This window comes from Eumetopias jubatus, unplaced genomic scaffold (assembly GCF_037043125.1).
Source record: "Eumetopias jubatus isolate StellerSeaLion01/CBP00866 unplaced genomic scaffold, mEumJub1_p1.0 scaffold_7, whole genome shotgun sequence".
Taxonomy (NCBI): Eukaryota; Metazoa; Chordata; class Mammalia; order Carnivora; family Otariidae; genus Eumetopias; species Eumetopias jubatus.
In genome coordinates, this window is record NW_028274813.1 from 108510728 (window position 1) to 108636995 (window position 126268).

Here is a 126268-nt window from a genome sequence, read left to right on the forward strand (position 1 = left end):
AAAATTCAAAAGGAGTAACTTTAGAGTAACTTTACAGTGGAAAAACCTGAGAGACAACACCTTAATCAAACAATCAAAGTGAAAATCATCAATAATGTGCCCGACTGAAGCCCTACAGCACCCAAGAAGGTTCAGTAAGAATACAACATCACTTGTGATTTTCCTGCCAAAGATGCATAAGCAGATGCAGATCCTGTGCGTATTCTGTTAGATTCATATCTAGGTATTTCATTTGTTTTGGAATGATTATAAATGGTATTGTGTTTTACATTTTGTTTTGCACATGTTTGTTGCTAGCATATCAACATATGATTGATTTTTGTGCATTGATTTTGTATCCTGGAACCTTGCCAAGGTGCTCTCCCTCAGGCTTCTCCTTGAACGTTAGAATTTCTTATCTATAGCGGGTTGGTTTTTTTTTCTCCCCAGAGTACTAGATTCTTTTATTGTTAGTAGTCCATGCTTCTCTGTACAACCTTCTTACTGTAGCTTTGTTGTTGTTGATGGTAATGACTTTTTGTTTGTTTTTTTGCGGTGAGAACATTTAACATAAGATCTACTCTCTTAACACATTTTTAAGAGTATAATACAGTATTGTTATAGGCATATTATACAGAAGAGCTCTAGAATTATTCATCTTGCTTAACTGAAACTGTATGTCTGTTGAATAAGAACTCCCCATTCCCCTCCTCCCAGTCCCTGGCAACCACCATTCAGCTTTCTGTTCTTATGAGTTTATTTTAGATTCTTCAGATGAGTGGAATCAGGCAATATTTGTTTTTCCATGACTGGCTTATTTCACTTAGCATAGTGTTCTCTAAATTTGTTTATATTGTCATGTATGGCAGGATTTCTTTCTTTTTTAAGACTGAATAATATTCCATGATATGTATATACCACATTTTCTTTATTTGTTCATCTGTTAATGGACATTTAAGTTGTGTCCATATCTTGGCTATTGTGAATAATGCCTTCCAATTGGTATCTCTGCAAATATCTCTTCAAGATTCTGATTTCAGTTCTTTTGGATAAATACCCAGAAGAGGATTACTGGATCTTATGGTAGTTTGATTTTTCATTTTTTGAGGAACCGCCATACTGTTTTCCACAGTGGCTGCACCATTTTACATTCCCACCAACAGTGTATAAGAATTCCATTTTCTTCACATCCTCACCAATATTTGTTATCCTTTGTTTTGGAGGTTGTGTGTGTGTGTTTGTGTGTGTGTTGTGTGTGGTGATAATAGCCATTGTAACAGGTGTGAAGGGATATCTCTTTGTTGTTTTGATTTTCATTTCCCTCATTATCAATGAGGTTAGGCACCTTTTCATATACCTTTGGACATTTGTATGTCTTTTTTGTGTCTGTAGTGTTTTTGAAGGTATCTCTTTCATAGATTTTTTTTCCAATGGTTGTTCTAGGTATTATATTATATATGTATAACTTATCACAGTTCCCTAGTGCTATGGACTGAATTGTGTTCCCCCCAAATTCATATGTTGAAGCCCTAACCTTCAATATGACTATATTTGGAGATAGGGTCTGTAGGAGGTAATTAAAGTTAAATGAGGTCATGGGGTGGGGTCCGAATGGGATAGGACTGGTGGTCATATAAGAGGAAGAAGAAAGATCTCCCTGCTTTTCCATGCAAGCACAAAGAAGAGGCCATGTGAACGCACAGCAAGCTAGGGACCATCTACAAGGCAGGAAGAGAGCTTTCACCAGGGACTGAATCAACTGGAACCCTGATCTTGGTCTCCCAGCCTCCAGAACTGTGAGAAAAGAAATTTCTGTTGTTTAAACATAGTTTATGGTATTTTTGTTATGGCAGCTCAAGCAGACTAAGACACCTGGTATCAACATTTTACCATTTTGAGTGAAGTGTTGAAACATTTAGATCCCTCTACCTCCCTCCATATAATTGTCTTATTTACTCACAGATACTGAGAACCATACACAGCATTTTAATTTTTGCTTCAACAATCAAACATAAGTTTAAAAACTCAAAAGAAGGAAAATCTATTATACTTACCCACATTTTATTTTTTGTTATTCTGTCTTCATTTCTTATGTTTCAAGTTTGCTTCTTTTATCATTTCCTTTTTGTTGAAGAACTTTATCCAGTGTTTTAGGGTCAATCTCTGGTAACAAATTCTTTTAGTCTCTCCTCATCTGAGAATGTCTTGATTATCCCTTCATTACTGAAGGATATGTTGGTATTTTCTCATGATTACATTTAGGTTATGCATCTAGAATTTCTGATTCTTTAAAAAAATTTTCCCATTTCTAATTGAAATTCCCTATCTGTTCACCCATTTGCTCATATTTTTCTATAGGTTCTCTATCATATTTATTACACCAGTCTTAAGGTCCTTTTCAGCTAATTCTAACATGAGTCACTTGTGGGTCTGCTTCTACTGACCTCAATTACAGGTCACATTTTTCACTTCTTTGCATGTGTAATAATTTTCTTATTGTGTTTTGGGCATTGTAAATAATATGTTGCAGAAACTCTGGGTTGAGTGATCTTCCTGTAAAGAGTATTATATTCTGTTATGGCAGCAGTTAAATTACTGGCATATTACCTTGATTCTTGGGGGATTAGTTTTGGCCCTTGTTACAGTAGCTATATTCAGTTTGGCCCTTGGTCCTCAGATGCAATCTTTACTCATAAAGTGTGGCCCTCCTGGCTTGTCAGTGCAAAGTCCAAGCTGTTTACTGAACTCCTCTATTTTGGCTGGATGTAAATGCTAAACTTAAACAGCTTAAGTCCTAGGCAGCTGCTAAAATGTCAGCTCAGTTCCTTAGCTTCCTTCTTTTTTCTGGGTTTCTTGAGGCTTTGTTCCATGCATACATGATTTAGGAATCTGTCAGGATTTAAGGGAAATTTATGTGAAAAAATTTTGATCTCCTTCTTTTGTGGCTTTTTTCTTTCTGGGATTCCCCCACCCCCACCCCAACATACACCCATTTCCAGTGCATCTGGATCACTTCCAAAACTGGCTGTCTCTTCAGCCTAGTAAAACTGTTACTCTCTGCTTGAGCTGTATTTCCCCAGGCACTGCAGTAGACTATGAAGTGCCTTCAGGTGAAAATCTGATTCAATGTGGACCTCACACAGTGAGCTTCCCTTCCTCAAGGATAATATTCTTTCCATTTCTCCCTACTTTGGGTTGCTCTCCAGTGCCTTCACAGAGTTGTTTTTTACATTTTGTCCAGGATTTATAATTGTTATTGGCAAGGCTGCTACTCTGTTACATGAACTGGAACTGGATAAATATGTTTTGATTCAAGGATATTTAGAATTAACTATAAAGATGTAGAACAAGCAGTGTTAATACTTATGTCTTAATGAATTTATTTCTGTCTGGCACTTTAGGAATTTATACTGTTTAATAGAATTTAGCATGCTAGGTTTGCAATTCTAACTTAAAATGTGTAATTGAATAATTGGTTTAAACTTGTCATATAATGTTTAAATCTCACTTATGTTATAAACAGTATGGAAACAATTAAAGGCATTTTAGACACATCATATTTATATTTAATTGAATTTACAAATATTACTTAGATACTTTGGAGAGGTTTCTCTGTAAATCAGATACTGAAATACTTAAAAAGGAAGCTGACTATATTAAATTTCAAAATTTAATTTGAAATAATTAAGGCATTTAATTAAATTTATAAGTGGAACCAAAATTCATACAAGCTCCTTATTAGTAATTATTAAATTTTTCTACATTTATAAGGAAAATAAGAGAATGATTAGCATTGTAAATTGAACCAGAATTTTATATTTGTAACTTTAATAAATTGAACAATTAACTTTAAAACAATATTCTAAGTGAAGATTTATTGACAGAGACTAAGTACATGGGTTTGGATTCTATATTGTTAAAATTGTTCCAGACCACAATTCATTTAATGTCTGTCATCCTCAATTTCTTAATCTGTAAATGGGGATAATGGTACCTCCCCTAAAAGTATATGTTTCAATAAATAGTAATGTTCATGATGCTAATAATGATGATTAATGATAACCTATTTTCAGAGGAGAATTATAGCTAATGTGTAGAGTGTGATTTCAGTTTTCTGTTAAAAAAAGATATGCAAACACAGATATTAAAAAAATTCCAGGAGGCTATGTATTTGACTTTAACTTTTATATACAATTATCTACCATTTCTAATGTTTTCACCATGTAAATATATTATATATTTATTTGTGTGTGTGTGTATTCATATATAAAACTTTTAGTTGTAGCTACATTATTTTGTGAGGTGGGATTATGAGTAATTTTTACTACTTGTTTCTTAATTTTATTTATTTTTTTATGTTGAACAGATATAATATATAATCAGAACAAACCTGAGCTTTTTAAAGTTAAGAAAAAGACATCCATCTTTCCTTGGTTTTAATCTTTCATGAAGATCTTACCACAAGGATTCAGGGAGATAGAAAGAAGTCATGCTCAGTATAATCCATCAGCATAGCCATTAAGTTATTCAGAAATCCTTCTTTAGCATATTTGCTTTGAGATTGGGTGCAGACTGATTTCCATCCATCCACATTTCATTCCTGCCAGTAAATGTGGTCTTGCTTCATTGTGTAATGGAGGTACATGCCTTTGCCTGCCCTGGGTCTGCCAGTAGGGTGTGTGTCTGGGGAGAACCCTTGTATCCTTTTGTTTTTTCCTTTTGCCACCCCATTTCACTCTTCATGCTCTCTTCTAAAAACCGTAAGCACTCTTGAGGCCTCCCTGATTCCTCAACCCCCGTCCCGGGGGATTTCCGTATCTGTCTCTTAAACTCCTTCCTCTTCCCAGGACCCATGTCGGAATATCCAAATGCCTACTGGATGTTCTCACCTCAAACCCAGCAAGCCAAACACTGAAAGAGTTCCATAGTCTACAAACCAGCTTTTTGTCCTTTTTAAAAATAATTGTTAATGGGCTCTCCAGATATTTATTTAACCAGACAAACTGAACTTAACAATTCATTGGTCATTTCCTCCCCAAGGTGCCTATAAAGTGTCCTCATCATTTATTCACTGTCTTGAAGCAAAAGCAATGCATTTTGAGCCTTAAAAATGTACTCCCCCACTGAGAAGAGGCAACTTATTTACAGAAGAGTCCCAACTAATATATGTAGATACCCGACCTCCTACTCCAACTATGGCCTGTACTTAGTGACTCATTTCCAAAGAGTAGAGTATAGGAAGGGAAAATATAGTAACTTTAGAGGATAGAAGCCTTGCCAACACCACGTTAATCAGGTGATGAAGGTTAACATCACCAGTGATGTCATGTAGATATCAGGTACCCCCTGGTAAGATGAGATGAGTAAGGCACTTCACGTCCATGCTTCACCCCAAAACCGATAACCCCAGTCTAACCATGAGAAAACATCTGACAAACCCAGAAATTGAGGGACATTCTACAAATATCTGACCTGTATTCCTCAAAACTGTCAAGGTCATTCGGAAAAGAAACAAAAACAAAAACAAAAAAAGACTTGAGAAACCATCCCAGATCAGAGAAGACTAAAGAGACATGATAACTAAATGTGATGTGGGTTCCTGGATTGGATCCCAGAATTGAAAAGGGACATCAGTGGAAAAACTGGGGTGAAAGCTGATAAAATCTAGTGTTTCCTTAATGATGATGTACCAATGTTGCCTTTCTAGTTCTGACAAATGCACCATAGTAATTAAGAAGATAATATTTGGGGAAACCGAAACTGGATAAACAAGGAGGAGTTCTCTGTACTATATTTGCAATTTTTCTGTTGTCTAAAATTATTCCAAAATTTAAAGTTTATTTTAAAAAATCATTTCCCCATATACTATACCCTGTGTAAAACCCAGACAGTAAAACATCCCTATCTGAATATAAATGGTACCTGTCAGTTAGATACTATGTAGTAGAATTGAACAATTAAAGCAACATAATTTATTTTTACTTTATACTGATTATAATTGTGGAAGAGAATACCAACTGCCTGCTATCAATTCTTTCCAACAGAGCCTACATTGGTGCTCAGCTGAATGGCTACATTTACTGCCTCCCTTATAGCCTCTGGGGACTCTGTGACTAACTTCTGATCAATGCTGTGGAAACAGAAGTATACGACATTTCTGGGGAGTCTCCAACAGGATGGAAGCTCCCTTCCTCTTTCCTGATGCTGCTATGAGAATGGGAAGACACTGAGGTGGTCCACCAAGGCCAATGGAGCCACAAGAGAGCGTGAGTCTGAGTGTTTGATGAATTCTTGGAGGTGTCACACCTAATTCTGATTGATACATGATCATACCCATCATTTTTTAAAAATGGGAAAAATTCAGAAAAGTATATAGGTGCATTCAGAAGAGAAGAAACATGAATTGCAATTCTACCACCCAGAAATAGATTGTTTTGACATATCCACTATCATTTATGAGGTAAATAGATACATGTTAGATTTAAAAAACCTCTTAGGATTCTACATAATGAGCTTTCTATCTTATTTTTTTAAGTTTGTTTTTTTAGTAATCTCTACACTCAACATGGGGCTTGAACTCATGACCCCGAGATCAAGAGTTGTGCGCCCTTCCAGCTGAGCCAGCCAGGTGCCCCTCTATCTTATTTTTATTTTTATTTATTTTAAAGATTTTATTTATTTATTTGAGAGGGAAAGAGAGTGAGGGAGAGCACAAGAGTAGCAGAGGGAGAAGCAGACTCCCCGCCGAGCAGGGCTCAATCAATGTGGGGCTCAATCCGGGGACCCTAGGATCATGACCCAAGCTGAAGGCAGATGCCCAACTGACTGAGCCACCCAGGAGCCCCTCTATCTTATTTTTATTTTTATTTTTTTAAAGACTTTATTTACTTATTTGAGAGAGAGAGAATGAGAGATAGAGAGCACGAGAGGGAAGAGGGTCAGAGGGAGAAGCAGACTCCCCGCCGAGCAGGGAGCCCGATGTGGGACTCGATCCTGGAACTCCAGGATCATGACCTGAGCCGAAGGCAGTCGCTTAACCAACTGAGCCACCCAGGCGCCTCTCGTCTATCTTATTTTTGAAAGCAATGTTATATCATGGGCATTTTCTATGTATTTATTCTCTTAATATTGTTTTTATGTTTGCACAATATGCATTACAGTGATGAATGACTACGAGGAGTATGAATTTGGTGTTACACAGACTTGGGCCACTGGCTGTGTAACCTCGAGTAAGTTGTGCCACCTCTCTATAAGATGGGAATAAATAGAGGATTTACCTTTTAGAGTGATCAAGAGGATTAAATGAGTTAACACACAAAATCTCTAGCAGAGGGTCTGGATCTTAGTAAGGTCTTAATAAATATATTTTTATTTATTAAGAGAAATCAAACAGAAGGAACTAGATAACCCAAATATTAGCAACAGCAAAAAGACATTATCACCATTAGATGTAAGGAAAGAGGGAAATGGCCGTGTAACCAGAACCCAGGGCAAGGGTCACCCAGCCCGAATCACGGAAGATCTTTCCTATGGGAGCTAGAACCATGGAGGAAATTCAGCTACTTCTAGAGATGCCACTGGAGGTGCAGAGGGGTTGGGCGGGGGGGAAGATTCTGGGTTCTCCCTTTCTCCCACCTTATATCTCTTTCCACACCCTCCCATTGGCCAAACCCATCTAGGGCCCTGGGAAACAGAGTTTTCAGGGATCAGTTTTGAGATACAGAGCATCTGGGGAAGAGGATCTGGATGGAACGGATCTGACGGAAACAGACCCAGGACTAACACAACCACCCCTTTTACTATTCATTCATTCTCACTCTTCCACCCATATTTCACAACTTCAGACTTTAAACACCTCTCTCCTACAAATGCTTTCTCCTTCCCTCTAACAAGAGGAGTTGCAAATCGCACTAGTCATCATAGTCATCTTGGGTGCAAGATCTCCAGGGGAATTTCAGCCCTCCACATTTAGTTTGGTTGTGGCTTCTCATGGTCTAGTGAATTCATTGTGAACCTAAGCACCAACAACATTCCTCAGATAAAATACCAGGGTAAGAAGGAGGGGGGAAAGAGATATCAATGTTTAGCACATACAAAACATATGTATAGATCCTTCAGTCCTCATCTTTATAACAGGTCACAAAGCTATCATTAATATTTTATCACTGATGACATATCATTTTATCATTGATATTTTATTCCATCACCCATTCCATGTTACCCTGGCCCTCAGTTAGTACCTTCACTAGTTGGGATTATTTACTTGGTGAGAAATACCTTCATATCTGAATGGTCTGAGTCCTTGTTATGCCATGGCTTTATTGGGTTACTTTATTCTTTAATTGACCTTTAATACTGGAAAGCAGTTGTTATTCTTGAACTATTTCTCTTCTAAGTGGCACCCTAGGGACTCCCCTCAGTCACCAATATGGTTCTTCCTGCGCCAGATGTGTAACAGCAATGTAATTTTCCCTTGGTAATTGATACCAATAATTCCAGAAAGTACAGTTGTCCTTTCTCAACCTGTCAATTCAGTGGCCTGAGGAATCTGAAATGGTCAGGTGGCATACTCAACTTCAAGGTTAATGGGACCATTATTGTATCTCCTGAAGGAATAATACTTTTCTTGAAGACCTAGGTCACAAAACCAGCAGAGCCCAAGGTTTGGGAATGGGAAAGAGAAAATTCTTCCAGTGACTATCCTGTATAACAGTGAGAGGGGCCACTCCCAATCCTAAATCTTAGTTAGACCCTTTAGGGTAGCACTCCAACCTTGCAGGTATTGTCTCTAGGTAGACACCAAAAAAAAAAAAAGGTCTTTAGTAAGTTATTCTCTGTTTAACTTCTGTGTGATTGCCTATATGATAAAACCAGTGAATTTCATGGGCAGGAGCCTATTGATGCATTTCTATTGCCATGAAGTGAGTACTTTGGTAAAAAAAATAAGTGTATCGAATTTAATGATGATAAATAAGATTTTCTGATGGGGTGCCTGGATGGCTCAATTGGTTGAGCATCCGACTCTTGGTTTTAGCTCAGGTCATGATCTCAGGGTCGTGAAATCCAGCCCTGTGTTGGGCTCCATGCTCAGCGTAGAGTCTGCTTACGACTTTCCCTCTCTCTCTTTCTCCCCCATACCCCCACTCTCTCTCTCCCACATAAATAAATAAATAAGTCTTTTTTAAAAAAAGATTTTCCCTAGCTCCACAGATGGTATACTAGTAAAAGCCTGGTGGACAGGGAATACAAACAGATACACCAAAATAAGAGTTTATCCTATTTGGGATAAATTGATGAGTCCAAGGTAACAGAGTTGCTAATGGGTAATTGACTGGTCTTCTTAGGAAATGGTACTCAGCCTTGGTTTCTTCTGTTAGCTGGCCCACTCTAGATTCATAATTGCATTTGGTTGATTTGGCCACCTTAGTATTAAGAGCCTTCTCTGCAATAGTTGCCCTCGAGTGAGCATTAACTTGGGACACTTTAGGCCTCTTTTCAGATGGTCCTCCTCATACCACTTACCCAGACTTTCTTGTCACCTTACAATCTTGTTCTTTCCAAGCCCCTAACCAGGTGTTAGCCACTGCCCAAAACTCAGTGTAGATCTATTTCTCAGGTCATTCTTCTCCCATGTATAGTGAGCAACCATAAGAATTCCTCCTAGCTCTGTCTACCGGTTGGAATTTCCTTCACCACTGTCCATCAGGGCCATGCCTAATTGGGGCTGTACTATGGCAGCATCCACTTCTGGTTAGAGTATCTATAAACCAGGCACAAGTTCTTTCTTTATCAACTTGGCAATGAGAGGTCCTCATAAGGGCATAGGTGTGAGTTGAAGGAGGAGCAGAGTCAAAGCAGAAGTTGATAGATGTAAATTGCTGTGCCTTCCAGATCTACCTGAACCTGATCTCATGGATACTGCTTCCATTTGATAAGAGATTATTTCTGCATACACCAACCCTTGTGGCCTAATGGATTAGAGAGCAATCAATTCATGATGGGAAGCTCAAGCCACATAGTCACTCATAGTCCATGGGATAGTGAATACTGTGGCCCCCTCCCTATATCTCTTAATCCAGAATTGAGACACTCATTACCCTAGTTACCAGAAGCATGATCACAGTTAAGCCCCCTCTGGAAATTTCCCAAGTCCATAGGAACAGCCTTGCTCAAAGCTATGCCCCCTCCCTGGGGGAAAGCCTGCATCTAATAACCTCGTTGATGTGGCAATACTTGGCTCCTTTTCCTCTTCAAGGCAAGACAACTCTACAGGGACATCCCAACTCCAAAGTTCCCTGTGTGTACAGCTGAGGCCTCTGTTGCAACCATATCACAGTTCAACTTCTCCCTCTGCCCAGTTCGGACTCTCTCACAGTTGTTTCTCCCAGGTGCAGTCCCCAGGATGCCTCCTGTGCACCAATCTCCATTTCAGAGTTGGCTTCCTGGGGAACGAAACACACAGTCAAACGTTCAGACTCTATGAAGTCCTCAAGGCATGCCAGAGCCTTCTTCTCAAAGGGAGAATGGTTATTAGCCAGGAAGGCTCAGCTTTGCTTCAGAATTCTATGGGACTATGCTGTGATTCTCTTCTTGGGACTTTATTGTTCCACAAAACTTTGAGTACCATTAGATCTATCGGGTCACAGGCCAGAGCCACAGCCTGGACCCACTATAGAATCTGCTCTTACTCTGTCTTACAGATTACTTGGTAGATGGGTTGAAGCATCACACCCAAGTATGGAATAGATAGCCTCTGAAATCTAAAGAAGTTCAGGAATGGTACAGATAATTCAGTAAAATACATTAATTTTATAGATACTTAGTAATGTCTATTGTGTCAGTCACTCTGAGAGATGCAGGGAAAAAAATGAAAAGTGGATTCACCCATCAAAGAATTTCATGTAGTCAATTGCATAGCATTATGAGCCATGACTATGGCTTCTTGTGGACAGCACCATACTGCATTTATGTATGAAGTGCTATAAGCATGCAAGGAAAGAGTAATCATTCCTACCCTGGCAGGCTGAATAGGAGGAACAGGTAATATCTGGTCATATTAAACTGAACTGATCAGCTCAATGAACAACAAAATATTTTATTCAGGCCAAATATGAAAGGTGTTAAGATACTTCACAACTCTGAGATTTAAGCTGTTTCTAAGTATGTAATTTACCTATCACATAAATTTGTTTTCTGGGTTTACACCCTAAAAAATGCAACAGAATTATTTCTATTTCTCCTTTATAAAAGGAGAATTTAAAAATAACTCAGATAATTTCTGATTGATCTTCAAGACAACAACAATAAATCTTCACCATTACCACTTTCTGCTTATGGTCTGGCATTGAACAGTGATAAACAACTATACACTTAGTTATAAATCAAGTGCTAAATGGGTGTTCTAAGTATATTATTGGACATAATAATATTGGTATCAAATTTTGAGAGCTGAGTACAGCTATTCTTTTGTCTCTTAATGATAAATCAGATGCAAGATACTCAGAACACCTTAGCATTAATTCTCATTCACTATTTCTACTGTGTGTGTATGTGTGTGTGTTTTAGACTAGGAAGTCTTCTTAGAAATAAAGTCAGGAAATGTTCAGTAACTTGGATCAACAGTCTGTATATGACATCTTGTATACATGTAAGTCAAATGTGATCAAGATTGAATGGGGGCACTTGGGTGGCTCAGTTGGTTAAATGTTGGACTCTTGATCTCAGCTCAGGTCTTGATCTCTGGGTCGTGAGTTCAAGCCCTGCATTAGGATCCACATGCCACATGCAACATGGGGTCGACTTAAAAAAATATTGAATAATTTATATTTTCTTATTGACAACAAAGATATTTTGAACTTTCCTTACAAAAAATTAATTTCTCTGATGCCTTTTTTCTAAACTAACACACACAGAGGCATTTAAATGTCTTGCCTTATACTGTTATAGCTAAGATCTTAAGGTTTAGTGTATACTTGAGATGATGTTGATAGTTGACAGTGGTGTGTGTAAATAATGTATCTCTAAAAGTCTTCTTGATAAATTCAAGCCTTTTTGGTTAACTGTCAGACCTGATTATTTAATGGTTGCTATTTTTCAGCCTTGTAAATTGGCAGGAGATATATCAGGTTTGCCCCTTTTTTGTTGTTCAATTGTGCTGGCTTTATTAGTGTTATCTTTGATCCAAGGTCCCTTTGGGGGCCCAATTTTACAACATTTCGTGGGGGGGGGTTAGTTAAGTTAAAAGGAGATAATATAGTCTGTAAATCCATGTAACTCAGTGCCTGTAAACTTTCAGTGCATTGCTGTGAGCTAGAGGAAACTCTCAACGGCACCATTGTCAGCTGCTCCACGTCATGGAGCCACCTCTCATCCCTCAGCGCCCTGGGCTTCCCCTAGATAATGTGACTGTCTTATGTTGAGGTGAGGGTACTAGTGTCAGTCTGATTACAGCCACCTCATTTTATTGTGTTTTGCTTTACTGTGCTTTGCAGCTACTGTTTTGTTTGTTTTGTTTTGTTTTTTACAAATTGAAGGTTTGTGGCAGCCTTGCGTGGAGCAAGTCTATGGGCGCCATTGTTCCAACAGCATTGGCTCACTTCATGTCTCTGTCACATTTTGGTTATTCTTGCAATATTTCAAACTTTTTCTTTATTATGTTTGATAGGGTGATCTGTGATCAGTGATTATGACTCACTGAAACCTCAGATGATGGTTAGCATTTTTTGGCAATAACGTATTTTTAAATTAAGCTATGTACATTGTATTTTTTTTTACATAATGCTATTGCACACTTAGTAGACTACAGTACAGTTTAAACATAACTTTTATACTCACTGGGAAACCAAAAAATTCACTTGATTTACTTTATTGTGATATTAGCTTTATTATAGTGGTCTGGAACTGAACCCTCAATGTATCTGAGGTAAGCCTGTATTACAAAATCGTGCATGAGTAAAAATCCATTCCAACTGCAAGATAGACCAATGGATTCAATGCAACAGCATACTAAAAGTTTATTGCTATGGTTTCAGATTCTGCATTGTGACTAACCTAAAAAACTAAACACTAGGATCTGAAAAGGCTATTGAAATATTTATTTTTTCCAATTACAAATCTCTATGAAATCAGATTATCTTCAAATATTTCTATCAAATAACATATCACAACAAATTAAATGCCAAAGCAGAAATAAGAATTTGGCTGTCCTCTATTAGGTCAGACCTTGAGGAGATTTGTAAAAATTAACTAAGGGTTTAATTTTCTCATTACCTTTTTTTGTGTTTTTGAAAATTTAGTTATTTTTCATAAAATATGTTGTTTGTGGTACTATGCAATGGGTTATTATTGTTATCTTAAAGTCAATTGACAAATATTTTTAAATTCACAAATTTTATTTCTAATATGGTATCAATAGACATAACTTTCATAAAGAAAAACTCTCAGAATTGTCAGTAATTTTGAAAACACAAAAAAATGAAGAAAATGAATGTACCGTGGTAATATCAACTATGTGGACAACTTTTATTAACATAATAAGGAGTAAAAACAAGTTTGCAACACTAGTATGATGTCTGTTTAAAAGTTTCAAGGCATGATGTCAGCATCATGGCTGAATAAGATGTCCCTCATCTGTGTCCCCTCCCCCAACAATAATTTGGCATCCATCCACAGGCAAAAGTGCCTTTGTGGAGCCTTGGGATCTAGCCCCATATACCAAGGGACCTGGGAGGAGTCTCGCCTACCTGTGCATCAGGTAATAGACATACAGACCTCAGTCCCAGCCGTGAACCCTGCAAGTGTCCGTGAACTGGCTCCAGTTCTCCTTGGCCATGATATGGAAGCCTCTTAGACAATACCCCACAGATGGATGTCCAGGTTTCTAACGGAGAATTTCCAGTACACTGCTAGAGAAAAAAAAAAAAAAAATATATATATATATATATCTATAATATAAAAAAAATATGTGAGTTTGGCTGCAATGGAGAGGGCAAGAGGAATGGTTTGACTTTACCTGCATCATCCCTGCCTCAAGGTAATAACTTAGGGCCAAGAGAGATCTTCTTGGCCTGTGATATTTCTCATGGGGAAAAGAGAGAACATGTGAATGAGCACCTGGATTCCCCAGCTGTGTGGGATGCTCCCAAAGAAGCTCATTTCTCTCTCACCACATCCAGCATACTGAATCATGAGTTGTATGACCAGGGAGGTGGGCAAGACGAGGCTGGGAGAATAGCAGATATGACTCCCCGAGGACATTAAAGGATGTGGGTCTTATTAACTGTGTTGCAGTCTCCTTCATGAAGCCTGCACAAAAGCCATTGGGGAAACCTTGCTCTCAAATCTCCCAGTTGACCCATGGGCACCCACAGCACTCTATATATGACAGAGAGACAGACAGACAGACAGGCAGACACACACACACACACAAACACACACACACACCATGGCCAGCTCCCTGGTGCTCCTGCTGGTGGCAGTGAAAGCGAGGTTTGGCAGACAGTTTAGCTAGCAAGCATGTACAGAAAGCCAGCCCTAATCTCCAGGCCAAGGAGAGACTACAAACTTGAGCTTTAGCACCACCTTTGGGAAAACAAAAGAGAGGCTGTCAGAGCTCAGCCTGGTGCATTTCAGAATAGAGAAAAGGCATACAAGCTTAAGAGTTCTGCCACAAGAGGGAGCAAGAAACATGGAGCAGGTGTATCCACGGAAGTTCGGAGAAAGCCTCCAAGTCCCTAGCAGGGTTGATGGAAGGTATTTCTCTCCCGAAGGCAGTTAATAAAGACTGGAGGAGGTGACTCCTCATTCTATGTGAAGACAGCACGTAAAGCTTCAAGGACATGAAAAATTAAGGAAGCATGACACCACCAAAGGATCACAATAATCTTCCATAACCAATCCCAAAGATAGAGAGATCGGTGATTTAACTGATAAAGAATTTAAAATAACTTTTTAAGGAAACTCCATCAGTTATAAGAAAGCACAGAAAGCAATTAAATGAAATCAAGAAAACAATATATGAGAAAAATGGTAAGTTTAACAAAGAGATAAAAATCATAACAAAGAACCAAACAAATTCTGGAGCTGAAGATGACAATGAATGAAATGAAAAAAAAATGCAATAGACAGCATCACCAAGAGAAAGGATTCATCAGGAAAAGAACCTGTGAGTTAGAAGATGGGAACTTTGAACTTATTCAATCATAAGAAAGCAAAGAAAAAAAGAAATAGAATGAAGAAAGCCTATGTCACCTATGGATTCCATCAAAAGAAATAATTTGCAAATTATTGAAGTTCTGGAAGGGAAAGAGAGAGATAGAAGAGGGCAGGAAACTTATTTAAATAAATAGTGGTTGAGAACTCCCAAATCTGGGGAGAGATTTGGATATCCAAGTTCATGAAGCTCATAGGCCACCAAAAAACTCAGCTTAAAGAGATCCTCTCCAAGACACATCATAACAAAACTGTCAAAAATCAAAGACAGATAAACAATCTTAAAAGAAGCAAGAGAAGAGAATCTTGTAACTTACAGAGGAACCTCCATAAGGCTATCAGTAGATTTTTTATCTTTAAAAATATTTTGAGAGAGAGAGCACACGCGCGTGCACACGCTTGAGCATGAGTGGGGGTGGGGGGAGAGGGAGAGGGAGAGAGAGAATCCCACGCGGAGTGTGGATCCCGATGTGAGGTTTGATCCCACAACCCCGAGATCATGACCTGAGCTGAAATCAAGAGTCAGATACAACTGACTGAGCCACCCAGGCACCCCTATCAGTGCATTTCTTAACAGAAACCTCACTGGCCAGGAGAAAGTGGGGTGATACATTCAAAGGGCTGAAAAGAAAAAAACTAGTCAAGAATACTCTATTCAGCAAAGTTAGCCTTCAAAAATGAAGGAGAAATAAAGACTTTCCCAGACGAAAGCTGAGGGAGATCATCACCATTACATATACATATATATATATATACAACACTCATAAAGGGAAGTATATGACAATTTCAGAATACTCTGATACTGTAATATGGTGATATGTTAACCACTTAACTCTAGTATAAAGATTAGTGGACAAGAGTATTAAAAATAACTACAGTGACAAAAACTATAGTGACAATCATTTGTTAATGAATGCACAATATAAAAGAGGTAAATTGTGACATCAAAAACAAAAAAACATGGCTGAAAGGATAGTTTCCATGTGTGACTGAAGTTAAATTGTTATTAGCATAGAATAGACTGTTATATTTTATATAAGATGTTTTATTTAAGCTTTATGGTAACCACAAAGCAAAAACTTACAGTAGATTCATAAACAATAAAGAGAAGGGTATAATAGACATACAGAATATGCCATCCAATGGCAGTAGAATACACATTCTTCTCAAGTGCACCTGGAACATTCTCAAGGATAGATCATAGGATAGTTCACAAAACAAGTTGAGCACATATAAGAAGACTGAAATCATACCAAGTATTGCTTCTCCCACAATTATATAAAACTAGAAATCAATAATAGGGGGAAAGCTGGAAACTCCATAAATATGTAGAAATTAAACAACACACTCCTGAAAAACCAATGGGTAAAAGGAGAAATTAAAAGGGAAATAAAAAGATATCTTGAAACAAATGAAAATGGAAACAACGTATCAAGACCTATGACATACAGCAAAAACAATTCTTAGAGGGAAGTTTATTGCAATAAATGCCCACATAAAGAAAAAAGAAGTGCTTAAATAGATAACCTAACTTTACACCTCAAGGAATTAGAGAGAGAAGAATGAACTGAGCCCAAAGATAGCAGAAGGAAGGAAATAACAAAGACCAGAGCAGAAATAAATGAAATAGATACTGAAAAAATGGTAAAACAGATCAACAAAACTCAGAGTTGTTTTTTTATTTATTTTTTATTTTTTTAAAGATTTTTATTTATTTATCAGAAAGAGAGAGACAGAGGCAGGCAGAGGGAGAAGCAGGCTCCTTGCTCAGCAAGGAGCCCGATGTGGGACTCGATCCCAGGAGCCTGGGATCATGACCTGAGCCGAAGGCAGATGCTTAACCGACTGAGCCACTCAGGCGTCCCTCAGAGTTGTTTTTTTAAAAACATAAACAAAATTGACAAAACTTTAGCTAGACTATGAAAAAAAAAGAGAGAAGACTCAAATAAATGAAATTAGAAATGACAGAGGAGAAAGGACAATTGACACCACAGAAATATAAAGGATAGTAATAGTATGAACCAAGACACCAACATATTGGAGGCAGAAGAAATAAATTCCAGGAGGCATACAACCTACCAAGACTGAATCGTGAGGAGACAGAAAATCAGAACAGATCAGCCACAAGTTAGGAGACTGAATCAGTAATCAAAAATTTCCCAGTAAGAAAAGCCCAGGACCAGATGGGCTCCCTGGTAAATTCTGCCAAACATTTAAAGAATTAATACCAAACCTTCTCAAACTCATCCAAAAAATAGAGGAGAAAACACTCCCAAACTCATTTTACCATGACAGCATCACCCTGATACCAAGGCCAGATAAAGACACCATGAGAAGAGAAAACTATAGGCTGATAACTATGATGAATATAGAAACAGAAATTCTCAAAAAAATGCTAGCAAACCACATTGAATAGCACATTAAAAGGATCATACACCATGATCCAGTGGTGCAATAAGTCAGACAGAAAAAGACAAATACTGTTATTTAATATCTGATATACTGTTATACTGATATCACTCACATGTGGAATCTAAAAAAGCCAAACTCATAGCAACAGAGTAGAATAGTAGTTGCCAGGGGCTGGGGGGGGGGGCGGGGGCGGAATGGGGAGATGTTGGTCAAAGGGTCAAACTTCCAATTATAAGATGAATGCATTCTGGGGATCTAACGCCCAGCATGGTGATTATAATTAACAGTGATGTATTATATACTTGAGAGTTGCTAGGAGAGTAGCTCTTATATGTCCTCACTCCAAAAACGCAATCGTCATGTGAGGTGATGGAGGTGTTAACTAACACTACTGTGGTAAACGTTTCACAATCCATAAGTGTATCAAATCAACACGTTGTACCCCTTAAACTTACATAATGTTATATGTCAATTACATCTCAATAAAGCTAGGGAAAATGTTGACTGGAAAGATTTATTGAAAGTGGTCATATAAGGGGGCGCCTGGGTGATGCAGTGGGTTAAGCAACGGACTTACGGTTTCCGCGCTCAGCGGAGAGCCCAATTGAGGATTCTTTTTTTTTTTTTAAAGATTTTATTTATTCATCTGAGACACAGAGATACAGAGAGAGAGAGAGAGAGAGCATGAGCAGGGAGAGAGGGAGAAGCAGGCTCCTCGCTGAGCCAGGAGCCTGACGTGGGGCTCCATCCCAGGACTCAAGGATCATGACCTGAGCTTAAGGAGACGCTTAACCATCTGAGCCACCCAGGCGCCCCCTGCTTGAGGATTCTTTCTCCCTCCCCTCTGTCCCTCCTCCCACTCTCTAAAATAAATGAATCTGAAAAAAAGTGGTTGTACAAGGGGGGAAGGGAATTGAAGAGGAGCTGAAGTAAAATGTACAAAAATGAAACAAAAGAGGGGCTTTGCAAGAACAATGTGAAGAGTGTGCCATGAATTGAGAAGAGGAATTATCTCAATTTTGTGTAGTTGAGGTCTAAGAAAATTTTTTAAATGTAGTGTAATGTAAGGTGGCCCAAGCAGGCCTAAGATCTTACTGAGGTAAAATTCCTCGTATATAAGGTTCTACTAGTTTCCCCACACTGTATTTTTTTTATAAGAGTCATATTCCTGTGGAAGGGAAATTTCGATTCTCTTAAAATATCTCTTGTATCTCCTTATTGGAATGTGTTTTAATAGAACACAAATCTCTTTCATTTCTCAAATGGAGATATTTAAAATGCAAATAACCTTGAAAGAGGTAGCCTACAAATTAAATTTACAACAAGGAGTAAATGATTGATATTAGATTTCCTTGTTAAGCACGTGTTTAGCAGGAGGCTAAAGAAACAGGATTTTAAGTTTCTTAATCAGGTCTGGGCATGGAAGAATGGAAAAAAAGGAGCAGAGACAGGTGCATGTAAGTACCAAAGACAGAATGGATCCCTCATAATTTTGATTAAAATTCATGCTCATAACAAATTTTATTCTGGGGTTGAAACAAGAAAGCATTCATGTTGCATTTATGACAATTTAGTTTTCTTGAGTTCAAGGTTCACCACAGAGAAATTCCCACCTGCTTAATTTTCACTGTGGTTAACAACTAAATAAATATTACTTTACTCTCTAAAACTATATATATATATACACATATATATATAGAATAGATATACATATTTATGTGATAGTCTATTCAAAATGCAAAGAGATTTAAACATACAGTTGAGAATAATGGTTACCTGGTGTGGGAGAAGGAGGAGGCAAATAGGAGAAGAGCTTATAGGTAGCTAGAAGTTACTGGTAAAATTCTCGTTGCTACATGGAGTGAATAAATACAATAAAAAGGCCATGAATGGACTGATGGTATGTGTCATATTAACTAAGCATTATCACTAATCAAATTCTGTACATCTGAAATTCAACAGAAAAAGGGAAAAAAATGAATTTAGGGCCCAGTGGTGTAGGTGAAATCTGAGGACTAAGATCTGTTGGCCGCATCTACAGATGGATACCATTGCTTTCTAGTAGAGAGGGCAGCGTTTGTGATGTTGGAGACATGTCCTTCAGCAGCTTTCCTGGACTCATGAGTCAGGCCAGGGCTATCCTGAGAGGTGATCTGATTTTGCTGTGTCTCCTAAAGGGAGTAAACTGAGGCAGTTCTGCATCTATCCTGACTGAGAGAGCCCTTGAGACTGGGTTATCAGGAGTCTGCTCGATAATTGGGTGGGCTGGAGCCCCATAAAGTGTCAGCCCCTTGGAGACCATTGCAGGGGTGCAGCTGGGAGGAGGCTAACGGTAGATCTTAAATGTTCTTACCACGAAAAAGAAATGGGCCTCCCCTATGGGTGGCCTTAGCAGGGAAGGAGGTACAATGCAGGCTATAAAAACAGAGGCTGGTAAAGTCCAGAAGGGCAGTCCTCCCATGCAGAACCTTCCTGGAGGCGATTGTTACACAGGAGAATCCCAGAGCACTGGACAGGAAGGGGCCCATCTGCATGTCAGGAGCCTTCCCTGGGAGCCTGCCATTCCTCAATGTGGCTGGTGCTGTGGAGGGAGGGACGGCTGGGCCCACAGCTTCCCGTTTTGTGGGTGGCAGAGGCAGTGAGCCGTGCTTCTCCACTGGGGGGTCTGGTGGCAGATCAGGAACATTCAACCATTCACCGGGAGAGCCTCCTCCAACCTGAGCCTGGCACGGAACCCCCTGTGATCTGCCACCAAGCCTCAGTCTAGTGTGGGGGCTACTGCTTGGGCCTTTGGTGAATTCAACTCTGTCCACTGACCTCCTGTGTTCTCTATTTTTTTTTATGTATTTAAATGTTTATAAACAGGTAGTACAATGACATATTCCAGAATTCAAAAGTAAGAAGAAGTTATATACAGGGAAAACTCCTTGCCTTCCACCCTTCAGTGAGTCCTTCTCTCCAGAGGCCATCATTACTGTCAGACCCTGGTACTATCTCTATTATACACAGATGTGTATGCATCACTCTGCAAGCACGTATTCCTTTTTCTACCCTTTGCACACTAATAAAGAATGCCACATACATGGTCTTGTACTTTTTTCACCTAATTTATCCTGAAGATGTCTTCATATTAGTACATCAGGAGCTTTTCTCTTATTAATTTTAACAACACTGCATGATTTTCCACTGGATGCATGTATCATAACTTGTTTAACCAGCCACCTATTAATGGATATTTAGATGTTTTCCTATCTTCTGATAATTCAATGCTATGCAGAATAACCTGGTACAATGTAATTCCCACGTGTGAGAATATCTGTAGGATTGCTTCTGAGAAGAAAATCCTAGGTCAAAGGTATATTCACAGCTTTGATAGATACTGCCAAATTTCCTACCACAAACGTACCAATTTTCAGTTCCACAAGGACTGGGTGAGATGAGTCATAGTCTTGAATCTTTGCCATCCTTGTGTATTATTAATCTTCTGGATTTCTGCTAGCCTCCTAGATTAAAAACGATATCTTGGTGGGCTTTCCATTTGTTTTTCCTTAATAAGAGTGAAGCTGAGTGTGTTGTCATATGTCCAAGATGCATTTTTCTCTCTTTTCAGTAAACTGTTCATTCAAATGCTTTACCCATTTTTCTATTGAGTTATCTGTCTTCTTCGTGATTTGTATGTTCCTTAGGATGCACTTTGAATGTTTCTGGCATTTGTCTTCTGATTTTTTCATAGTATTGTATGTGTGTATGTGTACAGTTTTTCTTCCTTTTGCATGGCTTCTGGATTTTTGTCATAATAGAAAGGGATTCTTCACTTTTTAATATTGAGATTTTTTTCACCCTTATTTATTCCAGTACTTTTATGGTCTCTGCACTTTTTACACATAAATTTTAATCCATTTGCCATTTGTCCTTATGTAAGTTGTGAGACATGGGTGGTAACTTTATTTTTCCTAGATGGTTACCCAGATGTTGCAATACCATTTGTTAAATGACACATCTTTCCCCCATTGATTATTTTTATCAGAATTCTCCTGAATATTATTGCTTCTTTGTTGTCTCTCTGTTAGAAAATTAGAGGGGCACCTGGCTGGCTCAGTCGATAGATCATCGACTCTTGATCTCAAAGTTGTGAGTTGGGCATGGAGCCTACTTAAAATAAAAATTAAAAAAAAAATAGAATCAGCCTCTCCAGATACACATACACAGACCAAAAAACCCCCATGTTAACCTAAGGAAAATTCACATCTTTGACGTATTCCTTGATCCTTCTCATTCATGTGGCAAATTTCCATTTGTCCAAGTATTTCTTGTGTCCTACAGGGGTAATATAGAAAGTTCTCATATCATGGCTCTTGCCCTGGAGCTCAAGTCTGAGATCCTGTGGTCACTGCTGAGCCAATGAGAGGGCTGTAGACTGTATGAGCCACCCAAGGGGCCAACAATGGTACCCATTTTTAAAAATATCAACTTTATTGAGGTATTATGTACATATAATAAACTGTATCTTATTCATACATTTTTGCTCAAAAAAAAAACATCAAAAAATTTGTTCAGAAAGTATGGCACATTGACACTAAAAAGAAGAGTGCCAAGAGGTTTTCCCAAGCCCATGAGGGCAATTTAATCAAGGACTGCTATGTACCATCCCTGCTTTGTCTTCCTCTGGTCCGCCTTCCACTCCTTTGTGGAGTCTGTGACCCCAAAGCATCATGGGATGTTGGAGCTGGAAGAAGCCCGTTGCAGGCTAAGGAGTCCAGTTGACCACCTCAGTGTCATGTAGGAGAGAGAATGCTGTGTTAAAAGGCAAAGGAGACCTGGGCATCCTCGTCTCAGCCCATCCAGTATCCAGCTGCCTGGCCAAGACTTTTAGCTTTTTTGAGCCTCAATTTCCACAACTATGACTGAGGGGTACATAATACATGCTTGGTCTACCTCTAGGATTTTTATGGGGATGAAATGAGACAGAGAGTGTAAAAGGTATTAGTAAAATCAAAAGACAATGAAAATATAAGGATTATTATTAAACAGGTAAGAAAAATAAAATGCAGTCATAGAAAAGTCCCCTCTACCCAAGAGCATCTTCTTTTTGATTTAGTGACATCAATTCAAAGAGCTCTGTATCTCACTCACCAAACTCTATAGAGCGTATCCCCGGCAAAGCATTGTGTTCAGGACACAAACAATAAAAGACATAGTTATCCCTGCTCTAAAGAAACTCATCATCTAGTGGGGTAATATACTTCCTTTTCAAAAATAAAGCAGACTCTTGGATATGGTACAATGAAAGTTTGTGTACTTTTATGTATGTATGTTAGGTTCTACACAGTTTACAGAAAAGTAATTTAATTCATTTTAACTTCGTGTTTGTAAGATGCATTCACAGATTTGAATATAGCACAACATTTTATAATTTGTTGTACTACAATTTTTTTTTTACCTATTCTACTAGTGATGGATATCTGGTTGTTTCTAGTATGGGGCAATTTTGAACAATGCTGCTGAGAAGATCACTACACGTGTCTCCAGGGGCAGGTGTACATGAGTTGCTCTGGGGCTAGAACAGTCCAGTCATTGGTTATGGGTAACTTCAAGTTTGCCAGACAGTGTTAAACTGGGTTTTGAAGTGGTTGCTCCAATTCTCCTTCCCCCTAACAATGTAGGAGTCTTCTCCAATTGATGTTGACAGATATTAAAATGTTTGCCACTCTGACCAGAGTTTGTGGTATCTTATTGTGGTTTTACTTTGCATTTTCCTGATGTGGAACCTTTCTATATGTTTATTGGCCTTTCAGATTTCTTCTTTTAAGAAATGCTTCCTCAAGACTTTGCCCATCTCTCCACTAAGTTTTCCTTTTCTTACTGATTTGGATTGAGGATTATGTAAGAATTCTGGAATTCTAAGTGGACAGATACCTTGGAATCCTAGTATGATCCAATGGGATCCAATATGATCCAATGGGAAGAAGTTATAGTTTTGACATCTCTGAAGCCTTCAGCTATGCTGCTTCTCTCAGTAGGTCACTGGGAAAAATGGATTTTCCATTGTGTTTTTATTATTGATTTTTATTTTAATTGCATTATAGCCAATCCTCTGAAATTGTGGATATTTGATTTATGAACTATTGTACGGTCAGTTTTTGTAAATATTCCAAGTGTGATGTGAAGAATGTACACTTTGCAGAGAGTTGTTGCAGGTCTATGCACGTGCATTATGTCAAGTGTTTTATTCGTGCTGTTCAAATCTGTATTCCTTATTGATTTTTTGTCTGCTTGTCCTATTCATTACTGAGATGAGTATATTAGAATATTTCATTGTAATTATAGATTTGTCTATTTATCCTTATAATTCTGTCCACTTGTGCTTTACATACACTACAAGACCATTTTTGTCCACTTTTGCTGTACATATTACAAGTCCACGTTATGAACCCAGTTTGCAATCACAGGCTATAGGAAGCCCCAGTCGCTGCCTGATGATGTGCCTCTAGCCCAGGCATCATGAAGCATCTCCTTTCACCTCCCTTTGTAATTCTGCTTCTCTCCCTTTATAAAAAGAGGGCATCTCATTCACCCATTTCACTTCCCACAGGGCTTCTTTGCCCCTGGAGCACCAAAGGGTACTCTGAAATGTTAACTATTAATATTAATCAAGACATCCTCAATAGAAGGCAAGGCTTTATGTTTATCATTGGTTAGGCATATGTGTATTAAGAGCATAGCATAACATTAGATAATTATGGGATGTTTTGGGCATATAACCCAAGAACATTGAAAAAGTTGAATGACATTACATAACAAAATTCCTTCCATTTCTACCCCCTGATATATGTAAACATGCTTTCCAGTTATTAACATATATAGAAGAGGAAACAGAAATAGAATTTATGCTGAATCCTGTCTCATTTGAACAATCAGGAGTATCTGTCACAGATATATGAAGAAACTGAAAAACAAAAGCCCCAGCCATTTCATTAAGAAATACATAACAATTTAATATAAATATATTTAATGTAATTCAAAATTTTATGTTTAATAAGTATAAAAAATTAAGGGTGCCTGGGTGGCTCAGATGGTTAAGTGTCTGCCTTCAGCTCGGGTCAGGATCTCAGGGTCCTGGGATCGAGCCCTGTGTCAGGCTCTCTGCTAAGCAGGGAGTCTGCTTCTCCCTCTCCCTCTGTTCTCTCTCTCTTGCTCTTGCTCTCTCTCAAGTAAATAAATAAAATCTTAAAAAATTTATAATTATGATTTAGTTAATTTTATACCAATAATAATCACAATGATAACAACTAGGATTTTTTTTTAACAATTAGACCTTCATGGTCTCATGAAATTAAAAAATGAAAATCAACTTTCCCGTATTTTAGTTGCAGATAAAGATGATCGGGTGATCAATAAAAACCTTTGAAATATAAAGATATATTTTTATGTAAAGATACATATTTTTATGTAAAAGTCAAGGAGAAAAAAGAATGATGTAAAATGGCTGTTAAAGATGAGTTAGTTCATGTACATTTTAATTTTAAATTTTTTTTTAAAGAGAGAGAGTGAGCAAGAGCCAGCAGGGTGGGGAGGGGCAGAGGGAGAAGGAGAGAGAATCTTGAGCAGAGGAGCCCAACTCCTGGCTCAATCCCACAACCCTGAGATCATGACCTGAGCTGAAACCAAGGGTTGGACCCTTAGCCAACTGAGCCACCCAGGTGCCCGTTCATGTACATTTTAAATGGACAGCAATGGGAATCAAATTGTATAGTATTTATTTTCCATTGTGTACATTTAAAAGAATGATGTGAACCTTTTTAAAAAAATGTAAATTCCTGTGATATGCAGGAAATAACATGACAAAACATTTTGAGGTCAACTCTTAAAAAGTGTAAAATTCTTCTAGGGTATACATGAGCAGAGCACAGTGAAGACCCCTCACTGTGGGCATTCAAACCCTGCTGGGCCCTTGAGGAACTGTGGATTTCCTGGGAAAACATTCCTCCCTTGGTAAAAGGGTTTCATTATCTTTGTGCATTTACCACCTGGGAATTCTCCTAATACTCATCTTTATATCTAATCTAGGTGAAGGTATGCTTAAGGGCTTGATTATCCACCTAGGAAGAAGCGGTGGCACCCAGCCGTGAGAGCCCGGAGCTGGAAGTATTCTCAAGGAGATGGAATGGTGGGCAGCCCTCCCTTGTAGAGCTAATATCTGATCGCCCATCTTACTCCTGCTGGAAAGAATAAGGAAGGAGGGAAAGATGGATAGACAGACATATTTATGAAGTGCCTACTGTGTTCAGATATATTGCTGGCTGCTTTCCAGCACACTGTTTGATTTCTAGAACAATCCATCCTACAGATGAGGACATGGAACCTCAGGAAGACAACTTGCTAAGTTTGTACAGCCTGTCAGTAGTGTAATTGGGATTTGATCCCAGGTCTGCCTGACATTGCCACATGCATGGCCTCAGAATTAGAAGAGGCATATGCCCCCTTGAGGAAATTACTTAACTTTCCTGAGCTCAATCTTCCTCATTGGTAAAACGGGATAGTAATAGCTCTTTTGCAGGATGGTATTCACAATTGAGGGAGTTAATATGTGGACATATTCAAATCCTTCACGTAGGGCCTGGCCCACAAAAGGCCCTGAAGATATGAGAGTTGACTATCCTGGCACAAAGTTGGGTATTCTGGCACAATCCTTCTGCCAGCAAAGTGATGGCTAATATTTGGGACACAAACCCTTGTGAGTAGAGCTATCACTTGTAGGTGACAAACTGAGTGACTTGCCTTAAACATGGAGCCCAAGCAGCTAACACTGAAGGCTGGACTTTGACTTGGGGGGTAGTCAAAGGAAAGATGGTTGCTGCCTTTCAGACCTGTCCTTAGAGCTCTGAGGCTAGTGTTTGTCCATTGCAACCTTCCCCCGCCCTCACCAAGTGTTTCCCACCATCCACGTGTTGAAACAATGCAGCCCACAGAGCCCATTCAATGTTCTGTAAGAGAGGATTAAAACCTCAGTGTTGTCTCACCCACGAGAGACATCTGCCTCCGCTGTTTGCATCCAGTTTTTTTATATTACAAAGTAGGTTCAGCCCAAGGCCCATCTTCAGCCTCGCTGCAGGGGGTAAGCTTGAACAAAAATTGGCAAACAGAAAAGATCTGTTTAGATATTCTGGACTGAAGCAAACCTCACTTGGAGAGAATGAGGGACTATTCATTATTTTTTATTTTTGAATCACTATTCACATAACCATTATGAATTTTGATGCGTTTGTTATTTGAAGTACCAATGTGTGTGTGTGCATGTCCTACAAAAAGCAAAACATGAAAAACAGCCCTCTGTGTCCAAATTTTTCATGCAAGAGATGATCTTATCAAGTGGGGAGTCCTCAGGTAGCTGGATGTTCCTGGAGCCATCGGTGTTATTTGGTGCTTCCTGGTGGCCTGTTGGAGAGGTTACTGGCACTGGTTAATCAGTTTCTCGACCCTGGCTACGTGGTAAGAGTCAACATGAGACGCCGATTTAAAAGGTCTATGGGACTTGCAGTTTCCAGTTCTGTATGTAAACAGCTTGGAAGCCATCACACTGAACTAAACAACAAGGAAAAAGCTGAACAGACCAAAAAACCAACCCCTTTCTAGGATCCTTAAGAGAGGTGAGGACAGGGCAAACCACTGCCCCCGAGATCAGGGACTGACAGGTGAATATAGAGATAACAACTTCATGGAGCAGAGACTCATGTGCAGAAAGTGCTGCGAGAACCAGTGCCAGGTAGGAAAACCAGAGCTGTGTAATGGATGAATTGCTGGAAGTTCAGCATAGACAACTCAGAATTTAAAACCCCAGGGGGACCCAAGTCAGCGGGGTGCCCCTACAATAGTGTGGGATTTACCTCCATGAGCCTGACCAGATTTCCACAGTAAACATCAGAGAGAAATCCTCTTGTGCTTCTGGCAGGGGTAGAGGGAAAAGGGGGCATTTTGAAATATGCCAGAGCACTCTGTTCTTAACACCTGCCCTTAGGAGAAACTAGTTAAGCAGAACCTAACCTGCTGGGATAGTATCAGAGCCTAACTGACCTGGGGGATGGGAAATACCCCACTCCAGCCAGCTCTGGCTTTCCATGTGGGAGAACAGAAATGCCCAAGTCCAAACCATTCCAGCCATCCTCTCTTACCTGCGGTGGGGGGAGGGAATGAAAACACATGTAAAGTTCATAGCCTAGAGGCATAGGCTCACTAAAAATTGAGTCCTAAATGCAGGACCATAGAGTGCTTCCCCTGCCTCACACCTCATCACTGTATTACTAAAGGCTCATTTATAACAGTTCCTTTTATCTGGTACTCTATGTCTAACTACCAAGAAAAAATTACAAAGCATACCAAAAGGCAAAAATCTGAGGAAGCAAGAGCAAGCATCAGAACCAGTCAAGACAGGGATGTTGGAATCATCAGTTGGCAATTCAAAACAACTATGATTAAAATGCTAAGGGATCTAATGGATAAAGTAGACAGCATGTAAGAACATATGGGCAATGTAAGCAGAGAGACAGAAATCCTAAGAAAGAACCAAAAAGAAATGCTAGGGATAAACAAAAAACCCACTATATAGAAATGAAGAATGCCTCTGATGGGCTTAACAGACTGGACATATCTGACGGAAGGATCTCTGAGCTTGAGAATATCTCAGTAGAAACCTCCCAACTGAAGAGCAAAGGGAATAAAGACTGGAAAAATAGAACAGAATAACCAAGGATTGTGGGGTAATTACAAAAAGAGTAACATACATGTAATGGGAACACCAGAGGAGAGGAAGGGGAGAGAGAAACAGAAGAAATATTTGAAAAAATAATGACTGAGAATTTTCCCCAAATTAATGTCAGAAACCAAACCACAGACCCAAGAAGCTCAGAGAACACCAAGCAGGATGAATGAAGAAGAAGGAGGAGAAGGAGGGGAAGGAAGACGAAGAAAAACCCTATACCTAGCCACATCATTTTCAAATTACAGAAAATCAAAGATAAAGAAAAAATCTTGAGAGAAGCTAGGGGAAAAACGATAAAAATTATATCCAACTTCTCCTCAGAAAACTTGCAAGCAAGAAGAGAATGGGATGAAATATTTGAAGTGTTGAGAGAAGAAAACCACCGACCTAGAATTCTGTTTCCTGTGAAATCATGCTTCAGAAAAGAAGAAGAAATAAAGGCTTTCTCAGACAAAAATTGAGGGAATTTTTTCCAGGCAGATCTACCTGGCAAGAAATATTTATTTTTTAATTTTTAAGGTAATTTTAACAGATTTAGTTATTTATTTATTTGAGAGAGAGAGAGCACGCGCGCATGCACATGCGTGCGCAAGTGAGCACTGGAGGAGGGGCAGAGGGAGAGGGAGAAAGAGAGAAGCAGACTTCCCGCTGAGCGCAGAGCCCCGCATGGGGCTCCATCCCACAACCCTGAGCTCATGACCTGAGCCTAAATCAAGAGTCAGATGCTTAACCGACTGAACCACCCAGGTGCTCCTAAGAAATGTTTAAAAAGTTATTTGGAGAGAATGAAAGTAATATAGGTCAGAAAGTTGGATCTACATTAAGAAAAGAAGTCCGTCGAAGTATTATGTAAAGGCAAAATGCTTTTGTTGTTCTTATTCTTAATTGATCTAACAGATAACAGTTTGTTCAAAATAATAAGAATAATGTATTCGATTATGAATGCTCATGTATATTAGATATGTACATATATGTGTGCTTATATAGAAGTGAAATGGTATATGGGGGCTCTTATACCATCTTCTAAAGTTTGCTGCAAACCTAAAACTGCCTCCACAAAAGAAAGTCCTTTTAAAAAAAAGTCTATGGTAGGGATGGACATTAATATTGTTAAAAAACACCACAATACTTCACAGGTTATTTTCAAGTGCAGCTAGGGTTGAGAACCACTGTGCTAAGGGGATTTCATGTAGAATTACTAACTGATGGACTTTTTTGATTGATTCACTTCACAGAATATTACTGAGCTCCTATTAGATGCTAAGCACGTGATAAAAGATAATGAGGGAAAAAAGGGCCAGTCTCCTATCCTCATGTATTTGACAGATATTAATAAAATAAGTACACAATTCTCTAATAGTTATTACAGCTAAGAACAGGCAACCTGAGCTCATCTAGGGGTTAGCAAAGACTTACCTGAGGAATTGACTGTGGAAGTGAGATCTGAAGAGTTATTGGAGTTAACTAGGTCAGGGTGATAGACCCAACTGCCCTACTAACTGCAAATGGCCCAGGTAGTTGGAGGTAGGCCTTCCTAGATCTGACCCTGGTCTCCTCTCTAAGTGGTGGATGAGCATATCCTTGGATGACCAAAGATAATTACTTATTCATTTCATTGAGAAAACATTAAAAGTAGGAAAGTGTTGACTCCAGGGACAAAGGACTGTGAGTGAAGAAGTTAGGGGAGGAAGACAAGAGGGAACATGGAAAAGCAAAGAAATGAAACTTTTTAAAAAGGGGCCATATTTTATCAAGCTGATTGGCAAAGGTGGATAATACACAGTCTGTTGAGAACGGAAATTCTTCTCTCTGATCCAGCAAATTCACTCATAGGAAGTTACCCTGGAGAACTGTGGGCATAGGTATGTGGAGAGTCCAGCAGAGAAAGAAAGCATGGCTGCCCTTAAACAATAGGATCCTAGCCCCTCTGGAGGAGAGGTTTCTTTTTGAGAGAGGAAGAATAAGTATTGTGTGGGAGGTTGTCAGTGGCTGAATTACCATTGATCACCTCAGGTGGGATTATGTAAAAGCAGGTTCATGTGTAGAAAAATTTCAATATCACAACCTCTCCCATCCTTTTAATTCAGTTGAATTCAACATTCTTACCAAGTACCTGCTGATCCAAGGCTTTAGTGGGGATGAAAAGCTGTAGTATAATGAGAATGGGTAACACCTTCCACCCTGCTCCCAGGCAGTGCAGTCTAGAAGGGAAGGCTGACATGTTACAAATTCAAATACAGTGATTATAATGAACTAAATATCATATTATAGGTATAAGAATGTGTGTTTAAAAGTGTTATGAAAAGAAAGAAAAAGCACAATAAATTGCAGCTGGAGAAATGTGTGAAGAAGTTTCCCCGAAGACACATCATTTGAACAAATTTTAAAGAATTAATTAGATTTTCTTAGATTTGGCATAGGGGTGGGGAAGGGAGGCCCTTCTGCTTCAGAAAAGAATTGCACAAGGCTTTATTTATTTGATGTCTTTACTAAGCACCCATTGAGCATGTTGCTAGGTGCTGGGTAGGACACAGAAGTATGAGAACTTTGGAGCACCTGGGTGGCTCAGTTGGTTGAGCGACTGCCTTTGGTTCAGGTCATGATCCTGGAGTCCCTGGATCAAGTCCTGCATCGGGCTCCCTGCTCAGAGGGGAGTCTGCTTCTCCCTCTGACCCTACCCCCTCTCGTGCACTCTCTCACTCTCTCTCAAATAAATAAATAAAATCTTAAAAAAAAGAAGTATGAGAACTTTCCACTATGAAAACAAGACAAAACACATCACAAGAATAAAAAGTATGATGTCAATATTATCACCAGGATCCAGAGATGGGGCAGAACCATTATTGCCCAAAATATTTGCAGCACAGTGGGAAGAAGCCTACTAGGGGCCAAGGAAGAGATGAGAGGTACATTCTTACCACCCCCTTTCCTCAGTCTTCCAGATTAAAAAGTATTATTATTTCTTTTTCTTTTTTTAAAAAAATATTTATTTATTTATTTGACAGAGAGAGACAAAGCAAGAGAGGGAACACAAGCAGGGGGAGTGGCAGAGGGAGAAGCAGGCTTCCCGTGGAGCAAGGAGCCCGATGTGGGGCTCGATCCCAGGACCCTGGGATCACGACCTGAGCTGAAGGCAGATGCTCAACCAACTGAGCCACCTGGGTGCCCCACAGTATTATTATTTCTTAATGCTATATGAACCATACCTGAAAATGCTTTGGCAAAAAATACAGCCATAAAGAGTAAAAGAAAATCAAAGCCTCTCTTTACCACTTCCAACTCCCCTCCGATCCCATCTCTCTCCCCAGATAGAACTACTATTGCCAGTTTGGTGCAGATTCTCCCAGAACTTTATCTATGCCTTTATGTACAAGTAGGTACATACACAAATATATAGTTGGTTTTTTGTGGATTTTTTTTTTTTTTTGATCTCTGTGTGTTTTATACAAATGATTCTGCACATTTCTTCAACTCTTATTTTTCACTCCAATATATTTAGGGAACTTCACATGTCAGTCTCTTCAGATACACCTCATCATTTTAAACTAGTATTCCATGGTATGGTGCATCTTAGTTACTTAACTATTCCCATCTGATCAACCATCAAATGAGCAACCTCCATAAGGTTCTACCTAATTTTTACAACAACAACAAACCTCAGTCTGGGTGTAGTCAATGGAGCCCTGTCTTGAGCCAGTGTCTCTCTACTCACTGTAGAGAGTTCATAACCCCACCACTGATTCCAAGATCTGAATCAATGAACAGATCCAGGATGGAAGGGAAGCTGCAGACCCTTGAAGAAGAACCCAGCAATGGCACTACAAGGGTGAACTGAGAATCTTATTCTAAGCCTTCCCCAAAGAGACTGGTGGTCTTTGACTAAGTAACTATACACTGAGAGAAGAGAAATACCAAGAGCTCGAGAGCCACGGTGGTCTTTCAGTGAGGGTGGGCAGCCTCATGTGCTGGGGAATCAATGGTGAATAGATATGAATCAATCTCATAGAGGCTCATTAGCACATGAATTTTAAGAATGTTCAAAGACGTTTGGGGTGTGGAAGGGAAGACTAGATAGATCTCTTTGCATCACTTCAAAGGAAAGAAATGAAGATCAAAACAAAATACCCATTTTACCAAGCTGAGTGGTAAGTTAATACTTTGTTTATGGGATGGAAATCAGTATTTGCCCTTTGACCCAGCAAACTTACTTTTAGAAATTATCCCATAGAATTGCTCTCACATGTATGTAGAGAGAAAGCAGAGAGTGAGAGAAGCTGGTAAACTTCTGTTTTATTTAAATCATGGAATTAACCACTGAGGTAAGGTGTTTTGAAGTTATCCAGTAATTACTTTCCAAGCTGAAATTGACACACTTAGAAATTGGCAGAATCTTCACTCTGGATCCCTAATCCCTGGAGTGAGAGCTATTATGGTGGGAAAACCCAGACCTTCCCCTTTTTACCAAATCGAAGAGTAATACTACATCCCTGGAAGAACTACAGCAATTAGCCCCAATATCAAAACCCTGAAAGATTCAGGAGTGATGACTTTTCTCACATCTACAATTTACCTGACAATGTGACTGATGCACGGTTTAGAAGAACTTGGAGAATGGAATGACAATAACTTTAATTGCATCTGCTTTTACAGATGTTGTCTCTTTTGTAGCCCTTTGATATGTCATTATCAATTTAGCCAGGACTTCTTTCTCCATCCCCATAAACAGTGACATCAGAAGCAGTTTGCTTTCACATGGCAGGGACTGTAGAATACTTTCAACATCTTGCCTCAGGCTTCTATCAGCTCCATGGTTTCGTTTTTTCAGTCTTGTACTTAGAAACCTTGATCATCTCACCAACCCATAGGACATCCTCTATACTGATGTCATTGTGCTAAGAGGGCCTGATAAAGCAAGAAAGAGCAGGCACCCTGGCTGACTTGGTAAGACGCATGCTGAAGGTGGGAGCTATATCCCAAGAAAAATCAGGGAATTACCACATCAGTAAAGTTTCTGGGGTCCAGTCATTTGAATTATGTTGGATGCTTGCTCCAGAATGAAAGACAAGTCTCCTCATCTTGTGCCCCACTATGATCCTGACTGACATAAAGTACTTTATAGGACATATTTGGAGAAGCAAAAGCTTGCCAACTTTGAGTGAGGCCCAGAGAAACAGAACACTTCTCAAGCTATACTAGGCTGCAGTGAAGGTAATCTGCCCCTAGCCTTTCTATTTTTTTTTTTTTTAACATTTAGCTTTTTTTTTTTTGCTCAAAATGTCCCTCAGTCATTGTAATTCATGACGTTTGAAAGTCGTTAAAATTTCACATATTAAACCACGTTAGGTATAGAGAAAAGACCTTCAGAGATTATTTAAAATAATGAGTTAATAGTGCAAATACTGGGTTGCTTCATGAGAATATCACCATGTGCTTCTACGCCCCCTCCAAAGAACAATTTTAAAACACTCCAGTTTTAACACAAACAGAAGATAAATACCTACGAAGGAAAACAAATTCTGCAGCATGCCATACAGATTTCGAGCCAGGCCGATGATTCACAGCAGGGATCCATGAGGCCACAGTCCGTGTCACAGGGGCAGTTACAGTCCTCCCCGACTTGGTCTCCAACCGTGGGCTTCTGAGCTGCAGATGCCACGGGAAGCTTGGGACCTGGGCCGCTCTACCGAGCCTCCTGCCATCTAGCTCTCGGCCCCCTAGCCTTTCTAACCCAGAACATTCCATGGTGTTCTAAGTGTGTGTGGCAGATCAGGCTGTGTGGAGCCCAGAGCAAGCCTCCGCATGAGAGGTAGTATGAAGGCTACTATAAACATGGCCTAATAGACATGTTTCCATTACCGCAATTTACTTTTGATAGTACCACATGATTTTTGTTAATATATTTTTTTAAATTTTAATTGTGTAGGGGTGCCTGGCTGGCTCAGGTGGTTAGAGCATGTGACTCTTGATCTTGGGGTCCTGAGTTCAAGCCCCCTGTTGGGGGTAGAGTTTACTTAAAAAAAAATAAAATGATTTTTGAAATTGTGTAAAATATAGATAAAATTTACCATTTTAAGTGTACAGTTCAGTGCCATTAAGTACATTCATATTGTTGTGCAACCATCACCACCATTCCAGAACTTTTTTCATCTTGCAAAACTGAAACTCCATACCCATTAACGGATAATGGGTATGGAGTTTCCTCCACCCAGCCCCTGAAAACCACCATTCTATTTTCTGTATCTCTGAATCTGACCGCTCTAAAGTACCCCATAATTTTAATTTAGTTATTTTTATAGTATCTTTGCTCTCTAGGAAGCCAAATGTTTCCTAGTGCTCTTTAAAAGATTTCCTGGACACTTTTGTATGCTTGATATTCCTGTTGCATTTTTGAGTCAGTTTACCAACTTTCATAAATAAACTCAGATGGGATTTTTGATATTGCACTGAATCACCATTGTTAAGGTGTGACAATTTAAGCTTCAAAAAATATAATTTATTAAAACAAGTTAAGTCTATTATAAAAAAGTCACGAGACTTTAATGACTTTAAATGGAGAATTTCTTTTATTTTCAATAAATAGTACCATACTCAGGTTAATTTTATTCAGGTGAGAAAAAATTTTGTTCAACTGTTTGAAAACTCAGGATGTTTTCATTATACCCACATAGAAGGCTAAGACTCCTTGTGTGAAATATTTTTTTAAGATTTCATTTATTTAAGAGAGAGAGAGTGCAGGGAGAGGGGCAGAGAGAGAGGAAGCAAACTTCCTGATAAGTGGGGAGCTCGACGTAGGGCTCGATTTCACGACCCTGAGCTCAGGACCTGAGCTGAAATCAAGTCAGATGCTCGACCAACTGAGCCACGCAGGCTCCTCTTCTGTGTGAAATATTAATGAATAGGCTCATGGGACTTTCTGCTCCTCTAGTACACGGTGTTAGTGGGGGAAGGGTAGGGGCTGGACTTTAAAGACTGAAGTTAAAACTTCCGGAGTTCAAAAGAGATTTTTATCAGACAGCCAAGCATTTCTACCTATGTTTTAACCATCTTATACCATAAAAGTATTTGACTATCCCCAAATTCCATCCATCGTATGTCACCTAGCCACAGGGAGAGATTTGTTGATCTCACAAATGCTGTAATTTAATATGGTGTGTGGAATCTGTGGAGCACAGTAGCCCTAAAGTTATTGTCTCATACTTGCACTCTCTTTGATGGTAAATACACATCTTCAAGTACACTTTAAAAATTACATCTAAGACCATGCAGCTTATAGTGTGATGTGGGTCCCAGAAGAGGATCCATTAAAACCCTACCAACTTATGTATGGATGTGTCCCATTCAGCTCTCCTAACCATAGGCAACAGCTTATTTCATGTAGTACAAAGTTTGGAGAGTACAAAGCGACCTAGGAGTCAAAAAATTTAGTCTCAGGCACCTGGGTGGCTCAGTTGTTAAGTGTCTGCCTTCAGCTCAGGTCATGATCCCAGGGTCCTGGGATTGAGCCCCACATCAGGCTCCCTGCTCAGCGGGAGGCCTGCTTCTCCCTCTCCCACTTCCCCTGCTTGTGTTCCTTCTCTCACTGTGTCTCTCTCTGTCAAATAAATAAATACAATCTTAAAAAAATTTACTCCCATTACTGAGAGTAGATGAGGATAAACTGAACACATGGACAGAGTTCCTCCTTAGATTAAGTGGTAGAATTTCCTGTTGGAAATTTCCTGGATTAATAATCAGATCAAAGTCCAATGTATTATAGTTCTGTTTTTAGAAGCATCCTGAGTTCAGTCATTTTGATGATGGTTCTTCTATGTGGCACAGAAAGTTGAAAGAAGGCTTCTCTGGATGGCATTCTAATAGTATCAAATTTGAATCAACTACTTTGTATGTTGCAGTTTTCAAGAAGTATATACCCAACTACATGCCTAACAGTAAAAACATTTTTTTTTTACAACATACATTAGAAAAAACATTCCCCTCTCCTCCTTACTTTATAAATGGAGCGTATACTTATAGTTTCTTTCTAAGATAATTTTTATCTGAGTTTGATAATTTTACATATATAAAAAAGAAATAGAGTTACATCCTGGATATAAAGGCTGAGTGGCTTACTCTGTGTTACTTATCATTACTAAAGATGGGTTGGGCAGTTAGGATGTGTCCCCTGAGGTGATGCTGAGTGAAATACACAGCACCATATATGCAGTACCCTTGTCTAATTAAAAAAAAATGAACCTGAATCTAACCAACCAGTGGATCCAACAACATGTTAAACAACATCAAAAATATAATTAGCCTAAAATTATCCTTATGCCAAAGAATATCATCCCTTTTCAGATTATTGGTACACGATTGAACTAGTTCCAGAAAGCTAAATATTTACACACTCACCATAGTGAGCAGGAATTCATCTTATTGCACTTTGACCAGAATCGCTTATAATAATCCATTTTAAATCATGTATACTATTTGAATTAGGCAAGATAGTATTCGTTATTGCATTAATTTGAATACAAATGAGGTTATGTGTATTTTTTGCTTATTGATTAGCTATTTTTTTCTTTTTTTTAGAATTGTGTATTCATACTTTTTGCTCATTGTTCTGTTTGATCCTTTCTGGTGTTCTTGCTTCTACATATGGGGTAGAATCTTTATTTGATAAAGATATTTACCCTTTATCAAATTTGTTGCAGTTTTTCCAGCTTCTAGTTACTCTTTTAATTGTGTTTATAGTCTCGTGTAATTTTAATGTTGCTAAACCTGCTTCCACTTTCCTCTGAGTTTCTAAAGTTGCTCTTAAACTTGGGAAATTATTCCCCAATTAGAGAGTTATTCTCCTGATAAATGGAAGTTGATAGATATGCAACTCTATTTTTTTCTATTTATGGCTTGATGTTTATATATTTAACTCTTCAATCTACCTAGACATCTTTTGGCACAAAGTATAGGATCTAAATTCTTTTTTCCCAAGTAACAACCCTGTGGCTTGGACACTATATTGAATATGTAATTATTAGTATGTAAAGTTATAATGTTATCAAGATCTGATGTTCCTTCTTTATTGCTGATCTAGAAAGAGCAATTCTGCCAAAACCTGAATTGCTTTGGTCTTGATATATTTTTGCTCAATTTTATTGTTTTCTTTGAGGTAAAAATGGATGCTAGCTTTTTCTTCCCTTATGTTCCTGATTAACAAACAAGAGATTGACTCATTCGCATTTTATATTAGTGAATATTTTGCCTATTTCATAATTTGCAAGCTATTATCATTTAATTTTCACTAATAGCAATATATTTTGATTTCTGTTTACATGCACTATTCTAAACTAGGAAAGCCAATTTCTTAAATTACTACAAGTGAAATCTTGATTCTAGTTTTAAAAGGTACCCCTAAGGAGAAGTTCAAAGATATTTTAAAAAATCAATTCACAGAGAAAATAAATAACACTCACATGTCTGTTGAACTAATGAACCATGGAGAAATAAAGACGAGGTAAATTGTGTCATGGGAGGAAGGGGAGAAGAGGACCACCCACAGGAGGACAGCATCAGAGTGGGTTGCCCGGACGTTCCACAGAGAAGCCATGAAATCTAATGAAAACCCAGCAAGGCTGGATTTGGGTGTGCTACTGGAATATGTTTTTAAAATATATTTAAAACCCAAACAAAAACATTGTCTGCTTCTAGATACATCACTAGATTTAAATATATTAAATGATGCCAAAGAAGGAATACAGTTTGCCCCCATCATCCAAAAGTAGAGCATTCCTATGATACTTTTGGTAAGCCGAAATGGCATAAAGTGAAGAAGCAATCGTCATTAATTTATACCGAAAAATTTTTTTAGTGTTCCCACACCCAAAAAAATAACCTCTCTTAGGCTTATCTGATACCTTAGGACATATCTTGTTAACAGATGCACAAAATAAACTGAGATAAAACACAAATACTCAAAAGTACAGTTCCAATGCGATGGCTAGACGCTGATACTGAGTGCAGTTCCCAGGGAAGCAGCTTGGGGGCGCCACTCTCCTTGTTCGGTGCCTGCTGCGTCTGTAACAACTCACTGCAAAACGCTGAACGCGCTATTTTCACTCCGCCTTATTCACAGAAGCAAAAATCCTCCCCGGATTTCTTTCAGTTAATGAAAACAGGCACTAAAGTAGGTCTCTCGCAAGAGCGAAGTGTCATAATGCAAACTTTCGAACAGTGGGGATACCTGCCAAGTTTATACGAGTCTTACAGACAGATATTCCTGCACGGCAGAATTGAGCGCTGAAAAAGTAGCCTGGAGGCAACAGGTGCTAGGATGAGTAGAAAACTAATCTATGGGACGCCTGGGTGGTTCATTCGGTTTAGCGTCTGTCTTTCGCTCAGGTCATGATCCTAGCGTCCTGGAATCGAGTCCCGCATCGGGCTCCTTGCTCAGCAGGTGCCTGCTTCTCCCTCTGCCTGTCACTCCCCCTACTTTGTGCTTGCTCTCTCTCTCTCGGACAAAAAAAATCTTAAGAAAACTAATCTATGAAGATGGCAGAGTTGTGTTATGAATTGAATTATTACTACATTATTTAAAATATTTCACTTTTAGCACATCTGCCATTTTGAGTTCATTCTTCTACGAATTAGTAAACAAATAAGCCAAATTGTTTAAGATAAATTGAACCACCTTTTCAAAGGTAAGAGCAGAAAACATTCACAACTGTCGAGGGCCCACTGCTAGCTAGACCAGAATGTGTTAAATTAAAGCTAAATTTAAACCTGAACTTTAGTCTACCATGATTTGTAATAAATATGAAGTGTTTGTATTGACATTATATTTTATGTTTTCTCCCCATGGGGAAGAAAAAGACCCGTAAGTATGTGTTATTTATTTATTTATTTATTTATTTATTTAGTAGGCTCCACACCCAATGTGGGGCTTGAACTCACCACCAGAGATCAAGAGTTGCATGCTCCACCGACTGAGCCAGCCAGATGCCCCAAATGTGTGTCCTTGAAAGCAGAGAGTACAACATGTGCTTTATGATATTGGTATGATTCGTCGCTAAAGGGTAGAGCTAGCCTGGGAAGAAGATACAAAGATCTGGAACAACCTATGCTGTCACTGGACATGTAAAACATCTCCACAGATTCCTGCTGTTAGCAGCATGATGGATCATTCCATGACAATGCCTCAGGTCTGTCTAAATATTGGACCAAGATGGGATTGGCCTTGCAGATATGCAATGTCAGTACACAGTCTTCAAATGTCTTCTATGCTATGGGTCTCTCCCCAGCCACTGCAGTCAACTCTTAGGGTTGCTGCCTGTGTGGGGTGCACCTTGCAAGTGAACCTACAGTGGTGGTGCACTAACCCCTGAATATTCCTGCTTCTGGCGTAGCCCCCCACAAGCTCTCCTATGTACTCACTAAAGAGCATTTCAGAGGGGGCCCATAGTTTATGGAGGAGGTGTCTGGAAGGTCTCTTACACATTAATTTATACTTGGGGAAAAAAAGAAAACATTTAGGAGAACCACAGCTACTTTTGTGCAAAATAAATTTTTTTGCATAGGAAGGATCAAAATGTCCTTTTTAAACAATAGATTATTTTGCAGCTGAACTTCTAGACCCAAATCTTTAGGGCTTTGAATTACACTTGAAAAATGAGCAAGAACAGATGGTAAAAGATAATTGTGCAGTTGTGGAAAGGACTGGTAACAGAGTTTCAGCTCCTCTGAGTCAGTTTTTAACCTTGTGATCTTGGGCATGTCACTTGACTTATAAACAGAAGAGAATAAAAAAGTTAATGTTAAAGCAGATACATGCAAAAAAAAAAAAGCAGATACATGCAAATACTAACATATTCAATAGCCCCTTATCCTCTATATGACAAAATCATTTTCTTAATAATCAGTAATAATTTTCTCCATTTGTTTTTAGTTTTACAGCTATTTAAAAAGAACTGATACAAATTTTATGATATTTCAGGTATGAACTAAAATTTGCACTTACCAAAAAATTATATCTCAGGACTGGCACACTGTTTCACCATTTTCAAATTTAAATACAAGTAAAAGTTCCAAGAGGTCACAAAGAATGACAGAATTGAAGTAACTCAGGCTCTGCTTTCTCATCTTGATACTATGTGCCATCACTGCTTAGGTCAAATCTACTATCTAAATGCAGGGATATGTCGTATCACCAGTGCTAAAGGCACACACTACACCAAAGAGAGCTTGAACAATTCTGAACAATCTGAATTTAGTCTCAAAATGAAAGTACATAGCTGAGTGTGTTAGGGGCCAATGGTCTAATTGGGAGTTCTCCAAATTAGTCTCCACACAGAGCACAATGCTCACCAAAGTGTAAGTGCTAAACAGAAGTGCTCATTTGAAGCTCATGTGTATATTCTTAAAACTCAGCAGTATTCACTGCTACTCTAGAATGTAGACCAACAAAATATTGTTTTTTCCGGGGGGGAGGTTTTTTTTAATCTTTTTTTTTTAATCAGAATCGTCAGAGAGTAGTAATAATAAAAAGCAGATCAATTTTCAGCCAGTTTTATTATTATTTTTAAACTCTCTTTAATGTTCCTCCACTGCTTGCACCAGGGATAGGTTTTCCTTGCCCTTGGTAATCCACCCTCCCTGGTCTCTTGCATTTTGCCACTTTAATAGTGAGATAAGCACCTACTACCTCACTCTCACCTCTCCAGAACCTGTCATGGCCCAGGCCTGGCATTCACAGACAGCCTTATATTTAGAATTTAGCTGTATCATTTAAATGAGGCTATTCTTATAGTCACAAAGACCAACAAGAATGAAGAAACGATTTTTTTATATGCTCTTCTGGTCCCAAGATTATGGCAAGATGGGTAGCAAGGTCACGAAGAATAACTGGAGATTGCCAAGGACCAGTTTTAATGTGTTTTCAAGTCTGAGAAGTCTGACATTTAGAAATAAATAAGAAAACAAGAATATCTAAAATCATGCTTTCTTTTAAATTCACCTTACAATTTTTAACTTGTGCCATTCACTGCACTTCTATATGTAAATTAATATTGTTAAAAATTCTGAAGTTATCTTGTGAATAGCACAAGTATAAAGGGATTGTGTATTTGGGGTGTTTTAAATGCATTATTTTTTATATGTAAATGTTAACACATGCCACAATCTTACAACCATTTTGTCATTTCCACAAATAACAAAGTAATAGATGTAGCTGAGCCTGTTTGCACTGCTGGGGTTTCCCATAGGAACCCAATCCTATGGGTGCTCCAGGATGCAGGGCTTTTAGGGCTAAAAGTAGGACAGTCCCCTCCAGGCAAACCAGAATTATTGGCCATCCTATACAAGCTCTTTAGAATACAGCCACTCTGATCTTACAGGATGGCTGGTTCCTCACTGGCTGAGTCTGCAAATCTTTTCTGAAAAGGAACAGAAGTTACCCATTCCCCCTTTATGCTGAAACAGGCACTCATATTAGGAGCATTCAGCCTAAAATCATGATGCCTCCACACACAACTGCCCACTCCTCTCCAAACTAACCTCTCTTTAACTCAAATTGAGCATTTATCTGATGACAACAACATATGCGATTATGTAATATCCCTTATATAAATCATAGTAGAGTGTTTTATAAACTAAAACCAAGATGAATGTAGAAATCTTACAATTTTTTTAGGACCTGGCAAAGATTTAGCTTTCTCAAAATCACCTGGAGGCTGCTGCCACACCTATGTGGTATAAATTTAGAAAACCCTAGATATGGGGTTCCAAGGCTGAGATTTGAAGTATCTAAGACAGTTGAAGGATACAGACTTTTGAATACGTAATTAAATAAAAGGTTTGGAGAGTATATGATCCTGCTAAAACTGTGCGCTGTGTGAGTTAAGCAACTAAAAAAATCAATACACAATGTTAACTGACAACCAAGCTATTGTATTGTGGAGGTTTTGTGCCGAAACAGATAGTAGTGAAAGAGAATGATGGTGTTTTCATGCATCATGTGCTGCCCTCCAACCAATGGCATGATCTGGGGAATCCATAACTAATGATTTATGGCACGACTCAAGCCTTGAAATAAATTCATTCATTTGTGATCACGTTTGATCAACATCTTTGCCTGTTTGTTATTTAAAATGCAATAAAAGACTTCTAGACCTGAAAGATAATCACCCATGTTAAAAGAATAAATGGGGTACAGAAATTTCATTAACCAACCACTTAAAACTTCCTTTTGCAGCACCAGTAAGATTTAAATTGCAAGGTCAGTCAAAACAAAGCCAATTGTAGTTTATGAATGATTGGAAATGGATCGGCTTTGCCAAGTGGAGAGCCAAATAAGAAACTCCCACCATAAGCAAGGGTGTGGTTTGAACATGCTCATCAGCGATTGTGGAAAGGTAAGGTGGGACAAACTTTTTAGAGGGCAATTTGGCCCTAAATACAAAATTTTATGCTTCTTTGTTTTTTAAGATTTATTTATTATTTATTTATTTATTTATTTATTTATTTATTTATTTATTTGAGAGAGAGAGAGAGAGAGAGTGGAGACGGGGGAGGAGCAGAGGGAAAGGGAGAGAGAATCCCAAGCAGACTCCACACTAAGAACAGAGCCCTACTCAGGGCTTGATCTCGCAACCCTGAAATCAGGACCCCAGCCCAAACCAAGAGTCAGACACTTAACTGTGTCACCCAGGTGCCCCCCTAAATACAAAATTTTAAATACAACATGTCTGATGGAGCAGGGTTATTTCTAAGAATTTTGTTCACAGAAATATTGGCACAGATTTACAAAGATCTATAAACAAGAAAAGCTTATTGCTGAATAGTTATACTATTTGTGATGGTGAAAAGTTGACCATCTAGATGTTTAACAATAGTGTTAAAAACTTTATTGTAGATCCAGGGGCGCCTGGGTGGTTCAGTCTGTTAAGCGTCCCACTCTTGATCTCAGCTCAGGTCATGATCTCAAGATTGTGAGATCCAGCCCCACGATGGGTTCTGCTGTCTGCTTGAGATTCTTTCTGCCTTCCTCTCCCTCCCCCTCTGCTCCCCTCGCCCCCCCCCCCCCGCTTGCATGCATGCTCGCTCTCAAATAAATAAATAAATAAATAATTCACTGTAGATCCATACTGAAGAATACTATGCAGCCATCCAAAGGAAGTAAATGGATCTATATGCATTGACTTGGAAATAAGTCTGGGATATACTGGGGAAAAGAAAGCAAGTTGCCGAGCAGCATGCATACTATAATTTTATTTTGTAAAATAAATTCAGAAAAACAATCTGAATACACATTCATATGTATGCTCATAAATAATTCAGGAAACACTATATTCAGAGCAAACTTAAGAGTGGTTAGTGTTTGAGAGTGGGAATGTTTCATTTAAATTTTTTAGGATGTACTTACTTTTGTTTTTTTAAGGCAGAATTTCCCTTTTCTTTTTCTTAAAAACTAGGGAACATGTTGTCAATTAGGTCCTGACTCTGAAAATCATTGTATCTCTCCCTTGCAATAACCACACCAGAGACAAAAGATAGCAGAGATCGTATATAAAAAGACATCAAGGATCCTGCAAGTAAAATCAGGCCTCTTCATGCTATCCCAGCTACAGGGATGGAAGAAAAAAAAAAAGAAGAGCTGTTCTATCCTGTATTTTTGGCAAGTTTTCATTTAGGCAACATATTAAACCATTTATCAGATGAAGATAATATATTATTTAAAGAATCAAAGTTATATATTTATACCTATTCATATTGCTCTGTTTTAAATTTGAAGGATAAAGAATCCCTTTCTTTCTTCCTTATTTCTCACGTCCCTGGGTTTTCCCAAGCCCACAGCTGTCTCTCTCTAGAATCCATTCATTTAAACTAGAATTTTTTCATGCACTTTAAAAAAATTTTTAATTCCAGTGTAGTGTTATATCAGTGTCAGGTGTATGATACGGTGATTCAACATTTCTATATATTAACCAGTGCTCATCATTAAGTGTATTCTTAGACCCTTCATCTCTATCATCCATCCCCCCCCCACTAGTTTGTTTTCTATAGTTAAGAGGCTGTTTTTTGCTTTCTCTCTTTTTTTCCCCCTTTGTTCATTGTTTTGTTTCTTAAATTCCACAAATGAGTGAAATCATATGGTATTTGTCTTTCTCTGATTGGCTCACCTTGCTGAGCATTACTCTCTAGCTCCATTCATGATATATATATATATATATATATATACCACATCTTCTTTATCCATTCATCTATTGATGGGCATTTGGGCTGCTTCCATAGTTTCATTACTGTAATAATGCTGCAATAAATATAGGGGTGCATGTATCCCTCTGAATTAGTGTTTTTGTATTCTTTGTGTAAATACCCAGTAGTGTGATTGCTAGATCATAGGGTAGTTTTATTTTTAATTTTTTGAAAAACCTCCATACTGTTTTCCACAGCAGCTGCACCCATTTGAACTCCCACCAACAGTGCATGAGGGTTCCTTTTTCTCCACACCCTCACCAACACTTGCTGTTTCTTGAGGTTTTTATTTTAGCCATTCTCACAGGCATGAGGTGATTATCTTATTGTGGTTTTGATTTGCATTTCCCTGATGATCAGGGATGTTGAGCATCTTTTTTCATGTGTCTATTGGCCAGAGTGTCTACTTTGGAGAAATGTCTGTTCATGTCTTCTGCCCATTTTAAAATTGGATTATTTGGTTTTATTGGTGTTGAGTTGTGTAAGTTTCTTTACATGTATTTTGGATACTAATCCTATATGGGATATGTCATTTGCAAATATCTTCTCCCATTCCATAAGTTGTCTTTTAGTTCTATTAGTTGTTTCTTTTGCTGTGTAGAAGCTTTTTATTTTGATGTGGTCCAAATAGTTTATTTTTGCTTTTGTTTCCCTTGCCTCAGGAGACATATCTAGAAAGATGTTTTACAGCCAATGTCAGAGAAATTACTGTCAGTCCTCTTATCTGGGATTTTTATGGTTTCAGGTCTCATATTTAGGTCTTTAATCCATTTTGAATTTTTGTGTTTGGTGTAAGAAAGTGGTCTAGTTTCATTCTTCTGCATGTGGCTGTCCAGTTTTCCCAACACATTTGTTGAAGAGACAGTCTTTTTCCCATTGCATATCCTTGCCTCCTTTATTGATGATTAATTGACCATATAATTGTGGGCTCATTTCTGGGCTTTCTATTCTATCCTATTGATCTGTGCATCTATTTTTGTGCCAGTACCATACTGTTTTGATTACTCCAGTTTTGGAATATAACTTGAGGTCCAGAATTGTGTACCTCCAGTTTTGTTTTGATTGTTTGTTTTTTTCAAGATTGCTTTGGCTATTCAGGGTCTTTTGTGGTCCCATACAAATTTTAGGATTGTTTGTTCTAGGTCTGTAAAAAATGCTGTTGGCATTTTGATAGGGATTGCATTAAATGTGTAGGTCACTTTGGGTAGTATAGACATCTTAACAATATTTGTTCTTCCAATCCATGAGCATGGAATGTTTTTCCATTTCTTTGTGTCATCTTCCATTTCTTTCCTCAAAATTTTATAGTTTTCAGACTATAGGTCTTTCACCTCTTTGGTTAGATTTATTCCTAGGTATTTTATCATTTTGGTACAATTGTAAATGGGATTGTTTTCTTAATTTCTCTTTCTGCTGCTTCATTATTAATGCACAGAAATGCTATGGATTTCTGTACATTGATTTTGTATCTGCTACTTTACTGAATTCATTTATCAATTCTAGTAGTTTTTTGGAGGAGTCTTTAGGGTTTTCTATACATAATATCATGTCATCTGCAAATAGTGAAAGTTTTACTTCTTCCTTACCAATCTAGATGCCTTTTATTTCTTTTTGTTGTCTGATTACTGTGGCTAGGACTTCCAGTACTATGCTGAATAAAAGTGGTGAGAGTGGACATCCCTCTCCTGTTCCTGATCTTAGGGGAAAACCCCTTAGCTTTCCTATTGAGTATGATGTTAGCTGTGGGTTTTTCGTATAGTCTCATGTTGAGTTATGTTCCCTCTAAACTTACTTTGTTGAGGGTTTTTATCATGAATGGATGTTGTACTTTGTCAAATGTTTTTTCTGAGTCTATTAAAATGATCATATGGGGGCCCCTGGGTGGCTCAGTCAGTTGGGCGTCTGCCTTCGGCCTGGGTCATGATCCTGGAGTCCCAGGATCGAGTCCCATATCGGGCTCCCGGCTCAGCAGGGAGCCTGATTCTCCCTCTGCCCCTCTCCCATCTCATGCTCTCTCTGTGTCTCATTCTTTCTCTCTCAAATAAATAAATAAAATCTTAAAAAAATTATCATGGTTTTTATCCTTTCTCTAACTGATGTGATGTATCACATTGGTTGATTTGAAAATATTGAACCACGCTGCATCCCAGGAATAAATCCCACTTGACTGTGGTGCATGATTTTTTTAAACATATTGTTGGATTTGGCTTGACAATATTTTGTTGAGGATTTTTGCAATATGTTCATCAGAGATATTGGCCTATAATTCTCTCTCTCTCTTTTTTTTAGCTTTTAAGTAATTTCGACACCCAATGTGGGGCTTGAATTTACAGCCCCAAGATTGAGTCACATGCTCTACTGACTGAGCCAGCCAGGCACCCTTGTAGTTCTCTTTTCTTCTTTTTTCTTTCTTTCTTTTTTTTTTTTTTTTGTGGTGTCTTTATCTGGTTTTGGTATCAGGGTAATGCTGGCCTTATACAATGAATTTGGAAGTTTTCTTTCCTCTTCTATTTTTTGGAATAATTTGAGAAAAATAGGCATTAACTCTTCTCTAAATGTTTGGTAGAATTCACCTGTGAAGCCACCTGGTCCTAGACTTTCGTTGTTGGGATTCTTTAATTATTATTGATTCAATTTCATTTCTGGTAATTGGCCTGTTCAAATTCTATTTCTTCATGCTTCAGTTTTGGTAGGTTATGTTTCTAAGAATTTATCCATTTCTTATAGGTTGTCCATTTGTTGTCATATAATTTTTCATAATATTCTCTTACAATCCTTCGTATTTCTGTGGTGTCAGTTGTTATTTCTCCTCTTCCATTTGTGATTTTGTTTATTTGAGTTCTCTCTCTCTCTGTCTTTTATTTTTTTGATGAATCTGGCTAGAGGTTTATCACTTTTGTTGATCTTTTAAAGAACCAGCTTCTGGTTTCATTGTTCTGTTCTATTGTTTTTTTAGTTTCTGTATCACTTATTTCTGTTCTAATCTTTATTATTTCCTTCCTTCTACTGGTTTTGAGTTTTGTTCTTCTTTTTCTAGCTCTTTTAGGTGTAAGGTTAGGTTGTTTATTTGAGATTTTTCTTAGTTCTTGAGGTGGGCCTGTTTTGCTATAAACTTCCCTCTCAGAACCATTTTTGCTACATCCCAGAGATTTTGTACCACTGTGTTTTCATTTTCATTTTTCTCCATGTAATTTTTGATTTCTTTTTTGATTTCTTGGTTGACCTATTGATTATTTAGTAGCATGTTATTTAAACTCCATGTATTTGTGGTCTTTCAAGATTTTTTCTTGTGGTTGATTTCTAGTTTCACAGTGTTGCGGTCAGAAAAGATACATGATCTATTGTGGAGAGTGTTCCATATGCACTTGCAAAGAATGTGTATTCTGCTGTTTTAGGATGGAATGTTCTGAATATATTTGTTAAATCCATCTGGTCTAGTGTGTCATTCAAAGCCATTGTTTCCTTGTTAATTTTCTGTTTGGCTGATCTGTCCATTGATGTAAGTGGGGTGTTAAAGTCCTCCACTATTATTCTATTACTGTCAATTAGTTCCTTTATGCTTGTTATTAACTGTTTTATGTTTTTGGGTGCTCCTCCCATGTTGGGTGCATAAATATTTACAATTGTTATATCTTCTTATTGGATTGTCCCCTTTATGATTATATGGTGTCCTTTTTTATCTCTTGTTATAGTCTTCATTTTAAAGTCTATTTTGTCCAATGTAAGTATTGCTACCCTGCTTTCTTTTGACATCCATTTGCATGATAAGTGTTTCTCCATCCCTTCACTTTCAGTCTGCATGTGTCTTTAGGTCTGAAATGTATCTCTCATAGGCAGCATATAGATGGGTCTGGTTTTTTTATCCATTTGGTCACCCTATGTCTTTTGATTGGAATGTTTAGTCCACTTACATTCAAAGTAATTATTGAAAGTATGTATTTATTGCCATTTTGATACTTGTTTTGTAGTTGTTTTTGTAGTTCTTCTCTGATTCTTTCTCCTCTTGCTCTCTTTCATGGTTTGTTGCCTTTCTTTAGTGCTATACTTGGATTCCTTTATTTTATGCATATCTATTACACATCTATTACTGGTTTTGTTATATACAAACCATTAGGTTTTGTATATAACATCTTCTGCATATTGCAGTCTAGTTCCATGCCATTTTGATACTTGTTTTGTGGTTGTTTTTGTAGTTCTCTGATTCTTTCTCCACTTGCTCTCTTTCATGGTTTGTTGCCTTTCTTTAGTGCTATACTTGGATTCCTTTATTTTTTGCATATCTATTACATATCTATTACTGGTTTTTGTTATATACAAACCATTAGGTTTGTATATAACATCTTCTGCATATAACAGTCTACGTTAAGTTGATGGTTGCTCAAGTTTGAGCCCATTCTTTACTCCTCCCCTCCAACATTTTTGGTATATGGTGCCATAATTTACATCTTTTTATTTTGTGAGTCCTTTCACTGATTTTTACAGATATGCTTTTATGCTTCCTACTTTTTAAACTCTTACTTATGGTCTTTCCTTTCCACTCAAAGAGTCCCCTTTAACATTTCTTGTAGAGCTAGTTTAGTGGTCATGAACTCTTTCAGCTTTTGTTTGTCTGGGAAACTCTTTATCTCTCCTTCTATTTTGAATGATAGCCTTACTGGGTAGAGTATTCTTGGCTGCAGATTTTTTTCCTTTCAGCACTTTAAATATATCATGCTACTCCCTTCTGGCCCACAACGGTTCTCCTGAAAAATCCACTGATGGCCTTATGGGGTTTCCTTTCTATGTAACTATCTTTCTTGTTTTTTTTTTTTTTTCCTCTCTTGCTGCTTTTAAGATTCTCTATCATTACTTTTGGTCATTTTAATTACTATGTGCCTTGGTGTGGACCTCCTTGGGTTGATTTTTTGTGGGATCTCTGTGCCTCCTAGATCTGGATTTCTGTTTCCTTTCCCCAATTGGGGAAGTTTTCAGCTATTATTTCTTCAAATAAATTTTCTGCCCCCTTTTCTCTCTCTTCTTCTTCTAGGATCCCTATAAATGCTGGATGGAGTCACTGAGTTCCCTTTGTCTATTTTCATTTTGCATAATTTTTTTCTCTCACATGCGCAGCTTGATAACTTTCCATTACCTGTCCTCCAGGTCACTGATTTGTTCCTCTGCTTCTTCTAGCCAGCTATTTATTCCATCTAGTGTATTTTTAATTTATTGTGTTCTTCATTTCTGATTGGTTATGTTTTCTAACTCTTCATTAAGGGTCTCCCTGATGTCCTTCACTCTTTTCTCAAGTCCAGTGAATATCTTTATGATTATTACTTTAAATTCTCTATCAGATAAATTACTTATATCTGTTTTTCTTAGGTCTCTTATCATAGTTTTGTCCTGTTCTTTTATTTGGGACACATTCCTCTGTCTCCTCATTTTGTCCAACTCTCAGCATCTTTTTCTGTGTGTTAGGAAAGTCAGCTATGTCTCCTGCTCTTGAAAGTAATGGCCTTATAAAGACGAGGTCCTGTAATGCCCTGCAGTGCAGTGTCCCCTGGTGCTTCAGGGATGTCTCCTATGTGTGTTGCTGTTGTGTCCTGGCCATTTTTTCTTTCAGTCCAGTTGTCTCCAGAGGCTCTCTTTGCCTGTGGTGGGCAGTGTTTGGTCCCTGGCCATGGTGAGGCATATAGTTTTAACAAGGTACACACCAGTGGGCATGCAAAATGAGGCCTGCTGCCACTGCTGGGACTGGGACTGCCTGGGCAGGGTGCTCAGTTTTAACAAGGTGTGCCTTGGGTTTGCACAGGGTCTGCAGCCACCACCACTGCCACCAGTGTGCCCAAGGCCCCACAAAAAGTGCTGGTGGGTGCTGGTGGGAGACATGGTGTTGGGAAGATTCACATTAGTCTTCTGGGAAGGGGAACCCACAGTGCCTGAACTGAGGTAAAGTGATTGGGAAGGGTGGATCCACTGAACCATAGAGGGTGGGGCTTAATGTAATCAACTTAGGTAGTCCCCCCCTCTCCATATGATCTAGAAAGAATGTGAATGTGCTCCTGGGCTTCATGGAGTAGGTAAAGTTGCACCTGGAGCCTCCACTCTATTTCTTTATCCAAATCACGGCAGGTGCCTGGTGTCTTCCCTTCTCCATAGGATGTCCTCCATCATTTTGTGCCACTTTTTCTCCAGTTCCTCTGGTAAGAATTTAAGTTTGATCCACACTTTTGGTGGCCTTCCATGTTAGGTGCAGGGCTGTTGGTCCAGCCTTTATTCTTGCTGGTCACTTTGGAGTGGTGCTGCTAGCTGTTCCTTGTTGATTTGACCTCCTATCCTGGGACTGTCTTTGAAATTTATTCTTCATGCTGGTGTGCCTTAAGGGAAAACAGGGATACCTTCTTAACATGGAATGCTTCCCACCAATTTCCATGATAAAGTTTTCAATATAAAAAAAAACTAGAACAAACCAAATAGTTTATGTACACATACCAATCAACTAGAGTTAACAACTGTTAATATTTGCCATGTTTACCATAGTGGTCTTATTATTGAGATGTTGTAAAGTGAATACAGACATCATTATATTTCACCTTAAGTATTTCAGTAGGCATCTCTAAAAAGTAAGGTCATTTCCCTATATGACCACAATAACCTTATCATCTCTAACAATATTCCTTCATATTTTCTAATATCTAGAAGTTAGTCAATATTTTTCAACTGTCCCCCAAATATCTTTATAGCTGGTTTATTCATTTATTATCTTACTGTGTGTCTCTTCAATCTTGAACTATCTTACCATTCACTTGTTGAAGCCACACCTTCTGGATTTGTCTGCTTGCTTCCTCATATAACCGTGTGAGTTGTTTTTTCTAACCCTCCTCTTTCTTTCAACCAGAATTTAAATATTTTTTGGCAAAAATAATTTATAGGTAGTGCTGCATACTTCATATTTCATCATACTAGAAGGCACATGAATCTAGTTCTCCCAATATTTGCAATGCTAAGAGTGATCTTTGGGTTAAGATGATGATAGCTTGATACTAGAATTACAAAATTATATTCTCCTGCTTGTGCTTAGCAAGTGACCTATGAGGTGAAATTTTATGAATATGTAAAACACCAGTTCCCATCAGTCTTTCACCTAATGCTTTTAACATCTTTTGTTGATCCTTGCATGAATCAACGATTTCATTAGGGGTTGTAAATTGATTTTCTAATTCTATTATTCCTTCGACATTTATTATCCAGCATGCCTCTATAAGTCAGGCTCTCCCTCATCAACAAGGTTAATCTGATTATCCTGATAACAGATCCTAATGAAAAAGTGGGATAAATGCTTAATTACTTTCCTTTAATAACCTATTTTCAAAGTAAGAAAGTAATTACCAATTTTCAAAATTAATGCTATGGCTACCACCACTGGTAACAAATGAGTTTGTTTTTTTACTCTTATTCAAATAGCATTGTGAACTTATAATGTAATATCATTATGAATTCTAAGTACTTCAACCAATTACATTAAATCTTTTTTGATGCTCACATTGTTATACATTTGGCCAGTAGAACCCCTTCAAGGTGGCTTACTTCTTTTGACAAGCTTTTATAAGCCTTTGAAAGTTTCCTTACTTTCTGACATAACCAGATCATCCACACTCACCAGCTCATCAATTTACAAGCTGTGTAACCTTGAGCAATTTTCTTAAATTTTCCAAGCTTTAGCATCCTCATTTATAAGATGGAAATAGGGGTACCTACCTCATGGTATTAATATGAAGGATAAATGAGATAGTGTTATTTGCTATAGTAACTGGCATTCAGTAAGTAAGTAATAAATAGTTATTATTATTATTACTATTGGTCCAAGCTCTGGTTAACTTGGATAAGACATGTAGCCTCAGTTTCTCTATCTATACAATGTGAGATCTGGACTATAAACTTTGAGGTCCTTTCCACTTCCAACATTCAGTGATTCTCTTTTGTAACCAGATCAGTGGTTCTGTACAGATTTGACAAAAACAAAAACAAAACAACAGAAAAAAAAAGAGCATTTATGAAAAACCCACAGATAACACCATATTCAATAGTGAAAGACTAAAATCTTTCCCCTTAAGATTAGAATCAAAATAAGAAGCCCTCTTTCATCACTGCTATTCAACATCATACTGGAAGTTCCAGCCAGAGCAGTTAGGAGTTGAAATGAGTTGAAGGAGCATTGAAGGAGTGTCCTAGAACTGAGCCATTGTGCAAAGACTGGGAGAAGTCTCTCTCTCTGTCTTTTTCCCATTCAGTTTCTGGAATTCAAGGAAATCTGTTAAAACACTACCTGAATATAAGCTAAACAAAGAGAGACTTCAGAGATCACTTATAACAAAGATTAAGACTTTACAAAATAGTTTAGAAAAGTAATTGCTATAGCTAAAGCTTATAGCAAGCAACAATAACAAACACTGAAGGAGTAAACAGTCTGATTTTTGGAGTTGCCACGTTATAATATTCAAAATGTTCAGTTTTCAAAAAAAAATTATGTAGTATAAAAAGAAACAAGAAAGTATGGCCCATTCACAGAAGATATGAATGTCCCTAGGGAAGACATTGAACTTACTAGAAAAAGCTTTTAAATAAATTGTCTTTAATATTCTCAAAGAACTAAAGAAAACCATGAACAAATAGGTAAAGGAAAACTGGAAAACAATACAGAGAAAGAGACTATTAACATAGAAATAGAAATGATAGAAAAAGAGCCAAACTGGAATTCTGAAGCCGAGAATACCATAACTGAATGAAAAACCTACTAGAAGGTTTCAATATGTGAGATTTGAACAGGAAGAAGAAAAAACTGGCAAACTTGAAGATAGATCAAGTGAAAATAGACAGTTTGAGGAACAAAAAGAAAAAAGAATGAAGAAAACTCAACAGAGCCTGAGAGATGTGTAGGATACTAACATATGTACAATGGGGGTTCCAGAAGGAAAGGACAGAGAGAAAGGTGCACAAAGAATATTTGAAGAAATAATGGCATCACACTCCCCAAATTTGATAAAAGACATGAATCTACACACTCAAGAAGCTCAAGAAATTTCAAGAAGGATAAACACAAAGAGAGCCACAGAGACACATAATCAAATTGTCAACAGCCAAAGACAAAGAGAACCTTGGAAGTAGGAACAGATAAGTTGACTAAGTATATAAAAAGGATTTTCAATAAGATTAAAGCAGATTTCTCATCAGACACATGGAGGCCAGAAGGGAGTGAGATGACATTTTTTAATGTTCTGAAAGAAAAAAAAAAAAAAACCTGGCAGCTCAGAATTGTGTATATCGCAAAATTATCCTTCAAAACTGAAGGAGAAATTAGGACATTTCTGAATAGGCAAAAACTAAAGGAATTTGCTACCAGTAAAACTGTCACACAAGAAATGCTTAAAGGTGTTCTTTGGGTTGAAATAAAGACACTAAGCAGTAAGTCAAAGCCATCTGAAAAATATAGCTCTCTAGTAGAAGTACGTAGGTAAATGTAAAAGCCAGTATTGCTGTATTTTGGTTTCTAACTCGACTTTTTATATCCTACATGATTAAACGACAAATGTAGAAAACAATCACTGAGTTTATGTCATGGGTGTACAACGTATAAAGATGTAATTTGTGAGGGGGAAAAAAAAAACCTAAGAAGGAAATGGAGCTGTAGAGGAGCAGAATTTTGTATGCTATTAAAGTTACGTTGGAATCAATTCAAACTAGATTGCCATTTAGGATGTTAATTGTAATCTCCATGGTAACCACCAGGAAAATATCTAAAAATTATACACAAAAGGAAATGAGACAGGAATCACAATGGTGCACTATAAAAAAATTAATGAGCACCAAAGAAGGCAGTAGTGAAGAAAACAGAAGAACAAAAAAGTATAAGATATACAGAAAACAAATAGCAGCTGAAAAAGTAAGTCTTTTATCAATAGTCACTTTAAATGTAAATGAATTAAACTCTCCAGCAAAAGGCAGAGATTGGCAGGATGAATTTAAAACAATTATGATCCAAATATGTGTCGATTAAGAGATTCACTTTATTTTTTTCTAATTTTTGTTGTTGTTTTTTAAGTTTCAGGTGTAGAATTTAGTGATTCATCACAACACCCAGTGCTCATCACAACACATGCCCTCCTTAATACCCATCACCCATTTAACCCATCCCCCCACTCATCACCCCTCCAATAACCCTCAGTTTGTTCTCTATAGTTAAGAGTCTGTTTTCTGGTTTGCCCCTCTTTTTTCTTTTTTCCCCTGTGTTCATCTGTTTTGTTTCTTAAATACCACATGTCAGTGAAATCATACGGTGTCTTTCTCTGACTTATTTCACTTAGCATATACTCTCTACTCTGTCCACATTATTGCAAATGGCAAGATTTCTTTCCTTTTCATGGCTGAGTACTATTCCGTTAGAGATATAGATATCTATCTACATCTCTATATATCTATAATGGAAGATACATATATCTTCTTTATTCATCAGTTGATGTACACTTGAGCTCTTTCCATAATTTGGCTATTGTTGATAATGCTGCTATAAACATCAGAGTGCATGTACCCCTTCAAATCTGTACTTTTGTATCCTTTGGGTAAATACCTAGTAGTGCAATTGCTGGATTGTAGTTCTATTTGTAACTTTTTGAAGAACCTCCATACTGTTTTTCAGAGTGGCTGCACCAGTTTGCATTCCCACCAGTACATGAGGGTTCCCCTTTCTCTGCATCCTCACCAATATCTGTTGTTTCCTGTGTTGTCAATTTTAGCCATTCTGACAGGTGTGAGGTGGTGTCTCATTATGGTTTTGATTTGCATTTCCCTGATGAGTGATGTTGAGTATCTTTTCATGTGTCTATTGGCCAACTGGATGTGTTCTTTGGAAAAATGTGTATTCCTGTCTTCTGCCCGTTTCTTGATTGGATTATTTGTTTTCTGGGTGTTGAGTTGGAAAAGTTCTTTATAAATTTTGGACACTAACCCTTTATCAGCTATGTCATTTGCAAATATCCTCTCCCATTCTATAGGCTGCCTTTTAGTTTTTTTGATTATTTCCTTCACTGTGCAGAAGCTTTTTATCTTGATGAAGTCCCAATAGTTCATTTTTGCTTTTGTTTTCCTTGCCTCTGGTGACATGTCCAGTAAGAAGTTACTATGGCCGAGGTCAAGGAGGTTGCTGCCTGTGTTCTCCTGTAGGATCTTGATGGTTTCCTGTTTCACATTTAGGCTTTAATCCATTTTGAATTTATTTATGTGTATGGTATAAGAAAGTGGTCCAGTTTCATTCTTCTGCATGTGGCTGTCCAGTTTTCCCTACACCATTTGTTGAAGAATCTGTCTTTTTTTCCATTGGATATTCTTTCCTGCTTTGTTGAAGGTTAGTAAACCATATAGTTGTGGGTCCATTTCTGCGTTTTCTTTTCTGTTCCATTGATCTATGTCTGTTTTTGTGCCAGTGCCATACTATCTTGATCACTCTGTAACATTACTTGAAGTCCAGAATCGTGATGCCTCCAGCTTTGCTTTTCTTTCCCAAGGTTGCTTTAGCTATTCAGAGTCTTTCGTGGTTCCATATAAATTTTAGGATTGTTTGTTCTAGCTCTGTGAAAAATGCTATTGGTATTTTGATAGGGATTGCATTAAATCTGTAGATTGCTTTGGGTGGTATAGACATTTTAACAATATTTGTTCTTCCAGTCCGTGAACATGGAATGTCTTTCCATTTCTTTATGTTATCAGTTTCTTTCATAAGTGTTTTATGGTTATCAGAGTACAGATCTTTAACCTTTTTGGTTAGGTTTTTTCCTAGGGACCTTATGGGTTTTGGTGCAATTGTAAATGAGATCGATTCCTTGATTTCTCTTTCTGCTGTTTCATTATTGGGGATATAGAAATGCAACAGATTCTTGTGCATTGATTTTGTATCGTGCAACTTTACTGAATTCGTTTATCAGTTCTAGGAATTTTTGGTGGAGTCTTTTGGGTTTTCTATATATACTATCATGTCGTCTGCAAATAGTGAAAGTTTGACTTCTTCCTTGCTGATTTGGGTGTCTTTTATTTCTTCTTGTCATCTGATTGCTGAGGCTAGGACTTCCAGTACTATGTTAAATAACGGTAGTGAGAGTGGACATCCCTGTCTTATTCCTTACCATAGAGGAAAAGCTGTTGGTTTTTCCCCATTGAGGATGATTATTAGCTGTGGATTTTTCATATATGGCCTTTATTATGTTGAGGTATGTTCCCTCTAATCCTACTTTGTTGAGGATTTTTATCAAGAATGGATGTTGCACTTTGTCAAATGTTTTTTCTGCATTTATTGAGAGAATGAATCATATGGTTCTTATCCTTTTTCTTATTAATGTAGTATATCACATTGTTGATTTACAAATATTGAACAACCCTTGCAGCCGAGGAATAAATCCCACTTGATCGTGGTGAATGATCATTTTAATGTACTGTTGGATTCTATTTGCTACTATTTTGTTGAGAATTTTTGCATCCATGTTCATCAGGGATATGGGCCTGTAGTTCTCTTTTTTAGTGGACTCTTTGTCTGGTTTTGGAATCAGGGTAATGCTGGCCTCATAGAATGAGTTTGGAAGTTTCCCTTCCATTTCTATTTTTTTAGAATAGTTTGAGAAGAATAGGTATTAACTCTTCTTTAGCGTATGTTCTGCTGAAGCAAGCACAGGTGTTAACTCTTCTTTAAATGTTTGCTAGAATTCCTTTGTAAAGCCATCTGGCCCTGCACTTTTGCTTGTTGGGAGATTTTTGATTACTTATTCAATTTCTTTGCTGGTTATTAGTCTGTTCAAGTTTTCTATTTCTTCCTATTTCAGTTTTGGTAGTTTATATGTTTCTAGGAATTTGTCTATTTCTTCCAGATTGTCCCATTTGTTAGGATATAATTTTTCAAAATATTCTCTTATAATTGTTTGTATTTCTGTAGTGTTGGTTGTGATTTCTCCTCTCTCATTTGTGATTTTATTTACTTGGGTCCTTTCTCTTCTTTTGATAAATCTGGCTAGGAGTTTATCAATTTTATTGATTTTTTCAAAGAACCAGCTCCCAGCCCTTGGTTTCATTGATCTCTTCTGTTTTTGTTTCTATGTCATTTATTTCTGCTCTAATCTTTATTATTTCCCTTCTTCTGCTGGCTTTAAGCTTCATTTGTTGTTCTTTTAATAGCTCCTTTAGGTGTAAGGTTAGGTTGTTTGAGATTCTTCTTGCTTCTTGAGGTAGGCCTGTATTGCTATATACTTCCTTCTTATGACTGTTTTTGCTGCATCCCAAAAGTTTTGGACCATAGTGTTTTCATTTTCATTTGTTTCCATGTAATTTTAATTTCCTGGTTGACCCATTCACTCTTTAGTAGCATGTCTTTAACCTCCATGTATTTGTGGTCTTTCCATATTTTTTCTCGTGGTTGACTTCAATCTTCATAGTGTTGTGGTCAGAAAATATACATGGTATAATCTCAATCTTTTTGTACTCATTGAAGCCTGATTTGTGACCCAGTATGTTATCTATTCTGGAGAATGTCCCATTTCAAGTCCTCAATGCACTTGAAAAGAGTATGTATTCTGCTGCTTTAGGATGAAATGTTCTGACATATCTGTTAAGTCCATCTGGTCCAGTGTGTCATTCAAAGCCATTGTTTCCTTGTTGATTTTTTGCTTAGATGATCTATCTATTGATGTAAGTGGAGTGTTAAATTCCCCTACTATTATTGTATTATTATCAAAGAGTTCCTTTATATTTCTTATTGTTTTATACAAGTGGGTGCTCCCAAGTTAGGGGAATAAATATTTACAATTGTTAGATTTTCTTGTTGGACAGTTCCCTTTATTATGATATAACGCCCTTCTTCATCTCTTGTTACAGTATTTGTTTTAAAATCTACTTTGTCTGATAGAAGTATTGCTACTCTGGCTTTCTTTTGCTGTCCATTTGCATGATAAATGTTTTTCCATCCCCTCACTTTGAATCTGCAGGTATCTTTAGGTCTAAAATTTGTCTCTTGTAGGCAGCACATAGAGGGGTCTTATTTTTTATCCATTCTGACACCCTATGTCTTTTAATTGGAGTGTTTAGTCCATTTACCTTCAGAGTAATTGTTGATAGGTATGTATTTAGTGGCATTTTATTACTTCTTTTGTCATTGTTTCTGAAGATTTTCTCTGTTCCTTTCTAGTCTTTCTCACTTTTGGTCTTTTCTTCCACTCAAAGAATCCCCTTTAATTTTTCTTCAAGGCTGGTTTAGTGGTCACAAACTCCTTTAGTTTTTGTTTGTCTGGGAAACTCTTTACCTACAAGAGAGTCACTTTAGATATAAGGACATGCATAGGTTGAAAGTGAAAGTTTGTAAAAAGATATGCCCATGCAAATGGTAGGCCAAAAAGAACTTTGTGACAATACTAAAATAGAAAAAAATAGACCTTAATTCAAAAACCATTATGAGACAAACAAGGATGTAATATATTGGTAGAGGGGTCAATTCATCAAGAAGTTATAATAATTATACACACCAATCAACAGAGCCCCCAAATATGTGAAGCAAACAGTGATAGAAGTGGAAAATAGTTCAACAATGGTAGTTGGAGACTGCAATATCACACTTTCAATAATGAATAGAACATCGAGGGGGGTGGAGCAAGATGGCAGAGGAGTAGGAGACCTGGAGTTCATCTGGTCTCAGGAATTCAGTTGGATAGGGATCAAACCATTCTGAACACCTACGAACTCAACAGGAGATCGAAGAAAAGAAGAGCAACAACTCTCTGAACAGAAAAGCGACCACTTTCTGGAAGGTAGGACATGCGGAGAAGTGAATCCGAGGCAATATTCAGGAGGATAGACGGTGGGGGAGGGGGCCTTCGTCGGCCACTTCTGGCAAGTGATAGAGCAGCGGAGCACAAAATCGGAACTTTTAGAAGTTGGCTCCGGGGTGCCTGGGTGGCTCAGATGGTTGGGCGTCTGCCTTCGGCTCAGGTCATGATCCCAGCGTCCTGGGATCGAGTCCCGCATCGGGCTCCTTGCTCAGGAGGGAGTCTGCTTCTCCCTCTCCCTCTGCCTCTTCCCCTGTTGTTCTCTCTCTCTCTCTCTCTCTCGCAAGTGAATAAGTAAAATCTTAAAAAGCAAAACAAAACAAAAGTTGGCTCCGAGGGACATCGCTCCAGTGGCTAAGCGGGGAGTGGAACCCTCGTGGGACAGTGTGGTCTCAGGACCCTCGGGGTCACAGAAAGACTGGGGGTGCCTGAGTGCGGCAGAGCTCCCAGGTATCTGAGCGGGGAAGCCGGCTACAGAGATGGAGCCGAGACGCAGGCTCTCAGCTCGGGGTTGTTATAAACTGTGATCAGCAACACAGTCGGGCCACTGCTCTTCCAGCAGCGACCCAACAAGCGACAGATCCGGGGAGACTCCCCTTCCTCCCCCGGGAGGAGTGGCGCGGGAGTGCACCACAGAGATCTGCTGGGTTTGGAGACTCCACACCGAGTCAGGTGCCAGAGATAGAAACGCTCGGGCACAGGCCGGGTGAGCACGGAGTGCAGCCGGAGACCGGGGACACGGGAGTGACTGAGTGCTTTTCTCTGGGGGCTCACTGAAGAGTGGGGCCCCAAGTTCTCAGCTCCTCCAGGGTGGAGATTGGGAGGCCACCATTTTCACTCTCGTCCTCCAAAACTGTACGCAAAGCTTGCAGGGAACAAAAGCTCCCGAGAGCAAACCCGAGCAGATTACTTAGCCCGGACCCGGCAAGGGCGGGGCAATTCCGCCTCCGGCAAAGACATTTGGGAACCACGGCAACAGGCCCCTCCCCCAGAAGATCAGCAAGAACAGCCAGCCAAGACCAAGTTTACCGATCAATGAGAACGGCAGAACTCCAGCGCTAGGGGAATACTGCACATAGAATTCATGGCTTTTTTACCATAATTCATTAGTCTTTCAAAGTTAATTTTTTTTAACTTTTTTTTTTGAATTTTCTTTTTCCCTTTTTCAACCAACATATTATCAATCCCTTTTTTAAAAAACATTTTTATTTTTCATTTTTAGAGTCATATTCTATCCCTTCATAGTAGTTACCTTTATTTTTTGGCATATATATATATATATATATGTATATATATATATATATATATATATAAGTTGTTCTCTCTTTAAAATTTTGAGATACAGTTTCTTCTAACAGATCAAAATATACCCTATATCTCTAGTGTATGGCTTTGTTCTAGTCTCCTGCCTGATCACATTCTCTCCCCTTTTTATTTATTTGTCTCTTTTTTTTTAATCCTCTTCTTTCTTTTTTCAAACAACGTATCTTATCAATTCCTTTTATAAATTTTTTATAGTTTTCATTTTTACAGTCATATTCCATCCCTTCATCATATCAACCCTTATTTTTGTACATATATAAGTTTTTCTTTCTTTAAAATTTTGGGAGGCACTTTCTCCTAACAGACCAAAATACACCCAGAATCTAGTGTGTGGCACTGATCTATGCACCAGCCTGATCATATTTGATCATATTCTGTTTTTTTTGTTTTGTTCTGCTTTTGTTTGTTTTTATCTTTTTCTTTTTCTTTTTTTCTTTCTTTTTTCGTTCTTTCCCTTTCTTTTCCCCTGGTTTCAGGTCTTTTCTGCTTTGTTTAGAGTATATATCCTGGCGACCTTGTTACCCTGTTAGCATTTTGTTCTCTCATTCATCTGTTCTCCTCTGGACAAAATGACAACATGGAAAATATCACCTAAACAAAAAGAACAAGAGGTAGTACCAACTGCCAGGGACCTACTCAATACTGACATTAGTACGATGTCGGACCTAGAGTTCAGAATCATGATTTTAAAGATACTACTGGGCTTGAAAAAGCATGGAAGTTATTAGAGAAACCCTTTCTGGAGAAATAAAAGAACTAAAATCTAACCAAGTCGAAATCAAAAAGGCTATTAATGAGGTGCAATCAAAAATAGGGGTGCTAACTGCTAGGATAAATGAGGCAGAAGAGAGAATCAGCTATATAGAAGACCAAATGATGGAAAATAAAGAAGCTGAGAAAAAGAGAGATAAACAACTACAGGATCACGAGGGCAGAATTCGAGAGATAAGCGATACGATAAGACGAAACATTAGAATAATTGGGATCCCAGAAGAAGAAGAAAGAGAGAGAGGGGCAGAGGGTATATTGGTGCAAATTATAGCAGAGAACTTCCCTAATGTGGGGAAGGAAACAGGCATCAAAATCCAGGAGGCACAGAGAACCCCTCTCAAAATCAATAAAAATAGGTCAACACCCTTACATCTAATAGGGAAACTTATAAGTCTCAGAGACAAAGAGAAAATCCTGAAAGCAGCTCAGGAGAAGAGATATGTACCCTATAATGGTAGAAACATTAGACTGGCAACAGACCTATCCACAGAGACCTGGCAGGCCAGAAAGGACTGGCATGATATCGTCAGAGCACTAAACGAGAAAAATATGCAGCCAAGAATACTATATCCCGCTAGGCTGTCACTGAAAATAGGAGAGACAAAAAGCTTCCAGGACAAACAAAAACTAAAGGAATTTGAAACACGAAACCAGGCCTACAAGAAATATTGAAAGGGGTCCTCTAAGCAAAGAGAGAGCCTAAAAGCAGCATAGACCAGAAAGGAACACAGACAATATACAGTAACAGTCACCTTACAGGCAATACAATGGCACTAAATTCATATCTTTCAATAGTTACCCTGAATGTTAATGGGCTCAATGGCCAAATCAAAAGACACAGGCTATCAGATTGGATTAAAAAACAAGACCCATCAATATGCTGTCTGCAAGAGACTCATTTTAGACCCAAAGACACCCCCAGATTGAAAGTGAGGGGGTGGAAAACCATTCACCATGCTAATGGACACCAAAAGAAAGCTGGGGTGGCAATCCTTATATCAGACAAATTAGATTTTAAACCAAAGACTGTAATAAGAGATGAGGAAGGACACTATATCCTACTTAAAGGGTCTATCCAACAAGAAGATCTAACAATTGTAAATATCTATGCCCTAAACATGGGAGCAGCCAATTATATAAGGCAATTAATAACAAAAGCAAAGAAACACATTGACAACAATACAATAATAGTGGGGGACTTTAACACCCCCCTGACTGAAATGGACAGATCGTCTAAGCAAAAGATCAACAAGGAAATAAAGACTTTAAATGACACCCTGGCCCAAATGGACTTCACAGACATATTCAGAACATTCTATCCCAAAGCAACGGAATACACATTCTTCTCTAGTGCCCATGGAACATTCTCCAGAATTGATCACATCCTAGGTCACAAATCAGGTCTCAACCGGTACCAAAAGATTGGAATTATTCCCTGCATCTTTTCAGACCACAATGCTTTGAAACTAGAACTCAATCACAAGAGGAAAGTCGGAAAGAACTCAAATACATGGAGGCTAAAGAGCATCCTACTAAAGAATGCATGGGTCAACCAGGAAATTAAAGAAGAATTAAAAAAATTCATGGAAACCAATGAAAATGAAAACACAACTGTTCAAAATCTTTGGGATGCAGCAAAGTCAGTCCTGAGAGGAAAGTATATAGCAATACAAGCCTTTCTCAAGAAACAAGAAAGGTCTCAAATACACGAACTAACCCTAACCTAAAGGAGCTAGAGAGAAACAGCAAATAAAGCCTAAACCCAGCAGGAGAAGAGAAATCATAAAAATCAAAGCGGAAATCAATGAAATAGAAACCAAAGAACAGTAGAACAGATCAGCGAAACTAGGAGCTGGTTCTTTGAAAGAATTAACAAGATTGATAAAACCCTGGCCAGACTCATCAAAAAGAAAAGAGAAATGACCCAAATCAACAAAATCATGAATGAAAGAGGAGAGATCACAACCAACACCAAAGAAATACAAACAATTCTAAGAACATATTATGAGCAACTCTATGCCAGCAAATTAGATAACCTGGAAGAAATGGATGCATTCCTAGAGATGTATCAACTACCAAAATTGAACCAGGAAGAAATAGAAAACCTGAACAGACCTATAACCACTAAGGAAATTGAAGCAGTCATCAAAAATCTCCCAACAAACAAAAGCCCAGGGCCAGATGGCTTCCCACGGGATTCTACCAAATATTTAAAGAAGAATTAATACCTATTCTTCTGAAACTGTTCCTAAAAATAGAAATGGAAGGAAAACTTCCAAACTCGTTTTATGAGGTCACCATTACCTTGATCCCCAGACCAAAGACCCCAACACAAAGGAGAATTACAGACCAATATCCTTGATGAACATGGATGCAAAAATTCTCACCAAAATACTAGCCAATAGGATCCAACAGTACATTGAAAGGATTATTCACCAGGACCAAGTGGGATTTATCCCTGGGCTGCAAGGTTGGTTCAACATCCGCAAATCAATCAACGTGATACAATACATTAACAAAAGAAATAACAAGAATCATATGATCCTCTCAATAGATGCAGAAAAAGCATTTGACAAAGTACAGGATCCTTTCTTGATCAAAACTCTTCAGAGTATAGGGATAGAGGGTACATACCTCAATATCATAAAAGCCATCTATGAAAATCCTACAGCGAATATCATTCTCAATGGGGAAAAACTGAGAGCTTTCCCCCCAAGGTCAGGAACGCGGCAGGGATGTCCATTCTCACCACTGCTATTCAACATAGTATTAGAAGTCCTAGCCACAGCAATCAAACAAAAAGAAATCAAAGGCATCCAAATCAGCAAAGAGGAAGTCAAACTCTCACTGTTTGCAGATACGACGCTTTATGTGGAAAACCCAAAAGACTCCACCCCAAAACTGCTAGAACTCATACAGGAATTCAGTAAAGTGGCAGGATATAAAATCAATGCACAGAAATCAGTGGCATTCCTCTACACCAACAAGACAGAAGAGAGAGAAATGAAGGAGTCGATCCCATTTACAATTGCACCCAAAACCATAAAATACCTAGGAATAAATCTAACCAAAGAGGGAAAGGATCTGTACTCAGAAAACTATAAAATACTCGTGAAAGAAATTGAGGAAGACACAAAGAAATGGAAAAACGTTCCATGCTCATCGATTGGAAGAACAAACATTGTGAAGATGTCAATGCTACCTAGAGCAATCTACACATTCAATGCAATCCCCATCAAAATACCATCCACTTTTCTCAAAGAAATGGAACAAATAATCCTAAAATTTGTATGGAACCAGAAGAGACCCAGAATAGCCAGAGGAATACTGAAAAAGAAAAGCAAAGCTAGTGGCATCACAATTCTGGACTTCCAGCTCTATTACAAAGCTGTCATCATCAAGACAGTATGGTACTGGCACAAAAACAGACACATAGATCAATGGAACAGAAGAGAGAGCCCAGAAATGGACCCTCAACTCTATGGTCAACTCATCTTTGACAAAGCAGGAAAGAATGTGCAATGGAAAAAAGACAGTCTCTTCAACAAATGGTGTTGGGAAAATTGGACAGCCCCATGCAGAAGAATGAAACTGGACCATTTCCTTACACCACACACAAAAATAGACTCAAAATGGGTGAAAGACCTAAATGTGAGACAGGAGTTCATCAAAATCCTGAAGGAGAACACAGGCAGCAACCTCTTCGACCTCAGCCGCAGCAACCTCTTCCTAGAAACATCGCCAAAGGCAAGGGAAGCCAGGGCAAAAATGAACTATTGGGACTTCATCAAGATAAAAAGCTTTTGCACAGCAAAAGAAACAGTCCACAAAACCAAAAGACAACCGACAGAATGGGAGAAAATATTTGCAAATGACATATCAGATAAAGGGCTAGTATCCAAAATCTATAATGAACTTATCAACCCAAAGAACAAATAATCCAATCAAGAAATGGGCAGAAGACATGAACAGACATTTTTTCCAAAGAAGACATCCAAATGGCCAACAGACACATGAAAAAGTGCTCAACATCGCTCGGCATCAGGGAAATCCAAATCAAAACCTCAATGAGATACCACCTCAAACCAGTCAGAATGGCTAAAATTAACAAGTCAGGAAACGACAGATGTTGGTGGGGATGCGGAGAAAGGGGAACCCTCCTACACTGTTGGTGGGAATGCAAGCTGTTGCAGCCACTCTGGAAAACAGTATGGAGTTTCCTCAAAACGTTGAAAATAGAGCTACCATACAACCCAGGAATTGCACTACTGGGTATTTACCGCAAAGATACAAATGTAGGGATCCAAAGGGGTACGTGCACCCAGATGTTTATAGCAGCAATGTCCACAATAGCCAAACTGTGGAAAGAGCCAAGATGTCCATCGACCGATGAATGGATAAAGAAGATGTGGTATATATATATATATATATATGTATACAAGGGAATATTATGCAGCCATCAAAAGGAATGAGATCTTGCCATTTGCAATGACGTGTGGACGGAACTGGAGGGTGTTATGCTGAGTGAAATAAGTCAATCAGAGAAAGACATATATCATATGACCTCACCAATATGAGGAATTCTTAATCTCAGGAAACAAACTGAGGGTTGCTGGAGCGGGGGTGGGGTGGGAGGGATGGGGTGGCTGGGTGATAGACATTGGGGAGGGTATGTGCTATGGTGAGTGCTGTGAATTGTGTAAGACTGTTGAATCACAGATCTGTACCTCTGAAACAAATAATGCAGTATATGTTAAGAAAAAAAAAAAAGAAGAAGATAGCAGGAGGGGAAGAATGAAGGGGGGGAAATCGGAGGGGGAGATGAACCATGAGAGACAATGGATTCTGAAAAACAAACTGAGGGTTCTAGAGGGGAGGGGGGTCAAGGGATGGGTTAGCCTGGTGATGGGTATTAAAGAGGGCACGTTCTGTGTGGAGCACTGGGTGTTATGCACAAACAATGAATCATGGAACACTACATCAAAAACTAATGATGTAATGTATGGTGATTACCATAACAATAAAAAAATTTAAAGGGGAAAAAAAAAGTAAGGGAGAAATGGAAGGAGGAATTTGATACATTATCAACATCCATGATCTAAGGGCCAGGCTTTTGCTTAGGTCTTGTTCTGTCACTGAGTGTGGAGGGGGTGTACCTCAGCTCAAATTGTCTATCTACACTGGGTTTCAGTTTTTTACCTACAAATAAAATTTATCTCTAAAGAAAAAAAAATAATGAATAGAACATCTAAACAGAAGACCAATAAGGAAATAGAACAACATTGTAAACCAACTAGACCTAACAGACATATATAGGACATTCCACCCAATAATAGCAGAATACACATTCTACTGAAGTGCACAGGGAACATTCTCCAAGAGAGACCATACATTAGGCAATAAAAAATCCTACCAGCTTGTTTAACCATTTACCCATTGAATGATGACTAAATTGTTTCCAACTTTTTTGGTTATTATGAATAAAGCTGCTATGAAGATTCATGTCTAAGTTTTTGTATAAACACAAGTTTTTAATTCTCCTGGGTAAGTGCTCAAGATTGCAACTACTGAGTCATATAGTTGTTTCACTGGGTTTTATAAGAAAATGCCAAATTGTCATTCACAATGGTTAGAACATTTTATATCCCACCAGCAATTTATGAGTAATCCTGTTTCCCCGCATTCTTTTTTAAAAAGTTTATTTAAGTAATCTTTTATCCAACAAGGGGCTCAAACTCACAACCCCTAAATCGAGTCACAGGCTCTTCCAACTGAGCCAGCCAGGTGCCCCTTTCCCTTCATTCTTGGCAGCATTTGGTGTTGTCACTATTTTTATTTTAGTCATTCTAATATGTGTGTGGTGGTATCTCATGGTGAGTTTAATTTGCAATTCCCTAGTGGCTAATGATATTAAACATCTTTTCATGTGCAGTATTTGCCACCTGTAGATTCTCTTCAGGGAACTGTGTCTCGCCCATTTCTAATTGAATTTTTTCTTTTCTGCTGAGTTTTGAGAACTCTTTATGTATTCTGGATAATAGTCCTTTGTCAGATTTGTAGTTCACAGATATTTTCTCTAAGCCTGTAGCTTGTCTTTTCACCCTTTTAACAGGGTCTTTTTTGGAAAAAGTGTTACTAATTTTGAGGAAGTCCAATTTATCAATTTTTTTCTTATATAGTCATGCTTTTGGTGTCAAGGGTAAGAATTTTTTGCCCAGTCCTAGGTCCTAAAGTGTTTTTTTTTTCTATTTTTTTCCCTAAAGTTTTACAGTGATCCATTTTGATTTAATTTTTGTGAAAGGTGTGACGTTTAGGTTGAGTTACATTTTTTTAACCTATGGATGTCCAATTGCCCCAGCTCCATCTCTTAAAAAGGTTACCCTTTTTCCACTGAATTGCTTTCGCATTTTGTAAAAAATCGGTTGGGTATGTATGTCTGGGTCTTTTTCTGGATTTTCTATTCTGTTCCATTGATCTACATGGCTATCCCTCTGCTGCCAATACACAAGGTCTTGATTACTGGTTATTTTTTAAAAGCTCTATACTAATTCTAATGTGCTGTGAGGACTGGGAACCACTGCTGGAGCCAGAAAAATGGTTTGAAGAGACTAACTAGTGTGATTATCTTTTACAGTTTGGAGAAATACAGTGAAAAGCAGTCTGTACTTAGAAGCAAAAGACCTGTGTTTTGTAGTCTTAGTGAATGAGTATGTGGCTAGGTGATCTGGCCAAATCTTTTAGCCTGAGTCTCAATTTTCTCATCAATGCAACTGGGATGCTAATACATATTTAGTCTACCCTTCTGGTATGCCTTTGAATAGAAAAGGAAATATAGAGTCTGTAAGCTTTAGACTGAAGCCAGTAAACAAATACAAAGGGTTATTATTTGAAAAAAAAAAAAAAAAAGGAAAATGACATCCGGAGAGATTAAGGTCTTTCTTACCCAAAGTCACCTTCTATTTTATTTGGTGGCATTAGCTAGGAAATTTCAAGTTATTCAACATATATGTACAGAGCACATTCTGCCAGACACTGTGAAAAGTCCCTGGGACACAAACACAAAAAGACACAGTCCCTGTCCTTAAGAATCTTCCTGTTTAATGGGGACATATACCATTTTTCAAAAGTTAAGTGAATTAAAATTAAATTTGTGTTAAGAACTCCTTTAGAATTCCAGGGACCTTCCAGGTCGATGGATTCATAGGGCAATAAATCATTGTTCTGACATCTCTGTTAAGTCACCAGCTATACTCTTAGACTTTCACGGGATTTTGCATGCTGATTTTGTAGAGACAAAAGGAAAGAGGGACGGTTTCCCTGGAAAGAACTAAAAACAATCTTAGGCTCACGTGCTTGCAACTCCTTCCAAGCTCTTCTCATCCCCATTCCAAAATTTCATTGCCATCCATTTATTAAAACAAAACAAAAACATTCCATGGAGCCAATTCAGAGTCCGATATTGTGAATAAAAAATGCATTTGCCTACCTCAAGTGGTGCAGCACCTGTAGAAAGAGGGCAATCCCAAGGGTCAGCCTACTTCTTCTGTGTGCTTCCAGGTCTCATTTTACAAACTGATTTCAGCCCAGGTCTGTCTGTAATGCAAATGCATATGGAGTAGCTTTAACAAGTTAGAGGAAGACTGGATATGCAACATTCCTCTAAAACAGCCTGAGAAAATCTCCCTTGGAGAATAAAGGCTAGTATTACAGAATCATTTTTAGTATTATTAAATGTTATTTGGTGTTTAGAGTTGAAGGCATGAGAATAAAACAAAACACACGATAGCAAAACAATGCTCCAGCACAACAAAATCAGAACCCAGTTCCCAGATTCCCAGCTGGAGAGAGGCTCAGAAGTAATTGCCAAGTTCTAGCCCAGCCATTGGCGAGGCTCTGCTGCCCCCAGGTGGCTGAAGTCCTTCCTGGACAAAGCCGCTGGTGCTCTTATGCTAGTAAGTGCTGAGTTTTAGAACAGTGGAGTGGATGGATGGGTAGGGAAGTGGGTGGATTCATTCATTTAGTAAATATTGAATTTACCTATTTTGCCAGGCACTGTGCTAAGTGATGTTAGGAAGTGAAATTTGAGATCTGAGATCTGAAAATTGCTTTCGCATTAAGTAAAGCAAGGGCTATGGTCAGAGCTACCCTGTGCATTGGTTCCAGGAGAATAGTGGGGATGGGGGAAGGACTTCCCCAATATGCTTCATTCTTCAGGGAGACAAACATAACTCTAGCTAACCTTAGCCTATTAATTCAAATCCATTGAGTTAACAGGAGAAAGAATATAGAGCAGGTAAATGCAGGCTTTAGATACACACTAGGAGTATGGAGGAAGTTCTAGGTGGGGGCAGAGAGGGAGAGTTAGCAGAACTCTGTCTTACTGAAAAACAAAGGAAAGCAAATAAAAGAACAAGATACCATATTTAACATAGTTGGTCCTCAAAGATGATGACACCCAGTATTAGTAAGTCATTATACAATTTGTTTGTTTGTTTATTGAGAGAGAGAAAGCATGCACAAGCAGGCAGGCTGCAGGGGCAGAGGGAGAGAGAATCTTAAGCAGACTCCACATCCAGTACAGAGCCCAATGTGGGGCTCAATCTCACAACCCTGAGATCATGACCTGAGCTGAAATCAAGAATCAGACACTTAACCGACTAAGCCACCCAGGAGCCCCTTAAGTCATTATACTATTGATGGGTCTGGAAATTGGTGCATTCCATTTGACAGCAATTTCACAATTAGGAATTTATTGTCTGGAATTACTTGCAGAGGTATACAGAGAAAAGAGCAGATGAGACCAGTGCCATTCCTTTCACCTGGGCTTAAATAATAGCATCATAGACACGTAAGAGCTGAGGAGTTTCTTGAGATTGAAATTTGTGCTGGAAGTTGTCTCTGCAGCTGAGTAACTTAGCTCCTTTTAGCATTCTGTAAAAGCCTACAGAAAAAATCCCAACCTTTCAATTTCCTTTGAACTCAAACACGCATTTATTGAGCAACCAGTGAATGCAAGACTTTGGCTGGGCTGGGGAGGGTGCAATGCAGGGATAACTTAGATCTGCTTCTCTGACCTCAAAGACTTTGGTATAGAGAAGACTGACTTGTAAAAATAAAACACAGTAATTAAATGAAAAAACAGCTGTAATATAGCTTGTGGAAATATGGGATAGGGAAAATACGATTATATTCTAATTGGAGAGGTGAGGAAGGGGTGGCTTCCTAGCAGATGTGGCATTTGGGCCTTGAAACACAAGTGGATTTTGATAGGTCTGGGAGGTTCAGAGGAAGGACAGGTTGGTATCTCTTCCTTTAGGTTGGAAGAGCATGAACTGTTATGTTAGTCTTTATTGAGCACCAACAAGGTGCTATGTGAAATGCAGAAGCATAAGAACAACTATAAAGGGAAGATACAATACATCCCTGAGGAAAAAAACCATATAATATTAAATGATACTGTGTGATTAAATATCAGAACAGTTTAGAGTCCAGAGGTGAAGCAGAGATACAGGCCAAACACATTTTTTTTTGGTAGTGAATTAGTCACTTTAAAATATTTCAGTGAAGGGCTCCTGGGTGGCTCAGTCACTCAAGCATCTGACTCTCAGATTTTGGCTCAGGTCATGATCTCAAGATCGTGAGATTGAGCCCCGTATTGGGCTCCACGCTGGACATGGAGCCTACTTAAGATTCTCTCTCTTCCTCTCCTTCCATCCCTCCCTCCCTCCCCCTCTAAAAAAATAAAAATATTTCAGTGAAGTCAGTAGGAGAAAGCATGAGGCATAAGATGCATATTATTTTTACTACCTCTCCTTTAAGCTTCTAGATTTTGTAAAAAGTTTTTAATTACATGAGAAATGCATAAGATATAATACAATCTTGTTTGAAAAATTCAAGAGATGAGAAAAAAACTAGAGTAAAAAGAAAAATTCTCCCTTCAAAATCTCCTCTTTTCTACCCAATCTCATTTCTTTTCCTAGAAGCAAGCACTGCTATCAGCTTGCTGTGTTTTCTTCCAGAATGATTTCTGGAGTATTGTAAATATATAACCGTGCTATGACTTTACATAAATGGATATGTGCTTTTCCACACTTTAAAAAATACTCAATACCCTATTTTGGAGATTTTTCTATGTTAGTACATAGATCATAAAGTACACAGAGTTAAAAGTCATTCTTGGTAACTAAATTTCCACAGTAAGGATACACCTTGGCTATTTCACCATGTCCATTTGTTTTTGTTTTGTTTTGTTTATTTAAGTAATCTCTACATCCAATGTGGCGCTTGAACCTATGACCCTAAGAGTAAGAGTCACATTTTCTTCTGACTGAGCCAGCTAGGTGCCCTTCAACATGATCATTTGGATGATCCATAAGATGAAAGCCACTAAGGTCTTACCCGATTTATATAAACATACAAAAAAGCAAAAAACAACCCCAACTCTGGGCTTAACAGTCAGACATCTTCTTTGAACCTCTCACTTACAGCCCCTCACTCAATTCGGGAGATGTAAGTAATCTCTGCAACCACCAAAACCTGTGAGGGGGTTCTGTATGTAAACTGCAATCAGTATTGGGGAAACAGACTATACATCATCCTGAATCCACCCCCAGTCTATGGTTTATGCTCTCCTGTCCTCCAGTTTCCTTGGCTTTTGATATTGAAAATCAAGCAAACATGTCCACTAAAAACACAAACAAAACAAATTAACAAAAACAAAACTTTTCACTTAAGCAGCAGCTCCTATAAGTGATTTAGCTTTCAACCCCATCATGAATTGAAAAAAAAATCCAGCCCTTCTTTTGACTTCTCTGTTCAAGACTCTAGCTGTCCTTCCTTGAAGCACATACATTAAGGTGACCACAGATATCTCAATGGTGGAATAAAAGGTAGAGGGACAAGAAGCCCAGGGAGGGTGAGACCTCAGTTAATACTTCAAATATAATCCACTACAATAGAAAGATTTCCCCAAATTAGATATACTTGATGAACACCATTTTAATACTTGCCCAGTATTCTAACAATATTTTAGAATATTTATTTAGAAACAAACTTTACCATTCTTTTTAAAAAAATTATATTATAGATGATGATCCATTACGGCTATCTTAGGACATATTCACCACTGAACTTATATAATTTAGATCATAGTATTTATAGTATGTTAAGCCTTTTGTCACATATTCCAAATAGCTTTCCAAATAGTTGTAAGCATTTGATTCTAGAAGGCTGCTAGAGTGCTGGTAGAGCACACCTAAGACTCCTGCACCAACCTCGAAAAGGTTGTCTGTAGCTGTCACCATTTCCTCGGCTCTTAGTCATTCCTCCACTCACGTAGTCTGGCTTCTGCCTAAACTACTCCACTGAAACCACTTCTGTCAAGGATCCTGTTGCTGAATGGAAGTTGTTCTCCTGTTTGACTTCTCAGAGGCATGTGACAGCCTTAAACTCCTCCTCTCCCATGAAGCTTCCATTCTTTCCTGCTTTTCCTCTCCCCATTTTCCATCTCCTTTGCAGGTCCATCCTCCTCTTTCTAGCCTGCCAAGTTTTCCAGGGATCTAACGTAGGCCCAAAGGGCTTCACCTCTAAAAGCTCTCCTCAGGCAATCCCACATATCTCCACTTCTAGATGCTGATGCCTCCTATACCTCCCTCTTCATCTCAGCTTTTTTCTAGGGCCCCACATCCATTCGCTCACTGGACACGCCCTGCCAGTAGGATGTCCCAAGCCCATCTCAACAGAACAATGTTGAAACTAAACTTCTTTTCCTCCATCCCCAACTCCTGTATTGCCCATCTCACACCACACGCAAGGTGCTCAAGCCAGAAACATGAGCATGATCTCCTCTCTCAGTCCTCACATTCAGACAATTTCCCAGTCTTGTTGATTCTAACTCTAAATGTCTTTCAGATCTGTCCACGGGCCCCATGTGCTCTGCCAGAATGAGTCCAGGTCTCTGTCAGTCCGTGCTTGGATTACTGGAACAGTCTTCTAACTTGGCTCCCTGCCTCTTAGTCTTGCTTCCTTCCCTCCAACCAGTTCTCGCCACAGCAAGGAGAGCTTTCTGAAATGCAAATCTAATGACACCTTACCCAGCTCTAAACCTTGCAGTATCTCCCTATTGCCTCAGAATAAAACCCATGCCCTTTGCTTCCTGAAGCAAAGATACGGGTGCATATAGATTTTTAAATATTACCCTATAGTAAAACTTATTCTTGGTGATGTACAGTTCTGTGAATTTTAACACATGCATAGATTCTGAGGCCACCACAACTACCTGCCACTCCGAATCACTCCCTCATGCTATCCTTTTATAGCCAGGCTCTCCCCCATCCCTAACCCCAGACAACCATAGCTTGTCCCATAGTTTGGCTTTAAAAGGGGGGTGGGGGAATCTTTTGAAAAAACAAAACAAACCCAAGCCCCTTAAAGTGGCTTTAATGACTACTTAGCTCTCCTCCCTCACCTCCAACACCTGCCCCATCGCTGCAATTAGACCCGACTATTTTCGGTTCTCGGGGTGCGTCCAGCTTTCTTCCATCTCGGGAGCCTCCTCCCCGCCCTTTTGAGCTGGGGGACCTCCTCTGGGCTTCACAGTGCCGAGGGTTTCCCCCACTGCAGCACTTCCACGCGGCTGTAACTGCCAGGCTACTCGTCTGTGTCTTCCATCAGACAGTTCCTTCCGCGCAGGGGAAGTGTTTCAGGCACGGCTACACGCCCAGCCTTCGCGGAGCCGCCGAGTCTCGCCACATCCCAGCCCTCACAGCTCCAGAAGTCTCCCGGGCTTCTAGACGTTCGGAGCCCGGCGCGCGGCGCAGAGCTTCGAAACCCGAGCGAGCATGCGCACCGGGGCGCGGCGGAGGGCTATCGCCCCGCCTCCTGCGCGCCGCTCCAGGAAGGGCGGGCCTCGGCGGCTCGTGCTCCCCGCCCCCACCCCTCGCTGCGCCTGCGCGCTGGGGACAACCGTTGCAGGGCGCCCACGGCCCTGAGCGGGGACGGTCGCCGTAGACACCCTCTCTTTTCGGCCCTGAGGTACCCGGCCTGGTGGCCCAGGACGTTCCCGTCGCATGGCGGAGTGCTGCGGACGATGCCCATGAAGTTCTTAGTCCTTCTAGTTGCGCTGTTGCTGTGGCCTTCGTCCGTGCCGGCCTACCCGAGTGAGTGACCGACCTGCGGCGGCAGCGACCCAGGGGATACACCTGGGGGAAGTCCCAGGTTCCCGGGGCCGTCGGAGACCCGGTCCTGCACTCCTCCCACACCTCACTGCCCCGGGTCCTAGGCCTCCGATGCGGAGGTGTGTCCCTCTTCTCCTTGCCCCTTCCTCCGCGGCGACCTGCACGCTGCCGGCAGCGATGCGGGGGGCGGGTCCCGGGCGTGACCCGGGAAGCGCCGGGCTGGGCACACTGGGCTCGCGGGTGTGACCTCACCTCTGGCGGACACATTCCTTGACGTTAACCTCGTCCCCTTTTGCCAGAGTCTGTGCATGTGGGATAAAGCAGGGGTCTGCAAACTGCGGCCCGCGGGCCAAGGCGGCCTGTTTTTGCGTGGCTGGCTGGCCAAGGACGGTTTTTACGTTTTTAAAGGTGAATATGAAATGTAATCTCTCCTGACATGTGGAAAACTATGAAATATCAATTGCATTGTTGATAAATAAAGTTTCATTGGAACACAGCCATGCTCGTTCCTTTTTGAATTGCCCATGGCTGCTTTACCGCATTATAACAGCAGGGTTAAGTAGTTGCCACAGAAACAGTATGGCCTGCAAAGCCTAAAATATTTACTTCTGGCCCTTTACGGAAGAAGTTTGACCCCTATGGTGAAACACGGAGAGCAAGTGGATTGTGGTGCCTGTCTAGGACACTAACTGACCCCCCTATGCACTCCCACAGTGCATCCCGGTGCGCAGGATTCACAATCGTATTTAAGCAGAATTGAAACTTAACGACTTGGACTTGTTCCTGTCCCTCCCCGATAGCTGAAAATCACACCTGCCAAGACTACTATATTAACATGTGGAGACGTTGAGGTATTTAAGTGGAGTGTCTGATACTGAGACTCCGCATAAGACTGGCTGTGAGGCTTGTCCATCTAGTCTTAACTAGTTCATTGTAACATTTAGTAATGTTGGGGTTGGTTTAACCAAATAAATAAAGTTTAACACGTAGGTGTGAAAAAAGTATCAAGGAACATGCCAGTTATGAGGAGCTATATTTCAGAATTGTTAAAAGGTCTTAGTTAAAAATTAGATTTAAAAAAAGGAAATACAGCACAACCTAAATCATGACTGGTAGTGAAAAAAATTCTGGATAAAGTGTCCTAGATCACTAAAGTTAGCGCTTTAAATACTAGCACTTATGATAGTTAGCTGTTTTAAACAGAGATCTTTGTAAAATGTTTCTTCTTTGCCATAAAGAAACACACCTTGAAGATGATATCTTTTCTTGATGTCTGATGGTCGTTATTACTAACATCAGTTATTGCATTTTGGTAGCTGTAGATCAGTAAGTCACAACTGACTGACATGTATGGAGACTTTAGTTGAAGTGACATTAATACAGTCATAAAGTACACTCTGGGCTTGCTGGATCCCTACTTAACTCTGTAAGCTCCGGCCTAACTGCATCGTTTTGTGGCCTATTCTTTTTCTTTGTGGCCTCTTCCCTAAGTTTTCTTAAGGCTTGTAGGAAATGAAAAGATACTTTTCAGGAAAGAAATTCATTTTGTGTTGAATGTATAGATGGCACAAGACATAAGGAAAATATATATAGATCATAGAAGATAGTTTGAAAATGTAATTTACTTCTTTTCCACAGAAGTGGGTTAAGGGATATGTAGGGCAATATTAACATGGCTACTTTCTTTCTCTCATTCTTTTTCTCTAAGTAATTTTAATTTTGTTTATGTATTGTTTGGAATAAGTACACCAAAAGAAACCAGGTTTATCCTTGTGTTTGATTTAAATCAGATTTGTATTCTTTATTTTACCTGGCCACTATTCCAACATTTGTTGGTGAGAGAATCATATAAAAAATGTTATCATGCCAAAGAAAAGGCACATAGGTTTTTATAATGAAAAGTGCAGCTTTGACCTATTTTTCTAGAATACTAAAACAGTTTTGAGGTCATCTTATACAGACATCGTGGGTATTGTATTAAGTAATTACATTTATTGAAAACCTCAGTACTTCTTTTAACTGTCCATACCTTTCTAATATGCCCAACTCAAGTTTAGCTAGTACTTGTTTAATCTAAGTTCAGTTTGACATGAATAAGGCTTGGATGTACAGCAGTCTGCATTCCTGTACATGCATACACATCCTGATGGTGCTGGATAAACACCTTTTTACTATATACTTAAATTTATATACATTCAATTTTCTTATATCCGATTTTTCCATAGTTTTAGTTTTAAATATTTTCCAAATTTAAAAATCATACCTCTTTAATGTATTTGCAGTATATAACTTCTTAATGAGAATTCTTGTTGCTTTAAAAAATTATAACTTCTAAAGTATCATTTACATAATAGTTATATATTTAAATACTATTAAATTATGTAATTTGCCTTCTATAATTTTAAGTCACCAAATATTGGTGAGCCTGAAGCTACAAACACAAGAATGTGAAATATTAGCTTTTGGGCTCTTTTTTGTATCTCGTGGATAAATTGTTTTTTCCTGGTTATCTCTTTGGATCAGTCAGCAAAGGTAGAGTAGATGATACAGGATTGTTTTAAGCTTGGATAAGAAAACCTCTTAACTTGCTTCTCTAGGTTGGTGTTTAAAGAAGGCTCAATATTTACATTTTTGGCATATATCTTTGTCCTTAGAAGACCTTTGTCCTAATAGACCACAGAAGGCAAGGGAAGTAGTAAAGCAGCAAACGGCAATAATTGTTGAAATGTATTGGCAAATACATTAAAAAGAGAAGCAGATTCCTTTTATCTCAAGTACATTCAAAAGATAAAGTTCACTTCTGATGCTGCAAGTCCACTTTACATTGTTTCATTACATTGTTTCAAGGCCCCAGGCTATAGCACTGGGAGGGTCTCTCAGACCTGTAAATGGAAGGCCATGACATACTTCATTAATGTTTTAGATAATGAGGAGCATGTTACCATATATGTGAATGTCCAGAGAGTTGCCTTTAGAGGTGTAGCAGTAGTTGCATTAGCCTGTCCTTTAATTTTTTATCAGAAAAAAAAGCCGTCTTTCTGTTCTTTTGAGCTGCTTTTTGTGTTCTTTTGATAAGATCTCATGTGTTTTTATTTTATTTATTTTTAAAGATTTTATTTATTTATTTATTTATTTGAGAGAGAGAGAATGAGAAACAGAGCACGAGAGGGAAGAGGGTCAGAGGGAGAAGCAGACTCCCCGCTGAGCAGGAAGCCCAGTGTGGGACTCGGTCCGGGACTCCAGGATCATGACCTGAGCTGAAGGCAGTCACTTAACCAACTGAGCCACCCAGGCGCACAAGATCTCATGTGTTTTTTAAAGACTTCTTGTTTTCTGTTATTAGCTGGTTGTCCTAAGACCACTTTGTAGCTTCCCTACTCTGAATGGGTTCAGCCATCCTTCTGAGGATACAGTAGAAGATGGTATTAGAGACCAAAGTACCTGGGATACATAACAGACTAACGTCCTTGGGTGATATTGTTATTTAGGTCATTTTATTGAACAGAACTAGAAGAGAGCTATTTCCAAGTCATGAGTTTGCTTTGGTTCCAATTAAATTTTAACATCAGTCCTGGGATAAACTGGTTTTTAACTCCACTGGAACTGAATTTGTAAACCTTTTTATAAAAGTATTATTTGGGATGCACAGCTGGCTCAGTTGGTGGAGCATGTGATCTTGGGGTTGTGAGTTTGAGTCCCATGTTGGGTGTAGAGATTACTTAAAAATAAAATCTTAAATAAATAAAAATATAATTTAATGAAGCTGTTTTGGTTATGTGTTGCAGCATACAGACCATCCCCCAGATTTATTATTTCTCATGGTCTATGGGTTGACTGGGCTCAGCAGGGCAGTTTTGCCTCATATGGTGGATTTGAGGTCACTCATTCAGCTGTATTCTGCTGGAAGCTCAAGTGGGATGAGAACATCCAACATGGCCTCTTGTCTTCCAATGTCTTTCTCTACATGACTTCTCATCTTTTAGTAGTCTCGCCCAAATGTCTTTTTACCATGGCACCTTGCTTCTAAGAGGGAACTTTACAAGCCCCCAGTATGCAAGCTCTTATCAAGCCTATGCTGTGTCAGACTTTGTAATGTCTCCATAGGCCAAGACAATCACATTGGGCAAGCCCATATTCACTATGGGAATACGCTAACCAAGAACATAAATATCAAGAAATGCAAAGTCATAAACTTACATTTATTTTTCCCCCCAGCTTTATTGAGGTATAATTGACAAAACTGTAATATATTTAAAGTATACAGTGTGATAATTTAGGGGCGCCTGGGTGGCTCAGTTGGTTAAGTGTCTGCCTTCGGCTCAGATCATGTGGGATCAAGCACCGCATTGGGCTCCCTGCTCAGTGGAGAACGTGCTCCCTCTCCCCCTGCTCCTCCCCATGCTCTTCTCTGTCTCTCTATCAAATAAAATCTTAAAAAAAATATACAATGTGATAATTTGATATATGTCTACATTGTGAAAGGATTCCCACCATTGAGTTAATTAGTACGTCACCTCACATAATTACCTTTTGTGTGTATTTTTGTGTGTGTCATCAACCATAGTCACCATACATTAGATCCTTAGGCCTTATTCATCTTATAACTGAAAGTTTGTACCCTTTTACCAGACTCTCTATTTCTTCCACCCCCAACTCTAAAGTTATATTCCTTTACCTGGAACACTTAATTAATATGAACAAAATTACTTGTTTTGTCTATCCGTAAAAATTTAAATTAACAAATTATAGGAAAACTGGATGAATAACAAGATACAATGTTTCCCTTTGTGTCCATTCTTTGAGTGTACCCCACTAATGAAGCACGGTTATTAGAACTTTGATTTGAGTTGCAAGTACCTCATCTTGGTTATTTGTGTTCTTTTTAATTTACAAATGTTGGTGTGTTAGCTGGCAGTTCTTAACATGATGACAGAGTTCAGATATTCTTATTTGTATCACTTCTGTAGAATAAGGGAAATCTATTTGTGTTCCCCCTTAATGACATGGATGGAAAATACAAGGAATTTGTTCTCCAAATTAAGGACATTCAGCCAGAGTCTGGTCCACCTATACATGATTCCATGCTTGGGTATATGTTAAGCATTATATACATGAGTTCTTTATCAGTAAAGCCATTCTGTTTTTCATTCCTGTGGTAATAAAAATCCTAGTTATATTCAAATCTTTAAAAAAAGGAGCGTCCGTGGTTCTTGGTTAAATTTTGAGTGTAATCACCAGATGCCATAGCAAGGTTATAGGCCAAGGCAAAGTAAAAATGCATTTCTTAAAGCACAAAGACCAGAGGTATCCTATTGAACTTTAATTTCATGTGAAAGTTAAAAAGTTTATCTTTTCCTCTTTACTGAGCTACCAAGTTTCCTCCACATATGGAACATTTTACTACTACCTTTAACTTACCACATATTTGAAAATTAACAGTATTATTGGGCTTTAAAGACTTTGTTTTTTTTTTTACTTTTTATTGTTATGTTAATCACCATACATTACATCATTAGTTTTTGATGTAGTGTTCCATGATTCATTGTTTGTGCATAACACCCAGGGCTCCACGCAGAACGTGCCCTCCTCAATACCCATCACCAGGCTAACCCCCTCCCCCCACCCCCCTCCCCTCTAGAATCCTCAGTTTGTTTTTCAGAGTCCATCCTCTCTCATGGTTCGTCTCCCCCTCCGATTTACTCCCCTTCATTCTTCCCCTCCTGTTATCTTCTTCTTTTTTTTTTCTTAACATACATTGCATTATTTGTTTCAGAGGTACAGATCTGTGATTCAACAGTCTTGCACAATTCACAGCGCTCAACATAGCACATACCCTCCCCAATGTCTATCACCCAGCCACCCCGTCCCTCCCACCCCTCCACCACTCCAGCAACTCTCAGTTTGTTTCCTGAGATTAAGAATTCCTCATATCAGTGAGGTCATATGATACATGTCTTTCTCTGATTGACTTATTTCATTCAGCATAATACCCTACAGTTCCATCCACGTCGTTGCAAATGGCAAGATCTCATTCCTTTTGATGGCTGCATAATCCATTGTGTATATATACCACATCTTCTTTATCCATTCATCTGTCGATGGACATCTTGGCTCCTTCCACAGTTTGGCTGTTGTGGACATTGCTGCTATAAACATTGGGGTGCACGTACCCCTTCGGGTCCCTACATTTGTATCTTTGTGGTAAATACCCAGTAGTGCTATTGCTGGATCGTATGGTAGGTCCATTTTCAACGTTTTGAGGAACCTCCATACTGTTTTCCAGAGTGGCTGCAACAGCTTGCATTCCCACCAACAGTGTAGGAGGGTTCCCCTTTCTCCTCATCCCCGCCAATATCTGTCGTTTCCTGACTTGTTAATTTTAGCCATTCTGACGGGTGTGAGGTGGTATCTCATTGAGGTTTTGATTTGGATTTCCCTCATGCCGAGCACATCATTAGTTTTTGATGTAGTGTTCCATGATTCATTGTGCATAACACCCAGTGCTCCACGCAGAATGTGCCCTCTTTAATACCCATCACCAGGCTAACACATCCCCCTGCCCCCCCTCCCTTCTAGAACCCTCAGTTTGTTTTTCAGAGTCCATCATCTCTCATGGTTCGTCTCCCCCTCCGATTTACCGCCCTTCATTCTTCCCTCTCTTCTTCTTCTTTTTTTTTTCTTAACATACATTGCATTATTTGTTTCAGAGGTACAGATCTGTGATTCAACAGTCTTGCACAATTCACAGCGCTGACCATAGCACATACCCTCCCCAATGTCTATCTCCCAGCCACCCCGTCCCTCCTACCCCAACCCCACTCCAGCAACCCTCAGTTTGTTTCCTGAAATTAAGAATTCCTCATATCAGTGAGGTCATATGATACATGTCTTTCTCTGATTGACTTATTTCACACAGCATAACACCCTCCAGTTCCATCCACATCATTGCAAATGGCAAGATCTCATTCTTTTTGATGGCTGCATAATATTCCATTGTGTATATATACCACATCTTTATCCATTCATCGGTCGATGGACATCTTGGCTCTTTCCACAGTTTGGCTGTTGTGGACATTTCTGCTATAAACATCAGGGTGCACGTACCCCTTCGGATCCCTACATTTGTATCTTTGGGGTAAATACCCAGTAGTGCTATTGCTGGATCGTATGGTAGCTCTATTTTCAACGTTTTGAGGAACCTCCATACTGTTCTCCAGAGTGGTTGCACCAGCTTGCATTCCCACCAACAGTGTAGGAGGGTTCCCCTTTCTCCACATCCCCGCCAACATCTCTCATTTCCTGACTTGTTAATTTTAGCCATTCTGACGGGTGTGAGATGGTATCTCATTGAGGTTTTTTTGATTTGGATTTCCCTGATGCTGAGTGATGTTGAGCACTTTTTCATGTGTCTGTTGGCCATTTGGATGTCTTTGGAAAAATGTCTGTTCATGTCTTCTGCCCATTTCTTGATTGGATTATTTGTTCTTTGGGTGTTGAGTTTGATAAGTTCTTTATAGATTTTGGATACTAGCCCTTTATCTGATATGTCATTTGCAAATATTTTCTCCCATTCTGTCGGTTGTCTTTTGGTTTTGTGGACTGTTTCTTTTGCTGTGCAGAAGCTTTTTATCTTTTTTTTTTTTTTAAAGATTTTATTTATTTATTCATGAGAGAGAGAGAGAGAGGGAGAAGCAGGCTCCCAAGGAGCAGGGAGCCCGATGCGGGACTTGATCCCAGGACCCCGGGATCATGACCTGAGCCGAAGGCAGACGCTTAACCATCTGAGCCACCCAGGCGCCCGAAAAGCTTTTTATCTTGATGAAGTCCCAATAGTTCGTTTTTGCCCTTGCTTCCCTTGCCTTTGGCGATGTTTCTAGGAAGAAGTTACTGCGGCTGAGGTCGAAGAGGTTGTTGCTTGTGTTCTCCTTTAGGATTTTGATGGACTCCTGTCTCACATTTAAGTCTTTCAACCATTTGGAGTCTATTTTTGTGTGTGGTGTAAGGAAATGGTCCAGTTTCATTCTTCTGCATGTGGCTGTCCAATTTTCCCAACACCATTTGTTGAAGAGACTGTCTTTTTTCCATTGCACATTCTTTCCTGCTTTGTCAAGGATGAGTTGACCATAGAGTTGAGGGTCCATTTCTGGGCTCTCTCTTCTGTTCCATTGATCTATGTGTCTGTTTTTGTGCCAGTACCATACTGTCTTGATGAAAACAGCTTTGTAATAGAGCTGGAAGTCCAGAATTGTGATGCCGCCAGCTTTATTTTTCTTTTTCAACATTCCTCTGGCTATTCGGGGTCTCTTCTGGTTCCATACAAGTTTTAGGATTATTTGTTCCATTTTTTTGAAAAAGGTGGATGATATTTTGATGGGGATTGCATTGAATGTGAATATTGCTCTAGGTAGCACTGACATCTTCACAATGTTTGTTCTTCCAATCCATGAGCATGGAACGTTTTTTCCATTTCTTTGTGTCTTCTTCAGTTTCTTTCATGAGCATTTTATTATAGTTTTCTGAGTACAGATCCTTTGCCTCTTTGGTTAAATTTACTCCTAGGTATCTTATGGTTTTGGGTGCAATTGTAAATGGGATCGACTCCTTCATTTCTCTCTCTTCTGTCTTGTTGTTGGTGTATAGGAATGCCGCTGATTTCTGTGCATTGATTTTATATCCTGCCACTTTACTGAATTCCTGTATGAGTTCTAGCAGTTTTGGGGTGGAGTGTTTTGGGTTTTCCACATACAGTATCATATCATCTGCAAACAGTGAGAGTTTGACTTCCTCTTTGCCGATTTGGATGCCTTTGGTTTCTTTTTGTTGTCTGATTGCTGTGGCTAGGACTTCTAATACTATGTTGAATAGCAGTGGTGAGAATGGACATCCCTGCCGCGTTCCTGACCTTAGGGGGAAAGCTCTCAGCTTTTCCCCATTGAGAATAATATTCGCTGTAGGTTTTTCATAGATGGCTTTTATGATATTGAGGTATGTACCCTCTATCTCTATACTCTGAAGAGTTTTGATCAAGAAAGGATGCTGTACTTTGTCAAATGCTTTTTCTGCATCTATTGAGAGGATCATATGATTCTTGTTCTTTCTTTTGTTAATGTATTGTATCATGTTGATTGATTTGCGGATGTTGAACCAGCCTTGCAGCCCAGGGATAAATCCCACTTGGTCGTGGTGAATAATCCTTTTAATGTACTGTTGGATCCTATTGGCTAGTATTTTGGTGAGAATTTTTGCATCCATGTTCATCGAGGATATTGGTCTGTAATTCTCCTTTTTGATGGGGTCTTTTTCTGGTTTTGGGATCAAGGTAATGGTGGCCTCATAAAATGAGTTTGGAAGTTTTCCTTCCATTTCTATTTTTGGAACAGTTTCAGGAGAATAGATATTAATTCTTCTTTAAATGTCTGATAGAATTCCCCTGGGAAGCCATCTGGCCCTGGGCTTTTGTTTGTTGGGAGATTTTTGATGACTGCTTCAATTTCCTTAGTGGTTATAGGTCTGTTCAGGTTTTCTATTTCTTCCTGGTTCAATTTTGGTAGTTGATACATCTCTAGGAATGCACCCATTTCTTCCAGGTTATCTAATTTGCTGGCATAGAGTTGCTCATATGTTCTTATAATTGTTTGTATTTCTTTGGTGTTGGTTGTGATCTCTCCTCTTTCATTCATGATTTTGTTGATTTGGGTCATTTCTCTTTTTGATAAGTCTGGCCAGGGTTTTATCAATCTTGTTAATTCTTTCAAAGAACTAGCTCCTGGTTTCGTTGATCTGTTCGCTGTTCTTTGGTTTCTATTTCATTGATTTCTGCTCTGATCTTTATTATTTCTCTTCTCCTGCTGGGTTTAGGCTTTATTTGCTGTTTTTTCTCCAGCTCCTTTAGGTGTAGGGTTAGGTTGTGTATTTGAGACCTTTCTTGTTTCTTGAGAAAGGCTTGTATTGCTATATACTTTCCTCTCAGGACTGCCTTTGCTGTATCCCAAAGATTTTGAACAGTTGTGTTTTCATTTTCAATGGTTTCCATGAATTTTTAAAATTCTTCTTTAATTTCCTGGTTGACCCATGCATTCTTTAGTAGGATGCTCTTTAGCCTCCATGTATTTGAGTTCTTTCTGAATTTCCTCTTGTGATTGAGTTCTAGTTTCAAAGTATTGTGGTCTGAAAATATGCAGGGAATAATCCCAGTCTTTTGGTACCAGTTGAGACCTGATTCGTGACCTAGGATGTGATCAATTCTGGAGAATGTTTCATGGGAACTAGAGAAGAATGTGTATTACATTGCTTTGGGATGGAATGTTCTCAATATGTCTGTGAAGTCCATTTGGTCCAGTGTGTCATTTAAAGTCTTTATTTCCTTGTTGATCTTTTGCTTAGATGATCTGTCCATTTCAGTTAGGGGGGTGTTAAAATCCCCCACTATTATTGTATTGTTGTCAATGTGTTTCTTTGCTTTTGTTATTAATTGCCTTATATAATTGGCTGCTCCCATGTTAGGGGCATAGATATTTACAATTGTTAGATCTTCTTGTTGGATAGACCCTTTAAGTAGGATATAGTGTCCTTCTTCATCTCTTATTACAGTCTTTGTTTTAAAATCTAATTTGTCTAATAGAAGGATTGCCACCCCAGCTTTCTTTTGGTGTCCATTAGCGTGGTAAATGGTTTTCCACCCCCTCACTTTCAATCTGGGGGTGTCTTTGGGTCTAAAATGAGTCTCTTGGAGGCAGCATATTGATGGGTCTTGTTTTTTAATCCAATCTGATAACCTGTGTCTTTTGATTGGGGCATTGAGCCCATTAACATTCAGGGTAACTATTGAAAGGTATGAATTTAGTGCCATTGTATTGCCTGTAAGGTGACTGTTACTGTATATTGTCTGTGTTCCTTTCTGATCTATGCTGCTTTTAGGCTCTCTTTTTGCTTAGAGGACCTCTTTCAATATTTCTTGTAGGCCTGGTTTCGTGTTTGCAAATACCTTTAGTTTTTGTTTGCCCTGGAAGCTTTTTATCTCTCCTTCTATTTTCAGTGATAGCCTAGCTGGATATAGTATTCTTGGCTGCAGATTTTTCTCATTTAGTGCTCTGAAGATATCATGCCAGTCCTTTCTGGCCTGCCAGGTCTCTGTGGATAGGTCTGTTGCCAATCTAATGTTTCTACCATTGTAGGTTACATATCTCTTCTCCTGAGCTGGATTTTCTCTTTGTCTCTGAGACTCATTAGTTTTACTATTAGATGTCAGGGTGTTGACCTATTTTTATTGCTTTTCAGAGGGGTTCTCTGTGACTCCTGGATTTTGATGCCTGTTTCCTTCCCCACATTAGGGAAGTTCTCTGCTATAATTTACTCCAATATACCTTCGGTCCCCCTCTCTCTTTCTTCTTCTGGGATCCCAATTATTCTAATGTTTCATCTTATCGTATTGCTTCTCTCTCGAATTCTGCCCTTGTGATCCTGTAGTTGTTTATCTCTGTTTTTCTCAGCCTCTTTATTTTCCATCATTTGGTCTTCTATATCACTGATTCTCTCTTCTGCCTCATTTATCCAGCAGTTAGTGCCCCCATTTTTGATTGCACCTCATTAATAGCCTTTTTGATTTCGACTTGGTTAGATTTTAGTTCTTTTATTTCTCCAGAAAGGGTTTCTCTAATAACTTCCACACTTTTTTCAAGCCCAGCTAGTATCTTTAAAGTCATGATTCTGAACTCTAGGTCCGACATCATACTAATGTCAGTATTGAGTAGGTCCCTGGCAGACGGTACTACCTCTTGTTCTTTCTGCTGAGGTGATTTTTTTCGTCTTGTCATTTGTCCAGAGGAGAACAGATGAATGAGAGAACAGAATGCTAACAGGTTAACAACGTCTCCAGCAAATATACTCTATACAAATCAGAAAAGACCTGAAACCAGGGGACAAGAAAGGGAAAGACAGAAGAAAAAAAAAAAAAGGCAAAAGAAAAAGATAAAAACAAACAAAAACAGAACAAAACAAAACAAAAAAAACAGAATATGATCAAATATGATCAGGCTAGTGCATAGATCAGTGCCACACACTAGGTTTTGGGCATATTTTGGTCTGTTAGAAGAAAGTGCCTGCTAAAATTTTAAAGGAAGAAAGAGTTATATATGTACAAAATAAGGATTGATACAATGAAGGTATGGCAGATGACTGTAAAGATGAAAATTATAAAAGATTTTATAGAAGGAATTGATAAGAAGTTGTTTTTAAAAAGAAAGAAGATTTAAAAAGAAAAAGAAAAAAGAAATAAAGGGGGAAAAAAAGGGAGAGAATGTAATCAGGCAGGAGACTAGAACAAAGCCATACACTAGTGATTTAGGGTGTATTTTGATATGTTAGAAGAAATTGTATCTCAAAATTTTAAAGAGAGAACAACTTATATATATATGCCAAAAATAAGGGTAACTACTATGAAGGATAAAAATATGACTCTAAAAATGAAAAATAAATATTTTTTTAAAAAAGGGATTGATAAGATGTTGTTTGAAAAAGGGAAAAAGAAAAATTCAAAAAAAAAACAGTTAAAAAAATTAACTTTGAAAAACTAATGAATTATGGTAAAAAAGCCATGAATTCTATGTGCAGTATTCCCCTAGCGCTGGAGTTCTCCTGTTCTCCTTGATCGGTAGACTTGGTCTTGCTTGCTGGCTGTTCGTGCTGATCTTCTGGGGGAGGGGCCTGTTGCCGTGGTTCCCAGATGTCTTTGCCAGAGGCTGAATTGCCCCGCCCTTGCCGGTCCGGGCTAAGCAAGCTGCTCTGGTTTGCTCTCAGGAGCTTTTGTTCCCTGCAAGCTCTCGGTACAGCTTTGGAGGACCAGGGTGAAAATGGTGGCCTCCTAATCTCCGCCCGGAGGAGCTGAGAAGTGGGGGCCCCGCTCCTCAGTGTGCCCCCAGAGAAAAGCATTCAGTCACTCCTGTCTCCCCCGTCTCCGGCTGCACTCTGTGCTCACCCGGCCTGTGACCGAGCATTTCTATCTCTGGCACCCGACCCCGTGTGGAGCCTCCAAACCCAGCAGATCCCTGTGGTTCGCTCCTGCGCCGCTCCTCCCGGGGGAGGAAGGGGAGTCTCCCCGGATTTGTTGCTTGTTGGGTCCCTGCTGGAGGAGCAGTGGCCCGACTGTCACTGATCACCGTTTATGGCAACCCGGAGCTGAGAGCTTGCTCCTCGGCTCCGTCTCTGCAGCCGGCTTCCCCGCTCTGATACCTGGGAGCTCTGCCGCACTCAGGCACCCCCGGTCTTTCTGTGACCCCGAGGGTCCTGAGACCACCCTGTCCCTCTAGAGTTCCACCCCCCGCTTAGCCACTGGAGCGATGTCCCTCAGCGGAGCCGACTTCTAAAAGTTCCGATTTTGTGCTCCGCAGCTCTAGCACTTGCCAGAAGCGGCTGACGGAGGCCCCCTCCCCCACCGTCTATCCTCCCGAATATCGCCTCGGATTCACTTTTACGCACGTCCTACCTTCCAGAAAGCGGTGGCTTTTCTGTTCAGAGAGTTGTTGCTATTCTTTTCTTTGAGCTCCTGTTGAGTTCGTAGGTGTTCAGAATGGTTTGATCCCTATCCACCTGAATTCCTGAGACCAGACGAAATCCAGGTCTCCTACTCCTCCATCTTGCTCTGCCCCCCATAAGTCTTTGTTTTTTTTTTTTAAACATAAGTTGTATATTAAACACATGATCAGATAGCACCCATCTTATATTGAGAGGTGCAGATTTTTTTTTAGAATTTCCTCTGATTATCCTGGTTTTGAGTGTATGTCTTTGAATAGCCTATGTATTACATTATGTATTATAACTTATCAGAATCTTTTGGTATCAATATTTTACCAGTTTGAATGAAATGTAGAAACCTTACCTCTCTTTATGTCCTTTACCCTCTCCCATTCACGATATAATTGCCTTAAATATTTCCCTTACAAACATTGAGAACCACATCAGAGTATTATAAATTTTGCTTTAACTGTCAAACATAATTTGAAAAACTCAAGAGAAGGAAAGTCTATTGCATTTACCCATAGTTTTGCACTTCCTTTTATTCTTTCTTCCTTCCCAATGTTCCAGCATTCCTTCTTGTATCAGTTTCTTTCTGTTTAATGAACTCCATTTAGCCATTCTTACAGAGTAGGTCTTTTGGCAACTTAATTTCCCTTCATCTCAGAGGTGTTGATCTTTCATTCCTGAGGGATACTTTCCCTTGATAGAGAATTCTAGGTTGACAGTCTTTTTGTTTTGTTTTGTTTTAAGCTCTTGACAAATTATCCCATTTTCTTTTGACCTCCATGGTTTCTCCTGAGAATTCAAATTGTCATTCAGAATTTTTTCCACTATAGATAAGGTGTTATTTCTCTCTTCATTCAAGATTTTTTTCTTTGTCTTTAGTTTTCAGAAGTTTGATGAATGTCTCGGCATGGATTTCTTTTGGTTTACTCTGCTTGAGGTTCACTTAGCTTTTTGAATCTGTAAGTTCATGTCTTTTGCCAAACTTGGGATTTTTTTCTCAGCCATTATTATGTCTTTGAGTACTTTTCCAGACTCACTTCTTGTTCCTTTCCTTCCAACATGTGGATGACATGAATGTTAGGTCTTTCTGTTGCAGTCTTACACATCTCCGAGGCTCTGTTCATTTCTTTTTCAGTCTATTTTCTGTTTTTCACATCGAGCATTTGTCATTGTTCTGTCTTCCAGTTCACAGATTCTTTCCTCTGTCCTCTCCATTCTGCTGTTGAGCCTATCCATTAAGTTTTTTTCATTTCAGTCTTTGTATTTTTCAGTTCTAAAATTTCAGCTTGGTTCTTTATATATTCTGTTTCTTTGCTGATATTTTCGAGTTCTTTGCTGAGAGTTTCTATTTTTCTTTCTTTTTTTAAGATTTATTTATTTTAGAGAGAGTGCAAGCAGGGGGAGGGGCAGAGGGAAAGGGAGAGAAAGAGGGAGAGAGGGAGACTCCCCACTGAGCATAGAGCCCAATGCAGGGCTTGATCCCATGACCCTGAGATCATGACCTGAGCTGAAATCTAGAGTTGGATACTCAGCCTACTGAGCCACCCAGGTGCCCCAAGACTTTCCATTTTTTAGTTGTCTCAGCCATGTCCATAATTGCTTGTTGAAGCATTTTTGTGATGCTGCTTTTAAACCCCTGCCAGATGATACTAACATCTGTGTCATCTTTGTGTTGGTATCTGTTGACTGCTTTTTCTCATTCAAATGGAGATTTTCTTGGTTCATGTTGTGACTAGTGGCTTTTGATTAAAACCTGGACATTTTGGGTATTGTGTTGTAAGACTCTGGATCTTATTGAAATCTTCTGTACATATTTAAATAGGCCTCTGAGCCTTTGATGTCACTTTGGTGGAAGACAACTGTTGCCTTGTTACCACAGGTCCCAGCTTCTCGTACAGCTTTCTCTACTGGAAGAGAAGGTATTAATTTGTGCTTGGTAGCAACATTTCTATGGGATAAAGGCAGAGGGGTTGGAGCATGTCACTGAAACCTGATGGGGGTAAAAGTCTGGGCTCTCCACTCAGCGTTTGCTAGTGGCTGTAGGGCGACAAGTTTTCTGCGGTGTTTGGCTGGAATAGAGTGGTTATTGCCTAAAAGTTTTCTGTCTTGCTAGGCTACCCTTTTACTTGTCCTTTGGCTATAGAGAGCAGTATTTTCTTGGAGACTTTTTGTCTATGTCCATTGGTGTTTCTGGGTTGCTGGCTTCTCCAGTCCCTAGTCTGGGGTATATGTGGCAAAAAGAAAACCCAGGGAACTCACTGCTGTATCATTCCTTGGATCTTGAAGCTCCTAGTTGGTCTGTCTTCTCTCTGCCTTTCAGAATGCATATTTTATATGTGGTGTCCAGGGTTTTTAACTGTGCTTAGTAGGAAGGATGGGGGAAAGTACATCTTTCCTATCTTTTTGGAAGTGAAAATCCAGATACATTGTTTTAAAACATTTTATTTGGGACTTATGGAAGAGACAATGTGCTTCACAAGTAAGCAAGAATACTTAAGTAGAGGATACATTGGAATGATGTGATGACCTGGTTTGTTTGTTTGTTTGTTTATTTATTTATTTATTTATTTGATAGAGACACACAGCGAGAGAGAGAACACAAGCAGGGGGAGTGGGAAAGGGAGAAGCAGGCTTCCCGTGGAGCAGGGAGCCTGATGCAGGGCTTGATCCCAGGACCCCAGGATCATGACCTGAGCCGAAGGCAGATGCTTAACGACTGAGGCACCCAGGCGCCCCGACCTGTTTTTATTTTTAATTTTGGTCAAAATATGTTGGAATTAAGCTTGCAATAATTTTGTTTGTATTATTTTCCAGTTTGTATATAAAGTAGTAGATATTAGAAAGGAGAAAGAAGTTTTAGTTGACCATCAGACATCTAAATTATTTAGATAGAATTTTATCTGACTAGTGATTCATAATACTCCATCTAAATAACTTACAGAGAATGCAAATAAATTTAATATTTTGAGAGTTTGTTTAAAGTTCTTTAAGTTTTCAATTTTATAGGCAATTAACCAGTATACATTACTTTCCTAGCAACATTCCTTTTAATTTACAAGCAGTTTGATGCCAAACCTTAATGTTTTTCTTTTAAGTCTTTAGCTAAATACATGTTATTAGTTTAAATGTTAGCTTATAGGTCCATAATTAAAAATGGCAGGAAATATAGCCAAGTTAATGTCAAAATAAAATACAATTCATATTAAATATTATCAGAGAATTATAACACTTAAAAACTCTATGTAAGACATTTTAATGGAAAAATTCTATTGGTCATTATGATCTTATAATATTGTGTAGGTTTCATAAACTAATTTTTAGACACTAGATATTTGGTTTATAGCACATTTCAAGTGAAATTTCATATTCACATAATTATTATATGTTTTCAAATCATTTCTCAAAAATTTAGATATATTAGCTTAAGTGCAAAAATCCAAATTCTGCATAGATTTGGATATGCTCTGTTTACTTTCTAGTTTTGTGTTCATGATCATGCTACATGATCACCACACAAATGAAACACATTAAAAAAATGCTTTTTTTAAAAAGTACAGTTTTTTATAAGACCTAAATTTTACCAATACTCTTCTGGAATTTTAAATTGTAACATTAAGTAAGAAACTCCCCAAAGAAATATTAAAATTACCTAGTTTTATTATAGACCTGTATTTTATTATTCTTTAAAGTAAAGATAATTCATATAAACGTTCCCAAATTTGAATTACATGTATATTTTTAAAAAATTATATTCCCCCTCCTTTTTTTTTTTAACCAAAGAAGGGGTGGGAGTGGTTTAGTTTTCCTTTTTAATTCAGAAACTATTCAGAAACTATTGATTCTTTGCCCAAGATTTAAGGTGACATGTTTTTCCTTTCTTAAAATTTTAGTCTCAAAGAAACTAGGTATGTTACTGTATAAGATTTTTAATATTAGCATTTTATTACTGTCATTACATTTTATTGTAATTTTTGGCATGCTGTTACTTCTCAGGAGCAAAGAATCTTTTTTCTTTGTTTTCTTCATTTTTGAGTGTAAGGTTTTCTGGAAAAAAAATTGTTATTAAAGCAGTTAATGCATAATACCATTTTAGCTTTACCAATTAAGAAATCTCTCCAGAAACAAAGAAAGTTGTAGCTTTTCGGATTTTTACAAAAAACACATCTATATATATCCACTCTTTTAAATAGACATTGTAAAAGAAATTATTTGGTTTTTTACATTGGTTACCAATTGAAGTTTTATGTATGCAATTAGATATTTTAATTGATGCTTAATAGTACATTTTTAAGAACCTGAGACTTCCAAACATCATTTTTAAAACTCGATTAACGAGGCACCTGGGTGGCTTAGGTGATTAAGTGTCTGCCTTTCGGCTCAGGTCATGATCCTGGGGTTCTGGGATTGAGCCCCACATTGGGGCTCCCTGCTCAGCGGGGAGTCTGCTGCTCTCTTTCCCTCTCCCTCTGTATGCTCTCTCTCTCTCAAATAAGTAAGTAAATAAATCTTTAAAAATAAATTAAAATAGGGCACCTGGGTGGCTCAGTCATTAAGCGTCTGCCTTCTGCTCAGGTCATGATCCCAGGGTCCTGGGATTGAGCCCCGCATCGGGCTCCCTGCTCCATGGGAAGCCTGCTTCTCCCTCTCCCACTGCCCTGCTTGTGTTCCCTCTCACTGTCTCTCTCTCTGTGTCAAATAAATAAATAAAATCTTTAAAAAAAATTAAAATAAAACTTGATTAGTATGCAATATATTTGCATAGATAATAGAGCACTAGGTTTTCGTGGGGTGGTTTGTTATACAGTTTCATTAAAAAAGAAAATAAACTATGTAATTTACATGTGTTAAAACCACTTTTGTTATTGAAAATGACTAGAGCTGAAAATCACATCTTTTAATTTTTAAAAATTTGTAATGCCTTTTAATCTTTAAAAATTTGTAATACCTCTGGCCACAGAAACCATAGTTTCTTAGCTTAGACAGGGGAACCAAAGCACTCCTAACTCTTTGGTTGAAGAAAAAAATCTTATGAGCTATACCGTCATATCCATAATCTTAAATTTAAGAAATTTTATATTAGTTTTGTCTTAGTTCAAAGTAATAAAATCTATGGCATAACGAAACTGGGAAATATAGCTCAGTTTATAGAATGTCTTCAATTAGTTCTACTAACTGAAATGACAATAACATCTATTGATAAAATCAAATTTTTATAAACTTGTTCTTTAAAAATGATTTTTTGTTTTATCTTTATGTTAATATCCAGTAACTATAATACAAAACAGAGTGATAAACATGACCTTTTAAATATATACATACAATAAAGTACATAAATCAGAGGCTTAATGAATTTTTATGGATAATGCCCCTGTGTAACCAATGCCTGAACCAAGTAACAAAATAATACCAGCCTAGACTAGTTTACAAGTATTATGTTTTAATGCATGCAACTATTTAAAATCTTGCATAGAGGGGCACCTGGGTGGCTCAGTTGGTTAAGCTACGGTCTCTTGATTTTGGCTCAGGTCATGATCTCAGGGTTGTGAGATTGAGCCCCATGTCAGGCTAAGCCCAGAGTCGGCTTGGGATTCTCTCTTCTCCTTTTGCCCCTCCCACCACTCAATTACGCTCACTTGCTTTGTCTCTTTCTCAAATAAATAAATAAAATGTTTAAAAAAATAAAAAATAAGTAAATAAAATATTGCATAGAAATTTAGATGACTAGAATTTCCTGTTTCTTACACTTCCAAAACTGAGTTTCTCCAGAAAGAACTTATATAGAGAGAAAGATTATTCATGTAGCTACATGAATCATTAAGCTAACCAAATAAGATTCTTGAATATGATAGACCAAACTGCTTATATTTTTCATCCATCTCAAAGTGTACTTAAAAAAAAAAAGGCTTCTTTTAAACACTAGTACTGTAATGCTGCTACCAAGAAACAATCGTCAGTTAAAACATGAACTATCTCTTGGGGCGCCTGGGTGGCTCAGTTGTTAAGCATCTGCCTTCGGCTCAGATCATGATCCTGGGGTCCTGGGATCGAGCCCCACATCGGGCTCCCTGCTCCATGGGAAGCCTGCTTCTCCCTCTCCCACTCCCCCTGCTTGTGTTCCCTCTCTCACTGTGTCTCTCTCTGTCAAATAAATAAATAAAATCTTTAAAAAAAAAAACAACATTAACAATCTCAAATGAAAATTAAGCAATTAGAATAGAGAATATATCAGACTATGGTGTATTTAACAACAAAACAGTTTTAAAAATTACACATAACCCCAAACAAGATAATTTGACCATTCACTAGTTGGAATGGAATGTAGTCAAATTATCCAAAAGCAATTGTAATGTTCAACCTTGTTATTCAGTCAGTATTTTTATGGTGAGCTTTAATATTAATAAGTTATTGACAGAACCAATAATTATGTCAGTTTTAATCAAGATTTACAGCTAAAGTAATAGTTGTATGGCTTATTATGTTATAAAAGGGAATGCAATTATAATTTAGATGAGGGTTTAAAATTCAGGTAGCTTTAAATTAATGCTAAAAGTCAATTGGAAAAGATCAGTGAAAATTAATGTCTGTACATACATATTTTTTAGTTCTCTTGACTAAGATGGCCTAATAACATTGTCACTCTGTAATGCTAGTTTTGATATATACTTCTAGCCCTCGGATTTTTATCTCTAATATTGTTTTCCTTAAAAAGAAACTAGGATTCCTTGAACAGATAGCTGATTTTCATCTTTAGGGAAATAAGTACAAATTGGAGGGGTAAGGATGAGAGTGGGATAGGAGATGGCAGGGAGGCAGGCAGCAGTAACTGCCAGAGAACAAGCAAGGATGCTTTAAAAATTCAGAGGTTCCCTCAAAAGGACAGGAGACAGCTTACAGTGGCTCCAACTGGCTAAGTTGTGACCATATGAACATAAAAAAAGAAAATGATAATATAAGACTTAAAAAATGTGTGAGTCGTTGGGCTCCCTGCTCGCAGGGAGCCTGCTTCCCCCCTCTCCCTCTGCCTGCCACTCCCCCTGCTTGTGCTCTCTCTGTCAAATAAATAAATAAAATCTTTAAAAAAATCCTTAAAAAGAAAGTGTATGAGTCATAATGAAATTCAAAAGTGTAAGAACTACTTTTCAAATACTTAATACTTTACTTGGGTGAATTTTTCTCTAATGCTTAAAAATATTGTTTACATTTCATTTTATTTATGTAACCCAGATCAGCAAAAGTGTTTCCTTACTCAAAAACTAATACAAATCAGAGCTTACAAGATCTTACTTATCTCCCTATAAAATATTTATGGACAGACTCATGATTCTTTTGCCAACCTCCCTCCCCACAACCCCTGCCAGAGGCTACCCACCAACAGGATTCACATATTAGAAGATATGCTACCATATTATTTCAGAAGTTAATGAAATGTGTCAAGATGGTCCATTCACACGAAGGTGCTCTCCCAACTGATCCTGATAGCTATACCACAACAGGATAACGAGAACGTGATGCCAAAGCCAAGTGGCCTTTTAAATGTGCTTCAAACATATAGAATTATGCTTTTTATTTACATTTATTTGCTTGTTGATGGGTTTGGTAGTTGTTGCTGGTGGCTATTTTAACTTCTCTCCTTGCCCTTTGTGGTTCTTAAAAAGAATGGAGTGGATGAAAACATCCCCACAGACATTGTTAGAAGCCAAGAACTTATACACTATGCCTTCTGCTTTCCTAGTCCAAAATCACCTTGCCCTGAAAATTTCATTTGTACCCTTTAGTCATAAAAGATGAAATGAGAAATAATTTGTGTTGCTTACTCTGCAGATGAAAAATACCTAATTCTTTAGGTTCTTGGCTTTGTGGCTTTAAGGCCAAGAAACTTAATGACTTTAAAATGCATAAGAAGCATATTTCAATAAAAAATGTAAATGATCAAATGTAATAGTATATATATTATGATCCCATTTATGTAAATATATTATGTATAATCTTGAATTCTGTTAAAAAATGTATCAGATGGCAATACTCCCAAATTGATCTACAGATTCAACACTCTGTCACAATCCTAGCTTGCTTTTTTGCAGAAATTAACAAGCTGATACTAAAATTCATATGGAATTACAAGGGACCTAGACTAGCCATAACAATCCTGAAAAAGAACAAAGTTCAAGGACTCACACTTCCTGATTTCAAAACTTACTATACAACTACAGTAATCAAGACAGTGTAGTACTGGCCTAAGAATAGACATAGATGAATGAAATTGAATCGAGAGTCCAGAAAGGACCTCTTACATTATTGGTCAGTTGATTTTCAACAAGGATACCAAGACAATTCAGTGGGGAAAAGAACAGTCTTTTCAGCAAATGGTGCTGGGACACCAGGCAAAGGAATGAAGTTGGACCCTTACCTCAAACCATATATAAAAGTTAATTCAAGCTAGGTCATAGATCTAAATGTAAAAGCTAAAACTTAGAACTCTTAGATGAAAATATAGATGTAAGTCTTTGTGCCCTTGGATTTGGCAACAGTTTCTTAGATATGACATCAAAAGCACAAGCAGCCTCAATAAAATAGATAAATTGAACCACATTAAAATTAAAAACTTTTGTGCTGCAAATGATAACCTTAAGAAAATGAAAATACAACTAACGAGTAGGAGAAAATATTTTCAATCATATATATGACAAAGATATGGCATATCTGACGTATGTCATACATATGACAAAGGACTGGTCTCCAGAATATATAAAGAATACTTACAACTCAATAATAAAGAAAACCCAATTAAAAAAATGGGAAGAGTATCAGAATACAGATTTCTCCAAAGAAGATACACAGATGGCCAACAGGCATGTGAAAAGATGTTCAGTATTATTAGCTGTTAGAGAAATACACGTTGAAACTATAATGAGTTATGACTTAACACCCACAAGGATGGCTGTAATCAAAAGGACAGGTAAGTATTAGGATGATATGGAGAAATTGGAACCCTCATATATTGATGGGAATGCAGCTGCTTCGGCAGTTCCTTAAAGGTTAAACATAATATTATCATATGACCTAGTAATTCTACTCCTAGACATATGTTCAAGAGAAATGAAAGCATACATCCGCACAAAAACTTGTACATGAGCATAGCAGCATCACCATTATCACTAAAAAGTAGAAACAAGCCAAATGTGTAGCAACTGATGAATTCATAAATGAAAGGTGGTATATCCATACAATGGAATATTATTTGGCCATAAAAAGGAATGAAATACTGATGTATGCTACAATATGGATGAGTTTTAAAAACATTATGCTAAGTGAAAGAAGCCAGTCACAAAAGAACACATATTGTATGATTTAATTTATATAAAACATCAAGAATAGGCAAATCCATAGAGACAGAAGGTAGTTTAGTATTTGCCTAGGGCTGAGGGAATTGGGGAATGGGTTTATTTTGGGGATGATGAAACTATTTTAAACTTAGATCGTGGTTGGTGATAGTTGCACAGCTGTGAATATACTAAATACCATTGAATTGTATACTTTAAAATATGTAATAGATAAGTTACAAAGGTATTTTAATCCTAGTAACCCTTAGGGATTTTTAATCCCTAAGATTGTAATTTACTTAAAATGACGTTAATGCAATGTTACCTTAGAGATTGATAAAATCTAATAAAAGAAAATTAACAGAACTTAAACAAATTTAGTTTAATTTATGTGATCTAACTTTATATTAGGCTATTTAGTAAGGGCCAGTTAGAAGAAGTGCAGGGCTTTCTGAAAATTGGAGCTATTTAACTACAATAATTATGATGTTGTTGATAAACTTCAGACTTAGAAATTTAGAAAAACATAAAAACTGCCTTCTTAGCCTAAAATAAGAGAACTTTTTTTTAATGCCCAGATTTTCTCACTAATTATTATTGGACTATTAGCTAAGAAATAAAACCAAACAAAAAGCCCGAAAACTAAACAAACCCAAAATCAAAACAAATCAAAACAAAGACAGTCTTTAGACGAGCAGATTTATTTTAGACATAACATGACATTTAGTTTTCCTCTACAACATTCTTACAGAATTTTATAGAATTTTTTTTTACCTGTGATTATTTCCTTAAGATAAATTAGTGGAGGTACAATTAATTTACATACCTGCCAGCATTTGGTTTATTCATTCAGTCATTCACTTAACAAATGCTTTTTGACTGTCTGCCATGGCTCTAGGCACTGGGTAGAACAGGGGATATAGAGAACAAAGCAGACATGGTCACAGCTTTCAAAGAGCTTACAGTATGTAGTAGTTAAAAAACATTAAACAAATATATATAGTTAAGATTATCTTAAATTCTATAAAGAAAAGATCAGTGTGCTAGTGAGAAACTAATGAAGGATGTGAGGATCAAAAAGGAAGAAAAGTTACTTTTTTTTTTTTTTTAAGGAGGCTCCACACCCAGCACAGAGCCCAGCATGGGGCTTGAACTCATGACCCTGAGACTGAGACCTGAGCTGAGATCAAGAGTCAGATGCTTAACTGACTGAGCCACCCAGGTGTCCCAGGAAGTTACTTCTTTTACTAAGGAAGTAATTATACACATGCCAATCCTAGGTTTTATTGTTTTAGAAAAATTTTTTACCTACTTGACTGACAAAATAAAGATTGTTTTTAACTTGCATTTCTTTTATGAACAGTGAACTTGAACAACTTTTCATGTTAACTGGCTTTTATTTTATTTCTTGTACTCTCTTCTTCCATCTTTAATTGGCCATTCTTGAGAAGGAAATGTATTTGAAACTATTGTTTGTTGATTTGTTTTTTATTACATTGCTCATTTTAAATCAGATTTTATTATTTTCCTCAAAATAAACTCAAAACTAACTTACTTTTTGCCTCTGTGTAAAGTGAATGTATTCTTTTATATGTCATTGACTGTCACTTGCTATCCATACTTTGTGGTAACAAAAACATATCAAATTTGGATCAATTTTAGACACCAAAGAAGACATACAGATGGTCAACAGACACATGAAAAGATGCTCATCATCACTAATCATCAAGGAAATGCAAATCAAAACTACAATGAGATATCACTTCACATCTGTCAGAGTGGCTAAAATCAACACAAGATATGACTTTTGGCAAGGATGTGGAGAAAGGGGAATCCTCTTGCACTGTTGGTGGGATTGCAAAATGGTGCAGCCACTGTGGAAAACAGTATGGAGGAGGTTCCTCAAAAAGTTAAAAAAAGAACTACCCTACGATCCAGCAATTGCACTACTAGGTATTTACCCAAAGAATACAAAAATACTAATTCAAAGGGGTACATGCACCTTAATGTTTATAGCAGCATTATCTACAATAGCCAAATTATGGAAACAGCCCAAGCGTCCATCAACTGATGAATGGATAAAGAAGATGTGGTATATGTATACAATGGAATATTACTCAGCTATAAAAAAGAATGAAATCTTACCATTTGCAATGACGTGCATGGAGCTAAATGAAATAAATCAGTCCGAGAAAGACAAATACCATATGATTTCACTTATACGTGGAATTTAAGTAACAAGCAAAGGGAAAAAAGAGAGAGGCAAACTGAGAAACAGATTCTAAACTATAGAGAACAAACTGATGGTTACCAGAGGGAAGGAGGGTGGGGGGGTTGGTGAAATAGGTGATGGGGATTAAGGAGTGCGCTTTGTCATGATGAGCACCTGGTGTTGTATGGAAGTGTCAAATCACTGTATTGTACACCTGAAACGAATGTGACACTGTATGTTAACTAACTGGAATTTAAATAAGAATTTAAAAATAAATAAAAAGTAAAAAAGGTTTTTGGATCAGGTTTAAAAAATATTTCTAAATACATCTTAATATATGAAAGGGATATATTTTCATCCACTTGACAGTAGAGCAAAATTTTGTATATTTTACTTATGTATTGATTGATTGTATTTTAGTATTTACAAGAGTTGAATTCTTCCAGGACAATTTTATTATCATACTTCTATTTTTCCAGCATCCTTGTGTCATCTTTTTATGACAACACTGTGTAGTTGTTATGTGTACCTGCTTTGAAATAAGGTAGCCTCTGTTTGAATGCCATTATTACCACCTACAAATCAAATATAATCTTAGGCAAATTACTTATTCTTTCTAAGTGTCCTTATTTTCCTCTTTATAAAAACACTCCTCACGTTCAAAGCCCTTCGTATAGCACCTGGCACAAAGCAATTGCTCAGTCAGTCAGCGCGATTACGGTCTTTTCAATCACTGTCTTCCAATTTTCCCCTTCAGATTTCATGCCACTTTTGTTCCTACAGTTGTTTTCCCATTTTGTTTACTTTCCTATTATTTCTGTCATGTGACTAATTCTCACTGTACTATTTCAAGAAGAAAAATGCAGACAGTCTCAAGCACAACTATGACATCTGTATCTGTGATTCCTATTAAACCTTAAGCCTGCTTAGCAGGGAGCCATCCTGCTAACTAGAGGCACTGGAAAACAGCATTATGGTTTCTAAAGGTTGAAGAGATTCTTACCTTATCCACATTCGGAGACATTGCTATGTTTGGTTGGATCACTAACTGGTAAAGAAGATAGAGGAGGATATTATAAAGCACACCAGTGTAAACCATGCATATCCAATGTGTAAAAACTCAACTTCTAGCAGAGTAGTCTGGTCTTCGTAAGAATTTGAATTTTGTTCATCTTTCTAGGAACTTCTGAAGAATGGGGAAAGCAGGTTTTCATAGTGGCCAGTCAGGATGTTTGAGCCTTGACTATCTTTTACTACCTTGCCTGCAAACATTTGTATAAAGATCAAATTGATTTGCAAGAGCAGTCCTGATTAGTGAAACTGAGAAGTCAGTATGAAGTGAAGTAAGTAGATGTTTTAGGGGCCAAAAGTAGGAGGTGGGAAGTGTGTGGCGAGAGGATAGATTTAACAATAGAACAATACGGAGACAAAGGGTTCACAAAGAAGAGAAGAAAAACAAGGTAGAGGATAGGGTGCTGTATTGTTCGGCAGCCATGAACAGGTTTTTTAATGTTGCCTAAGTGATAGTATAAAGGGATAATGAGTACTTCAATTTATTTTTAGGAATCAGCTGGCAGTAAGGATCTCCTTTTCCTGTCCTTTGACAGTCTAATTCACCTAACAGTAACCTGGATGTCCTGTTTACTACTTTGAGAAGGGAGAAGTTAAATGATTAAAAATGGAATGTTTAGTGTGCCTGGGTGGCTCAGTCAGTTAAGCATCTGCCTTTGGCTCAGGTCATGATCCCAGGGTCCTGGGATTAAGTCCCACATAGGGCTCCCTGCTCAGCGGGGAGTCTGCTTCTCCCTCTCCCTCTCCCCCTCCCCCTTGCCCTTGCTCTCTCTCTCTCAAATAAATAAAATCTTAAAAAAAAAAATTTTTTTTAAATGGAATGTTTAGCAGCCTACAATCTACTGGCAATGTCTTTTTAAAAGCATTTAAGCCTTTGTTGGCTGCAGATTTTAGATTTGCATGTGAATAGTGGCCCAGAATTGAAATTTTTCCAAAACCGATATAAAAAAAAATTTATTGTGGAAAAACTTAAATATATATACAAGTAGAAAGAATGGTATAATAAATCTCCATATATCTATAACCAGCTTCAACTACTAACCCACAATTAATTTTGTTTCATTGATATGTCCACCCACATTCCTTTCCCCCTCACCTTCCTGGTCCCTCTCTGCAACTTCTCAGACTTGAATTTTTAGAAGCAAATTTGATACATCATATAATTTCATTAGTAAATATTTTAATATGAAGCACTAGAATATAAATAAACAATAATAATGTGAATTTCACACCTAAAAAATACTAATTCCTTAGGATTATCAAATATCTGGCCAATGTTCAAACTTCCCTGATTCTCTCTCTTCTAGTTTGTTTGGTAGAATTGAGATTCAAAGAAGATTCATACATTTAATTCATATATCTTTTAATTCCATTTTAATGTATTCCTCCTTCATCTCTATTTTTGTTCTTGCAATGTAATTGTTGAAACTGGATCATATGTTCTATAGTTTCCCATAGTCTAGATTTTGCTGATTATATCCCTATGGTCTAGTTTATATCTTCCTTTGTTGTCCCATGTATTTTCAGTATATTGTTAGTTAGATCTAGAGAGACCTGTTAGATTCAGGTTTTGGCCATTTTTACAAGACTGCTTCATAGGTGCTATTATGTTCTTTCATTAGGAAATACATAATGTCTGATTGTGTATCTTTTTGTAATACAAATAATCTTTGATATTGATAATCATTGCAAAATGTCATAATTATAGGTGGCTTCTTCATTTATTAGCTAAGTAAGTTTATAAATTGAAACTTCCCTCACTTAGAGCTATTTTTCCATATGCATTTGGGTCTGTTTCTGTATTTTCTGTTCTGTTCCATTCATCTGTACATTCATGTGCAATGCTATACTATTTTTATAATAGAGGCTTTATACTATATTTCAATATCTATTGGGGCTAGTCTCTATTTTTCCAGTATTCTTACTCACTTTTCCTTCCAGATGAACTCTATAATCCATTTTTCTAACTCCAGAAAACAAGTAATGATATCTTGTTAGGAGCATATTAAATGTATACATTAAGAGAGAGAATATGACATCTAAGCATCTTTATGATATTGAATCTTCTTGTCTAAGAACATGGTATATCTTTCCATTTGCTGAAGCTTACATTATGTTTTTTGGAAGATTTTTTTACATTCCTATATCAGTTTTCTGTGGCTGCTATAACAAATTACTATAAACTTGGTATCAAAAAATAACAGAAATTTATTCTCTCACAGTTTTAGAGGCCATAAGTCTAAAATCAGCTTCACTGAGCCAAAATCAAGGTGTAAGGCAGAGCTGTGTTCCCTCTGCAAGCTCTAAGAGACAGTATTTTAATTGGCTCTTCTAGCTTCTGGTAGCTGCCAGCATTCCAAGTCTTATGGCCACTTCATTCTAATCTTTGCCTCCTCCTCCATATTACCCCTTCCTCTTCTGTGTATCAAATCTCTGTTTGTCTCTCTCTTATAAAAACATTTGTGATTGGATTTGGAGTCTACCCAGATAATCTAGATAACCCCCTGTCAAGATCCTTAATTTAATCACATCTGCAAAGACCTTTTTTCTTATAAGGTAATAGTTACAGGTTCCAGGGATTAGGACCTGATATCTGGATGCCGATATTCAGCCTAATGTAATTACTCCTATAGATTTTGGACATGTCTTTTTAAATTTATGATTAGATATTTTCTTTCATTATTTGTTATCAAAAATCTTCTTTATCTTTTAACTGGTTTATATTGGTATACTGATTTTTGTATGTTGATTTTATAACTTGCTACTTTTCTAAATTCTCTTACTCCTTGCAGTAGCTTTTCAAAGGAATACTTTTGTGTTGCTAGATGTCTAATTATATCATCTACACATAAACATAGTTTAAACTTTTTCTTCCCAACTCTCATGCTTCCAGTTATTTTCTATTGTCTGATTACATTGACTAATACCTCCGACATGATGTTAAATAATAATGGAGATATTAGTATCCTGATCTTATTTCAGTCTTTAGCAGAAAAGCTTCTAGTGTTTTTTACAGATAGGATCCAAGGCGTATTTTTTTTAAGGGATTTAACTTTATAATTTAAGATGGGAAATGTCAGCAATTATCTTTATAGAGCTTTATTTATTTATTTTCCTTTTTAGGGCTTTTAAAGCATTTTTCAAGTATCTGATTTATTTGGTTCTATGAGATAAAAGGACAAATAGAGTAACTTAATTTTATAGTTAAGTAAATGTTGAGAGAAATTAAGTAATTGCCTAAGGTCATGATGCTTAGAAAGTGGTACAAGGCGGACCAGAATAAAAAAAGGTTTTTTTTCACTGCACTAGGCTGCATATTCATTTTACTTAATATTTTCCTCCAGGAAAACTATAGATTCAGACAACGCATTACATGCCTATGAGAATACATAAATAAGTTATTTTCCTTTTTAAAATGTGAGTTTTAATGGTTCGCTATATTGAATGATTGGGTATGTGCGCTTATGTGTTTTTAGAGAGTAAAATATTATATGTGGGTAAGTGTAAAGTCCCCTTTAATGACCTGACTTCAGTCCCATTTCCTTTCCTCGGAGACAATGTAGTATAGACTCGGACAGTTGTGGTTTTTTTCTTTTTTTGTAATGCCAAGTGCCAGACTTAAGCTTTGATTGTAGAGGCATCCATATCAAAGAGCCATCCATCTCAAAGATTGCTATCTTAAATATACGCTGTGCCAGCCACAAGCCTAGATAAAGAGCCAGGCCACCTGCCCCTAATGAGGCTCCTTTGTTTTGCAGATCTTAATTGATTTTGATAACTGTCCTTTTGGGTCATTTGTTTTTTCCTCTGCCTGAGCTTCAAATTCATGCTCTTATGTTTTAATTCATCAATAAAGAGTGAGCCCTAGAGCCCCCACATTTGACCCCAATAAAAGGAGAACCCCTGCCCCATTTGCCCTCTACCCGCCACCCCCCCACCCCGCCCCACTCTCTGGCACTGTCTCTGGCTCCCTTTCTTTCCTGGGCTCCCACACACTCTCCTTCTCTCCCTCTCTCTGTTTTTTTCTCTCCATCCCTCTCCACCTCCCGCTGTGTGGCCCCAAGTGTACTATGTAATTTCCAGGTCTTATAAGTAATAAACCTTTGTTTTGTCAAAGTTTCCTGATGGTTGTTGCTGAAGGATGTCTTGGAATCGTAATAAGAACCACAAGGGTCAGTCCAGTCATAACACTGATTTGGAAAGGGGAAATGTCTGTGGGTAGCTCACTCCAGGGCCCAGGTGAGCACCACCAGGCATTTCTAGTCTGCAGCCTTACTATGGATAGGCTGAGACTGGCACAAAATAGGCAACAACCCACAAGCGTTAGGTATGTTAACCTTCTAGTCCATTTTTTAAAATCCACAATTCACAGACAAAATGCATGATACAGGGTCAGCGATTTTATGAGAATTATTACAGAGATGATATCAAAATCTATCTCCCTTTTTTCACTTATCATTGTCATATGGATCTTGAAGTATGCAAGGCTTTTCTAAGCATAACATAAAATGCAGAATGTACTTTTAGAATCTAGATCTCCAGAGAAGTCTGGTATCTTTCCATTATCACTTTGCCTACTAAACTGTTCTCATTAAGAAAGTTTTTAGGGGCACCTGGGTGGCTCAGTTGTTAAGCATCTGCCTTCGGCGCAGGTCCTGATCCCAGGGTCCTGGGATCGAGTTCCGCATCGGGCTCCCTGCTCGGCGGGAGCCTGCTTCTCCCTCTCCCACTCCTCCTGCTTGTGTTCCTTCTCTCTGTCTCTCTCTGTCAAATAAATAAATAAAAAATCTTTAAAAACTTGTTTTTAATTTAGAAATATACTTTCAATTTTGATTAAATATCCATCTGGCCTTTCTAAGTTGTAACAAGACTTAAGGAAGAGAGGAAAAACATTTAAATATAAAGCATTTTTAACCGTTTTGTGCTTGTGAAAGTGCTGAATAGAAGTACCTGCTGAACATAAAGTTTGTAATTTCATTTTGCCTGCAGAGGGAGGATTTAGGTAGGAGTTACGCATTAGAGTTTGGTAAAAAGTGACTTACTTTCTTGAATTAAGTCAATTTATATCCTTGATAGTGGCAAAATCATTTCAAAATGACATGTAGGGGCGCCTGGGTGGCTCAGTTGGTTAAGCGACTGCCTTCGGCTCAGGTCATGATCCTGGAGTCCCGGAATCGAGTCCCGCATCGGGCTCCCTGCTCAGCAGAGAGTCTGCTTCTCCCTCTGACCCTCTTCCCTCTCGTGCTCTCTATCTCTCATTCTCTCCCTCTCAAATAAATAAATAAAATCTTTTAAAAAATGACATGTAGTACAAAATTCCAGCACTTAATATTAAAAACCATCTTAGGAGTAGGGGACCTGAGGAGAATTTCGGAGTATCTTATTCAATAATCTTTTTTGTTTTCTGTGTTGGAAATGAGAGGCTTCACCAACCACACAGATGCTGCAAAATACCTGTATAAATAGAACTGCTATTTTGTTTTAAGAGTGAAGTGTTGATGGTTTAGACCAGGAGTTGGCAAACTTTTTCTGTAAAGGGCCAGATAGTATTTTCAGCTTTGTACCCCATGTGGTCTCTGTTGTAACTACTCAGTTCTATTGTTGCAACCAAAAGCAGCCATAGATAATACATAAACAGATGGGCAAGACTGGCTGGGTTCCAATACAACTTTATTTACAAAACAATTAGGTGGATATTAATGTGGGAATCAAAAGCAAAAGAAAATAAATTTCCTTACAACTTGCAGCCAGTTGACAAGTCCTTGATACAGGCAGAGTGACCTTCCTCTAGGAACTCAATTACCTTGATGTTGATACTTTGCTAAGGGCAAAGGGCAATCTTAGTGTAACATTATCCCAACCACCAGGATCCTGTAAGTCTCCTTTAACATATAAAAATTCCTTTGGAAACTTCCTTTTCCTATAACCCCCATGATATATGTTAGCAATCATCCTTCAAGCAGATGGCCCAGTGATATACATCTGAAGGGTTTCATGAGTAAGGTTTTACTAGACGGTGATAAATGACCTTTTCCTAACAATAGTTAGCCCCTCAAGGTCCTGGAAACCTTGCTTCCAAATTCCTTAGAGACCTAGGCTATCCCTAACCCCCCTCCCAACTTGAAAATATATAATGGGCCACCCCTCACAATCCCAGTGCAGCTCTTTCTGCCCATGAGTGCTGTCCCCTTGCTTTAATAATACCACCTTTTTGCACCAAAGTTGTCTCAAGAATTCTTTCTTGACTGTTTGCTCTGAACCTTAACATTTCTACATCAGATATGACCCACAGGCTGTAGTTAGATCTTTGCTGGGTTGAAGGCAATGGTATACTGGTAAACGTTCAACAACTGGCTTTTTGGAGAGACTGGTAAGCCGAGATTTATAGCACTTGCCCATTTATGTGATGTAAATATTTCCATCACAGTTGATTTCAGGCTATTTATTTGATGTTACTGAACAGGGACAGAGAAAGAGATATAGACTAGTACACCATCACATAGCATTTCTACCATACAGCTACACTAGATGTAAATAACCTCAAGACCATAGTTAATAGTAAAATGACATAAAGTAATAAGAAGTGATGGATTTTGAATACAATTTGTTTAATTGCAAATTAAAATAATTTTTAATAATGTCTATGTTTAACATTTGGTTCACAAAATTCCTAAAAATTGAATAATTGGTTCTGGTGAGCCAGTATGAGCCAATTCCAGCACACCACTGTGGTGGAGGATATGGTCAAGAATTTTGTTTTAAGAAGCTACCTACTGAATCATATGGGAGAGTAAAACCGAAAAAATATAGAGAATTGTGTTAATATGCAACTTTTGCACTAATCTTGTTCATGTGTTAAGGATCTGAATAAATATATATTTTTTTATTTAGGTGAAAATCGACTGAGCCAAAAGTGCTTTATTTCTTGGTTCTTTATCTCAACTTTTAAGTGATAACATAGAAAGTAAATTAGGTCAGTAGATTCTGTCAGTATATCATATATAATATTAAGTGTTACTTACTGTTTGATTTTTCTTTTCCTTTAAGGCATAACTGTGACGCCTGATGAAGAACAAAACTTAAATCATTATGTAGAAGTTTTACAGAACCTAATACTAAGTGTCCCTACTAAGGAGCCAGGTCCTGAGAAAAAATCAAAGTCTCCAAATAATGTTCATTCTATAGGACCGAAAGTATCAAGATTAAAGGAGATAATCACACATGGAGACTTTTCCACTGAAAATGGTGTTTTAATCAATCGTATCAGTGAAGAACCCACAGCTTCCCCTACCGGAGGCTTCACACTGGAAGTAGAGAAGAAGGAAACTACCCAAAGTACAGCATTCTGGTCAACTAAACCAAATAAAGTTTCTGTTGTGTTGCACACAGATGAACCATATATTGTAAAAGAGCCAGAGCCAGAGCCAGAACTGGCACAAACTGAGGCACCAAAGCCATGGCCAAACGTTACTGAGACATCCCCAAGTCCAGATGTCACCTCGGGCCAACCATTTATTGCCTCTTCAGGTTGGAGCACTGACGTGGATAAGGTCACAGAACTAGAAGATGTTCCTCAGCTCTTGGGTGAAAATGAAATGGAAAAATCGGATGCACTAACATTTGAAAAACGCCCACAGGTTCTGAGTAATGAAGACATTTTGAAAAAAATTTCAGATATTCGTTCACAGGTACAACAGGTACCTCTTGCTGAGAGCCTCAAGCCAGAATACAGAGAGGACATTCGAGCCTCTAGAGAGCACCTAAAACGGAGCCTTGCTTTAGCAGAAGCAGCGGAACATAAACTACAAAAGATGTATAAATCCCAGCTGTTACCACCAGGACGAAACAGTAGTGGAATTGATGACATTGAAACTGTTATTAACATGCTGTACAATTCCAGATCTAAATTATCTGAATATTTAGATATTAGACATGTTCCACCAGAAATGAGACAAAAAGCTACTACAGTATTCAATACATTGAAAAAAATATTATGTGTAAGTCAACTAGAAACTCAAAACCTTATTAGGAAGTTATTAAAGAATAATATAAAAATTTTAAACGTACTTGATGTTCCATGACAAAGTTGATTTAAGCAAACTGTGCATTCATTTCACTGGAGAAATAAACATATTAGTGATTTACAAGTTGTATGAAAATTTTTTCTATTGTTGTTCAATGTGCTAACATCTTTCCATGTCATATGTTATAAAAAAATTTCATATGCACGAAAGCCTAATAATTTAAAATAAAATTTTGGTTCAGGAGTTTGTAGTTTTTTTCTCATTAATTAACTTTAAAAGTTATGAAGATCTTTGATTTTACTTGAATAGATTAGTTAAATTCACCCATTTTGTAAGAGTTAGGAGACAGTGTGCAATCTGTATGTAGCCTGTTTTAAATAATTGAATATAAATGTAAAATTTTAGGATATATGGTCTTTATTACTCTTTGAGAGAATCTGAGTTTTCTGTCTGAATAACAAAGTTGGAACTTGAATCAGCACTTTTATTTGAATATCTGTCTGCCTCCTTTGAAAGGTGGATGGTATATGAAGATACGTCCCTGTTTCTTTGTTGTTAAGTACTTTTGGAGTATCAGTGAGTGACTGTAGCTTGGATTTGTAATGTAGCCATTCTCACTTCCTATTTTTGTTTATTTCTATATATATACGTCAAAGCTTTGCAAATCTTTTGTCAGGAATATGACTAACACGACTAAGGTTAACTGTGTAATATTATGCTTATGGTGCACATAATTCTCTTTCATGATTTGACCAGTATTATATTTAAATTCATTTATTTATTCACTCATCAAACCAGTCATTTATACTTTAGTAGAGATTTATTGACCTTTTAGGCTATGTGCAGAAAAAATACTAGGCTTTGGGGATATAGTAAGACCTAGTTCCTTCTCTCTTTGAGATTGTATTAGAGGAGGAAAGATAGACATTAAATAAATAACCTCAGTAATTTTTAAATTTCAGTTGTGACAAGTTGTTATGAATCTGTGAGAAGTTTGATCTCACCTAGACCAAAAATAACTGGAAAGCTATCTTGAGAAAGTAGCATTTAAGGCGATATCTGAAGGATGAGGCTGCATGTTGGGGGAAGGCGGCATTCCAGGCAGAGGGAAGAGCAAGTGCGATGCTCTGAGTTGGGAAGGAGTATGGCAAGTTCAAGAAGTAGCTGGAGTGTAAGAAAGGCAGAACATCTCAAGATGGAGCTGGTTAGGTACATAGGGTCGGAACAGATCCCGCAAGGCCTTAAAGTGTGTGTATATTGACGATGCTAGCTGTTATCCTATGACCGCTGAGAAGCATTTGTGGATTTTAAGCAAAAGATGGGTATGATCAAATTTGTGTTTTTAAAAAAACCACTCTGGCTGCAGTTTTGGAGGCAGGCAAAAGTAGAAGTGCACTAAGCAAAGGCCAAATTTAGCTTCGACTAGTTCGAAAGAAGTGTTAGTTTAGAAGTAGAATGAACAGTATTTGGTGATTGCATGGACATGGAGACTGAGAAAGTAGCAGGGATCAAAAAGAATTCCTACACAATTAGCTAGATCATAAAAAAGACCACATAGGTTTTGTTTCACAATAATACTCATTACTGTTTCCCATTGTTTGTTTGTTTGTTTTATTTTGTGTGTGTGTTGCTTATTTTTTAAAATTAATTTTACTATGGAAGATTTCAAACATGTGAAAAAGTAAACAGATTAATGTAATAGATCTATGTACCTAATGTCCAGTTTCAACAGTGATCTACTAATGACCTGTCTTGTTTCACCTAAACCCTCACCTTTTCCCCTTTCCTATTTTATGTTGAATTAAATCCCAGATACTTTTTCATTTCATTTGTAAAGATTACAGTGTGAAGCTCTTTAAGTTTTTTTTTAAAAAAAAAACAACCACAATATCACCACACATACAAATTTAATAATTCTTTATCATCAAATATCCAGTCATTGTTCAGATTTTCAACTGTTAATAATTTTCTTAAATTTAGAGTTTGTATGAATCAAAGATCCAAATAAAGTTCACACATTGAGATTTGATTTGACTTGTAAATCTTTTTTTTTTTTTAAGACTTTATTTATTTATTTGACAGCGAGAGAGGGAACACAAGCAGGGGGAGTGGGAGAGGGAGGAGCAGGCTTCCTGCCCAGCAGGAGCCTGATGTGGGGCTCGATCTGGGCTCCATCCCAGGACCCTGAGATCATGACCTGAGCCGAAGGCAGACACTTAATGACTGAGCCACCCAGGCGCCCCGTAAGTCTTTTAATCTAAAGAGTTTCTTTCATCTTTTTTCCCCTTGAAGCTTACTTATCAAAGAAATAGGTTTGACCTATAGTTTTACACCTATGGATTTTGCTGATTGTATCCCCATAATGCCTTTTAGTATGTTTTCCTGTCCTCCGTATTTTCTGTAAATTGATAGTTGGATCTAGAGAGGCTTTATCAGACTCAGGTTTGTCTCTTTTTTTTGGTCAAGATAGCATAGATCATCTGGTTGTGTTTACTTTTTTTTTTTAAGATTTTGTTTATTTATCTGACATAGAGAGAGCGAGAGAAGGAACACAAGCAGGGGAAGTGGGAAAGGGAGAAGAAGCAGGCCTCCTGCAGAGCAGGGAGCCAGAAGCGGGGCTCAATCCCAGGACCCTGGGATCATGACCTGAGCTGAAGGCAGAGGCTTAATGAATGAGCCACGCAGGTGCCCTGGTTGTGTTTACTTTTGTATTTATAGAGCAGCCTTTGATGTTCATTACCTAGATAGATTATTGATCAGGTGTTGCAAAATGGACATATCATTCCTTCCTTATTAGCAGGAATATGTCTATAACGAGAAACTTCCTCTCCTCTATTATTTGATTCCCTAGGGGTCCAGTGTATATTAGAAAGACATCAAATCTTTCTCTTAACAGTTTTCAAAATAATTAGTTCATAGAATCCTCCAATGGTGACCTATTTTTTTAATTTAGATCTTTATTCTTTTGGAACAGTTGGAGGCTTATAGAGAAATCAGAAAATACAGAGTTCCCAAATACCTCTCTCTAGTCTACCATAGTTTCCACTATTATTTATATCTTATATTAGTGTGGTACAATTCTTACAATTGATGAACCCACATTGATACATTATTATTAACTGAAGCTCCATAGTTTACATTAAGGTTCACTCTTTGTATTGTACATTTTATGGGTTTTGACAAATATATAACAACACATATCCACCATTACAATATCATACACAATAGTTTCACTGCCCTAAAAATCCCCTGTGCGTCACCTATTTATCCCTCCCCCTTCCTCCCTAATCCCTCCAGTCCCTGGCAAAACTGATTTTTTTTTACTGTCTCTATACTTTTGCCTTTTCTAGAATGTCATGTAGTTAGAATCATATAGAATATAGCCTTTTAAGATTGGCTTCCCTTAATATGTGTTTAAGATCCCTCCATGTTTTTTTGTGCCTTGACAGCTCATTTCTTTTAGTGCTAAGTAATATTCCATTGTATGGATGTACCAGAGTTTATACATTCACCTGTTGAAGGACACCTTGATTACTCCCAAGTTTTGCAGTTATGAATAAAACTGCTTCAAACATCTGTGTGCACGTTTTTGAGTAGACCAAAGTTTCAATTGTGCCAGTTTTTTTCACACCTTTGAACATGCGAAAGTTAGCAAACTTCTATATTTTGGCCAATCTGATAGATGAAAAGTATTATCTAGTTGTTATAATGTATATTTATTTAATTATGAGTGAGGTTGGACATCTTTTTATATTTATATTTTTATTTCTGAAAACGGCGTGTTCATGTTTATTTCTCTGATGGTTGCTCTTCCTTAGTGATACATACAACCTTTTAATATAACAAGGAAATTGGAATTTTGTGTCATATTTTTACAAATATTTTGTCTAGTTTATTATTTGTGTTTTGATTTTTCCATGTAGAAATTGAAAACCTTTATAAATCAAATTTATACATTTTTTTCTTTGGGTGCCTTTGTGTTTTGTGTCTGACCTTTCCCACTCTGAGATTTTACAAAATTCCTCTTTTTTATTCTAGTGTTTTAGTGGTTTTACCTTTTTTAAAAAATAAACTATTTTTTTAGAGCAGTTTTAGGCAAAATTAAGGAGAAGGTGCGGAATTTCCATATATACCCACACATGTATAGCCTCCCCCACTATCAATTTCCCCCACCAAAGTGGTACATTTGTTACAATTGATAAACTTACACTGATGCATCATTATGACCTCCAAGTCCATAGTTTATGTTAGGATTCACTCTTGGTGGTATACATTCTGTAGGTTTGGACAAGTGATAGGTTTTCACCATTATAGTATCATAAAGAGTAGTTTCATTGCCCTAAAAATCTTCTGTGCTCTGCCTACTCATTCCTTCCTCCTCTCAATCTCTGGCAACCACCGATCTTTTTAGTGTCTCCATAGTTTTTTCTTTCCTATAATGTCATATAGTTGGAATCATATAGTATGTAGCATTTTCAGATTGGCTTCTGTCACTTAATAATGCACATTTAAGGTTTCTCTGTGTCTTTTCATGGTTTCATAGCTCATTTAATTTTAGCTCTGAATAATGTCTATTTATCCATTCACCAATAAAGGACATTTTGGTTGCTTCCAAGTTTTGGTAATTATGAATAAAGCTTCTATAAACAACCAGGTGCAGGTGTTTGTATGGACATAAGTTTTCAATTCCTTTGGGTAAATACCAAGGAGCCCAATTGCTGGGTTGTATGGTAAGAGTATTTTTAATTTTGTAGAAGCCATTAAACTGTCTTCCAAAGTGACTGTACCATTTTGCATTCCCACCAGCAATGAATGAGAGTTCCTGTTCCTCCACATCCTCACCAGCACACGGTGTTGTCAGTGTTCTGGATTTTTACCATTCTAATAGGTGTGTAGTGCTCTCATTGTTGTGACTATTACCTTTTAATTAAATTTTTTAAGTTTTTGATAATTATATATAAACATGCTGTTTTAAGAAATAATACAAAGAGATCTAGTTAATGTGCTCTTCACTCATTTCATCTAATGGTAATATCTTCAAAATTATAGTGCAATATCACAAGCAAGATAAATATGTTAGTATAAGATACAGAACATTAACAAAACTGCAAGGATCCCTCACATTGCCCTTTTATAGCTACACCTACTTCCCTCCTGTTTTCACACCTTCCTAACCTCTGCTAACCACCATTCTCTTCTCCATCTCCATAATTTTGTCATTTCAAGAATGTCCTATAAGTAGAATCATACAGCACATAATCCTTGGAGATTGGCTTATCTTCCCACAGCTCAGTTCTCTAGAGCTTGAGCAAGCTTGTTGCATGCATCAATCCCTTCCTTTTTACTTGAGTGGTGCTGCGTGGTTTATTTATTCATCTGCTTAACAACCTCTGGGTTATTTCCAGGTTTTGGCTATTACAAACTCCCATAAACATTCATTTACAGGTTTTTGTGTGAACATAAGTTTTCATTTCTCTGGGATAAATGCCCAGGAGTGAAACTGCTGTGATGTATGGTAGTTACATATTCAGTATTAAAAGAAACTGCCCACCATTTTCCAGAGTGGCTGTACCATATCCTAAAACCACCAGCAAGGTATGAGTTTCTCTGAAACCTTACCAGCATTTGGGGTCATCACTATTATTTAACATTTATTTATTTTATTTTAAAGTGTACAATAGTTTTAGTGTATTTATAAAATTTTACAACTATCATCATAACTATCTAATTCCAGAATATTTCAAAACCCCCAAAAGAGAACCCCATATCCACCAGCAGTCCTCTCCTCATTCCTCTCTCCCAGCCCCTGGCAATTGTGTTCTCTCTCTATGGATTTGCTTATTTGGACACTTCATATGATGTAATCATACCATATGTGTTCGTTTGTGACTGGCTTCTTATTAACAGTGTTTTCAAAGTTTATCTGTATTCTAGCATGTATCCATACTTCATTACTTATGGCTCAATAGTATTCCATTATATGGATATATTGCATTTTGTTTATGCATTTCTCAGTTGATAGACTTTTGGTTTTTCCCACTTTCTGGCTATTAGGAATAATGCTGCTACAGATGTACACATTTTTGCGTACACATAAGTTTTAAATTCTCTTGGGTATATACCTAGGAGCAGAATTACTGAGTCATATGGTAACTTTATGTATAACTTTGGGAGACTGTCAAACTGTTTTTGAAAGGGGTTGAATCATTTTTTACATTCTCCCTAGCAATATATGAAGATTTCAATTTCTTCACATCCTCCCCAATACTTATCAATGTCTTTTTTTTTTTTTATTACAGCCCCCCTTTGTGGAAGTGAAGTGGTATCTCATTGTGGTTTTGACCTGTATTTCTCTGATGGCTAATGCTGTTGCACACATTTTCATGTGCCTATTTGCTATTTGTATATCTTCTTTGGAGGAAAGTCTATTCAGATCCTTTGCCATTTTTTAATTGAGTTCTTTGTCTTTTTATTTATTTTTTTCTTTAAATTTTTTATTGTTATGTTAATCACCATACATTACATCATTAGTTTTTGATGTAGTGTTCCATGATTCATTGTTTGTGCATAACACCCAGTGCTCCACGCAGAACGTGCCCTCTTTAATACCCATCACCAGGCTAACCCATCCCCCGACTCTTTGTCTTTTTATTATTGAGTTGTAATTCTTTATATATTCTGGACACCGGTCCCTTATTAGATACACAATTAGAAAATATTTTCTCCCATTCTGTCAGTTGTCTTTTCACTTTCTTAATGGTATTGTTTTCAGCACAGAAATTTTATTTTATTTAGATTTTTAAAAAGATTTTATTTATTTATTTATTTATTTGACAGAGAGAAAGACAGAGAGGGAACACAAGTAGGGGGAGTGGAAGAGGGAGAGAGAAGTAGGCTCCCAACCAAGCAGGGAGCCAGAAACGGAGCTTGATCCCAAGACCCTAGGATCATAACCTGAGCCAAAGGCAGACGCTTAATGACTGAGCCACCCAGCCGCCCCTCAGCACAGAAATTTTAAATTCCAATACAGTCCAATGTTTATTTCCTTTTGCTGCTTGTGCTTTTGTGTCACGTCTAAGAAACAACGTCCAAATGCAAGGTCCCTTATTCTGTAGGACTGGTGTCCTTATCAGAAGATGAAAAAGCCACCTGAAGACTGAGACACACAGAGAGAACACTGTGTGATGACAGAGACGTAGATTGGAAGGACAAGGATCAATGGCCATCACCAAAAGCAAAGAAGAGGAAAGGCAAGATTCTGCCCAGAGTCTCAGAGGGAGAATGACATTGCTGACACCTTGATTCTGGAATGCTAGCCTCCAAAACCATGAAAGAGTAAAATTCTGTTGTTTAAAGCTATCTAGTTTATGGTACTCTGTTAGGACAGTCCTAGAAAACTAAAATATTTATGGTGTTTAATTCTTTTGTATATATTGCTTAATTCCATATGCCAGTATTATTAAGGATGTTTGCACCTACTAATGAGCAATATTGGTCTGTAGTTTTCCTTTTTTTGCATTTTTTGGATCTGATTTTGGCATCAGAGTAATATTAGATTAGAATAGATTAGATTCATCAGATGAATTGGGGAGTGTTCCTCCTTCTTTCATTTTCTGGAAAAGATTGTGTAAATTCGTCTTAATTCTTCTTTCAACATTTGGTAGAATTCTCCAGTGTACCCTCCAGTTTCCCTTATCTGAAATATCTTCATTTTCCCCTCATTCCTGAAGGATATTTTTGCTGGATTTTGGCTTTTGGGTTGATAGTTCTTTCTTTTCATCACTTTAAAAACGTTGTACTAATTCCTTCCTGCCTCCATGGTTTTTGTTGAGAAACCCATTGTCATTTGCATTGTTTTTTCTTACTGGTAAAATGACATTTCTCTCTCACTATTTTCAAGGGTTTTTCTGTTTTTCTTTGATATGAATTTTCAGATATTTAACTATAGTGTGTCTTGGTGTAGATTATTTTGGATTTATCCTATTTGAAATTTGTTCAGTTTCTTGAATCTATGGGCTTATGCTTTTTGCCAAATTCAGAAAATTTTTGTCCATTATTTCTTTGAGTACTTTTTCTTTAAGATTTTATTTATTTATTTGAGAGAGAGAGAATGAGCGCAAGAGAGAGCTAGCATGAGTGGGGGGGTAGAGGGGGAGGGAGAAGCAGACTCCCCACTGAGTGGGGAGCCTGATGCGGGCTTGATCCTGGGACTCCGGGATCATGACCTGAGCCAAAGGCAGACACTTAACCCACTAAGCCACCCAGGCGCCCCTCTTTGAGTACTTTTTCAACCCCACCTTCTTTCTTTCTGGGACTCCAATGATGTGAACACTAGATCTTTTATTATAGTCCCATGGATCCTGGGGCTCTATTCATTTATTTTTTCAGTTCACTTTCTTTTTATTATTTGGATTGGGTAATTTCTATTATTCTGTCTTCAAGTTTACTTATTATTTCCTCTGTTCCCTCTGTTCTTCTGTTGAGCCCATCCAGTGAGATTTTTGTTTCAGCTATTTTATTTTTCAGTTCCAAAATTTCCACTTGGTACTTCTTCATATCTTCTAGTTCTTTGCTAAGACTCTCTTTCTTTAGGGGAGATTTTATACTTTTTTCATTTATATGAAGCATGTTTATAATGTTCATTGAAGCATTTTTATGATGGCTGCTTTAACATCTTTGTCATGTAGTTCTGAAATTGCTGTTATCTTGGTCTTGACATCTATTGATTATTGTATCTGCTGGGTAGTGGTAAAATTCCTGACTCTCCACAAAATTCCTGACTCTCCACCACTGACACCATTCTAGTGGTGAGGAGGAGGGGTGACTCATTACTGCTGGATAGGGGTGGAAGTTCAGGCTACTCACATACTCTTCATTAATAAGAAGTGGGAGATTAAGTACATCCATTGGGGAAGAAATTCCTGTATTCCTACTGAGCCTTCTCTAATACGACCCTGGTGAGGGGAGGGTCCCTATTTGGCTTTTGCCATTGGGGATGGGGATTGGGTCAGAAGTTACAGTTTTTCTGTAATGTTTGGCTGTAATTGAGTGGTTACTGTCTAAAAGTTTTATGTGTTGCTAGCCTACTCCTTTCCAATCCTTTGGCTACAGAGAATAGCTTCTGTTAGGGTTTTTCTCTCAGTGCCTGCTCATGTTTCTGGTTTGTCAGCTTTTTTAGCTCTAAGTCTGGGATATATGAGGGAGAAAAAAAGTGCAGAGAATGCACCACCATGTCATTTCTTGGATTCAGAGTTATCTAGCCAGTATGCCTTCTTTTTTCCTACCACTTAGAATCTTCTGGTGTTTATTTTACCTGTAATGTCCAGAGTTTTTAGTTATGCTTAGGAGTTTGCACTTTATCCTAAAGACAGTGAAAATATTTTGAAATACTTTAAGCACTTTTAACTAGTCATTCTAGTAGGCTGCAGTGCAGATAAAACATAAGAGAGAGCAAGACTAGAAGTAGAAGCCAGTTAGTAGACTGTGATAGGAATCTTAAAGACAATGATGTCCTGCACTTGGATGGTAACAGAGGAAATGGAAATTAAGTAGTTGAATTTCAGAAATATTTAGGAATTAAGAATCAATAGAACTTGGTGATTGTTTGATATTCGAGATAAATAAAGAAGGCAGAAATAACTTCTATGCTTCTGACTTGCTCCACTGGGTGGGTGGTTGTGTACTTTATTTTTTAATAGCATTTATCACAATTATGATTTTATAGTTATTTATATATTTATTTGTTTAGTGTTTGTCTCCCATGGAGGGGCCATGAGAGTTTTGTTCACTGCTGTAATCCCAGCACCTAGCACAATGTTTGGCCTGTAATTATATGCTCAATAAATATTAATACATTACAGTATATTTATTTATTTTTTTAATTTTTTTATTGTATTATGTTATGTTAGTCACCATACAAAACCTCATTAGTTTTTGATGTGGTGATCCACGATCCATTGTTTTCGTATAACACCCAGTGCTCCATGCAGTACATGCCCTCCTTAATACCCATCACTGGGCTAACCCATCCCTCCACCCCCCTCCCCTCTAAAACCCTGTTTGTTTCTCAGAGTCCATAGTCTCTCATGCTTCACCTCTCCTTCCGATTTCTCCCCCTTCATTTTTCCCTTCCTTCTCCTAGTGTCCTCCATGGTATTCCTTATGTTCCACAAATAAGTGAAACCATATGATAATTGACTTTCTCTGCTTGACTTATTTCACTTAGCATAATCTCCTCCAGTCCCAACCATGTTGAAGTAAAAGTTGGGTATTCATCCTTTCTGATGGCTGAATAATATTCCATTGTATATATGGACCACATCTTTATCCATTCATCTGTTGAAGGGCATCTTGGCTCTTTCCACAGTTTGGCTGTTGCAGACATTGCTGCTATGAACATTGGGGTGCATATGGCCCTTCTTTTCACTACATCTGTGTCTTTGGGGTAAATACCCAGTAGTGCAATTGCTGGGTCATAGGGTAGCTCTATTTTTAAATTTTTGAGGCACCTCCATACTGTTTTCCAAAGTGGCTGTACCAACTTGCATTCCCACCAACAGTGTAAGAGGGTTCCCCTTTCTCCACAACCTCTCCAACATTTGTTGTTTCTTGCCCTGTCCATTTTTGCCATTCTAACTGGTATAAGGTGGTATCTCAATGTGGTTTTGATTTGAATTTCCCTGATGGCTAATGATGATAAACATTTTTTCATGTGTCTGTTAGCCATTTGTATGTCTTCTTCAGAGAAGTGTCTTTTCATGTCTTCTGCCCACTTTTTGACTTGATTATTTGTTTTTTGGGTGTTGAGTTTGAGAAGTTCTTTATAGATCTTGGATACCAGCCCTTTATCTGTAGTGTCATTTGAAATATCTTCTCCCATTCTGTGGGTTGCCTCTTTGTTTTTTTGACTGTTTCCTTTGCTGTGCAGAAACTTTTTATCTTGATGAAGTACCAAAAGTTCATTTTTGCCTTTGTTTTGCTAGCTTTTCGAGATGTATCTTGAAAGAAGTTGCTATGGGTGATGTCAAAGAGGTTACTGCCTATGTTCTCCTCTAGGATTTTGATGGATTCCTGTCTCACATTGAGGTCTTTCATCCATTTTGAGTTTATCTTTGTGAATGGTGTTAGCGAATGGTCGAGTTTCATTCTTCTGCATGTGGCTGTCCAATTTTCCCAGCACCATATATTGAAGAGACTGTCTTTATTCCATTGCATGTTTTTTCCTGCTTTGTCAAAGATTATTTGACCATAGAGTTCAGGGTCCATATCTGGGTTCTCTATGCTGTTCCATTGGTCTATGTGTCTGTTTTTGTGCCAGTACCATGCTGTCTTGGTTATCACTGCTTTGTAATATAGCTTGAAATCGGGCAACGTGATGCCCCCAGCTTTGTTTTTCTTTTTCAACATTTCCTTGGTGATTTGGGGGCTTTTCTGATTCCATACAAATTTTAGGATTGTTTGTTCCAGCACTTTGAAAAATGTCATTGGAATTTTGATTGGGATGGCATTGAAGGTATAGATTGCTCGGGGTAGCATAGACATTTTAACAATGTTTATTCTTCCGATCCATGAGCATGGAATATTTGTCCATCTTTTTGTGTCTTGTTCAATTTCTTTCATGAGTGTTCTGTAGTTCCTAGAGTATAGATCATTTACCTCTTTGGTTAGCTTTATTCCGAGGCATCTTATGGGTTTTGGTGCTATTGTAAATGGAATCGTTTCTCTAATTTATCTTTCTACAGTTGCATTGTTAGTGTATAAGAAAGCAACTGATTTCTGTGCATTGATTTTGTATCCTGCCACATTACTGAATTGCTGTATGAGTTCTTATAATTGTAATTTGGGGGGTGGAGTCTTTTGGGTTTTCCACATAAAGTATCATGTCTTCTGTGAAAAGAGAGAGTTTCACTTCTTTGCCAATTTGAATACCTTTTATTTCTTTTTGTTGTCTGATTGCTGTTGCTAGGACTTCTAGTACCATGTTGAACAATAGTGGTGAGAGTGGGCATCCTTGACGTGTTCCTGATCTTAAGGGAAAGGCTCTCAGCTTCTCCCCTTTGAGGATGATATTCACTGTGGGTTTTTCATAGTTGGATTTTATGAACTTGAGGAATGTTCCCTCTATCCCTATACTCTGAAGAGTTTTAATCAGGAAAGGATGTTATATTTTTGTCAAATGCTTTTTCTGCATCAGTTGAGAGGACCATATGGTTCTTCTCCCTCCTCTTATTAATGTGTTCTATCACATTGATTGATTTGTGAATGTTGAACCACCCTTGCATCCTGGGGATAAATCCCACTTGGTCATGGTGGATGATCCTTTTAATGTATTGTTGGATCCTATTAGCTAGGATTTTGTTGAGGATTTTGGAATCCACATTCATCAGGGATATTGGTCTGAAATTCTCCTTTTTGATGGGGTCTTTGCCTGGTTTGGGGATTAGGGTAATGCTGGCCTCATAAAATGAGTTTGGAAGTTTTTCTTCTGTTTCTATTTTTTGAAACAGTTTCAGTAGAATAGGTATTATTTCTTCTTTGAGCATTTGGTAGAATTCCCCAGGGAATCCATCAGGCCCTGGACTCTTGTTTTTTGGGAGGTTTTTGATCACTGCTTCAATCTCGTTACTGGTTATTGGCCTATTTAGGTTGTCAATTTCTTCCTGTTTCAGTCTTGGCAGCTTATAGGTTTCCAGGAAGGCCTCCATTTCATCCAGATTGCTCAGTTTATTGGCATATAGTTGTTGATAATAATTTCTAATAATTGCTTCTATTTCCTTCGTGTTAGTTGTGATCTCTCCCCTTTCATTCATAATTTTATTAATTTGGGTCCTTTCTCTTTTCTTTTGGATAAGTCTGGCCAGTGGTTTATCAATCTTATTAATTCTTTCAAAGAACCAACTTCTAGTTTCGTTGATCTGATCTACTGTGTTTCTGGTTTCTAATTCATTGATCTCTGCTTTAATTTTAATTATTTCTCTTCTAAGAGAGCTACCCTATGACCCAGCAATTGCACTACTGGGTATTTACCCCAAAGACACAGATGTAGTGAAAAGAAGGGCCATATGCACCCCAATGTTCATAGCGGCAATGTCTGCAACAGCCAAACTGTGGAAAGAGCCAAGATGCCCTTCAACAGATGAATGGATAAAGAAGATGTGGTCCATATATACAATGGAATATTACTCAGCCATCAGAAAGGATGAATACCCAACTTTTACATCAACATGGTTGGGACTGGAGGAGATTATGCTAAGTGAAATAAGTCAAGCAGAGAAAGTCAATTATCATATGGTTTCACTTATTTGTGGAACATAAGGAATAGTATGGAGGACACTAGGAGAAGGAAGGGAAAAATGACGGGGGGGAAATTGGAGGGAGAGAGGAACCATGAGAGACTATGGACTCTGAGAAACAGAGTTTTGGGGGGGGAGGGATTGATTAGCCTGGTGATGGGTATTAAGGAGGGTACGTACTGCATGGAGCACTGGGTGTTATATGAAAACAATGGATCGTGGATCACCACATCAAAAACTAATGAGGTTTTGTATGATGACTAACATAACATAATAAAATTAAAAAAAAAAGAAATTGGCCTCGAGTCCTATGCTAGTGAATGGGGCAGCTCAATGGCCCCCACCAGGTCCCTCACCCCTGGAGAGGTTGAGCCCCCTGTCCCAAATGCACTCCAAGGAGAGGAACTGCCTCTCTCCATGTGACCCAGAGGATCCTCAGACCATGCTGTCTACTCCCGGGTCTCCACCTTCCTTCACCAGAGCACTGTCTTAAATCTTTAAAAGTATTTTATCTTTCATTGCTTTGTGTGTGGTACAGATGAGGGGTCCTCAAAGAGTGAACTGCAGGCCATCTTAACCAGAAGCCCCAAATTGCAGCTTCTTACTTTTCTGACTCTGGCTTGTGGGTGTGAAGGAAGTAACATTAGCATTCATACCCACCTTTTTCTTATTGTGGATCTTGGCCTCCCTACTCCATTTTCAGTTTTCCCCAGGAATTTCTCCCAGTGGGCATTTGGTATCACATGTGCTCACAAGCCAGCCTGCTCAAATCCAGCCACTCAAATCCAGGTGCTCCCGGAGATGTTTACCACATGGCAGCCACTTAAGGACAACTCCTCTCACTGCTCAGCAGCTGATGTCCTCCAAAAAATCAAGACCCCTGAGCCCAAATGGTATCAGAACCACCCAAATTCCCTGCAAAAGTGGAGAGAACATCTCCTCTCTTTTCAGAGAGCTCAGACCAGAGTTCAAGGGTAGAACTGAAGAACAGTCCCATGTTTTCCTCCTCCTCTTTCCAGTTGCCATCCCAAGCCTTTTCTGCAAGGCTGTTGACCCAGAAAAGAGGCTGAGCTAAAATAAAGACAAAAGCATTTATTTGTGTTCTCAGAACTGAGAATTCTGGGGAAACAGATGTAGGCAGCAACCCAAACTGCTCTCCCAGGGAACAAAAGTCAAGAAATTTTTAAAGACAAAAGGGAATGTTTTTATATGTTGTTTACAAAGAATTTTGATTGGCTTGGGGGGCAGAAAACAAGTCTTGGCTGAGTATAATTGGTTGCTAAGGCTCTCAGTAAGCTAAGTCTCTTATTATAACAAGTTGCAGGTGTTCAGGTGGATTCCTTAGAATATTTGCGGTTTGGCCAGGTTCAGAAGTTCATGGTTCCACCTGTTGAAATGTCCAGGAGGCCCACCTTCTTTATGGCCTCCCAGCTCCATGTGAGGTGACGTAGCTGAAACCCCTTGACATAAGTGAAACCATTCCATTTTACCTTTCAAAAAGCAAACCAGCTCATGCAAACAGGTTCATCAGAAACTACTCCCCTCTGAATCCCATGCTGGGCCACCTTCTGCACGTGACTAAAAAGGAACACTTCGTTGTAGCAGAGATTTTATCTGGATGGGTGGATTGCAGTGATTTTTTTAAATCTTTTTTTTGTGCTTTTATATGTTTTCCTATAATTAATGTTTATAAGTTTTGTAATCATGCAAAAATGTTGATGGGGGAAAAGTATACTTCCCAAATGTTGGTTAGAAGAAAGCCATGTTCAAAAATGCATATTCACAGTGTTTATCATCCTCCTTCTAAAAATTTGCATTTTGTCCATATACTAGGAGATAAACTGGACTTTCATCTGTCAGAACTTTGGCAATTACTTGATCACATTGCTCCATTGCTTTATATGTTTTACTGGCTCCCCAGCAATCAGGGCAGGGGCCTCGCTCTTTAGCTCACCTCATACTAGACCTTCCTGCTCCTGGTTCCAGTTCTGCTTTCAAACTTGTCCTTCCCCATGTCATTGTTTAGTTAGACCTGAACTACTCACAGCTTCCTGAATGCAGAATGCATTCCCATCTCCATGCCTTTGTGTTTGATCTTCTGGTTGCTCCCAATGTCCTTTCTGCTTTCTACCTGGCAAACTCCTATCCACACTCTAAAACCCATCTCAGATCAGTCACTTCCACTGGGAAATCCTCCTGATGCTCTCTTCTGTCTCTGCCTTGATCACGCTGGATTATTTTACTCATCTCTGTATACCCAGACTGTGCATGGCACATGGTGTTTCATAAATACTTGTCAAATGGAGGCAGGTTTATTCATTCCACAAATGTGTATGGAGTGCCCCCTATGTACTGAGCACCATGTTAGTTTCCCGGGATTCAAAATTAATGAGCCAGAGACCTTGCCTTTCGGAGCTCACAGTCCAGTGGGGTAGACAGAGAATCATGCACAGATAACCACAATGACAATAGGGCACAGACAGCTCTGCCTCACCTCTTCTCCTTCCTTCTCTTCCTTAACTGGTCACGACTTGAAAGCATAATTCATATTTTCTTTGCTTATTTCTTCCAAAGAATTTTCCATTTCCTACATGTAGTTTCTGGAGTCACTTAATAGAAGTTCCTATTTCTCTCTTCCCTCTAGCATGAGGAACACTCTCTGAATAGTCAAAGTAGCCCCCAAATTGCTGCTTCCCAAGCAAGTGAATACCCCATGACTGGAGGTGTGCAAGTCAAGGTTGCCGACTACCAGGTCTGGTTGGGGTAGGGTAGAGGAGGGACTTAAGCTAAAAAAATAGGTTGGTTGAACTCTATGCCCTTGAAGGTCTTTCCAATCCTGATTTTAAGGAAAACACGTCAAACCTAAACCAAGATCATGGGGCTGAATTTCTCAAATGCTATCATCACAGCACAAACTCTGTCACCCTTGAAAGAGAAACAGATGTTCTTTATCGTCTCTGATGCTGTCTTAAATCATCTGGACCCAGTGAATTTTGTCTCTTGCCAAGTCAGAATAGAGAGTTTTCAGAGATCACCAGATCACCCTGGTTCTGCAGATCTTACATTGCCTTGGGACTAGCTCAGTGAGAACTGGCTGAGCCTGTGCGCAGAGGAGTATGGGTGACAGCAAAGGGGCATCAGGTGAGCCCCTGATGACTCTGGAGTCCAGACAGAACTACAATCCAAGGAGTCCTTGAAAGTACCCCACCAGGGGCCACATAATCGAAGAAATTTCTTCTACCAACTTGCCTGCTTTAAGATAAAACAAAACAGTTATTATTTCCCTCATTTTGGAAATTAGCAAGAGACATCTAAAATCACCCGTCGGGGGTCCAAATCTGCAACAGACGTCCAGGGTTATCAGCCTCGGCTGATGTCTTGCCAGGCAGGACAAAAAGTAAAAAGCACTTTGAATTTTAGTTGCAATGTGACCTTATCTAAGCATCTGTATAATTTCTCTTAGATTTTTGGCCAGAAGGGCTCACTGACTTCCCTCCCTCCCCAGGTCCCTTGAACTGGGAACCTCTTCACAGGACCAGTCCAATATATTTTACTCGATTCGTTGGGACTGAGCTTTGCTCCCCGTGTCATTAAATGCAGTCTCCAAAGTCAGCCCAACATGGCTGAATGCCTGCCAAGCCATCTGGACATGTTACTCACCTTTCAGGGCCCCTCTTTCACCTTTGGTGCAGTGATGATAATAATACCCACCAAACAGGGCTGTGTCTTGTATTTAATTGAACACTCTGTGTAAAGTCCCTAACACAGTGCATGGCTCAGAGTAAGTGCTTCAACATTTCTGTTGGTAATCAATGTCACTGGGATTGATGAAGTCTCACTTGGCCCATTAAGGGCTGAGCAGAGCCTGCTCCAACTTGATGGTGATCTTTTTTTCACAGTATATTTCTAGATTTCCTACCTGCTGGTCTCCTTGAAGGAGGGGAAATGGAAGGGGAAGGTATCCAGCCGGATGGAAGAGAGCCAACATCTTTCCAGTGAAATCCTTGCCCCACCCTTGCACCAGGCTTCTTGTGGGGATTTCTCTGGATCAAGTCGGCCACTAGCCAGTACATGGATGACTGAGGGGCTGTGGGTGTGAGCAGCTCTTTAGGAGAGTCAGGAAGAGGAGGAGCTGGGGTGAGGTGAACTGTGG

At 38.2% G+C, this 126268-nt stretch overlaps 1 protein-coding gene and 1 long non-coding RNA gene across 2 annotated transcripts; one reads left to right on the top strand and one right to left on the bottom strand.

The window, feature by feature from the left end:
- Window positions 1-13775: 13775 nt before the first annotated feature.
- Window positions 13776-74326, bottom strand: LOC114206499 (uncharacterized). Its single transcript, XR_003608643.2, has 3 exons — window positions 73970-74326; window positions 68990-69096; window positions 13776-13883 (listed from the first exon to the last, which is right to left on the bottom strand). It is a non-coding gene; the product is annotated as an uncharacterized LOC114206499 (long non-coding RNA).
- Window positions 74327-74465: 139 nt separating this feature from the next.
- On the top strand, window positions 74466-108988 carry SPESP1 (sperm equatorial segment protein 1). The gene is made up of 2 exons (XM_028100323.2): window positions 74466-74660; window positions 107847-108988. Exons 1-2 carry the CDS (start codon window positions 74591-74593, stop codon window positions 108878-108880), a joined length of 1104 nt encoding a protein of 367 aa, XP_027956124.1. The 5' UTR covers window positions 74466-74590; the 3' UTR covers window positions 108881-108988.
- The last annotated feature ends 17280 nt before the right edge of the window (window positions 108989-126268 follow it).

Coding starts and splice junctions, on each gene's coding strand:
- SPESP1 (XM_028100323.2), top strand. CDS start 74,591: ATGCCCATGAAGTTCTTAGTCCTTCTAGTTGCGCTGTTGCTGTGGCCT. Junction 74,661..107,846: donor GTCCGTGCCGGCCTACCCGA/GTGAGTGACCGA, acceptor TTTTCCTTTAAG/GCATAACTGTGACGCCTGAT.